General features: G+C 42.0%; 6 protein-coding genes across 21 annotated transcripts; 4 read left to right on the top strand and 2 right to left on the bottom strand.

Moving 5' to 3' along the window:
- Positions 1–14,343: 14,343 nt before the first annotated feature.
- On the top strand, positions 14,344–36,160 carry LOC309874178 (N-acetyllactosaminide beta-1,6-N-acetylglucosaminyl-transferase-like). Of its 2 annotated transcripts, XM_082752120.1 has the most exons (4): positions 14,344–14,399; positions 18,153–19,305; positions 32,973–33,065; positions 33,902–36,160. In XM_082752120.1, the coding sequence occupies exons 2-4, from the start codon at positions 18,384–18,386 to the stop codon at positions 34,090–34,092; spliced, it is 1,206 nt and encodes a 401-aa protein (XP_082608246.1). In that variant the 5' UTR covers positions 14,344–14,399; positions 18,153–18,383; the 3' UTR covers positions 34,093–36,160. The 2 variants fall into 2 exon arrangements, with proteins under 2 accessions (XP_082608246.1, XP_082608247.1); XM_082752121.1 differs by lacking the exon at positions 14,344–14,399 and having other exon boundaries at positions 18,072–19,305.
- LOC309874179 (N-acetyllactosaminide beta-1,6-N-acetylglucosaminyl-transferase-like) lies at positions 24,832–25,935 on the top strand. Its single transcript, XM_082752122.1, has one exon. The coding sequence runs from the start codon at positions 24,847–24,849 to the stop codon at positions 25,777–25,779; it is 933 nt and encodes a 310-aa protein (XP_082608248.1). The 5' UTR covers positions 24,832–24,846; the 3' UTR covers positions 25,780–25,935.
- Positions 36,161–37,945: 1,785 nt separating the features above from the next.
- On the top strand, positions 37,946–40,896 carry LOC309874762 (transmembrane protein 14C-like). Its single transcript, XM_082753267.1, has 4 exons — positions 37,946–38,133; positions 38,280–38,381; positions 39,771–39,855; positions 40,075–40,896. The coding sequence occupies exons 1-4, from the start codon at positions 38,058–38,060 to the stop codon at positions 40,130–40,132; spliced, it is 321 nt and encodes a 106-aa protein (XP_082609393.1). The 5' UTR covers positions 37,946–38,057; the 3' UTR covers positions 40,133–40,896.
- Positions 40,897–42,448: 1,552 nt separating this feature from the next.
- MAK (male germ cell associated kinase) lies at positions 42,449–73,295 on the bottom strand. Of its 15 annotated transcripts, none has more exons than XR_014316956.1 (15): positions 72,943–73,253; positions 68,861–69,202; positions 66,918–66,972; positions 65,845–65,966; positions 64,874–64,953; positions 62,969–63,101; positions 62,708–62,879; positions 57,917–58,084; positions 56,387–56,707; positions 55,261–55,451; positions 54,577–54,707; positions 52,981–53,112; positions 49,645–49,745; positions 48,784–49,437; positions 48,095–48,697 (listed from the first exon to the last, which is right to left on the bottom strand). XR_014316956.1 is itself a non-coding variant. In XM_082753932.1 (14 exons), exons 2-14 carry the CDS (start codon positions 68,959–68,961, stop codon positions 44,249–44,251), a joined length of 1,887 nt encoding a protein of 628 aa, XP_082610058.1. In that variant the 5' UTR covers positions 68,962–69,196; positions 73,260–73,295; the 3' UTR covers positions 42,449–44,248. The 15 variants fall into 15 exon arrangements, 9 of the variants coding, with proteins under 9 accessions (XP_082610058.1, XP_082610052.1, XP_082610056.1 ...); XR_014316958.1 differs by lacking the exon at positions 48,095–48,697 and adding an exon at positions 49,851–51,097 and having other exon boundaries at positions 49,407–49,437; XR_014316960.1 differs by lacking the exon at positions 48,095–48,697 and adding an exon at positions 49,851–50,004 and having other exon boundaries at positions 49,419–49,437.
- Positions 73,296–81,854: 8,559 nt separating this feature from the next.
- Positions 81,855–86,816, bottom strand: GCM2 (glial cells missing transcription factor 2; the record flags this gene model as incomplete). Its single annotated transcript, XM_082755358.1, has 5 exons — positions 81,855–82,751; positions 82,938–83,063; positions 84,613–84,725; positions 85,125–85,377; positions 86,775–86,816. The coding sequence occupies 5 exons, from the start codon at positions 86,814–86,816 to the stop codon at positions 81,855–81,857; spliced, it is 1,431 nt and encodes a 476-aa protein (XP_082611484.1).
- Positions 86,817–87,461: 645 nt separating this feature from the next.
- SYCP2L (synaptonemal complex protein 2 like) lies at positions 87,462–114,086 on the top strand (the record flags this gene model as incomplete). Its single annotated transcript, XM_082755357.1, has 29 exons — positions 87,462–87,485; positions 88,036–88,173; positions 88,267–88,390; positions 89,516–89,616; positions 90,780–90,804; positions 91,972–92,057; positions 92,189–92,277; positions 92,538–92,572; positions 93,314–93,456; positions 93,907–93,959; positions 94,284–94,329; positions 95,153–95,245; positions 95,338–95,398; positions 96,394–96,604; positions 100,315–100,360; positions 101,366–101,430; positions 102,689–102,737; positions 103,569–103,624; positions 104,646–104,797; positions 104,965–105,014; positions 107,142–107,288; positions 107,441–107,504; positions 109,250–109,381; positions 110,012–110,133; positions 111,436–111,530; positions 112,537–112,636; positions 112,717–112,775; positions 113,220–113,300; positions 113,711–114,086. The coding sequence occupies 29 exons, from the start codon at positions 87,462–87,464 to the stop codon at positions 113,724–113,726; spliced, it is 2,463 nt and encodes an 820-aa protein (XP_082611483.1). The 3' UTR covers positions 113,727–114,086.
- Positions 114,087–119,858: the final 5,772 nt, after the last annotated feature.

Raw genomic sequence — 119,858 nt, 5'->3', positions numbered from 1 at the left:
TATATATATATATATATATATATATATATATATATACATATGTATATTTCCAGGGAGAGGCGGGGAATTAATCCGGTCTGAAGCTGGCCTTTGGCGAAAAGTTCCCGGTAAACTTGGCTGCCACTCTTTTCGTATCCTGCCGTCGGGATCGCCCCCTCCACCCATCCCCCGGCCCCCTGTCCCCTCCAGCCCCGCACGGACGGGAGCCGTGCGCTTGGCCGGGAGGCGGCCGCAACACAGTTTTGGGGACCTCGAGGCAGCCCTGGCTGGCATCGGGCTCAATCCTACTCTTTTTTAGCCTGGGGGGGAGGTGTAGCGCAGAGGTTACATTATTTATTTTATTTTATTTTATTTTATTTTATTTTATTTTATTTTATTTTATTTTATTTTATTTTATTTTATTTTATTTTATTTTATTTTATTTTATTTTATTCCCTTTCCCCTCCGTCGCGCCGGCCGCTTTGCAGCTGGGCGGTGAATTCGGAATGTAAATCTCCGACAGTCCTCGTGGAGCTCCTTCCTCTGCCACCTATTTCAGAAGGCAGCGGAAGGTCTCTACCCTCTGTGCGCGCTCCTCGCAATGTTGCTTTCTCCTTCTCCCTTCCCCAGTGCCGGGCACAGGCTACAGGCTGATTTCCACTGGCTCGTGGTCACAGAAGTTGCACTTGGCGATTTTTTGGCAGCCCGCAGGATCCGTACCGCCGAGGAAGGGGGGCACCGCTCCGCCCGCCCCTTACCCTCCCATCCCATCCCATCCCATCCCATCCCATCCCATCCCATCCCATCCCATCCCATCCCCAGACAAACTCCCGGCAGGGGTGTTTCCAGCGAAAAAAGGAGAGGTTCAGGTCGGTGTGGGTCTCCTCGGCTTCCCGGGGGTCATATCCACCAGCATCCCCCATGAAAGAGGATTTCCAGGCTGCGCTGGGGTCTTCCCAGGAGCAGAGAGGAGCAGAAGGAAAGAGGCAAAACCTGGCAGTATATTAAAATATATTATGTATTATATATTTACATTATATATTATATATTTACATTTTATATATATTTATATATATTTAAAGGAAAAAATAAGAAGAGAAAGAAGCAGCCCCCACACACCACTCTGCAGACCAAGCTGGTGGATGGAACAGGTCTTGGGGTGCAGGAGCGGAACCTCATTGGGCGTGGGGCCGCTTCCACCTGCGCCTGTCCTGCCCATCACTTTTGGCAGAGTTTTCCTCTGAGATGCAGAGAGATTCAGGCAGCTGGGGTAGCTTCTGCCTTTCCTGTGGACCCACACATGGGGATGCAGCCGAGCATGCTGCACACCTCTCTCTCATTTGCGGTCCAGAATTTAAAAAAAAAAAAAAAAAAAAAAGTTAAGTGTTTTTTCTTTCCTTCTTTCCTTCTTTCCTTCTCTCTCTCTTTCATTCTTTCTCTCTCTTTTTTTTTTTTTTCTTCACATGTGGGTCCCCATCTGCCCATTTAATATTTATTGACTAACCCAACTACACCAAAGCAACTAAGTGAGCAAACCCAGGAAGTAATCCAGAGGGAAAACTGAGCATGCAGCGCTGTACGGATGCAACAGCTCTGCTGAGGACTTCTTGGTGTCTGCGTGAGCAACCGCACGCTGCAAATTCCCACGCTATAGATGTATGGAAATGTAGCAGGTACATTCCAATACAGCTGACACCCCTTTCCCAGCATAGGGCCTTTGGGGCTCAGTACACTGCCACCTCCAGAAAACAAACTCCTAAAAATCCATCCTAATGATAGAGCACCTATGAGGTAAAACTCTGCACTTCAGCTTTTTTTGATCACTCAGGGAACAGTTGTAGGGTCTCAAATGCAAATGTTTGCAAGGAATTTGACCCTTTTATAGAGCACAATAAATCCATGCTAAAGCCACCAAGCACTTTTGTCTTCAGGAGAAGAAATCTGGCTACTATAAACATGCTGAGATCTGATTACTTGATTATTCTGCCATAGTCACTTTTTATTTATTTATTTATTTATTTATTTTTATTGTACGTTTAATTTGCTAAACAGGAAAAAAACACATAGTTTTAAGAAAACAGTTCCGCTTGCAGCTTGGGCATATAAAATGTGAGTGATTTCTGTGTGATTCTGTCTGCTCACACATTCTCCAAAAAGACTTTTGCATTTGAAATACAGGAAACTATTTTGCCAACAATCTCAGCTGCAGCAGACTGCAGTTTTATTGACCATGCCACTGAAAAACAATTACAAAATTGTTATTTGACATTTATTATTTTATAATTTTTCATCACTAAAATTGTTAGGTGAAATTCACAGAACGGTATCCTCCAATGTGACATGCCTGAACAAAGCATTATTGCTAAACCAAATTAATTGTTTATGGAGAGGGCTGCTCTTCTTTGGGTAAAGCTTCACCATCTTCACTGCCCCCTGCCCTAAAAACCATTGATGCAACTGCAAGTATCCACTGACCTGAGGATGAAGCACCAAGTTACACTCCAGTGCTGTCTCTACATGACGAGTTTTGCTTGGATTAAGATTTCAAAACTGAGCCCATAATAAGATATGCCATAAAACCTCACACAACCCTCCTCCCCCAGGGATATTTATATTAAATATTTAATTGCTCAGTAAAATAAATTCTGTATGTGTATGCTTATCTGGGAAGGATTTTGAGCCATTAATTTCGGGGTATCTTCTGATCTGCAGCAGCTTAGAAAGAGTCTGTACTAACATCCTTGGGAAGTGTTAAGAAGCAGAACCTGTGCTCTGCAAAAGAACACCTATTCAGGTGCTGAATATTTACACATAGGCAGGAGTGAGCTTTCCTTTTAATGCTATCTCTTAGCTACAAGAAAAACAAATGAAAGTTATTTAAGTACAGGCCAAATCCCTGCTTCTGCTAAAGCAAATAACAGGGCTCCACAAACTGGCATTGAGCAGAACGGGGCTCCTTCATGTTACATTCATGTCATATTAATGCGGTCATTTTTATAATGACTTCCCTCTCAAAATCTATAATAAGCTTCAACAAACCCTTGAGAGAGGCAGTGTTATTAGTTTATCTGCTTTACAGATAAGTGAATCGATGCAAGGGGAAGATAAGGAATTTCCCCAAGGTCTTGCAGCTGGTTTGGTGAAGATCAAGGAAAGGAAACCAAGAACCATCCGCTAGACCAGTATCTGCTCCTCCTGCTGCTGCTGACATTGCATCCCATTGTCAGAAGAGAGAGATTGGAAGGAGCAGTGCGTGCTTGGGGCCTCTCTGCAACAGGCTGTTTCCATTCAGGTGCCGAATTGTGCTCTTTGGTATCTAAACCTGGGCACCCGCACCCACATTTGGAACTCTTGCTGTCTCTCTAACGACACTTGGGCATGGCATCCACCCTGGCACAATGTGATACACTGGAAGTGGAATCGCATTCTTCAGTGCATTGAATAAAACACCCTAATAATTCCAAGACGTATTTATGAAACAAAGCCTGGCAGTCTCCATAGTGGGGTTTAAATAAAATCTACTTTGATATATCTAAGCTAACATTAGAACTGCTGTCTGCAAGGCATATATTTTAATGTGTCAAATAATTACAAAAAGACATATTACTGGAAAATAACTGTTGGAGGCTCTGATGTCCATAACAATATTAATATACTAAAAAACAAAAACAAAAAAACAACAACCCCCTCCAAGTGACTTTTTTAACAAGAAACTTCCAAGGCTGTAGTCTTTAATCGAGACCAGCTTGCATGCAGCTGCAATACATTTAGCCTTTAACATTAGCTCTAGCCATTGTCCTAGCACATGCCTACACCCCATGACACTTTATGGCATTAAAAGCAGTGCTGCATGGCTAGAGCAACTTGCCACTAAGATATATCACTCAGCAGAGAGCAAAGCAAAATGAAGCAGTGAACAGCATGGTCTTTCCACAGCAGCCTGTACCATGGGTCTGGCTTGCTTGACTCAGTTGTGTTTCTGGGGTGTTTTATACCGGCATACGTTGCCTGCGTCCCTGACTGCTGTGGAAGAAAACCGCTGAAGTGAGAGAAACCACAGGTTGTGCTCTGAGTGATGCAGTGTGATCTTCACAAAGAGCAACAGAAGGAACAGCAGTCCTCTATATGCATAATCTCATGGCAGCCCAGGGCTGGTGGAACCACTCTTTCACTGGCCTCGCTTGTGGCAGAAGGACAAAACACTGCCTGGCTCTGCCCAGGAAGTGACGTCCCTTGCACCCAGTCACACCTTGTCCCTCCTTTGGGAATTTCTAGCCAGAGGAGCAGGGTTAAAAGCAGCAAGCAGCCACCTATCCTGCTTACCACAGGCAAGTTCAGGGGCCTGTGAAGCCCCAGTGTGGCTGCAAATGAAAGCAGGCCAAGGCTGATGAGCTGTTGCTCCTGTGGGGAGCAGGCTGCCCACAAGCAGCTCTGCAGCAAAAAGCCTCACACTAAGGTTTCTTTTCCTGAGACTTTGGCGCCCCTGTGTGTCTCATTTTTGGAGAATTCGGTAGCAGGACAATCCTCTACCTCGTGCGTGAGTATTGGAGATCTCCCCTGTGGGGCAGCCTGGGTAGCGCTTCCCAGGCTGCAGTGCGCAGCGGCTGGCCCCCTACTTGAGCTGTGCAGATTCCCACCCCTTACCCAACCTCCTACAGACTCCAGCATTACCCCCTTGCAACTTCATCCAAAGCTTCATGGCAGAGCGATTCATGTTTTTAAGGCACTGCTTTCTGGAGTTGTGACGTTTAGCATCATCTCCTCATCCGTGTTTCTCCTGGTACCAGTGAAGCACAGTTTTGAAAGAGCCTGAAAGGAAAGAAGTAAAAATAAAAGTATCTTAGTCTCCTGAGGGTTCAGATTTGCATATTGGACAATAATACTGTAGTTGTGGGAGATGCGTATCTATACCTCTGTGTCAGCAATTGTAATATAAACCCCCATGTTCTTCAAACAGTAAAGGCAGAAACAGGAAATTCAAAAAAAAAAATCCTAATTATAAATACTTTTTGTAGGGTAGATTTATCATTATCTCTCCTGTATCTTGAAGATAACCAGAACACAAAGGAATGAAGGGAACTGCCTATGGATACAGGCAGGACATCTGGACAAAAAGGAAGGAAACCAAGCCAGGCTGCACTCTGGTCAGATTTATCCTGCCGTAGATCCTGCTACAAGTGGGCCCTGCAGCACGAAGTCTCTAAACCCTTTGCCCCCTTCACTGTCTTCTAGCTGACGGTACTTATTTCAAAACATATAAGGGATGTGCACGTCTGATGGGTGCGGTGTTTATCTGGGGCTATTCAGAAAGCACAGGCACTCTGCAAAGTGTCATTGGAAAAATATGGCATGCAAATGCAGGCAGGCTATCACTTGCCCCAGAGTCAGCATCACCTGCTTTGCACTTAACCTCGCTAACCTGAAACGGGCCCTCTCATGACACCTATCTTGCCCTTCCCTGCCATTAGGCAGATGGCCCCAGCTGTACAAAATGTAGCCCTGCCTATATTTATTGGTGGGTGGTTGCCCTACCTTTGTTTCCCACCTGCAGTGCTTATTGCTCCTTTCACCAGCTCTTCCACTACAGCCTCCCTTGTCACAGGGAAATTTGGCCCCTAAGGCCACAGCTGCCCACACAAGGAGAAACCATCTGAAAAAGTGTTTCTCATCTCCCTTGCTTCCTGCTCTGCTTCCACCTTTTGCAGTGTTGTGTTGCCCCTCTGTAAGGCATGTTGCTGGAATCAGTCAGCTTAAAAATAGCCCTGGAGAGAAAATGGAGGGGGCATCCCTGAAATCAGGGGACTTGCCTAGCTTTGGGTTCTCAGAGCAAGGATCCAGGGTGTTTGTCTTACTGCCCACTTCACTGCTGGGTATGGATACGGGCATGTCTTAACCCTGTCTCCTCCCGCAATGTACTGTGTTTCAAAAATTGTGAGCAAGCCACTGCTTAATCCTATTCTAGACTCATGGAGGAACCTGAGCTTCATTAACAGTCTTGTGCTAGCCATAAGCCTCCCTGGGAGGACCACAGCTCCCTTTGTGCTTGGGAGCTCCCTTTCTTGGTCAGTCCTGGTGGCACAGCCGGTGGGAGAAAGGTGTCCATCTCGGCAGGGTGGACATCTTCTGCTTACCTCCAACTAGCACTCCTCCTTCACAGCAGGAAACTGACGTTTGTTTCCTTTCAGAAGGCAAGAGTTGATTGCAAGTGTGAGGTCATACTCAGCCCAGTGAAATTTATTTCCAGTATTGGAAAAAGGTTTCTACTTTTCTTCTTATGTAGGGGATCTATCCCACTTGTTTGGGAGCACAGCACAAACAACTCCAAGAGGCTGTAAGCCCCAACTGCCTACATTAATGAGTGATTGGTTTGACCTGGCTTACAGGCTGCTGATTGAGCACAAGAATTTAGAACAGGATTGAAAAATTGTCCCATAAATGTCCACATTTTATACTAAATTAGCCCCATAGTGAATGGACTCCTCTACTGAATTAGTGTGACAGAGCCCTCACTGGGGACTGAAAGGAATCCATGTGGTTGGATAAGAGCAGTGTTATTAGGCTTATTATTGGGGGCTGGATCAGGCCCAACATGAACGTGATTATTTAGTATCTTTAAGCTACAATTATGTGTGACAGAAGAAGCGTCTGATGGCAGAGTATTTGTCCTTTATGGCCATGTAACTCATAGACAGGGCTTTGGGCACTGACAGGAGGGTTGTGGTAAAGCTTGCTGTGTTGGTTGAAGATGTTTCCATCTTGAGCTGCTCACTCCAATAAAGAGTTGGCAGAAGGAAATCGGATCCTGAGTCTCAATCGCTCTGGGGTGAAGCTCCGAACCTCAGGCTGTGGTTTTGCACCAGAGAGTTCAATGACAATAGCAGCCTTAAGGGATTCACACCCTCTTCTCCAGCCTCATGCCAACACTTTTTTTTTTTTTTCCTCCCAGACCTGCTGGATGGATTCACTTTGTCTGTGTGTGTGTGTGTGGGGGGTATATATATATATATATAAAAAAAAAAGTGTGAACTTCCCCAAGCAGATCAATTCCTGAATGTGGTGACAGTCTACACAAGCTACACAGCCCATGGAGCTAAAGGACATGGGGACAGCCAGCACTGCTGAGGCGAGCAATCCACTTGGAAATCAGGGCCCTACCTTACATTGCTGATGAGGCTGGGTTTCTTGTGCTACTTTCCACTCCTGCACCTCGAAAGCAGCTCTGGTCCTGCAGGAGCGGCTGTCCCAGCTCTCCTGGAAGACAAGGCAGGCTCTTCTGCTGGACTGTGCCCTACAAGCAAGGAGACAGAAAACACTATGAAATCAGGGTGGAAGCAGCGTGGAAAAGAGGACCTGGAACAGCAGGACTTTACCACATTTTTGTCTCCAGGCTTTGTCCTTGCCACTTGACGCAGAGCAGAAAATACCACCTCTTTAGAACCGGTGACTAGCTACAATTTATTGGGACTGGGCTGTTGCTAAACACACGGAGTAGCAATGTGTTAACACATTTTAAAAGGCTGTTTGATCACCATGGGATTCCAGATGAGCTAACAACAGAAAATAAGCCGTGATTCACAAATGACTCATTTCAGCATTTCTCTTTGATGCAGCAGTTCAAGCAAGCCCTGTCTATGCACATTCAAATGAGTGCACTGAATAGTCATTGAGCCCGGCAATGCCATGCTTACAAAGTCGTTTTCACACAGTTTAAGTATAGTTTTAAGTATAAAATTGGGCAATTTCTAGCAAGCCGTGACAATGTGATTCTTACTCACTTCAGCCGGTAACTTTTGCTACGTTTAAAGTACAATATAAATACTAATATTTCCGTGATCGAGGGGAGAGGGTGGTCCTGAGAAATCACCACGCTGCGAGGGGATGCGCCTCCCGCCGGCTCGAGGCCACGGCAGCCCCGGCCCTGGTGCGCTCGGCCCCGCTGCCGGCCTCCTCTTGTCGCTCCCACTTCTCCCAACAGCAGCAAAACCCGGTGCATGTTTTGGCCAACATTGCCATCCAGTGGCACAGGAGATAAATGACAGCGGAGAGACAGCGCCGGCTTGAAGGTGTGAGGGTGAACTGCAGCAGATCGCCCCTGCACGGTTTAGACTAAATTTGGACGGCTGCACCTCTTTACTGGCAGCTTGCAAGCTGTGGCTGTTAATCGGGGTGCCGTGGGGAAAAAAGATGGTGAGCGTGTCACCTAAGCACGAGGTGCTGTGCTGGTACCCAGCCCATCTAGAGGGTGGCTGCCAGCGGATCCTAAATCCTGCTTTTATGGGGAGGGTGTGCTTTTGGTTGGTTGGTTTTCCTGGGATAACTCCATGGTGCTTTAGTAGGCAGAAGCTTGTTTTATTATCGCTTTACAGATTAGGGTGACTAAGTTGCAATATAAAAGGTCTCTAATTCATTCATCTTTTTTTTTTTTTTTTTTCCTGAGATGCTGCTAGTCAGGATGCTCTTAAGAACCTCAAGTGATCCAAAACTATTGGAGAAAAATATACAAAAACATAGATTTTCCTTTCTAGAAAACTTTAAGTTCTAGGCTTTGGAACATATCTGTTATCTACCTGCTATTCATGCCTTGGCCACAGTGTTCACACATTCTTATGATCACACATTCAGTGATCACACATTCTTGTCTGATCATCTGAATTATCTGGGTCCCTCTCCTAGCCCAAATAAGCCAATAAGAGTCATTTTTCAAGGCAATTAGCGGGGAAAAAAATCTGCCAGGGGTGAAGTGGTTGCATAAAAGGAATGAAAAGGACCTTTCCTTTCTGCTGAAGCTGGGTTTCTGCAGACAGGACAGCATGTGGGTTAGTTTGTGAGCCCCCAAAGAGCCACTGGCCCTGCATGGTGAGGCAGGTCTTGCTGCCACAGATGAAATTCCCACAGCAAGACAGGAGGTTCTGGTCAGTGAATACCCAAGACAGTGTGGGAACAGCGTGGTGGCCTGTGATGGTTTTGCTACGAAGACCTGATGCATGACCTGTATCTATACAACTGCAACCAGCATGAAACCTGGTGTCCCCGTGGAGGCAGCCAGCTCCCGGTAGAAAGAGAAGCTAGAGTGTCTCCAGCCACAGCTCCTCAACTGGCCACTGAGTCTTCCTCTGAAAGACATTAATGGGATGACAGCAGGGCTGACGTTAACAGAGGAGGTGTGCTGTTAGGCCCGATGGAAATGGCATGTAAAACGCCACACATTTTGTGCTGTACACACACAGCGGCATCACCAGAGCTCAGTCCCCAAGCAGGCTGGATATTAAATTGATCAAACTGGTAATGAAAGTGGGAATTACTCCATCTCAGCCGACACAAGGCAGGTGACCTTATTAAAAAATATGCCAGTGTACTTAATGGGGTAGGGCAGTTTCTTGGGGAATTCATGATTAATGGGGCTATAACTCTAGAGATCCCACAGCTAAGGCCCCTGGAAAAAGTCTTACTTCCACTGTGAGATGGCCTGGCTGAAATTTTTGAGGTGGGTCTGTCTAAATGCTGGATCCAGCCTCTGTTTTCTGACAGAGAAGCCAAGACACTCCACAAGTGCTGAGCTGGTGAGGGAACAAGGCGGCCTCATGCTGGAAGTGGTGAGCTTGGCACATAAGGAAGCTCAGAGCCTCCTGCTGATGTGCCTCCTTGTCCTGCTCAGGCTAACCACTGGCAGCAACTCCAACACCCTCACTGTTTAGTCATCATGAGAACAGCAGAAGCCACCATCTGAGATGCTGTGTGCAATGTCCCGAGCAAGACCTGACATGCAGAAACCTCAGTATCCGCTGGTACCTGCAGCCTGGGACAGGGCATGTGCAACTCTCCCGAGGCATATGCATGGATGTGGAAAAGGACTGGAGAGTGAGAAAAGCAGCAGTCGGCTGTCCTGGGTCATAACGCCCAGCCCTTTCTGCACTTTCTTTGCAAATAAAAAGGATTAGAGCATAAAACTAACCCAAGTATGGGCTAGAGGTTCAGGCCAAGGAGCATTCACAATGTGAGCAACAGCATAGAAACTGGAAGTAGTCAGCAAGAGAAACTGAGCCAAAGTGGACAAAAGAAGCAAAGACACTTGGAGCATTTTGAGACTGCAGAGCGGAATTAAATTTTAAGACAGGATTCAGGCATGCTGAAAAAGGAATATCCAAGAAATTACAGAAAAAAAGAAAAAAAAAAAAAAAAGAAAAAAAAAAGCATATTGGGTACCAGCTGCCAGGTATGTTTAAGTGGGAAATCCAGTAAGAAAATCCTGGTCTGGGAGAGGTATTTTAGTAGGAAGGGACCAGACAAGAGGAAGCTGGATGCAGTAGTTAGGAATGTGATGTTGTGCAAGAGTGGAGGTTTCCAGTAGTTTTCTATCCCTTTTATAACCTCCCAGTGACACAATCCAGTCAGCCTAGATTGTCCCAGCTTCTGTAATACCATCAGAGTCTGCCCTGGACCTCATGGGAACTGGTGATTGCAGCCTTGCCCTTCCCATCAGATGGCCATCAAAATGATTGTGTTAGCAGCAGGACAGGGGACCAAACCATGAGCACTAGCCTCCCTAGCTGGGAAAATAAACAGAAGCTACCATTGGCCAACTTCCTCCACAGTTTGACACCTGCAGATATATTTACTAGTGGCTCATCGCTACTCAATAAGAATCTGAGGGGCTAGAGCAGCCGTGGATGTTTCTTGCACAGAGAAGAAACAAAATGGGAGAATCTGAACTATAGAGAAACCCAAGGAATACCTCCAAAACAACAACAAAAACACCATATACTTTAGCTACAGCAAATTTGCCACTTCTGAAACAGAGAGATACAGAGACATAAGGGCTCATTCAGGAACTTTTTAAAAGACAAGTCCTGGTTTGGTTCTACCTCAACTTAGTAAAAGGTCTGTCCCAGTCAGAAAGGCTCTCTAAGGACAACAGATGCCTACCATGGACCTCTGAAAGAGGCTCCTGATAATTCACTGAAAGAAAGCTATGCAAAGAGGTGGAGCAGACATTAAACTGATTTGTGTTATGACATGAAAAATTGTGAGGTGAAACATGTTAATAGGTGAACAGCTACTGAGAAATGATCTTTCTTTGCATTTAGGGTAAAACACAAAAGTATCATACAAATGCTTTTTCCTTCCAGAGTGCTCCAGGACTATCTCAAGCTTACCAAAACTGCTATTTAATGGTAATTAGCAAGGATGACAAACATATTCCTAAATGATGACAAAGTCCTTTGGTTAATGTTTTCGTACAGTTCCTAGGTGTAGTAGGATCGCTAACCCAGCTACAGCCAAGCTAGATGATACTGTAATATAGACAATCAGAAGAAACTGAGCAGGAAAAGACCTAGAAAATCACCAGGGCTGGACCAGTATGGTCTGCAAAGTAGCTGACAAAGCTATGCCTAACCGGCTCTTCAACACCATCAAGGGGGAGAATTCCAGTCCTTCCAGACCATCTAGTCTACATTTACCTGTTTATCACTACAAAGCTTCCCTAAAGTCTGATCTTCAACTCTCCTGATGCTATCTAAGCTGATCAGTTCTTTTCCTGTCCACAGAGAACATGAAGAATCAGCTGCTCCCTTACATATTTGCATCAGGCTTCACTTCATTTATTTTTTTAACATATTCATAGACTTTCTAGAAATTTTGAATTTCCCTTCCCTTCCCTTCCCTTCCCTTCCCTTCCCTTCCCTTCCCTTCCCTTCCCTTCCCTTCCCTTCCCTTCCCTTCCCTTCCCTTCCCTTCCCTTCCCTTCCCTTCCCTTCCCTTCCCTCTTTACTTTCTTTTTTAATTTTCTCTTTTATTTTCCTTCCTTCCTTCCTTCCTTCCTTCCTTCCTTCCTTCCTTCCTTCCTTCCTTCCTTCCTTCCTTCCTTCCTTCCTTTCTCTCTTTCTCTCTTTCTCTCTTTCTCTCTTTCTCTCTTTCCTTCTTTCCTTCTTTCCTTCTTTCCTTCTTTCTTTCTTCTTCTTCTTTTTTGTCAGAATAACCTTTTTTTTTTTTTTTTTAGGTCATTACTCATGGATGTTTTCCAGACACCTACTGCTCATTTCATACTCAGCAACAAATCACGTTTAAACAAATCACAGAATAAAGAGCAGCTGGACACCTGCAGCAGCCAGCAAGGCTGTGGGTAGCTGCGCTTGGCAGAGCAGGTTGCTCACAACCAGATGGAGTTATGTTACTCCTGTAGCTGCTGAGGCACCTGCAGCAGGGGGCAGTTTCCCAATTTGTGCAGACAGATGAGGTTTGGCATCACATATTGGGGAATTACTTTCCCCCCATTAACCTAGACCTGTGACTAAGAGTATCCTTAACTGACAATTATCAGGAGAAGACAAAATCTGAAAGCTCTGCTGATGGTGGTCAGGCTTGACACCCACTGCACTTCCTGAGGCTCATGTTCATAAAGTTAGCAAGTGCCTAAGTGTTTGCAAAATCCATTGAGAGCTACCTTTGGACATTCTTCCAGTGCAGATAATACCTGCATGAATACATGCAGTTCTGCATGCTAATTAATATGTATGTTAAGCTGCATTAAGAAAACAGTGCTCTCTCCATGCCTTGATATTACACTATATATGATGTTATATCAGTATCACCTATAAAATCCAGTCATATTTAAAAAAAAAAATAAAAAAATAAAGTTCTCCATCGCAGCTAGCCTGTCCTCTATTAGAATGTTTAATTATGGCTTGCTTTCTCTGCACAGGAGGAGAAATTAGTATTACATAAAGCCTATGGATTTGACGTTTGCTTGACAGAGCCCCTCCAAGGACTTTCACTGAGACAGTTTTACAAAGTCAAAACTAGATGATTTTATTGAGGTGACAGGTATAACAGATCTGGAATTGCCAGTGATAAATACGCTTGTTGCATTAGCGCTAAATATCCTAAAGCTAGCCAAAAATTAATTAAGCTATATTAATAATCCTCCCAGGGATCACCTATAAAATAATGCAGGCACACTGCTCAAACAGACGACCCCGTTGAGGCAACATTGGCCTCTGTAGTGTGTCTGCTTCTCCTTCAGGAGAGTCACGATTTTATCCCCTCCTGCCCAGCAGCTGTTCTGACAGGTGGGGCAAACGTGTCACAAGGGATGCCAGGCTCCTCCTAGGTGTTGTATAAGCATACCTACAAATGTGGATGCGCACTGTTGGAGTTGGGGCTGCACTGGCCCCACGGGTGTCGCTACTTCAATCCTCCATCATCTTCCTTTTTGTCCTTTGGCCAACCTGTCCAACTGCCAAGGTTGTGGGCACGAGCCAAACTGCAGAGTTTTATCAGTGGTGCAACCGTTCTGCCAACATTGACCCAAGAACTTGGTTGGTTCCCCTTCTGTCTTTCTCTTTACCCTGTGTGATAAATTAGTAGGGGTTTGTTCATTGTCCTTGAGAATTTAAAGAATCTACTGAGGAGATAAGGTTTCACAACTCACGGCATTGTGACATGGGGACAAATGGGGAAGGGGGGTTGGGTAAACATCCTTGTTACATACTGTTTTGCCGCTTCACTTCCCCTACCTGAACACAAGCACAACGCATGATCACCAGAGGAAGAATAACGACCCCCAACAACAGACTGCGCAGCCTCAGAACAAGTCGACAAGTTTCCAAGTCTCGACAAGTCGACAAGTCGCCAAGTCTTGACAAGTTGCCAAGTCGACAAGTCTCGACAAGTCGGAACTTGAATGCTATAAAACAGCGACACTGGAAAAGGGAAGTTGCATGTCGTGGTGGAGTGGAGACTCCCCAGCTGCCCAGCGCTGTTTTGCTTGTGCCTGCTTACTCAATTAATTAATTAATAAAACACTTTTAATAGACCAGAAAATTTGCGTGGTCTCACTTATAACACCCTGCATACACGCTCGGAAACCTACACCCCAGTGTTGTGTGCTTAAGGACAAGCTATTCCGTGATGGACAAAACACCACAACTACAATCATTAGGTCACCATCCCCTCACACAGCAGCTGGTGAGTTGTTTTCACACAGGTAAGTGTCCCTGCTGGAAATTAATTGGAAGAGTGAGCAGTGGAGTGCTCTGCTTTGGAGCAGTAGTATGTTTGAGTTGCAAAATGTGCTCTGCTGGAGACTAGAGAGCTTTACATATTCCTGCCTTCTTTGTATTGAAAAGTCTTCCATGAAATCAGACAAAAAGTGAAGTTACCACAATGTGAGAAGCTCTATGAGCACAGCAAGACAAAATCAGATGAGATGGTGTACTGTCTGGCCTTTGCTGTTTGTGCAGACGGATGTGCTCACTGATGGTGCATGATTAGATTACTTGATGATTCCACTGAACCATGTGAGCTGAGCGAGCGTTTTCCTTGATGTGTCACTTTATCTCTCCTCCCACTTGCTGCGAGCGCTGCTGCGATGTGACGGTCCGGTGTCAGCCTGTGTACCTGCCTGGGAGCTCCTTTTTCAGGTAGGTTTGTGTTTTTGTCTCTTTGGACAGCCAGTTTATTTCCAGCTGGCAAGTGCAGCAATGCCAGGGACTGCAAGAAAAATAGAGAGGAATAAACTTTAACTGCTCCTGTGCTCAACTCTGCTTTCTCTTTTCTCATGTTACACTGTGCATACATGCTTTCTAGCTCAGGTGGGACACGTTATGCATGTGATAGAGAAGATCACTGCCAGGTAGGACTGTTCCAAGGAAAGAGTTTTGTGGAGGCCATGCAGCATCCAAGAGCAGCGTGAGACTGAGACAGTTTCATCTTGGTGCAAGGACAGAGGGATGGGGGCTCCTTTATATGGGCACAAAGCAGAAATCTGTGACTACCTGCATTTCTGAAACAAAAAAAAACACACTGAGGAGAAATTGCTTGCTTGCTGAGGCCTTGCTGTGATTCTGACAATGCCGATTCAAACTGCCAGCTTTGCGTATGAGGGTCATGAAAAGGAATGCCGTGAGACTGACAGATCTGTCCCAACAACAGAATATAAAGGTCTAAGTAATTCCTAATAGATGTGAAATACATGATGTCTGTCACTACTGACCAAGGCCAAATTGCAACTTAAATCCACAACGTGCAAAGCCCATGAATTTTGCTTTTTAATTTGCTAGTAAATTAGTTGAAACCAATTACCTATATTGATGAAGGTCAGGAGCAGTTTACTGAGTGCTAACTATATGCCTAAGAAAATATCCTTCCTGACTGGGAAGGTCTGTTCCCATTCATCCCCAGGGAAGACATTTCAATTGCTAATCTTACTGGGGAGTGTGTTTCTACTGCGTGAGCTGTACCAAAACCTCCTCTAAAGCAAAAATGAGAATTGCCACAATGAAGGCCCAGGGAGCAATAAAAAGGAGCTGCACTGCAAGTCTCATTCAGCAACAGATTTAGTTCTACAAGCACAGACCTCTATTACACAGCTCCTGTTGAAGAACATGTTAAATTTGATCTTCTATTTTGCCCAGTAACTGGTTTTGTACCCAAAATGCATGCCAAGGTCCAGTACAACCCACATCAAGAGAAGCCATAGGTATCATGAGGTCTCCTGGCACCCGGCTGCTCCTTCACTGATTTTTGCCATAATATAATTCAGATTTACATGTAGATTTGGCTGTTCCTTGTGTATGAACTTTGCACCAAGACCTCAGAAAGAGACTTTCTATGTGGCTTTATACTCTGTTTGCTTCCTTGCTCTGTGTGTGTGTATGTGATTTCTGCCTATAATCCAAGGCTTGGGCGTTATTTCATAGAAATCACCACAAGTTAGAACTAGTTAAAAACAAAAACAAAACCAACCCACCAAATGATCAAAAAATTTTCGACAGCTTGGATTTCTACAGTAATTATTTGCATGCATGTTTTCAGAATTTTAAATAATAACAGTGCTGAAGCATCAATGCACCAGGATTAAGAAGTACCACCAAGCATGCAGCCTTCGTTCCCCCAAAGGCTAGTAGTACCAAAGGATTGTGGCTAGTCTGGTTTGCTGAAAGGGTGTTGCAGCAGTGTCTGTGCAAGAAAAAAAAAAAAAAAAAAAAGTTAAGGCTTGCATTTGCATTCCAGTCCTATGATGAGCAGGTCTCTTCCTCTCATTTTCTGAATGTAGCTTATCTGTTTGCTATGGATCATACAAGTAATGCAAACTTCGACAGCTAAGAGTAAACAGTCTCCTTGGACATATATTCATTTATATGTATATAAAGTTTTTAAGTCTTCCTAGCTGTCTAGCAAGTTACACAGTGCCTAAAATAGAGTTTTAGAAGCACCTGAGCAGTTTCAAAGTTATTCAAATGCTTTGGAGGATCTCAGCATTTAATACTTTGGAAATATTACCTGTGCTCTCTGCCCCAAACTGAGACTTCCCCAAGGAAATCATGCTCCCGCAGGAAAACTGGCACCTGCTCCCAGTTTTCCTCCTTCCACATTTTCCTCATTCCAGATGGTTGGAGCTCTCCTGTAAGACCATGGTGCAGGGAAAGAAATGGTCTTGCAGTTGGTTGAGGGCAGCTAGTCCCAATGGGAACACACTGAACTCGATGGTCCATGGAGCACAGAGGGGAGCACAGAGGCTGCTGGCTTTATGACCTGAGATCACAGCATTTTGTGTTACTGAGGTGTCTGGCAGGGTTCACTCCTGAATGAGATTCACTATAACGATCCAATTAGGAAGTAGCAGTGGTTTGAGGTGTTGTGGGCAGGTCTGTGCACCCGTGGGACAGCGTTCACCAGTCACTGAGCTGGGACCAGTGAACTGGTGTTTGCTCCATATTCCTTTGTTGACTTCGACAGTGGTCTCAGCTCAGTGTTTGCTCATCTCTCTGAATCCTCTTTTAACAAGCTGTACTGTTGGGCTGTGGTGCCATTTTCCAGATGACCTCTTAGTGGTGTCTGGCAAGTCTCCTTTACTCCCTGTGACTTTGAACAACCCTGTTCCAGTCCTTCGGCTCCACCAGAGCAGTCTTCCTGCCTCCAACCAAAGGCAGTGGCATTGGTGAAGATGACTGCACTGGAAGCCCAGCATGACCATGGCTACCCCTACCTATCCTTGCTAGCTCCCCAATGAGGTGTTGTTTTTGAAGAGTGTGCTGCTTATCATCACTGTGTAAGCTTGACTCCTGCGTCCTGCATCAGTGCCTGCCTAGGGTTCATTCTGGCCACGAATCCTTACAAAGCAGCTTCAGAGCTCCTTTCAGAACAGCTTATGACTGTACCTGGTAGGGCTGAAGCTACCACCTGCAGTCTTCAGTCTTTTATTAACTGAGTGCATGGGGCCAGGATGGGAGGAAAGAGACCCAAAGGGCATCAGGAGGAACCTGTCTGTGCCTGAGGTAGCCTGTCTGCATGTGTTGGAAGGCAGGTGATGGTATTTCCACCTTTGCCTTGTAGCATGCTGGATTGCCTGATCAAAGCATTTATTGGTGCAATCTCAGATCATCTGACATTGCCTCAACATTATTTCATGTTGGATCAAAGTATTATGAGTATGGAAAATGCTTACATCCTGCAAATATGCTGTCTCATGGCAGCATATCCACAGTAACAGACTCGCAGTTGGAAAAGAGAGAATTACCAAGTGTTCCACTTTAGACAGAGCCATGCCAAAATCTCTCACTGCATAAGCATGATGTTGTACCTAATGCATGCATGGCTCTTAGAAACAAGAATGCCTTGTTAGAAAGCATAAGGTTAACTTAAATAGTTTAACTAGTAGATTTTGTGAACTTGGTTCCTTGTGATGACTGTAAGCCAGGAGCTCATCACAACTCATCCACAACACTTAGCAGAAACAATTTTACAGCTTCCAAATTTACAACAAGCAAATATTGTTGCAATATTGTTCTGATATAACTCTACACAGAGGCCAAAAACACTTTTCTGCTTTTTATAAATGACTGTTGGTGGCCTTACATGGTAATACAGTGTACAAACCATTTGTAATTCTCAAGTAGCAATGACTGATAATCTTGGATGGGTCAGAAAAAAAAAAAAAGTCCCTATAAATAATAATAATAATAATAAAAAAAGAATTATACAAGAGGTACATATGAGTGTTTTCTGTCACAGTATACACCTACAAAGTTTCATGGCACTGGAATTCCTGCAGGAAGAGTGGGAGGGAGCAATTAAGAGAAAACCCACAAACTGTATTCAAAGACACTGAAGTATGTGGTGGTGGATGTTCTTGTTAAATTAGCAATTACACAATGTGTCTGTTCAATCTTTAGGATGCTGTGAAGCAGCTTCCCTCTACAGTTTGTTCACTACTCATGTTCGTTCCACGTAAAGAACGACTACAAACATATATGAAAAGTAAGGACATCAGCTGCGTATTATGCATCAGCCTGACACAGGCTTTCTCCATAAGGAAGCAAGCACAGCCAGTGAAATGAGGTGTTTCGGATGTTTGATCTGACCTCCTTGTAATATTTCAAGTGAGACTCTTTTTCCAAGCAGCAATGAATACACTCAGATATTGCTTCTTTACCATCTTGATTCTCAGTGTTTCCCTTCTATTTGTTTTCTATGCCATTAATTTCCATGTGCAAAAATCTCTAAGGAGGCTCAACTTCCCAGTGAGCTCAACTTTAGCAGAAGCCTGTAAAGCACTTATTGAAGATAAGGCGCCCTTTCTGAAGGAAACTGCTTTAAAAACATCCTTCAGAAAATCCAACTGCACAGAGTACATCACATGGAACCACTACATCACCCGTGCCCTGTCCTCCGAGGAGGCCGCCTTCCCCCTTGCCTACATCATCACCCTGCATAAGGAGTTTGAGACCTTCGAGCGGCTCTTCAGGGCGGTCTACATGCCCCAAAATGTCTACTGCGTCCACGTGGATGGTAAGGCGCCGGCTGCCTTGCGGCAGGCAGTGTGGCAGCTGGTGGGCTGCTTCCCCAACGCCTTCCTTGCCTCCCACACCGAGCGGGTGGTCTATGGCGGCGCATCCCGCCTGCGGGCCGACCTGCACTGCATGCAGGACCTGCTGGCCTCCGCCGTGCCCTGGCAGTACCTGCTGAACGTCTGCGGACAGGACTTCCCCTTGAAGACCAACCGGGAGATTGTCCGGCAGCTGAAGGGCTTCAGGGGAAAGAATGTCACCCCTGGGGTGCTGCCGCCACCCCACGTCATCGCTCGCACCAAGTATGTGCACCGGGAGCAACTATACCCTTTCTTTTCTTTCATGCTGCGGACGTTTGTGCACAAGGCTCCCCCACCACACAACCTGACCATCTACTTCGGCTCTGCATACATTGCAGTCACCCGGCCCTTTGTGAAGTTCGTGCTGCAGGACCGGCGTGCCATCGACTTGCTGGCATGGTCCCAGGACACCTACAGCCCTGATGAGCACTTCTGGGTGACTCTCAACAGGATCCCAGGTAAGGACACCTTCTTTCTTTCTTTATTTTTTTTTTCCTGAAGATGCACGCGTAGGTGTGCACACACCATACACATTCACATACCTCAGGCTGACTTTGGCAAAACCGAGATGAAAAATGTAATCAGATTACAATTCCTACAAAAGGATGAGCTATGAAATAAGCTTATTGGCCACTTAGATCACTGTTCTGTGTGGTGTGCATTACTTTCTTTGTATCTGACCAAAAGCCCAGAGGATCTAAGTTCCAATTCAAACCTTTGGAAATCTCTGCTGATTCAATCATTTTACTGGTAGAAATCAAGATGAAGAAAAGGCACTGAATAAAGAATAAGCTATGGAAGTGAAGGTTTACTACAAGATATCCACATTTTGTGGAAGGACTTTATTTTTCCATGAATAGAAGCCAATTTCTTTTTCTCTATCTATTACTCCAGAGCAAAAATCTGAATTCAGCCTATAATTTGCTTCTAGTCTTCACGTGCCCTTCTGTGGGTACAAAGATATCAGCTCTCCCGTAACAGCTGCAAAAAGCAGGTGCTCATAGGTACTGCCTAAATTCCAACATACAGGCTCAAGGATTGGTTAAGAGGAACAGAATTAGAACCAGTACTTTCACTTTTACCTTATGTATTTATAATTAGTTTTACCTTGTCTGAGGAAGGGTTGGAAAGTGCACAGGACTTCTCCCCCATGCATGCACACTGCTTTTAGAAACACCAGGTAGGATTTTACTGCTCCTAACTTCCTAGAGTTTCATAGCAGCCCAAAGCAGGAACACAAGCAATGGAAGCAAGGATAGGTTTATTCTCCTGTCTTTTTCTTTTTCATCCTCTAACTTGCAGAGGATGAAAACAAGGAGCAGTTTCCACATGAGAAATGCTCCTTCCTCTTCCATGTTTTCCCTGCCATTACTAGAGTGACAAAAGTAGCCATATAGCTTTGACAGATGTACTCAAGGGCTGCTGTCATCCAGGATTTTGAAGCCTATCTCCTAAGTGTAGCAGGAGGTGTCAGACTGTCCCAAGCATATGCGAGTTGGATCCAATGCTTGATGTGACTCTTGAAGATAATAGCATCAGGCAGTGGTCCAGCTATTAGAACAAATAGTTGGAGGCCTTCATGCAGGAAGAGAGATCATCTGCAGATCAGTTTCGACACACACCGTATCATGAAAGAACTAAACAAAACAGGTATTTGTAGTTTCAGACAGCCATGACAATCTCATTCAGATAATACAAAAGACTGTTTGGTCCCCATATCTTAAAATAGCACGCTTATTACCCACAGCCATGCAACAAAGACCAATACTTTCTTTTCCTCCTGCATCCTGCTCATCCTTTCCTCCCTTCTGTGCCAGGAGGGTTGCCAGTTCAATTAATTAGCCCTGAAGTAAAACAATGTACTGTTTCTGAGTGGGTGAGTTGAACTGACTCAGTGAAGAATCCAGCCAGCACTGAAGTCAGCACAAAGAAAAGCAGGGGGAAACAGGCAGATGTGGGTAAGAAGGAGAGGGAAATCAGGAGGAAGAGAAGTCAGACCTTCCTCTTTCAGGGACAGTGAATCATTAGCCTGGTTCAAGCTATCTTCTACAATGCCACCTGTGCATGTGGTATGGGATTCAGTGTGCCCCCTCACACACAGCACAACTCTGTTCTTTCACTTCTCTTCAGCTTTATGTGAGAGTACACATAAGGTGTGGGGAGCTGGGGGTCAGCCTCTTCTCACAGATAACTAATGATAGGACTAGAGAGAATGGCCTCAGGTTGCACCAGGGAAGGTTTAGATTGGAAATCAGGAGACATTTCTTCTCAGAAAGAGCAGTCAGGCATTGGAATGGGTTGCCCAGAGAGGTAGTGGATCCACTGTCCCTGGGGGTGTTCGAGAAAAGGCTGGACGTAGTGCTTAGGGACATGGTTTCGTGGGTGACAGTGGTGGTAGGGGGATGTTTGGACCAGATGATCTTGAAAGTCTTTTCCAACCTTAATGATTCTATGACTCTATAATTCTATGATTCTGACCTGGAGGTCCCGCTACTGGGACCTCCCTTGGTCACGCACATGCCTCCACAGGGGTGATGGTCACTTGGTATAAGGGAAGCTGGGGGTTTGCAGGGAAAGCGCTAGGGCAGAATTGCTTTTATTCCTGGTTCTGCAAGAAGCCTGCAGCTGTGGATTGTGTGTCCCAGAGGGGAAGAAATAAAGATTGGTGTACCATGTCACTTCTGCTGATGCGCCAGCCTGGGAAGAACACTGGTTACACAGCATACCATCACTGCTTGCTGTAAAATGTGACAAACTTTTGGGTTAGTGTGAACACAAGGTAGTTGATTAACAGAAGGGGTGGTTCACAGTGTCCTGTCTTGCATGCCCAGACCACCCTTGATTTGAGTGGTCAGATCACTGAACCTCTAGGCAGCTTCCCTTTGAGAACAAGCACCTGGGGACATCAGCAACCTCAACCCGCTATCTTTGGGTGAGGTCCTTTCTCCTGTTACTGCTAATTCAACATAGAAATAGGAAAGCCGTGGAAGATGACTTTGCATTCTACTCTGTGCTTGCTTTTCCAAGTATTCATCCAGCTGTGTGCCTATCACAAAGTTTTTTTTTTTTTTTTTTGGATACAATTGCATATCGTGTGTACCTAAGTGGAAAGAACCAGTCTCATCTCACCTTTCTCTGAACAGGATAAAGGTTGCTAACTGACTCATTCGTTTCAACAATGGCTGAGAAAGAACGAAAAGGGTGGATAGTTTTGTTAGCAAGTGGTGTCTTAAATCACACCCAAACTTCAAAAGTATATCTGCACCATCCTGATGGCAAGCCCTCAGCTGGGATTTCAATAGTAGACAGCAAAATAAGAAGGGCAGTTGTCATACAGTATGCCTCAGGGAATGGCAGGCATGTGGGAGGCAGTGCTGTGAGTCAAGCTAAGTGCACTCTCAGGGCAGACAGAAGTTCTTTTTGTACAAGCAAACAGACACATAAAAATTTTAAAATTAGGAATTGCCTAATGTGATTGATTAATGTGCTATCAGTGATACCCTGAATTTTCTGGTATTCTTCTCTCACAACCACCACGAAAGGAAGTGGATGAGATTTTCCTTGAGAGCTATCAGCTTTTATTTGTCTCTGAAACTATTGCCTCAAATAAACTGCAGTGAAATTTTAACAGACCTGCTCCCCCCAGCAATTTAGGCTGCATGAAGGTTCCTTCTACAGCAACTAAATAATTTAAAACTACTTTGGTACCTCTCCATAGTTTCTATACAGACTCTTAGAATGACCTTCTCAGCAATGCATGCACCATACTAACATTCACCATTTGGGTTGGCTTTTGTCTGCCACAATGGTTCATTTTCCTTAAGTTAGTGCCCACACTTCAAATGACAGGTAGACAGAGAGGCAGATGCTTTTTAATATGATTCCAGATAGCAATGCTAGTTGAACAAGCAATATTCTAGAAGGAAGTATGTTGTACCTATATCTGCAGCATTACTTATATAACTAATACTTGTTATCTTGTTCCTATTCCACATTATTTTAATGAGACTTCCTGATCGAGCAAGAATTTCTTGTAGTAATAAGGTATAAAAAGGCCAGGGAATCTTTTGTGATCATTATTGAGTCTTATGTCCACAAAGCTGTTGCAATCTCATAATTAAAACCTTTCTCTTTTGCCAAACCTACTTAGGGCAAGGTGTTGCAACACAATGGCAGCAATCACAAATACATCTGCTTTATGGTAGAATTTCCAGAAAAATTACTCTTGTCCTCTATTCACCATTCAGATACCAAAGTTCATCTGAAAAAATGTGAATTAAAATATGGTTTAGTCTTTATGCAATCTGCAGTCACTGGAACTTAAGTACTGCTTTCAGTTTGATCAATTTGATTTTGCTGCTATTGAAGTCAAATGTTGCTTCACAACCAGTTGTTTGTTTTGCACTAAAGCTGCCTAGTGATGACAGGATAAGGAAGGATATGCCTTAAGGAAGGCTTTCTGAAAAGGCACAACTAATAAATGGACTTGCACTCCTTTGCTTGACTCTCCAGTATCTTTGTATCTATCACACATTGGCATAATGGGCTTCAAACAGCACAACTCCTTGAAGAGCAGAATCAGATGACAGCATCTTAAGAAAGCATGTATTTTTTTTTGAATTTTACCATCAGGTAATATCTATCAAAATTATTGCATGTGACTAAACAAACTTCAGTCCAGCTGCAGTAACAGCGCCTCTTTTTGAATATAGTGTTCCCATGAGATGCTGAGCTGCTTACAACCCCTTGTTTTCATTAGGAAGGCACAGTCAGGCATCCTGAACCTGTCTTCTGCTTTCATCTACACATAAACTCATCTGACTGCACTGAAAGCTGTGTTACACGTGTTGTGAGACAAGCCCTGTTGCCAGAAGCCTGTCTGGGCAGCCGATGTAGAAGTCAGCAGAGCCATTCCTGACAGGGTGCTGGCAAAGCGGGCAAGTCCTGAGCAGCCCTGTAGAGATCAGCCAGCTCCTCTGAGTCAAAACCACGACCCTGCTGAAGATGCTCACATTGGTTTATGGGTGAATAAAAAGCTTAGAAAAACCTACTTCAAAACATATTGTCAAATGAAGCTGGTTACTAGAACTGAGACCATTTCCTTATTATCCATCAGATTAATCAAAACAAGAGGTGCAGGTTAGCTCTCCTACCATTGTCAACAGCCTAACTGCTCAAGCAGAGAGCATGCATTGCCTTAATTCAAACCACTGTCTTGAAAGAAGCAGTTTCAAACAAGCTCCCCCCCCCCTCGAGTTCTATTTCCTACTCTACAGGTTCAGAGGTCTGCTTTAAAGCTTGTCAATCTTGTGTTAATTTAACTCCCACCCCTGCCACACACACTGCTTTTACATCCGTAACCCCCACTGAAATGGACATTTATGGCAACAAGATTCAAAACTGAGCACTTGTACATTCTTAAGGGGAAGTGGTGGTTTTTTGTTGTTTTTGTTTTTTTCCTGTTATTTCAATCTAATCTTGCAAGAAGAGCTTTTCTTGCAATATTTTTTTCCCCTTTTCTTCTTTTAAAAGAAGAGTTTTTCTTTTAAAGACCTCCTCGTACCTTTACCAGTCACCTCCCTGAAGGACAGCTGGGAGAGCTTGTCTTGAAGGACAAGCTGGACAACAACTAAACCAGGATTTCAGCGCAAATCCTTCCTGCGTGTCACCTCAAGAACCCAGCAACCATTTCCATTTGGAGGTGACCACTTCTATCCTACTTGTGGCTGCTTGGTCTCCCTCGCTCTTCCTGGCACTGGCAGCTTGTGGTTTGGACTTCTCCCTAGGCACTTCTGTAAAATGACAGAGGCTGGAAAAAAAGCAACAAAAGAAAACCAAACACAAACCCAAAGAGAGAACACCCTCCCTCCCCCATCCTCCCCCTCCAAACCAATCTAATCCACAGTTCCAGAACCTGGAGAGCACTAAGACGGACGGATTCCCAACCCCGTGAAAGGCAGCCGGTAACAGCATTACCAGTGCTGCCTCTCCGGCCCTGCATGGCCATGCGGCAGCGACGGGCAGTGGCAGTGCTGGTGACCGTGGTGCTGCTGGGTGCCGCCGTGCTGCTGGGCCGTGGCGGGTGGCGGACGGCAGGGCCAGGCAGTGGCTCAGCTGAGGGCATGGTGCTGGAGCGGGTGTGTGGGGCGCTGCTGGCTGGGCAGGCCCCTGGCATGCAGGGCGGTGGGCTGCGGCCCGCGACCAGGGGCTCATCCTGCAGCACATACGTGTTCCACAGCCGGTATATCACCCGTGCCCTGTCCTCCGAGGAGGCCGCCTTCCCCCTTGCCTACATCATCACCCTGCATAAGGAGTTTGAGACCTTCGAGCGGCTCTTCAGGGCGGTCTACATGCCCCAAAATGTCTACTGCGTCCACGTGGACGGTAAGGCGCCGGCTGCCTTGCAGCAGGCAGTGTGGCAGCTGGTGGGCTGCTTCCCCAACGCCTTCCTTGCCTCCCACACCGAGCGGGTGGTCTATGGCGGCGCATCCCGCCTGCGGGCCGACCTGCACTGCATGCAGGACCTGCTGGCCTCCGCCGTGCCCTGGCGGTACCTGCTGAACGTCTGCGGACAGGACTTCCCCTTGAAGACCAACCGGGAGATTGTCCGGCAGCTGAAGGGCTTCAGGGGAAAGAATGTCACCCCTGGGGTGCTGCCGCCACCCCATGTCACTGCACGAACGCGATTCATGCACCAAGAGTGGGAGGGAAGCAACATTTCGGGGCTGGTCACCCCCAAGGTGCACAAGGCTCCCCCACCACACAACCTGACCATCTACTTCGGCTCCGCATACATTGCAGTCACCCGGCCCTTTGTGAAATTCGTGCTGAGGGACCAGCGTGCCATCGACTTGCTGGCATGGTCCCAGGACACCTACAGCCCCGACGAGCACTTCTGGGTGACGCTCAACAGGATCCCAGGTAAGCTTTGAGGTCCATGTCCTGGCATCCAGCACCTTGGGACAGGTGAGGAGAAGGTTTTAGTACTAATTATTGCTAAAATAGTACAGTAGGAATAACTGGCCATGGCATGGTGTCAGCTGATTGTGGTGGTCACCACGAGTCTCACCTCTGTGGCATTAACCCTAATGGAGTTCGCCCACCTATGCATATCCCACTCCAATACCAACGTTTTTCAGGAACGTAAATATCTGATCCTAAAGTCCAGCCAAAGTTATCACTGATTTCAAAAGGTCTCTTAGAATAATAGTCCCTCTCTACCCCAAGCATGCACCGTTTGGAGCAGATTTAGGAAGTGTGCCCTAGCCCTCATGTGCCAGGTGAGGGCATGGATTTTTTTTCTGTGTACCAGCTTACAAAGTGCAGGAGAAAATCTTGGATGAGCTGGTGGTATAGATGTGTAAGCTCATTCCCTATACAGCTGCAAATGAGGAAGCACACACTGCTGCTTCAGAAGACCAGAGAGGACTAGCTGCTTGTCAGCTTGGCTTTAACTGATGCGTTGGTTTGGTTCCGGAATTACAGGTACAGGGCTTGGAAGTTCAGAGCAAATTGGGCAGCCATTTATGCTGTAGCATTTCCTTCTGAATGTCAGTTTATGCATGCGTTGCAGAAATGCAAGTACGGTGGCTCATTTTATGTAACATATGGATGTCTTTCTTGATAATACCTGGTAGAGATGCAAGAAGGAAATGGAGTTGCCTCTGTCTTAGTGCCAACACATGCAAATCAACTCTCATTGTATTTCAATGGTAAAAAGAAGTAAAAAAAAAAAAAAAAGGAAGAGCTTAGCTGATGCATTTTTCTCCATCCCTCTAGCAGCAGAGTGCAGGCCACAGTTTGCTTTCACTTGGAGGGGAGTCCAATATACTTGGAATCGACTGCCCCAGGGGTGGAAACACAGCCCTACCATTTGCCATGGGCTGATCCAGTCTGCACTGGAGCAGGGGGAAGCTCCTGAACACCTGCAGTACATCGATGACATTATTGTGTGGGGTGACACAGCAGAGGAAGTTTTTGAGAAAGGGAAGAAAATAGTCCAAATCCTTCTGAAAGCCGGTTTTGCCATAAAACAAAATAAAGTCAAAGGACCTGCACGAGAGATCCAGTTTTTAGGAATAAAATGGCAAGATGGGCGTCGTCAAATCCCAATGGATGTGATCAACAAAATAACAGCTATGTCTCCACCAACTAACAAAAAAGAAACACAGACTTTCCTAGGTGTTGTGGGGTTTTGGAGAATGCACATCCCAAATTACAGTCTGATTGTAAACCCGCTCTACCAAGTAACCCGTAAGAAGAATGAGTTTGAATGGGGCCCTGAACAACGACAAGCGTTTGAACAAATCAAGCAGGAAATAGTCCATGCAGTAGCCCTTGGGCCAGTTCGAACAGGACCAGATGTAAAGAATGTGCTCTACACTGCAGCCGGGGAGAACGGCCCCACCTGGAGCCTCTGGCAGAAAGAACCTGGGGAAACTCGAGGTCGGCCCCTGGGGTTTTGGAGTCGGGGATACAGAGGATCTGAGGCCCGCTATACTCCAACTGAAAAGGAGATACTGGCAGCATATGAAGGAGTTCGATCTGCTTCAGAGGTGGTCGGTACTGAAGCGCAGCTCCTCCTAGCACCCCGATTGCCAGTACTAGGCTGGATGTTCAAGGGAACGGTCCCTTCTACACATCATGCAACTGATGCTACGTGGAGCAAGTGGGTTGCACTGATTACTCAGCGGGCTCGAATAGGAAACCCCAGTCGCCCAGGAATATTGGAAGTGATTATGGACTGGCCAGAAGGCAAATACTTTGGGATATCATCCGAGGAGGAGGTGGGTCGTGCTGAAGAAGCCCCACGTTGGGCGCCAAAAAGACTGTCGTGGTTTAACCCGGCTGGCAGCTAAACACCACGCAGCCGTTCGCTCACCCTCCCCCCTCCCTCTCTGGGACGGGGGAGAGAAATGGAAAGTGAAGCCCGTGAGTTGAGATAAAGACAGTTTAATAAGACAGGAAAATAATAATAACAAAATAATAATAACAATAATAATAATAATGTTACAATGGTGATAATAGTACTACTACTAATAATATGTACAAACAAGTGATGCACAATGCAATTGCTCACCACCCGCTGACTGATGCCCAGCCTAACCGAGCAGTCTGGCCCCCTCCCCCCGGCTAGCCACCCCTATATATTGTTTAGCATGACGTCAGATGGTATGGAATACCCCTTTGGCTAGTTTGGGTCACCTGTCCTGGGTCTGTCCCCTCCCAGCTCTTACTGCACCCCCAGCCTGCCTGTTGGCAGGACAGAGCAAAAAGCTGAGATGTCCTTGGCTTGGTATAAGCACTGCTCTGCAACAATTAAAACATCGGGGTGTTATCAGCACTCTTCTCATCCTAAGCCAAAACACAGCATTCCACCAGCTACTAGGAAGAAAATTAATTCTGTTCTAACTGAAACCAGGACACTGAGAAACGTGTTGTGTCCTGTGGATGAGGTCCATGTTCTGAACCAAAGTGTATTTTTCCTGCCTCCAAACCTCTGTCTGAAAAGGAAGGGTGCTCAGCATGGTGTTGTGCCCACAGGAGGTGCTGCTCACAGAAAGAGTGTGCTTTGCTTGCCAAGTAGTGGTTTGCAGCCAACAAAACTGCACAGGTCAGGTATGAAGACGACCATGACTGACTGGAAAGACAGTCCAGCCCTCTGATGCCTTTAATTTCATTTCTTCCCTTAGCGTGTACTTGAAAAACACTTCCTTTGCTGGGGGCACCTTCAAGTTCCTGAAAAATAAACTGTCACAATACAGGATTTGAGGGGGATTTGAGCTGCATGATTCTCATGTTGGATAGAGCAGAAACATCGCACTTCCCCCTTTCCCCTTACTTTCCCTCCAGCAACCAAGTACACTTAAAAGGTGGACAGGAAAATGTGGAGATATTGATCATGCTTCCCCACTTGTGCTAAATGAGAAGGAGCAGGGAATATGTTCATCCCTGTTGTAGTTTACAGAGCAGCCTTCATTTCTGCTGCCTGTGTTTTAGGGACAAAACTCCTTTTAGCCCCATGGAGGGGGAGATAAGAGCTGAACAAAAGTAGAGGTTAGCAACTCACACCTGAGTTTATATTCATATTTAACATCAGCATAACTTTTCAGACAAAGTATTTATCAAAAGAGGTCCCAAGAACAGTTTCTGAATAGGAAAACAATTGATAAGGACCAAACAAATATATAATGGAGAATGTGATAAATCTATTTTTTTTTAGTGCTGAACTACATTATTCCTTACTCTTCAATTAACTTACAAAAATGCCTAGTTTACTTAATTTGAGAGCTAGTGAATAATGTGAAGTCAGTAATTTTGTATTCCTAGAAGGCAGTGCTCCCATTGTTTTTGTGGATATCCTGAGGTCTTTCCTGTTTTGTCAGTCATCTTTTTTGCTTTCCCACAGTGTCAGCATTTTCCAAGATTTTCCTCACACCACATTTACTGCCAGCTCTTGTGAACAGGTTTTTAATTTGGAGGAATAACATATATCCCAGGCCATTTGAGGTGCATATAGCCTGTCATCACTGCCTCTTTTTTTTTTTTTCTTTTATGAAGTGTTATCTTTAGTTGGATGCTTTCTGCAAAGGAATAACATTTTCAGAATTTTCCCCAGGACAAAATCATGCTTTTTGGCATGTTCTTTTGTTTGACAAAAGCCTAATATACAAAGGAGGGGCAGAATAAGATTGTGACGTTCCAGTTATTGCTGCCAGGTATCTCTATAGCAAACTGCTGCAGTGGTTCTGCTGGCAGATCAAGCAGTCTTTTTGCATCTGACATAAAAGTCACAACTCAATATTTGCAAACAACCTTTTTTAGTTGCAAGGAACATGCTGTATTTAAATACACCAAACCAAGCAAGCAATCTGAAATCAAAAACAAAGCCAAAAAACTACTTAACCTTCCTCCCATCAAATTTCCTCAAAACAAACCAAAATACCCACTCCCATGCCTTTGATATTACTCAGTGCCTTTAGGATCTCTTTTGACCTTTGCTGTACTTCTCTTCAAGCTCACAAGCAAAGTAGTTGTTAGGCTAGAGTAATTGTGAAGATACTGTGATGACTGCCATCCAGAAGGGAACAGAAGACAAGCAAACGAACAAACAAACAAACAAAATAGAATAGTAGCAAAATCTCCCTTTGCTTTCAGCTTTAAATTTCAGAAAACACCAAAGTTGAGGTGATGACACTATTTCAGTTACCATTTGAACACTGCTGATGGCTTCTTTGTGTTCTGCAAGCACTAGCTTTCTGTTCTGTTTTACAGAACTGCTGTCAAATAACCCCTTTTAGGAGTGTAGTTAAATAGCAAAATAAATAGTTTATATTAATACACATTTTAAATGACATTATGAAAATCAGAAAGTGGGCTAATTGCTCTTAAAGAAAGAGGTCAGAAGTGGGGATTAAAATGTCTGTTTTATTTTACTTAAAATCATACTGGGCACAGGTCCTGCAACGGCAAACCAACACTATTCTGCATTTTGTTCAAGCTCTAAAAATCTTACTGTAAATCGAGGAAAATTGCTGTGTTTTTAGTACTGAGAGTCAGTACAAATGATGGATAATAATGCAAAAATTATGAGGATGTTTCAATAAAAAGCTGCATGGTTCCCTCCCTGCCACTCAGATAGTTTCTTTTGAAAAGCAAACAAGAGGACATAGGAATAAAAGACTTTAAATAGCCCTATTAAAAATCTGGAAGAAAAAGATTTGAATATGTTTATCTGTTCAAGTAGTTTAACTTTTGCTTTAATTACAGTTCAACTATGACCAGGGGTTATTAGTTAATGACATTATTAATATCATTGTTGTGATGGAATAATAAAGTTTGTTCATTGTGAAATAAGAAAGACTTTGCTAAAGAGCAGGGTAAAAGCTTTGCAGAATAGCTGTATCCTGTAGAACAAAGAACCGCAGCAGCTTCCTGATAGAACAAAGATTGTAATCTACTTGTTTTTCTTAAGTTGCTAGACAGGTGCAGCTTCTTGACTGGGCAAAGATTATTATCTACTTCCTAAGCTGTTAGACAGATTTTGCAATATTCTTAGGTGTTAAGCTCTGGGTCTTGTAGGGACCCTTATAAGGAGATAAGAGGGGACTGATTCGTAGAGGAAGACTATGGCCTTCATCTTCACGACCACCAAAAACTGAAGACGACCCCCTAGCAACAGCGCGCGTAGCCGCAGATATGCCAGGATGTGGCAGTGTAGCAGACAAACAACCGGAACTATTAGACTATAAGAAGAGGAGACTGGAGAAGAGGGGCGCGCGCCGTTGGTGGAGCGCAGACTCCCCGGCCGCCCAGCGCTGTTTTGTTTGCATCCGCTTACTCAATTAATAAATTTTTGATAGACCAAAAATTGGCGTGGTCTAATTTATGACAATTGTCATCTGTGATGGGGGGACTCTCAGAAGAGGGAGCTGCAGCTTGCTGCTGCCTGCCACTGCCACCCCAGTCACACCCTGTTGCTTCTGCTGCAGCTGTTAAAAAGATTGAGTTGCAGGTACTCCACAGTGGTAAATTAATGCTTGCATTTGAGCAAGTTAGTCTTTTCCTCTGTTTGTAGCTTCATGAGGAGAAAGCAGAAATAATGTCTGCATTTTTGTACCTGCATGTGTTTGGCTCCCCAAACGTTTCCTGTTCTGCCATACAATAACTCAGGCACAACACTACATTGCTGGGCAGGAAAAAAACAAAATATGTTGATTTTTTTTTTTTTTTTTTCCAAGCAGGCAAATAAATTATTTACAAGTGTTTGTGCTACAGTGAGAAGTTGGTGTTTTTCCAGTTTTCTTAGTGTGTATGGGGTGGCAGTTACAGTCTGCTTAGCTCTCAAGCAACAAATTAGCCAGTAAGAAAGATAAAATTTACAGAAAGGGATGAGTTCGTAGAAAGCTTTTATGATTTTACATAACATGCCTTTACTTTTTTCTACTGTATTTTGAAGACTGTTTTAAGAAGGGCTTCAATAAACATCTTTCACTATACTGAGCGTGCTATAGAATTATAGAATATCCCGAATTGGAAGGGACCCACAAGGATCATCAAGCCCAACTCCCAGCACCACACAGGTCAACCCAAAAATTCAGACCATGTGACTAAGTGCACAGTCCAAACGCTTGAACTCCAACAGGCTTGGTGCAGTGACTACTTCCCTGGGGAGCCTGTTCCAGTGCACGACAACCCTCTCAGTGAAGAACCTCTTCCTGATGTCCAGCCTGAACCTCTCCTGCCGCAGATTGACACCATTCCCGCGGGTCCTATCATTGGTCACTTATAGCCATACAGATCAGGCATAGAGGGTTTCCTAGCTGTACCTACCTGGTCAGCTTCTACCTTCAAAACCGAACGCCTCATCTCATGGCAATGGGTCTTTGTTGCTGCCTAGAGTTGAAAATACTGAAGTTCTCTTGACTTAAGCAGCTGCCAACACATTGCATATATGTTGCTTGTTTACTCTTCATGAAATACTAAACACTGAGTGCTCAGCATTATTCCCTTAAGTACTTAAAATGGATGTTATAGCAGGTGTTCATCATTTACCAGTTTATGTCTAGATAGGTCCTGTGATATGTCTAGACATTAACATACTATTGTGTACTTTCATAAGCTATATAGTTCAGTTTCAAGAACTCCATCCACTGATATCACACTTGAACTTGTTCTGGTGGTCTCTTTTCCTTTTTGTTTTCTCAAATATATATATATATATTTTAAGAGAGAGAGAGAGAGAAGGAAACTGTAAGAAAAAATGAAGTATTTAACACTACTGAAGATGTGATGTGTCAGTGGCCTGGTGTGCAAATAGCACTGGGAGGGCCATACTGGTTATGAAGGTGATGTGAATGCAGTATACTGCATGCAGTATCACACTGAGACTTTGTTTTTCAGGTAAAATTATTTAGGTCTCTTGGGCTGTCAACTTGTTCACAGAATGAAAGCTGCTTTCAGTGAAAAAGCTTTACAACAAAGTTAGCATCCAGGCATTGGTTGACACATACTACAGAGTATTTTATCCTAGTTTTGTGAGAAGGGTCCTAGCAAACAGACAGAAAACTGAGCATATACTTGTTAAAAGGACTAATTATTTTATTTTTTGTTACCTAATTACCAGGTGTCCCAGGCTCCATGCCCAACGCATCATGGGAAGGAGACCTGAAAGCAGTGAAGTGGATTGATATGGAAGAGAGCCATGGAGGTTGTCATGGTAATGTATACATTTTTCATCCTTTATTCTTTCTGTTCATCTAGTGAAAAACACTTGCCTATTTTTCCTGTAGTCCTATGGCCTCTAACTGTAATGTGAGTCAGTCTTCAGGTGGCAGATAAGGCATTTAAAAGGAGTCAGCTCTTCCGTAGTCATTAGGTAGTGAATGATAATAGCTACATATGACAAGCAGTGAGAAAGCTGGAACAGTTTTCATGATATGACCTTAACAAGATATAACCTCTATGGCACACTTCATTTTTTGCTTACTGTTTTGTACTTCTGACATAAAAAAGTGGGAGAAAAAGAGAATACAAATTTTATTTCAAGAATTTTTGATCCATCTCATATAGTTTTTTGTGCTGAGGAGAAAAATTTTGAGAATTTCAGTCAGCTTAAATTGCATCAGTTTCACATCAGCATGAATACTCTGAAATAAGTGACACTGAACCAGTGCCAACAAGAATTATGTAGCTGAAAATCTTGTATAAGTAAAAGCGTAAGTTCCTCTTCACTGACAGAAGAAAATTCTCCCCTTTGCTATGTGTCAGTCTCATCATAGAAAGTCTTAACTAATAACACTTTACTGATCTATCTCCTTATTCAGGAATTTTACTTGTTGTTTACTTTCAAGTAACTTTCTTCATTTCATTCATTTTATTTACATTTATGAGGTATTTTAGCGTGTTTGTTGTGTAAGAGATTACTGATAGTGGCTTTGCAGATAAAAGTTACCAAAATAAAGTTTTGGCTCCTTGATCACGCCTGTGGAAATAAACCTGGGTTCTGACATTTCTGACATTTCTTTCTTTTTTTTTTTTTTTTTTTTTTGGCAGGCCGTTATGTCAGAGGCATTTGTGTGTATGGAACGGGTGACCTCAAATGGCTTTTTAACTCCACCTGTATGTTTGCAAATAAGTTTGAGCTCAGAACATACCCACTGACTGTGGAGTGCTTGGAGCTGAGACATCGAAAGAGAACCTTGTCCCAGAGTGAGGTTCAGGTGGAACCAAATTGGTATTTCTAGCTAGCAAAAAAAAATCAGACTACATCAATGAAAGTGATCGGGAGAATAGCAGCAAATGTCTAATTTCTGCTGTGCTGGTAACACAAATTCATCCACCAGGTTTCTTTAGGATGTGTGGTAGATACAGCTCAGTTCAGCTTGTCTCACTCAGTCTGCAAATCTAACCTTTGATTGAACACCCTGAGGCCAAAGTGTGAGAGATCCAAAAGGAAGCACTAAGGCACAACCCCTCTTGCAGCTGGCCTGTCTGCATTTTTGCCATTTTTAATGGAATTTTTTCCAGCCATAACTTTTGTCTAGCTATAGTGACATTGCTACCTATTTCTATAAAATGTATAGAGAATCATGCATCCTTGGGATTTCTCGTACCTCAGTAAAAAACAGGAATACAGTTGGTGGTCATACATATAGATGCTGTTTTGTCAAAGACAAAATCTAGTGCATAGAACCGTCAAGAAAGTACTGGAAATGGAATAAAGATGCTGCACTGTCCAGATCTTACCTGTTCTTTAAATATCTATTGGGACAAGGTTTGTGAAAGAAAACAGCATCGTTTGCTAGGTTAATGAATATGGCTTGAAAAATTTCATAGGCAGGTGCAGAAGCCCTTCTTCATGTCTGAAAAACAAGGGCTTACATATTTGTTTTAGAAGGCCAACCAAAAGAGCTGGAAAAAAAACTAAACTAAACTAAACTAAACTAAACTAAACTAAACTAAAATAGTCTCTATACACAGATTTTGGCTCACCTGTGTCCTTAGATCATCCCATGTAGGACACAAAGTAAGGAAGACAGTGGCAAGACACATATTTTCAGGACTGGAAGAGGGTAACTGTGCTTTGGCAATAACTCAGTAATTCTGTGTCATGTTTTGATATAGCCTGAGTATTCTTCCCAAGTTTACTTCCTTTGATCTTAAACTAGTGGCTAATACACATACTTAACATTAGGGTTCACTTCATCCCAGCCCTATTTTTATTCCCCTTTATTCAGCCACTAGAGGGAGGCAATCAAATATGTTCCTTTCCAAGTCTACCTAATGCTCTTCCACGCACAGTTTAAACAGACTAGGCATGCTGTAGAGAAAAATCTGCATTCAGGAATATTTTAGTATGGCCAACAGAAGGCAAAAGTTACAGGTATCAGTCACTGTGTCCTAAAAAAACAAAGCAGGGAAGCAAAACTCTGAATGCTTCTTCCTGTAGTGATGACTGGTGGAGTTTATGTGGTATTTTAGCTGCACTGTTGAATGACCCAAGTCAGCAGCACTGGGGTAGTACAAATTGGGAGTGAATGTGCTGCTCTCCTGAACAAGCGAAGGTGGCTCAAAGAGGAGGTCTTGAATAGCAGCAGTTTAGCATCCAACTTTATTAAACCATTGCTAATTTCGGTTTTAACAAACTGGATTGCAAACGGCAGAAGTTCAGAAATGACAACACATCATATTCAGATGTCCTGAAGCATGGTTGGTAACCCCCAGGCATGGGTCTGAAAGGGCTGGATCTGCTTCAGTCAGCTTGTTCTGTGTTTATAGCTGTCAACACTTAATAATGCAGATTTCTGCAGAAAGGCATCAAGAGTTTATCTCCGCAGCAGAGTTTTGGTGGAAATCCTACTCGCTTTCTTGTGGAGGGAACTTGCTACCATGGTGGCAGCTGAAGAGACAAGTCTGTTAAAGAAAGAGTTTTAAAGTGCCCAACTAAGAGTTCTGGAGCCAAAATCCTCCCCCCCCCCCCCCCCCAGGTTGTTCTGTCTAGCTGAATAACCCCAAATTGAAATGTTCCAAATAAAAGACAATTTCACAGTTTAATGTGACTATTTAAAGTAGCACAGAGTACAGACAAGGTTACATTTCGATTACATTTCATTGTTCAGACTCAAGAAAATACAGGCAAATGGCAAAATATCTCCCAGTAGCAGAAGCAATAAGTTTGGCAGTTTGAAGCCACAGATATCAAAGGCTCCAAGCCTGAGCAAATATAGATATTTTACGACTGTGTTGTAGTACTGGTTATAGAAAGAACCCAGAAAAAAATCAAAGGTGGTTAGTCTACTGAGAGACCTTGATTTCAAGTTTGTTATTGTTGTTTTTAAATGAATGCTACTCTTTTTCATGTTTTTCTTGAAATAAATCATTTTGTTTTCATTGTGTGACTGATTTTTGGGTGCAAATCATCAGCTTCTTTTCTTTTTAAATGAAGACAGGCTGAGGGAGTTGGTGTTGTTCCTCCTGGAGAAGAGAAGGCTCCAGTGAGACCTTACAGTGGCCTTCCAATACCTAAAGGGGGCCTACAGGAAAGTTGGGGAGAGACTCTTTGTTACGGAGGGTAGGGATAGGACAAATGGGAATGGTTTAAACTAAGAGAGGGTAAGTTTAGATTAGACATTAGGAAGAAATTCTTCATTCAGAGGGCATTGAGGCGCTGGAACAGGTTACCCAGAGAAGCTGTGGATGCCCCATCCCTGGAAGTGTTCAAGGCCAGGCTGGATGGGGCCTTGGGCAACCTCGTCTGGTGGGAAGTGTCCCTATCTATGGCGGGGGAGTGGAACTGGCTGGGCTTTGAGGTCGCTTCCAAACCGAGCCATTCTGTGATTCTATGATTCTAAAATAAAAGGTTCTGACAGCTGACCTCAATAAATACATCTAAATCAGTGTGACCTGACAGTATTAGCAGTGCTATTGAATATCAATAACAGACATTGCCCCTTTTTTTTTTTCTACAGATACAGTGATAAAAAGCAAACAAACAAAAAATTCTTTCAAATACTACTTTTGACTGCCTTTCTGAATCAGTATGAACAACAGAGCAAAGTTTTCCATGCTGTTTCCCCCCCTCAAAAGCTGACTGGGCCTGTATCGATGCTGTATGAGCTGCTTCATTCCCACACAAAATTCTGTGCTAGATACTGCTAGATACTGCATCATTCTTTCTTCATTCCCTAGCATCTCAGATGTCCAGTCAATTAAAAAAAAAAAAAAAAAAAAGAGAGAAGCAGCATGCATTTTTTTTTTTTTTTTTTTTTTTTTTTTTTTTTTTGGTCACTCAATACATGAACTAGGAAGGAGAGGAAGCGAGGAGGTTTGGAGGAGCTGATGGCATGCTCTATCAGAGAGGTAGGGAAGAGATATCACCACTGCATCACGCCGTGCTTGCTGTCATCTTAGTCTAGGACAAATCTTGGACTCATCGCCAGGGTTTGTTGAACTAGTCTGTTAATGCAGGTAGGTGGTGGTGCAAGACTTGGAGCGCTCTGGTGCACAGTTGTACAGCACCATAGTCAGTCCTGCAATGGGATGTATGAGCTGACAGGGCTGCTTCTTATGGAATTTTCTCCTACAGGGTTCTGAAGTACCTCTTTGATGTGAGAACTAAGAGTTCCTTCCCAGGCTTTCACCTTGCTAAGAGACAGCATTTCTCCAGTCCCCGTAGGCACTGTCAGGGTCTCACTTCCCACCCCGCAATGCAGCACCGTGGCCTTAACAGCGGAGCTGTGGCGTTATTAGCTCGCACGGCCTGGCACAAGGCAGCAGAAGGGGCAAGCAGCACTGGGTGTGCGATGGCGAGCAGTTACCCCAGGCTGAGACCTGACGGCAGCACACCCCCGGGGCCAGCCCGTGCTGGCCGGAGCCGCACCTTCAGCCCTACGCCATGTGCGTGGCTGCAGGTACCGTGCTGCCAGTTGTGCCTAACGCGTGGCTTCCACGCTGTTTCGGGGCACCCTCACGCACCGCTTTATTGAACATCGGGCATCCTCACAAGCCCCTTCACCGAAGCTCGGGAGCCCTCAGAAACACCTCTCTGACAGTCGCCCGTCCCCTCCCGCCCGCCCCCAGGGGCGGGAACGCCGGGAAGGCGCCGCCCGGCCCGGCGGCAAGGTCGGCGGGGCCCTGCCCAGCGGCCGTTCCGTTCCCTGCGCTCCGCTCCGCTCCGCCCGCCCGGCCGGGGGTAGCCGCGGGCCCGCCGATGGCCTACGACTGGGTCGGCCTCGGCTACGCCGCGCTGGTGGCCTCGGGGGGCATCATCGGCTACGCCCGGGCAGGTGGGGGCGGGCCGGGGGCCACACGGCGCCTCGGGGGAGTTGTATTTGTACATTTGGTTGTTTATTTATGCGTGTATTCGGGGGGCGGGGGCGGCTCGCTTGGCGTGTGCGCGCCCGCTAACGGCTTTCTCCTTCCTTCACCCAAGGCAGCGTCCCGTCTCTGGCCGCCGGGCTCCTCTTCGGTGGTTTAGCAGGGTTGGGGGCCTACCAGCAGGCCCAAGATCCAAAGAATATCTGGCTTTCTCTCGGTAGGTGTGCTCTGTGTTTCTGTACCAGGCGTGCCTGGTAGCGGTGCGAGTGGCAGCGCTTTTTCTAGCAGGTATCTTTATTTGTGCAGGTGTTGTAAATGGCGGCAGGGCCTCCTGCCCATAGCAGGAGGTGTCTGTGTAAGGTTTGTAGGCTCTGAAACCCCTCGAAGCTGGAAATTCAGTGAGAAACACCTCTCTCTGCTGCCAGACTTGATGCCACGTTAGACTGATGCAGGTGCATGGAATGCACGTGAGCCGTGGCTGCAGAGGGGTGCACAGGCATCTCTGTACAGCATGTGCTTCAGTGTGTCCCACGCTAGGGGAGAAAGCCTGAAGCCTCCAAAGGGAAGGAGGGAACGGTGATGTACTCTCCTTGTTTACAACAGATGGTAGGAGAAGTTGTGGGTTTAGCTGGTAGTAAACCCCTCAGGTGAAACAAAAGGCTGCAGGTGTGGCTCCAGCTGAGCTTAGATTGGTCACACTACCTCATAAGTAAATCTCTGAGAAAAGAACTTCCTTTTTAGAGGAGAAATGTACCTTGAGGATATACTTTACCCTGTCTGATAGAAACTAATGTGAAGCTTTTATAACACCTGCCTTTATTCTTCAAAGAAATGGCAGCCCTGTAACTTTTTATGTATTGATTGGATTTGTTCCAGAGTTAACAATCAAATAATTAGGAATCATGTTTAAAACATTAGTTGCTCTTTCAGGTTGATCCTTTGGCTTGTTGTTATTTGCTAATTCGTATTTCAAGTGGGGTTTTATGTCTCAAGTTATTGTTGTTAAGCCATTAAAAAAATGAAATGTACTGTAGCTCATACTTACTGTCGACTCTTAATCTTGTTCAAAGCTAACTTCTATTGCATGAATGTATGTAGGAATGTGGCATTCAAATCTAATGTCAAAAGGCAACTATTAATTTAGTTCCACCTTTCAGTTCCGAAGGTCACCAAGAAAGGGGCAGTGTAATAATATTTGGCTCCCCCATAGTGATCTTTGTCACTGTCCCACCCTTTTGGCCATTTTGAGGATATCTGTATTCAAGGAAGTAATCATTCCCCTTGCACAAATAAGGAGAAATTGAAGGGGAGCTAGTAATTTGCACAGGGGATCAGAGTTTTTCGGTGTTTAGGCAGTGGTCTTAACTCATTAGAACTACTCATCTCTAATGAGCAGCAGAGTATGCTTACCAAACTGCTGTAAAGCTTTCAGCTGCTCTGCTACTTAACAGAAACAAGGAAAATGTTTACTTCTGTGGGGAGGAGGGAGGCATTCCTGCCTGTGTATTTGTGCCTGCTTGGCACTGTCAATTGCCCTGACAGTGCTGTGCTGGTGCTTCAGACCTGCTTCCCTCACGTAGTCCTGACTGCGCTTCTCTTTTATCAGTGGCATCTGGAACCTTGTCTGCTGTTATGGGAATGAGATTTTACAACTCCAGAAAAGCAATGCCTGGGCTGATTGCTGGGGCCAGGTAGTCACCTGTTTTCTGTTCTCATCCACATTTTGAATAAGCATTTTATTTAACATATACATGCCTTTAAACAAAAATATTACATGGTGAGTCCTGTGAAAAATGAAATCTTATGTTGGAGTTCAGCTAAATTAAATCATATCAAGTTTTCATGTTGTTTTTCAAGATTTTTTGCTACCCTTGCTTTTTTTTTTTTTTAACAAATATTCTGTTCAACAGTATACTGATGGTTGGACGGCTTGGATTGCAGATGATGGAAAAACCTCTTAAGCCATAAGTCTATCTTCGAGTGACTTGACGCAGATCATTAAGAAGCCTGAAAATGCAACTGCCTGAATGTACCACGCAAAAAAGAAAAGGCACTGCTGACTGTGCACTGTATTTTTCATATCCTAACGCACATGGGTCTGTCTTTAAAGGACATAAACTGAGAACCTGTGTTGTCTTCCAAACTGGCACTTATCTCAGTATCTAAATTATGAAGCAAGAAAATAAGAGTGTAGTATTAGTTCAGATGCTTGTTCTGCAGATGACTGTAGAAAGAGGCCTCTTGGTGCTTTTGTGTGCTGATAGGAATGAAGCTTAAATATACATGTGGACTTAAAATCTGAAATCCTTTGTACTTCTGAAACAATAGGAGACAAGTTGCCAACTTGTTGCTAATACTGCCAATAACAAATGTGTTTGTTCTGTCACCTTTCCCCTCCCACTTCCCTGACAGCTTATCTGCTCATCACGTTTGTCAGTCAGGGCCTTTTTTCTGCTAGGGCTGTTAGAGCCCACAAAACAATCATGGAGCAGGCTGTCAAGTTGCTATTGTGATACAATGAAAGTAAATTCCTTACTTAGTTTTTCATGAGGAAAAGTGCCCCGCTTAATGTCATTCATTTCACTTTTACATACTATCACTGGTAAGAGAAATAAAAAATGTGCTTCATTAGATAATGCTGAATTGTAGTCATAGCACTTGCATTTCATGAGAATTAAAATGTTATTCTAAATAAATGAAGAAATTATGATTACAAACTTACATTCTCTGCAACGGTTTTCTTTAATCATTCATCTGGATTGATGCAAATTGGTACCTCTTATGTAGGGTATCTACATGTATTTGTGAATGTGAATTGTAGAAGTTATCCTTGTTCCATTCCCTGAATATAGGGACTTTTAAGTTTCCTGAACTGGTTGGGGTGGAGGGGTATAGCCAGAGCAAAAAAGCATCTGCTTTATATATTCATACAAGTATTTAATTGTTGTGTTTTTTTGTTGTTTTTTTTTTTTTTTTCCTGAGAGAAAATAATCTATTTCAGATTGGAAAAAACTCTCAGTGAAAGTTTATTTAAAGACTAAAGGGCTCAGATGATTCCCTCACAAGTACTCTGTTGCCTGAAATCATTCTAAATATAAACTTGTAGTGCAGCTGGGAGCTATGTGTGGATGGTAATATATCCCTTCCTGGTACTATCTGCCTTATGTCCCTTTCTGCACAGGGCCTGAACTTGGCGTTCACAACCTCTCTTCTTTGGTGTATGGTACTGCGAGCAATGGAAGTGGTGGGATTGATCTATTAGGTTAGATAGCTTGTAGGGCCTCATTTGTTCAGAGTTCCCTAAATACTGAGCCAGTACCTCAGCAGGAGGATGACAACGTACATATTTTTTTCTTCCCTTTTTCCTTCCTTGTTGGATAATTTTATGCTCTGGACATGGATGGGAGCAGCGGAAGTGGGAAGTCTCTTCCCATAGGAAGAGGTGAGAGTTTCAGCAAAACAGGCAGGGCAGTGACCTCCCTGAGGATGGCATGGTCCCTGCTACCTGAGCAGGTCATGAGATCGCATCCAGTGGCAGTGTCTGGGGTCTGCCACAAGTACGGGGATTTGTCTAGCAGGTTGCAGCAATGAGGCAAGGTCGGGGAGGCCAGGAAATCAGTGGATGGGGTTGCAGTCAGTAGGGACATGGCTGGGCATGGGCATAGCTGCAGCACAGCTCCCCGAAGGACCAAGGGTTGTGATCACTGCTGCTACAGAGCGCAGCTGCCAGCAGCCTTGTCTTGGGCCACACAGCTTGGGTTACAGCTGGCCTTGAGCACAGGCAGAGATCAGCAGTTTTCTAATTGTGTAATGCTGGTCTCAAATCAGGTAACTTGCAAGTCTAGGCAGCAGTTGTCCTTTAATGGACAACAAGGCAATGAAAAGCAGGGAATTCGACCAAAGAGTTTATGCCTCGCTGCTGTTTCATGTGCTGTGGAAAGCAGTAGCCTGAATTGAGAACTGCTGCTGGAACTCTTTGTTTCTATTTCTCACAGTCAGGAGAAACAGTAAGCCAAACCAAGGGAGGATCAGAGTTTGACAGTTGTGTACTTTTTATCCCCTTTGAGTGTATACTAAACTTCTTAAGCAGTAGCTGGCATTTCTGCACTGAAAGGGTTTGTCAGTGGATCAGGGTTAAGGTGGCTGTAGAGAGCCTTATTAGTCTCCTACTGGTTGCAAGAAAAACTTAACACTTGTCATGCTTTGATTACGGGCAAATCAAGACCGTTGTGGTTATGTCAAAATAGTTTCAATGTCCATTAGTATATGGTAAGGATGGTGAGCTTCTTCTAGCCATATTTAATACAATAAGTACTACATTTTTCTATTCTATGTAAATATTAGTGAGCTATGGCCACATAATTAGTTGCTTGCCTAGACTGTGACTGTAACTAACTCACTGGCATCTTGTACTAGAGATGAGTGATGGATTTCTCTTGTTTTTAATTGTAAAACCAGTGCATTTATAAAACAGCACTTCTACAGATAAATTAAGGTACATTTAAATAGCATATGAAGGCCTGCTAGCAGTAAGGGAATAACAAATACTTGAGAGTAGACCCATGGCAAATGAATTAAAGTTTCTAGTGTGTTACTAACTAGATACTCCTATCCCTGTACATTTCTTTCAGTATTAGTGTTTTGTTTAGGTGCTGCTTTTATAACAAACCATATAATTTTTTGGTACAACAGCTTAAGATTAAATTGACATACATTAAGTTATGTAGCCCATATATTATGGCACATTAGGTCAACAGTAGAAATTGAAATTTTATATGTAGTTATAAAAATCATACAAATACTTCTCTTTTTACAATGCCTAAAGTAATCATTAACAGCTGTACATCTTTAAAGAACATACTAATTTTGCACTTGAAATTGGCAGGGTTTATGTAATTACTAATTATGTAATGACAGTCCAAAGCATCTATTCTGAATGCAACTGTTAACAGAATTAGCCTAGGTCAACATGTGAAAAAAATTATTGTACACTGTAAGGTCTTTTGCAGGATGTTACTGTAAAACTTACCACAGAAGCCAGGGAAGGTATGGCATGAGCATATACATTGAGGTATTGCATTAGTAAAGTTTGTGTGTGTTTTAAGGGACTTAAGTTAGCCTTTGAGAGCTAAAGCAGAAAGTAACCTCTTTGAAGAACAGCCTGATTCAACTTCTTTAAAATAAGGGGAAGTCTGTAAGACGTAAAAACAGGAGTTTATGGATCACTTAAGCCTTTTTGGCTAATTCAACATTAAAAGAGCTGGTGAGACTGCAGTGATTCAGGCTCCTTTAAACATCACTGTGACACACCTTTGACAGGGGAGATGTAAATCTCCACAGATCTTCAACTGAAAACAATCATAATTTAATTTTAACAGTAGAGTCTAATTTTAAGCTTCACTACAGCTCAACAAGTGTAGCATTTGATAGTAGTTTAGCTATTTTCCAGTCTTGCTGTATCATCCTGGGCCAGGTTTTCAGACCTTGTATAGTGTTTGTCAGTGGATAACTTATATCCAACTATACAGAGTTGTCATTGCTACTATAAACATTTAGATGTCACAGACCATAAGTACCTCTTAGGTGAGTTCTGAAATCCTTGTATGACACTGTGTTCTTCCAAGCCCACTCTGTACTTTCACTCTCATCTGCCTAGTAAGGAACAAGCATTTCACCTGGAAGCCTGGTGCTGCTCAGATTTAGCCCTGCTTCTAGCTGCTTGTGTATGTGAAAACAGCATATGTCAGTGGTAGACATCGGACCAAGAGTACGCTCCTCTAAGAGTATTCTGTCAGGAAGTGGATCTATAGAGAAATGTCAGGTGAAATCTACTCCTCATTAGCTTAAAATACTCAGATTTGGCAAGATGTTACACAATGCTTCATGACATCCTACTACATAGACAATATTTTAAATAATATTTTGTAAATTATTTTTCTTCCACAGGTAACAGAACCCAAGGTCTTTTTTTCCTTCTTTACTATTGAACAGTCTTAAGAAAAGTTGGAGCAAATATGCAATTCAGGTTTCCAGTGCAGGAGAACTGAACACAGCTCACACAATACCTGCAGAGGATGGCATTTTCTATCTGTGTCCTCCATATTTGGCCACCCAGTCTGTTCTTCCATGTACTGGCTGAACTGTTGGTGCACGAGTTAAAATATTCATGTTTTTTGCTGCTGAATTGTAAGTAGGACCTGGTAATGCACGGGCAGCTTTGTTTTTCCAGGAATAGTCTGAAAGGAACCAGAAGTCAGAATCAAAAAAGCGTTTCACTACTTTCACTACAGATTTGAATGAGAGCTGAAAGCTAATGTGCCATCTTCTTCCTTCCCTCCCTCTCTCCTCAGAAGTTGTTTGCCAGTTCCTAGGTGGGAACAGGTAGCTCAAAAGAGCAAGTCAGCAAAACAGACAGCATGCTTAGGTAGGACCATATCAGATTGGTCTATCATAGGCCCTTCAATTAAACAATTCACTGTCAGTTTAGGGCCTTATTATTTCATCTGAAGTAACTAGAGAAGTATTCTGTTGGGTTTGGACAATGGCGCTAAGTTTTCTACTCACAAACCACAGAAGGATGGTTTAGTCTCTGACATGCTATCTATGCTTGTTTTCTGATAAGGCTAAAGTTTCCTAGCATTTTTGTATCTTACTAGTAATTCTCTTCTACTGGATACCTACCCCTTCTACAGGGATTGTTGTAGAAAACACCAAGACAGAAATTCAGTGAAACCTCATGATTACGCCTACAATTCTATCTCCTGTCATAAAGCTGCTACAGAAAGGAAATGTGTTTTTTTTTTCCCTCTTTATCTCAAATATTTGAAAAAGCATATAATAACAACTTCAATAAACTCATTACATCTCAAACAGCCTGTACTAAAGCACAGATTCTGAAGACCCTCTTGTTCTGAGATTTTATGCATTTTATTTCCTTCCTGCTTAGCTAAGGACTGCTGGTGTATCTGCTGGTAATTTCCATTTCTCTTTTGATTTAATAGGTTCTATTCTAAATGCTCTTCCCTCCCTCTCCCTGCCCCCCCCCCCCTTATATTGGCATCCATCGGGTCTCCCGCACTGGTAGTAGCACACTACCACATTCCTGGCCTTCTTCCTCAGACTCTCCTTTTCTGCATTTCAAATAGACACTGCTGCCTCAAGCTTACTAAAGTGATTGCCCTGTTGCAGGGGCTGATAACCCATGTTTTTATTCATGTTCATCACCGATTCTGCTATTTTCCCAAGCTTCTAAAGCTAGTTATTCAGAATCTCTCTTATGCAAACTTTTGCTGTACACTACCATTGTTTCCTTAGCATTCCTAACGTATGTCCTGCCATTCTTTTCCTACTTTCATAGTTCAGTCTTGTTAGTTATTACTGATAGGTTTTGTTTTGTTTTAGTTAAAGTGTTATGAATAAAAATAAATGATTGTTTTTGTGCTTGCATATTCTGTTTCTTGTGGAAAAGCATGTATGGTATTTTTCAACACTGGGTTGAACTTGTTAAAGTACAGGTGAGAATCAAGGCATTTAAGAAAGGGGGAATCTCAAGAATCTGAAACTGAGGGTCAGGTCATCCCCATCTCTTTGAAAACAAACACCTTCTCTAATGTTCTTTTTTATTATAAGCTGGTATTCCCTATCTTTCATCAGTATGATTCTGGCATATCCTCTCTGTTGGCAAGGAAGGTCACTTTTCTTGCGTCTTGCATAAGTTTTCTGAACAAAATGCTATATTTTCTATTTAATATATTTAACTTATTGCATTATAAATCTCTGAACAAACAAAGGGAGCAAAAGCAACTGAGAACCCAGTTTATTTCAGTTTGGATAATAGAAAGCAAAGGGTCAACAAAAATGTTAATGTTCAACTATAGGAGAGAGAAACTGCTGTTTGCTTCACCTTTACCTCTCTTCCCATGCAGGCCTGTGGATTTTAGGCTAAACATGATTAGTTTAAGCAACAGGATTCTTGCTCTTTCTCCAGGACATGGAAGACTTTTTTTAACTGATCTCTGTCTGCCAGCCTTTCTGACTTTTACTACATTTCCATTTCTAATTACAGATTAACACTGAATTTATTTCCCTTTGGATCACTTAAGTAATTTCTTTTCATTCTCACTGTTCTCAGCAATCTAGAAGTAGCTGTGGATTTTGTCCTCCTGTGAACTTCCTGGTCCACACAGTGACGAATCAAAACTTGCACTGGTAAATTTCAGATAATTAAGTGTAGTTTTAGTCTTCCCTGGTGGATTCCTGATCAACCCAGGCTCAGAACATTAATTTAGTTAAGTGTATTTTATATCTGCATGCCATCTCCTTTCTTCCCTCCCTCTCTCCTCAGAAGTTGTTTGCCAGTTCCTAGGTGGGAACAAGTAGCTCAAAAGAGCAAGTCAGCAAAACAGACAGCATGCTTAGGTAGGACCATATTAGATTGGTCTATCATAGGCCCTTCAATTAAACAATTCACTGTCAGTTTAGGGCCTTATTATTTCATCTGAAGTAACTAGAGAAGTATTCTGTTGGGTTTGGACAATGGCGCTAAGTTTTCTACTCACAAACCAATTTTTCTTGAGCACTTCTGTTTGTCTTCTCTGAATCAGGAACATATCAACAAAGAAACATTATCCATACCATAGAATATACAAGGTAACTGTTATATTCAGGATAGTTTCCTCCATTCAGTTAAAAACAATATGAAATCTATCTTTTAATGTGTTTAAGGTAATGTACAGCTAGATCACTAGTATATCATAACTATTCAGAACTGGTCACTGCATTCTTGTTTGGCTTTTACCTTGTATAATGTACCAGCGTTGAGATTTTCACTCCAGAAAGCACTCCTGTGATATTTCAAGGGTATAAGAACAGTGTCACCTACTGAGATGACACTCAGACTTGCATAGCTAACATAGTGAAGATGAAGACACAGTGAAAGCCTGTCTTAAATCACCACCACAGAAGCTGCTGACCAACCAGAAAGGGCTAGTAAATAAAAGAGCAATTAATTTTAATTTAGTGCTTGTACTGTATCTGGGACATTATTTGTGAATTTATTATTTATTAAGTCACCGGAGGAAGGTCTTTGCTTTTTTTTTTTTTCCAAATAGTTGAGGCCATTATAAGCATGGATCAGGATCATCAATTACATTATACTGATGAAATACATGGGTATTTCAAGACAGCCACATGCTACATTAAAGTCACCGTCATGAAAAAATCCTGCAAATCGTTAAATAGGAGTGTTGTTGTTTGTTTTATATTTTTTGTTTTTAACTTGCATTTATCTATTTTTCATACTTACTGGTTGGTGACTAATGTTTCCTAATAGCTACATAAATCATGCAGTTATATTTATATCCAGTCTACATGACCACTTACTATTGAGTTGTGGAGTTACTTTTTTTTTTTTTTTTTTTTTTTTTTTAGCAATTTTATTTAGCCTGAATGTCTAATAAAAAGTAGTTTAGCAACTTTTCCACAACTGGAATAACAAAAGGGTTGCGCATTTGTTTACTTTTACCTAACATCTAATAGCAGTTGTTTATTCGGGTATTATATCATGATTCCCTCTAGATACCTGCATTCAAATCATTTAAGAAAAATATGCCTAATAATTTTACTTACAAAACTTGAGGGAAGACTTATTAAAGGATAATAAACATTTTAGGAAGCACACAAAATTAACATTTATCGTTTCCTTAGATATATATGTTAAAAGGATGTTTCTTACCTGATACAGATGGACAAAGATGAGCTAGCTGTATCCGTTGTCCAGCTGATCCAACTTCTTTTTTATGAAAGGAAGGGATGTATCCTCCTAATGGGTTGTAAGCAGCACCTCCTACAAAGTCAGGATTTCCTGTTGACATCAGAGTTTTAATATTTTCAGTTACATGCAGAAAACCTTGCCTGCTTTTTATAGACACTTCAAAACACCTTTGCATTAACACAAATAACGAGTGTGAGAGTTCTTTAAGAACTCCCTAGTGCTTGCCTATTGGCAAAAGTACTTATTCTTTTCTTTGTATTGTAGTTGGACCCCTTAAGGTGCCTAACAAACTACATTTGCATATACTCTAGTATGTCTGATCCTGTGACGCAGTAGGACTAAAGACAGAAAAACAGTACGAACATTTCATTAGTACTTTCATTAAACTTAGATCGCACAGCAAAGCTTTATACCGAGCTTAGAGAAGATGAGATCTTACCTTTTACTTACAGTTAATTAATTTACTGGAAGCTAGTTTAAGTATTTCCATATTTGAAAATCGGTGCTCAACAGTAGTCTTGCACTCAACATATTTGGCTTAAGTCTATCCAAAATAGAAACAAAATCCTCTTGTGGTAAGTAGTACCCCGTATGAAGGTGACTTAGCCAGGTTCAAAAATCTTGACCCAGTTCCCCTTGCCTTTGGACTCTGGCTGGAATTTTACTGGGCCTGGTTTTGGTCCAGATCTTTTTTAAAGCAGTGCTACCTTGAAAAGATTGACATAATCATCTTCTTTTGGAAGCTGAGAAACGTCATTCATCTGCACACAAAATTAGTACTATGTTATTGTACAATAGCTTTGGATTCTGTTATAATTTAACACTGTGCTCCAAGCAAATTTCTCACCTTCTCCAACTGTATCATTATAGGGACAGACTTAAAGACTGTGCTGGCACAACATCTGAAGAAATGTGCTTTCTCTGGTGTTGAGGTTCCATATTGAGTAGTATTACATTTTATGAATTACTAGATGATAGTAGTTTTGACCTTTATCAAGTGTGAACACTTTTATTAACATTTAGGTTGGTTTCAACCATAGTTTTGGAAAAATACACAATGTGTGAGCTGACAAAGTTTTCCTGTCTCTGGCCCGTGTGCTTGCAAAATGCTCCTCTTCACAAAAACACCCCCAGCTCTCTGTGTTAATATCAGAGCTCAGTGCAGCAGACCTATAAACTGCAAAATTGGTCATCTACCAACCCCCAAAGTATCCTCAGCTAATTACAGCTGTGTTGTGTCATTGTGTACCTTCCTGTTTAAGAACACTAACAAAAAGCATTCAGCTGACTTGATTTCGCCAGTCTCCCCAAGCTGTCTGTTCTGTAAGTCCTGTGAATAGTTGGGTCTCTATGGGACTTCCCTGTGTATAGTTCATGCCAGTCTCCAGTGCAGTAAAGAATGACACAAGAGTCCTGGTGAAAAATAAAACTTTAATAAAGTACTCAATTAAAATATGACTTTCTTGCCGTTTTAAGTTGTTCTTCCTTTTCAGGAATTTGCCTGAAAAACAAAGCAATGCAGTTTTAGGATTACATTCACCTGTCTAAGCACTTCTTAAAATTCTGAAATCTAAAAGTAAGATCATGGCAGGGCTCAGACCTCAAAAAGACTATTCCCGCCTGTTTCTTATCTACAGCTCAGCAAAGTTGCATATCTGTAAACTAAAAAACAAACAAACTGCTGAACCATTTTTTCCCTTCCCCTTACCTCTTAATGCCTGATGTACTTTATGAGCCCTTCTTCAGCAAATAGTAGAGGGCAGCCCAGAAGAAGAGTCTCAGTGAAACTGAGAGGTCTGGAGGTATGATCTTTTTGGATGAGAACAAAGGAAGAAAAGTAGAAGTTCAATACAGAGGAGTAACTACAAATATTTTTAAAAAAATCTTAAAAGCACATACTAAATTGTTCCTTACCTCTGACCACTGCTGTACAAAAGGAGTTCTTGCTATTCATCCTTCAGACATGCAGGAGGCCATGATGACAAGTGCAAGTGTGGCCTGGGCAGTATACCCTACCTCAACACATACCTGGTTCTTCACAAAGAATAAAGCCACTGAATCATCTGAGCTGGGTAGTGAGTTGAAGGAAAAAGAAGAGCTATGAATCATTGCAATGAGATGTACCACAAAGGTACACACCTGAGGTGCCAGAAACTGAGGGAGAGGTGAAACATTCCAGCTTAACACTGCTTGCAGTGGAGAGTGTGTTTAGGCACAAACTAGGCTGTTTGGAAACCTGTTTCTACTCTCTTACACTGAGGTTAACTCCAACAAAATCTATGCAATCACAGTTCTGTAAAATCAGTGTAATAGATAGAAAATTGGAATGCAGTTAGTGGGATCGGTTCTTTGCCATTATCCAGCAACAGTGCAGTTGCATGCTATGCATTACAATTATGGTAATAAAATTTACTTTATCTTTTAAAGTGCTGAGAATCCAGAAGAAAAGTTAGGAAGTCACTTACTGGAACATTCAGATGTTATATAAAAGACTTCAGTAAGTACATACAGTCAGTTTACTCTTTCACATTTCAAAGAGTGTGCTGATGCAATTCAGGTTGGGCTGCACGTAGGGGGAAATCACTTATCCTACTCAGGTATAACAGCACGCACTTAATTTGGTTTCAAAGCAAATACAAAAGGTGAAACAATTCTGTCAGTATTAAAAACAAAAACAAAACAAAAACACCCAACAACAGAGGGATCTTAAATACATGGATGTGTTTTACTTGAGTTTATCTTACTACTCCAAAGAGTAAAATTCACAGTAGCAGCAGTTTTCCACACTATGTTACATTATGGTAAATGAGATTGACCTCTGCTGTTTACCTGCTTCTGTGTGTCACAGCAAGAGTTGTTAAAACATAGCTCATTGGTAAGTATAGCCTCTGCCTTAACTCCCTCAGCCTAGAGAGGCTTGGTCTAAAGCAGACATAATGAACAGGGCAAAGTTTGACAAAATAGATTACAACTGAAAATGAAGTATGTGATTATTTGGAATCTGCACTGCAAGTGCAATTTTTAGAAGAAAACATAAAACAAATATGAAATGTGCAAAGAACCAGGCTATAGTTGCTATAAATTACCTTTTGGATCCTCTAACTTTTCATTCAACCTTTCTTTGCATGATAGTTTTTCAATTGGTATAATTAAGTTCTCTTCTGTAGAGAAGAAAATGAAAAGGAAGAAAAAGATGGAAAGACAGAACTTTAGAAAAAGTATAGAAAGAATCTGGCTAGATGATATCAAAGAAATGAGGAAGAGCAAAGCAAGAAAATAAACATCTGACATTTTTCTTGTTTCACTTCTATGTTTTTACAAGCAGGAAATGTTACTCTGTCTAGTTATTTTATAAGGGCCATTCTAATAATGGAATGAAAATGTAGTTTACCAACAATGCAGTCATATGCCAATCACATAAATACATAAATTCCAAGTTTAAGCATTCAGGCATATTTGCAAAGCTGACTGATCATAACTTTACCATTCTTCACAAAGCATTTGTAACCATTTGCTTTCATCTTATTTCACCCTAGGGAAATGTCATGGGTAAGAAAAATAAAACACTTAAATAAACTAAATTTAGTTACTAGCATACTACACAGCAGTGTCAGTATTCAATCCTGTCATTATAAAACAAACAAACAAACATGATTGAAGTGCTATATTACCCTGATCTGTGCTCCAACTATTCTTGTTTTCTGTGTGTCTATCTTTAACGTTGCTTCCTGGGTATACGAAATATACTATTATTTAAGATGTTGATGGAAATAATACTAAGAATTTTCAAACACATGAAATTATCAGTTTTAGATTTTTTTTTTTTTTTTTAATTATTATTATTTTTGGTAGATACTCAAAGTAACCCAGTAAGACAACAGGGGGATTTTTACCATTAAATTAACTTAGATGAATGCTATGTTCTAATTCAGTAGGTAGCTGTCTAGCTTTCTAATACATAGTTTCAGAAACAGCTCTTGACCTTTTTGTGCCTCTTTCAAATGCAAGAGCATTTTATGAATAAACTAATTAATTCTAAGGCACCCTGACACAATGTTTCTGAAAATAAAAAGGTACATATCATAATTGCTTGGAAAAAAAAAAAGTCTCTTCTAATCCAGAGGATGCTGTTATTTTTCCATTTCCTGTCTTTCACATAATTTCAGATGAACGATTTATACCTCACCTGACTTCCAGAGGGAGGATCAGTTCTGATGACACTGCAAGATGGCTACTAAAGTTCTGTTAAAAAGAGCTGGGGTGTAGCATCTGCATGTAAAGAAGCTTTCTGAAGTTCTTGTATAAGCACGTTAGGTTAGGTGGTTTATTGGCATCAGTGAAGTTGTGAGTGACAGTGGCTTCGAAGCTGTTAAAGTTACCTCCAATCACAGGGTGGTGGGAGTACATAGATGGTGTGTATGGCTTGGTGGTCAGAAGATAGGTTTTAGTCTCAAGTCAATGAAATCTTAGGTAAGTCATTTAACTTGTAAGTGTTAGTCTTCACACTTTAAAACACTGATTGCAGTGATTTTTAAAAAATGTAGCACAAAAGGCACCTTTCTACAAGTGCCTTCCTGAAAGAAGAGACTTTTCATGCAGCTACAAAGCTGGTAGATTACTGAATAACTTGGTTAGAATATTTTACATCATTTTTATTATACGAGCTTACCATTCATCACCTAGTTTCTTTTTATATACGAGACTGCTGTTTTATAGTGTTCCACATGACACTGACCAGGCAGTAATGAGGTCAAACTACTTGCTTGAATTAGCACAGTACAATAATTGGTCTAAGAGGATTACAGAAAAAAATTTGTCTTGACAGAACTTTATTCTAGGAGCTAGTCTATACTCCCTTTGTGCTATGAAATCAAAATAAATCACTTATGTATGAAAAAGTTTTTAAGAGTCTGTGTTTAAATAAGAAAAAAGAAAAAAGCCTAAAACCTAAGCCTGACAACAGAAGTTAAACTAGAAGGTCTTAAGTAAATTAATTAAATGAAGTATGATGAAATACAACACGACCATTTTTATTACACATTACCTGTATTATTTCTGTTGAAAGGCATTCCTTCTCCAAAATGTGCCAGTGGTTTAGAAAATAACTGGTTGTTCCAGGTTCCATGAGATCCTTCTTTATTGACTGTTACTAAAGAGATGTTCTTAGGGTTTACACCTTAGAAAACAAATCACGGCAAATTTTATTAATTTGAAACATAATTCAACCAATGAAAAACAGTCATTTCTAGAATCATGAAACAACACCAAATTATTTGTAGCATAATGTAAACACCATAAATGTAAGTCAAAGAACAATGTCCATTGATTAGTTTATATTCCTCTACTATGAAAATTGGAGATGCCGATCAAATAATTCTTTTCATGCTTTCAGAGATGTTTTACTACAGTTATTTGGTTCCTATAAAATCATAAGCTCATTATTGATATTTTTGACTCTCAAACAATTAACAGAAATTAAGTAAATTATTGAAAATTTGAGTTCTCAAGGCTGAAAAACTATATCTTCAAAGAATAAGTTTAAAAGTAGGACAAAGAGGTTCTTGCTACTTCACCATGTTATGAGCTTTACGGGAGTTAATGGGATTACGCAGTAGGAAAGCAGCTCCCAGAGCTAGTGGTGACAGAACTAAAGTAATACGGATAAATACCAAATATGCTCCTTGGAGTTATTATTCTCTTAAGTGCTGGAATTACTACATACATATATTTTTTTTAAAAACAATGCCTTTCTAATTGAAAACTAATAAAAACAGATGTATTGGAAGCATACTTAAAAATATGAGGAATATAGATTCATTTTCCATTTGTTACCTCTAGACAAGGAAGCTTTTTTTCCCCCTCCATTTGAACAAACTCTTGAGTCCTAGGGAATCCTATTTAGCATTAAAGAAGTGATTTCATATTTAGAAGGACTGGACATACATTAGCTGGACTAATGAATTCCTGAGAAACTGGGGATACACTGTAATAAAACAACTTGCCTGGCAATCAGGAGCCAACTAAATGCTCACTGTGGATTACCGTAGATGTCATGATACACTTACTGGAATTGTCTATTAATTATCAATGTTATCTTACGGAGAATAAGTGCCTTAGGAAGGGAAGTGACCAGGTGTGAATTCCTACCCATGCAAGTGGCTGGTATTTTTTAGTACCTCCTATCAAGGGTAACTGCACTTAACAGAATTGGAAGTTCAAAAGAAACAAAACCTCCTTGTATTGCAAAACTGAGGAAGGTGCATATGCACTACAGATGGATAGTTTCTTCACTCCTTGGGTACACTTGCTTATGGTCAATCAGGATGTATTCCTAGGCATCCAAGAGATATTGAATTCATATTACTGAGGGTTTCCTATGCTACTGACTATAAGAGGGCCTGTGAATGTTTATGATGTACAAGCAGAGTTGGTTGAGCTCCCTTCCACTTTTACATAGCCAGGACCTTCTGCATCAGTTGTGGTGAGATATGTTCTTGGAAAGGCATTCAGCCCAAAATTTGAAAATTTAGCCTGGGTATGAAAAGCAAAATTATCCAGTGCAAAATCTAAAGTTTAAATGTACTGTAAAAATATTGTTCACTGCCTATGTTTTCCATATTGTGTTGGCTTTTCCCCTTACCAGGTAGATATCTTGATTGTCTTAGATAGTACTGTTTTGCTGATGTATTTGATCTTCCAGAATCATTTCTCATCAAAACCTTATTTTCCCCTCCTGGCTGGATGCAGCATGCAGCGTTTGGTTCTGGAATGCTGAAAAATCAAAACATTCAAACTATGTGGCCAGCGACTCCACCTCAGAACAGCACAAGCTGATGCTAGCTTGAAGAATACACTGCTCTTCTCTTAGCCTGATTTCATCATTAGACTTTGGTCCTACAGAAAGTAACAGTCAAGTCTCAAACCTCATGAGAGTTTTAGATGAGGATATGGAGGAAAAAAAAAAAGTGTATCCAATACTACAGAATAAAAAGCAACTGTGGGTAACTTGCAGAACTTTCCCTAGCTCAACTGATAAAGGAAATGAAGTAAATCTAGTTTATATGATTACAGTAAAATGCAGTTTCATAGAAACAGGATGAACATATGAAATGTACAGTGCTTAAACATAAATATGGATATTACTGGTGTCACATAGATACCACACCCAAAGCTGGCCTGTTCATACAGCTCTTTGCATTCTTGCAGAGCTTGAGTGACTTAAATTTTAGCAGATCTGTTTTAACCAACCTATAAATCTACTGGTCATTGTGTACATAAAAAAAAAAAAAAAAAAAAAAAGTGATTATATAATTAAAGGACTTACCTAAAAAGGCATTCCTTGTTTTTATTTTCTTTTAACAGTGCAATGCTAGGTTTTTTTGAACACGACATTCCAAATTCAGCATTGTCCAAGTCATCCAAACTATCCATAGCCTTTACCAAAGTCTGACCCCATCGCCTCCTGCAGCTTTTAGGACCTACTGTGCCATTCTGAGGGCCACTAGCTGCTTGTTTCTGTTTTGAAAAAAAAAAAAAAAAAAAAAAGCTTTAAATAAATTCTAAAACTTAATATTTTTACATCTAGTTTACTTCAGACTACTACTTAAGAACATTGAAGAATTTTTCCCCATTGTGTTGTGCCTGTTTTGGTCACAACGTTAAGAAAGATTTTAAGCACAAAACATGTAACAAAGTTGGCAGGTATTTTGTGTGTAGCTCTTTTAGACTGTCACCCTTCAATGGCTTAAGTCTAGTTGAAGTAGTTAGGTTAATGTTCTGTATGCAGGCCAGTTCAGCGCTTAGCCTCTGTTGCTGGCATCTTGCTGAAGTCTCTCGCTGGCAGTAGAACAACTGTCAGAAGCAGGGCACAGGGGTGCAAATCATTCACAGCAATCATGCTCAGGGTTCGGAGTACCGATTCCCATAACCCCAGAGCAAATGCAATTTTCAGAAATTAGAGTCAGGTTTTCCCTTAACATTATCTACCAAAGAATTACTACTTTTTAAAGCTATCTTTTCATGCGACTGTAGTTTGCCTTCCACTATTTTCTGGAATACTTGTTATTTTTAGCATACTCGCTCAGGTACTTTCCTGCCTGAGACAACCACAGTTCTCATTTCCTATTTCTTTTTCGTATACCAACAATATTTTTGTGAGTTGTTTCTCAAAGGTCAATAATGATAGCTGTTGTAACTACATTACTGCAGAAGCATGTCAGGAAAGGCTATTGTAAGAGAACTTACATTGTTGTTGTAATTAATGTATTTTCCCAATTTGCTGTAAAATTTTAATAAGTAATTAGCTATATCCCTAGTTAGTCCTGAATTATCAACTTGTATTTTCTGTAATAAAAAGTACAGCTACTTTCAGAGAATGACCAGGTTGAATACAGTAAAATCCTGCAATAAAATCACCTGTCTAAGTTAGGTATTTACTGAAGGCAACTTACTGGTGATGAGTTTTTACTGATGGTCGGAAAAAATGGTTGTGCCTGTGGCTGCTGCTGTTTTGGTACTTGCTGGTTAGCTGTATTCTGAGGTAACTGAATTTGCTGAAGTGGCTGGTGGTTAACCTTTGAGAGGGGCTGTGGCTGCATTTGGTCAGGTACATCAGGTGAAGACAGAGGTTCTGGCTTGGATACTGCTTCCAGTTTGGGTAAAGTTGGCTTTGGTTCTGTTGGCTGCACTGGCTTAATAGGAGTCTGCTTCTCCAGGTATTGTGGAGGAGGTCCTAACATTTGGCCAACTTGAAAGTAAGGATACTTCAGAGCCTGGAGAAGAAGATATAACTTACTAATTATACTTAATAAAATTGACTTTGGTAATTTCATCAAGAATCTAATTATGTTTCTGAAGCATTCAAGCAATCTCTTCAGCACCAAGGCAAGATGGATGTATAATTAGATCTTATGTATAGCTAGCTCTCAGTTCAGCATTTTAAGTGCTTCCCACCGTTTAACTTAACAAGATGGATCCACTTGGACATGTTATAGCAGTCATGTCCTTTTCTAAATTCTTTTATTTCTAGATTTTTTGGAGTCTGTGTTTTGAGGTACATTTTACATTCAACTCCATTCTACATTCGTGCAGCAACAAATTTCAATTTTAAAAACAGGTAGTTTCCACCACAGTACAAAACCCTCACTGCTTTATTGCATGCTTCCCTGCTAACTATCTTTCATACCTTATTAACACACCAGCTCTCAATATGCTGTCGCTGCCTGCTTTGGATTGAATCATCCACAAGGACTCTTTTGTTAGTTCTCAGCGATGTTTTGCCTCAGCTACACTTGAGAATTGCTGTGTTTGTACACATTTTTGCGAATGTGCATTAAACTCTCCCTTTTGCCTGTGGATCACACAACTACTGCAGCTGCTTCCTTGACAACTCACTTGGGTAAAACCTGGTTATTTGCTTTCATAAAGTGCCATGCAAGAATTCTGAGTACAGATGTATAGCATCAGACTACAGTTAGATCTCAGTGACTGTAACAATAGAAATGCTACATAAAGTGGACAGATATGGTTGCTCTGCTTTGCACCATCTGCTTAACCACTTCTGAATCACTTACATTACATCCACCTATACCTTGCATTATGTTTGTTTCCCGACAAAATTCTCCACATTGCCCTTTTGTACCTTCTAAATAGTATTGCATTAGGTATAAATACTCAAAAATCAGTAGAATGTACACATCTTTGAAAATTGTATACTTTTTTTTTTTTTTTTTAGCTAACTTAAAGAAAACCTGTGACCTCTGTGACCTACTGGTATGTTCTTTTCAAAGTTCTTTCTTTATCACTTCATACAGTTTATGTCCCATCTCCTAGTGAAAAGCAATCCCTAGCTCTTCCATATTGCATTCCATCTGCAGCCTTACAAAATCAAAGCTTTACTTTTACTATTCCCCTCCATACAGACAAGTGATGAAAATCAAGTGGGGGAAGTGACTTATAATTACAATTCAGGAAGCTCAGACCTGACTTGCTGTAGGTCTCTTCTTTGGATTCCAGTTCAGCATATCAGTCATAAGCTGTATGGCTTCATTGCTTGCATTTGGAATAAGAGTTTTTAGGCTTATAGGGACACACTGTGGGAAACGGAAATTCATAGTAGAAGCAAGGTGGTATCCTTCTGGCCAGTCACTCTGTTTAAAAGGAAAGAAAAACAGTATAAATAAATAAATAAAAGGATGAAGACTATGCATACTTGAGGTGTTCGATCAAATCAACTTTTCTGCAGTATGGTCTCACTTGGACATACTCTCTTGGAAGGAGAAGAGAATGCAGCACTAACAGGAGCAGTAATGCACATCCCAACTATTACAGAAATAAGCTCTAACAGCTGATTTCAATGCATTTCTCTTCATACTAGAGGTGAAACCCTTGCACCAGCAGACCATGGCTGTGCAGCCACAATGCAGCCTATGCAATGTACCTGCTTCCACCATTAAAACAGTTGATTAAATTACAGCTAGACAGTATTGCAAAAGGAAAAATCATGACCACTAGATTAAAAAAAAAAGTTTTCTTTTTAAGTGTTGCGCTTTCAAAAATTAAAACCTGAAGTCCTTAGTTGCATGAAAATTGCATTATTTGAATACAGAATTGTAGGATTATCAAAGATCTCAAGAGATCATCAAAGATCTCAAAAGAGATCATCAAATCATCATGCCCTTGTCCCTTTCTGACAGTTTAGCCTCAAAAAAGCTTCCAGTTCCTGGTAAAAAAAACAGCTGTTCTAGACAGTGTCTCTCGTAGTTGGATCTCCTCATGATTAGAAGAATGTACGTTTCTCTGGAAGCAATACAAGACCATAACTGAACATGCTCTTGGTATCCAGAGATACCAAGAAAGAATCCTGTTTGTCTATCTAGAACAGCCTTTTTATATATCAGGAGCTGTATTTCTTGTCCTTTTTTTCCAGTCTTCCTTTGTGTAGGCTGAAGAAGCCCAAACAATTGAACTTCTGGTCTTGACTTCTGAAGTTTTTCCTCTTATCCGGACTCTGATTTTCTTCCTTGAAAGGCAAAACTTACAACTGGGCATCACACTGCAAGTGAAATGAAAAGAATAGTTCATATATCCATGGACTGTACTCCTTTCTTTGTACATGGTATGGTATTTGTCTTTGCTGCAACAAAAAGCTGTTGATGTATAATGCAGTATACATCTCCTACATCCTCTTCTGCAGAATTGTTAGCTGGATAGTTATCCACAGATATTTATGCAGCTGTGATTATGCTTGACCAAGTATACCACTCTAAACATAGTTAAAGAATATTTTCTAAGCTGCATCTCTAATTTTATAAGGAATTCTGAATTCTAATCTAACAGACTTCCTAGCCTGCTACCTGCCAGCTTAATAAGGAAAACCTATTCTATCAGAAGGCACTTAGTAGTTTTTTTTTTTTTTTTTTTTTTATTATACGCAGAACCACTCAGAGTCCTATTTAATCTACCTATCATTTTGAGTGTGAACCATTAAAAGTTACTCTCTGAGTAAGGTCTTCCAAATAGGTATTCAGGTATATAGGTACATATATATCTACAGTATATGCCTACAAATATACCTACAGTATATAGGTATATATGTAGTATATAGTATATACAGAATATAGGCATATACTATACAGTATATAGGTATAGCTGTTTGTCTAAATATGCTGCTAATAATGTTATAAGGAACAGCATCAAAAGCCTTACTGATGACAATGTATGGTATTATTGCTTCTCTTCTATCCACAAAGCTTGCTACACTGCTAAAACCGTAAATTAGATTGATTTGACAGTTTGGTCTTAAGATACCTTGTTAGCTATTGCTAATCTTGTAGCACAGACCAACAACATTTTTTTAGTTCTTTTATCAGTCTACAGTAATCAAAGAACTCAAATGTAATTATAAGCCAAATCTGGTTAAAATAAGTCTCAAGACTTCAAGTGACATTCTATTCCATCACAAAATTATCTGCTGATTTAAATGAACAAAGGTAAACTATTTCCTCCTCCTCTGCACCTCTGCTTTATTGTAGCTGGTGACATCCCACTGAAAAAGGAACAATTTAAAACTGAGTAGCAAGGGCTAAATGTTGAACTGGTGAAGTACCAAGAGTGAAAATGGTACAATGGAAAAATGAAGAAAACATTTCAATTTCTCAAAAAAAATGAATTTGGAATTAAAGTGCCATTGCCACCACCTTCAACTTATGAAAATGCATTTCATTCATCTTCTTTTCAGGTTGTCATTACATTTGCATTAGAAGAGGATATTCTTAGAGCACCATCACAACCAATACTTGAATTAGGTAACAGAACTGTATCTGTAGTAATGTTATCCAAGGGTTACAGAACAGAGCAAAGTAGTTACCTGTCAGTATTAAAACAAGCAAACCAACCAACCAACAGAAGTCATAAGCATTGTATTATGGATTTAAACCAATAAAAGGAAGGCAATTTGAAATTAGACCATTTCTGGGCATAATTCCTGTAATTCCTTATTGCAGGTTAATGGAAGAAATTAAAACATATACCTGGAAAAAAAACACAACTGTTTATGAAACTTTATCTATAAAAACATACTATAAAAGTAACTCCTTGTGTTTTTCAGAATGCGGAAAAACACTTCAGCATTAACAAAACATTGTTTCTTGTGATAATTCATAATATTTAAATGCTCGTCTTACACAGTGATGTCCCTGAAGAATACCGTAACGTTGTCATAAGAAGATAAAATTCCCAAGTCTGCCCAACAGATGAGAGGGGCACAAAGCTTTAAATTACAGCCTCCTGATTCTAGAGGGCTGATTTACAGCATCTCTAACCCTTAGGGTCTTTAAAAGAGGCTACAGTTTCCTCTGAAATACTCAGCTGGTAATGCTCCCTCCTTCCCCAAGCAACCAGCCATGATATGCTTCTGTTCAGCTACTGGTAAAGTTACAGAACCACACCAGTGACCCCAACGCTGCTCTGCTGCACATCGTGGAAACCTCCTGTGCATGCCAAGAACTTGTTTGTACTGAAAACGTTCCAGAAGCTAGCGTGTTGTTCTCTTGCGCAGCTACACTGACTACACATCAAAACTTTATTCTTACTATCCTAGACTTGTGAGATGCTTAAGAAAATTAAGTTAGTATCTTGGATTGAAAACTCAAGTCTTAAAGTACTCCTACCTATCACACATTATTTCTGATGCACAATTGTCATAGTGAGCACTGTTTTACACCTAACAATTTGCACTTAATCCTCTAGACTCAATTTTAACTTCCGCAAAATGTTGTATATAACTCTCCACCTTTGGCCTTTCACACTCTGCTCTGTCATGAACTCGCACCTGTCTCTCAGTATGTTCTCTTTCATGTTTTCCCACCACTTCAAGCTCTGTATGTCCCTAGCTACACCTACTCTATTTTTTTTGTTGTTGTTGTTCCTCACTTCTCCACTGATAGTCCTTGTAGAGGAGAGGAAATGTTATGCTTTATATTTTATTGGTAAAACACCAATGATTCTCCAGTTCTAGAGACTGTGTTCAGTCAGTTATTTCACAAAGATCTGCTTACTCCCATGGGCAAAGTGCTGATATACTTCTGTCATCTCTTACATTAGCTATCACAATTTGCTTCCCCAAAATATATCTCTATTATTTTGTCTTTTTTATTTTTTTTCCAGCTTACTCAATATTCTAACGGAAAACTTCTTTCCCCTCTTTTACTCCATTCAATTCTGACATCTCTTCACAGCTTCATCAGACACCTTAGTTTCAAGGCTTCCTTTCTAGTCCTTGCTTGACTTTTTTTCCATGCTGTGGTGCTGTTTTTCTCATGTTCTAGTTTTGCACTTGTTTTGAGCCACTTCCTAGGAATTCATTTTCTTTTAAACATCCTTTACCTTCTCTTTCAAACTCTCCTTTTCATGAAGCATTTTAATCTGTGTTTCTGTATGTCTCTACCATCTTAATTCAATTAAATTAAGAACTCATAACACTTGTAATTCAAAGGATCAAGCATATTAGTCATTATAGAGAACAACAACACACCTTGATGCTTACTTGTCGGAAGTATTGGTTATTTAAGACATGTTCTTTTACATTCACATATCCACTTCATAAAAACTTTTTAACTGAAGTAAGTATAATTGCATAAATTTGTACATGCATTACCTAATTGTAGATTTTAAACTGTTTAGCCCTCTCAGAAAATAATTGAAAAACGTTTCCCTCCATTACTTCTTATTGCTAAGAATACTATATGACAGGTTTGTGTTTGAGATCGTGTTTCTTTTATGCTTCAAAAACACAAAAAGCATAATTCATCTTATTCAGGATAAATTCCACAAGCTCCAAAATCTGGGCACCAGCCTATAACAATTAAGGTTTCAGGAAAGGAAAACAAATCAGCTGAAGCAAAACTAAATGAAGCCTTAAGAGACTGAATTAATATATATATTTTTAAATTCTCTTGACATGCATGGCTTTAAATAACCAAACAAAACAATTTTATTTAGCTTTCATCATAGAGTAGAGCAGGATTACGCATAATAGTAGGATATAAAACAGATGCTAATATGCAACAAAAGTCCAGCATTCTATGTCTTAATGGATGTCTAGAAAGACATACAGTTGAGAAAGTCTTAACTCCATGGGAAATTTACTAAAACAGCTACTGATATGTATGTTCTGGACGTGAGGTAACATAACGTTTTATAATAATTTTATTTCACTTTTGTGTTTTTTTTTTTTTTTAATACTATTGCATGAGTTCTTCTAAAAGTCTTACCTTCTTTGGAGTCCCTAATACTTGGCAAATTTTGAAGATTTCATCTACTTCACTTGTGCCTGGGAAAAGAGGTCTTAGTGTGTATAGTTCAGCCATGATGCTGCCTACTGCCCACATATCAATAGGTGAGCTATAAACAGATGATCTCAGCAAAACTTCAGGAGCACGGTACCTATGAGGATGGAAAGAAGCAACAGATAAATTAAAATGGTAAGCAGATAAAGGTAATTAAGACAATGATTAACTTCATGATATACTTACCACCTGGTAGAAACATAATCTGTATATGGTGGCTGAGATCTTAGCTCTCTAGCCAAACCAAAATCAGCTATTTTTACAAGTTCTGGACCAATACAAAGGAGGTTTTCAGGCTTCATGTCTCTATGAAAAAATCCTATACAAAAACAGACAGAAAAAAAACGGTAAAGAATTGTGTCATTATTTCTTAAACAGCAAGAGCCATTTCTTAAACAGACATCCAAATTTTACTTTAAGATTATTTTGGAAAAAAAAATCCCTTTAAAAATTAAAAATAAATTAACAGCAAACCCACCCCCAACACACATATTTTCCCTCCAGTGATTATTACATGAAGGATTCTTAAATTAACAAATGTAAACATTCATTAACATGCTGTAGAATATGAATTGGCTATTGCAGCAGTATCAAATAACAACCAATTTAGAATTAAATCTTTTGAAAAACAAGAACAGAACTGTTTTGTCAAATTGACCATCTGATACTTGCTTCATTTATGGAATTAATTGAACAATTTTTCATTATTTTATTTATCATTGTGACAACAATTTGCAGGCACAGACATTTAAAATGTATCCAAATTCTGCTCAGAAATGTTAATATTAGTAAAGCAGGCACATAAAGTTTCTTTAACGGTTAGTAGTGGCTTAAGCAGCTATATACCTGCAGAGGAGCTAAGCAGCTGAGCAAATCAGTTCTGCTGGTTAACTGAAGCTCACAATATGTTATAAATCAATTTGATTGAAATTCACTTACTACAGTAAAGCATTCAATTTCTGCCTGCAGAAACTGGCAACCACTGTAAATAATTGGCTGAAATTATTACAGTGAAATGTAAATGTTCATATTTATCATACCTGTTATTCCCAAATATTTATGTTCAAAACAAAATATTAATACTGTAACTTAGAAGTGTCAGTTTTTAATATATTTTAATGTTCTCATTTATTACATGTAGAAAGGAGGAAGGGAAAGAGGATGCTAAAAATCAGAAAACAATACATGACCTTGATCAGAAAGATACAAAACCAGCAACTTTTGTGTATTTTATAATACTAAATGGAGTAAATTAAAAAAAAAAAAAAAAAAAAATTCTCCAACCCATCAACAGGCCTTATCAGGGTCCATGAAAGCTAATCATAGATCACTGGGAACATTGCTGCTTAATTCACTCTAAATGAGCTTTTTACTCTCTTTGGAAAGTTTTAGGGATAGGAATATGATGTGATGGACAAGTACTAAAGAGAGTTAAGCAAGTTAAGCAAAAGATACTATCTTTTGAAATGCAAAGGAGCTTAATGCCAGTAGTTCAGAATGCAGGTTGCAGACACATTAAACATGATAATCTGTAAATGTTGTGAAGCTTTTTGTTTTTGTTGCTAGCACACAGCACCTCATTTTTAGAATGTGCTTGTAATTGCTAGAAAAGTCTCAGCTCAAAGTATTTACATCCAAATTGTATTTGATGAGGAGACTGGATTTCTATAGTGAGCAATTTATTTATTTATTTATTATGACTTAGGGCACCATATTAGTTATGACGCCTGAAGATGAGAGAAACTGCCATCTATAAGGTATTATTGTTTCTTGGATAGATCTCTCCGAGGAAACAGAAACGCACAGCATACAGGCTTCTTTAGCTTATTTATTCATCTGGCATCTACTGATACTAAACAGTGTATGAACAATACCTAGTGCTTTCAAAAAGGACGAATATCTGCTTATAGAAAAATAAAACGTAACTTCAGATATTGTTTTAAAAATGCACCATACTTGAAGCATATAGGAATAATTTTATTAGAGATAATTGATAGCCTTTGCTATATATTTTTTATTTATGCTATTACTGTGCACTATCTTCTTTTCTTAGAAGAGTACTGTATAGTTAAACTCCAGTATCAAACCTACCGTGTTTGTGGATAAAAGCTAGCCCTTGTAATATCTGATACATCATGTTTCTGATGACTGACTCAGGGAACAACTTGTTTCTGTGAAAAAAGATTAACAACTTTGCATAATTAAAAAAAAACAAACAACACTGTATTTTTTGTAGGACAAAATATACATGCTTCCACATTTTGCACAATATGTCCTGAACAGATGAAAACAGACCTGTAGATGAATCTGGCTGGCCTGTAGATGATGTGGCACACACAGTATAGGAATGAACAAGAGACTGCCCTATGTAGCAATGTAGTAGGTGTGCTACCCAGTGGCACCGTTAAGGGAACCCTGACCAAGGACAGTGCTTCTCAGCTCTAGGGTAACAGCGTGCTAACTTTGCTAACAGCTAACTAAGGGCTTTGTGCATAAGGAGATAAATGTGCATGAAGGAAACATTAAACTTGGAAGAATTCAGCAAAGAAAACGGTTACTGAAATGGCAGGTCCTACTCTAAAGTTCACCTTGAAAGTGATGACAAATAGTGCTACATACTGTTTGTCCAAGATTGTAACATCACACAATCCATATCAAGGTTTTCTCATAAACCTGCATGTGTGTATGCACAGATGACTACCCCCACCACCCCAAGCCAAATCTGTAATTCATGCAGAATTAATGATGTTTGTACAATCCTTCATACATTAAAGAAGGCTAACTAAGAAAAAAGAAAGGATTTTGAATTTCTCCATTGGTTCAATACATACTGAAGACATGCAAGTTATCTCATTAACAACTGAGCAAAGACTTTCTCCCAGAGGCATTGAAATGTGCAATCCTGAGCAATGCAGAATTCTACCCTTGCACAAGTAGGTGCAGCAGCTCCTATTCACATCAGTGGGGCTGCAAGAGGGAATTGCAGCACGTTCTACACGATAGCATAAAAATCATTACAGAAAGCATGATAGCAAAGTAGTTGTTCCCTAAAAGGCACATACCTGTCCTTCATTAACTGATAAAGATTTTCCTTCATGTATTCAAACACAAAGTAAAGGTGGTCATTTTCTCGTATGACTTCTTTCAGTTTTATTACATTGGCATGATTTAGCTTCTTCAGGGACTGTAAAAGAGCCAAAACGGTTTCAGATAACTTGACAGTGGCTTTGATTCCTTATCTGAGCTAAGCCTGTAATATGTAAAAGTTTATTGGAAGGAATTTACAAAACAAGTCTGTCTGGAAGCCTGTATTTATCTTGTAAACTCTCTTTGTGTCTAAGAACAAGGAAACAGCATTTTACATTAATTTCAAAACAAAAACAGCGTATTAGTAGCAGTTTAAAACTTCCATTTCTAGGGATATCATAACTGAGATGAAGAATAAAAAAACCTAAATGCCTACGCTGAAAGATAGTTCTGAACATGTAACAGCTTTTGCTTACAGAACTCAGTAAGACAACCCAGCATTTTTTAATGAAAATTTCATGAACAAGTATACTCCCTTATAGGTTTTCTTTTTGGAGATATATGCAATTTCCAGTACCTAAATTATAAATCTAGTGAAACCTAATTTATAGATACCTAATTCCTCTGTTAGGGAGTTTCATATTTACAAAAAATTAGATGCTTGAAACATGGGGTGACTTGAAATTTTAGCCCAGGTTTTCATGTGCCAGGCTTTATTCTATCACTTGGCTAGCCAAAACTCCTGGTGCTTTCTACAGATGCCCCAAAGAAAAGATATGAGGACTAGATATACTGGATGGACTGGAAATCCATCAATAAAGTGAAAGAGCAGACTGCTAAAACACACCCACAAAAGCAAATCAAATCCATCATCTTTTCTCAAAGACAAGAGGCTTGGCTACAAGACATGGCCACAGCTTGAGAATGGCAGGATATTCTGCAAAGCAGAAGCAGCTCCCGGAGTGCCATCAGTTCATGGCTTTGTGGAACCTGTCACCCCATTTAAAGAGTTCACTAAGTTTGACCTTATTAGGACATGGTAGATGCCCTTCTCTTTCAGGAAAACCTAACCAAACATTTTTAAAATGTGGTATGTCTGCCATTTTACCTTGACTTCTCTCAAATTCATGCATTCATCCCATGAATAGAACTTTCTTTTCATTCTGAAATAAGGTCAGAGAAAAAGTATCTTCAGTGAGTAGCACAGAATACTTTTAGAGCAAACCAGGATGTTGTTTTTTTCTTTTTTTCCTGAATATAGCACTAGCTGTATTTTGAACCAAATTTAAAACATTTTATACTACTCTTCAGCAACATCAAAGTAAACTCAAGTCTTACATGTACTAGAAATTAACGTGCTTGATGATTAATCACTGCAAACATGTCTAGCAGAGTAGATAACCAGAGACCACGATACTACAAAGGTATTTCTAAAAGCATCAGGGACACAGATTCCTGTTGTATCATTTGAATTGTGCCCTTAATAAAGAGGAAAGCAACAGTGACACAGCACATAAAGCATGGATTTTAAAACAAGAAAAATCACTTCCTCATGCCTACCTTGCACATTCTAGGAAAACAAGTAAATGATACTTTTGAAATCTGTGAAGTATCTTAACTGCCTAAAATTATAATTAGCCATCTGACTTGATCAGTCTTTTTTACAAGCCTGTTCAAAAATACTAAATAGTGAATAGAAATTGTTTCATTTTTTCCAAGCAATACCCATACATAAATACAATAATCTCTAAACTAACCACTACATATAGTTGTATAATACATTTATTCAGAAGTCTTAGATACAAATAAGGATAATTAAGTGTTGCTCAGATTTTGGCACTGAGTTGTTAATGTCATATTGTTTATTGTGTTTTTGTAAAGTTCCAGCTCCTAGAGTGAAACTATATAAAACTAAGATTTCATTTAAAATAAATGCATTTTCAACCAAAACTGTTCCTTCCCCAAATCCCAAACTTGACAGTCACACAAAAAAATTCCAAGTCTCGAAATAGTGAAAATAGTTGGTTTTGTTTCTAAACAATAATAATAATAATAATAATAATAATAATAATATCACAAAAATAATAAAATCAGAGATTTTCCTTTGGGTATAGATTCATATTACAAACAGGCAACAGTACTAGCAGAATATGGAGAAAGCTAACACTCTCAGAAATTCTCAAAACAAACAACAAAAAAGAATCAATTACATTCCAATTACCCTTCTGCAGCTTTTACTTTGCAGATAACTCTTTAAAAATATCTTTTCAGAAAGATATCTCCATAAAAGGACATAAGATAAATCCATAAAAGGAGGAAAAAAAATCTCAGCAATCTACAGTTTTTAGTACTTATGTCTTGGATCTTGCTTGTAATTCTGTAGGGAGCATTCTCACTCCTCTAATGTGATTTTTGTTGTTTTGCGATAATCTTTTTAAAGAAGTATAGCAATGCTGATGGATACGCATAACACAACTTTGTTAGCTCCAAGGAGATACCTTATATTTATCTGACCAGACTATTACCTGCTATTTATCGCTGTAGTAGTATCTGACACTTATGTAGTATGTAAAAAGATTTGGGGAGTGGAGAGGTATTTCACATCTACCCATTAAGACGGTTGTTGCCAATTTTTACAATTCATATAAATATAAGAACTCCCTAAACAACCCCCTGCACATTGTTTGTTTTTTCCCTTGGTGTAAAAACAAAACAAAAACCTAGCAACACTTTACAAGGAAGCACATACTAACTGAATAAAGGCAGCATGTAATTTCATATGCCAATATGCCACGTTATACAAACTGATGTGTCTCACTGTTGACACACCAGCTTAGGAGCCTGACCCACTCTCAATTAGGCATCTGAATTACATAAATAAAATAGAAATCTATTTTATTTATGTAATATTTTGTATTTATGTAAATCTATTTTATGTTCATTTCCATAAAAAGAGACATTCTTTTTTATTGTACACAGCAGACAGCAAAGCCAGCAGGAGTGAAAATGTTCAGCTTGTGCAAGTATCTACTGAATTTAGATGTTACATACCGTTTGATAGCCACAAGTTCTCCTGACTCGTTGCTCTTTCCCATCAACACACTGCCATAGGTGCCATCACCTAGTTGCTTCATGATTGTGTAACGGTTCATATTTTTTAATTATTTTTTGAAGACCAGGGTAGCCAAAAGCTTATAAAATTCTAAATGTTTTAAAGGATGTCTTAAACGATTTTGTGCTTTTTGGTTTTCTTAGAGAACTCCTCTTCCAGGCTGCTTTAGGTTGCTGGATGTCTTCTCATAACTGTGCAGGATAGTCACTAGTCTCCTCCAAATTTTGAGATGCAGATATAAAGTTTAAGAGAGAGAAGAGCATGGCCATTCTCAACTGATACTTAAAAAAAAAAAAAAAAAAAAAAAAAAAAAAAAAAAAAAAAAAGAGAGAGAGAGAGAGAGAGAGAATAGATAAATATGTAATTTCACAGTATTTTAGGCAAAGTCATTGTACAATTTGTATCTAAGAATAATAACTCCATACCTTTATGCGTTCCTTAAACAGAACGCTTCAATATAAGTAGTTCTTTTCAACCCTTCAAGCCACAGGAGGTGCCTAGTCTAGGATTAGGGTTAGAGTAAGCAGTGAAGAGTCGAGATTACTGCCATAATCCCCTAGAACCACAGAAGCATGTTTAAGGCTGGCGTCCTCTGATGGATCTCCCTAATTTGCAAGCAGAGGTAGGTTCCTAATCTGCAGCAACGGCAGGACTGACGTTTGGGAACACAGGCAACAGAACCCAAATCTTGCACAGGGTGCTACGGTAAATCCAGGACTGGTGCTTGCTGGTCTGAATGCCGCATTATGGATGGGAAGTGCAAGCAGGCTCGCTTAAAGTTAGTGAGGAAAGGACACGAGAAAGCAAGATAAACACAGCATTTGTTGCCAAGGTAAATTGAGTTCTTCTAAATTTACTTGAATATCTCACTCTTAAATTCACAGAATTCTTGGACCCACAGCTAGGGTTCGGCACAGTAATGGTTGAAGATCTAAATTTATTCTTCAATTTCACAAGGCCTGCATAAGTAAGTATAGAGCTCACATGCATTGGTATGGAAGACTTGATCTGAATTTTCATTTGGAAAAGAAAGCACATCAAACAATGCTGATTCTTCAAATTTATGTAATTCTTAATTTGAACCCCAATCCAAACTTGAATCCTAACTCTAGCTTTCGTGATACACAATACTATGTCACCAGTGTTTAAGAGTTAGGAATGTTCCCGTGGGTCCTATTCACAAATCCTAACTCTAACCTCAGCTCTGGCTGCCTCCAAGACATAATCCTCAAAGCCAATACTGAGGCGTTTAGACAAACGCCCAGCAATCATTAATTTATTTATATAGTCCTAGGAAAATCTAACAACTGCTCACTGCAGCTTTCATTCTCTGTAACACAAATGCTTAAATGCAAACAAACCACCTGCTGCTAAACAAATTCCAGCATTAGCTCTATCTTTTGCCTCTGCTGTCTGAAAATTCAAAATAACACTCGAATCAGCTGACATTCACTGACAACCTACCTCTGTAGGAGATGCAGAATTCAGCATGCAGCTTTGTAGTCCTTATGCTTATGCCAGAATTAGCTACAGGCTGGTAAGGCTGTCCAAACAGATTAAGGAGCTCAAATTCAGCCAGTAACAAATCTCAGGCTTGAGATTTACAGGTCTGGCAAAATGCAACAATGAAACTGGTCCCTTAGGAGTGTGAACACAGCATGCTAGAGCAGAAGTCTGCTGCATAAAAGAAACATCTGTGTGGACTGTGCACTGATGTTTCTGAGCTGTTGTTACTTGAAATGCTGCTTCCCCAGAGAAGTCGTAACATGCACCTCGTTACTTGCTGGTGCTTCTGTTACTGGGGAAGAATCTTGCACTAGCTGTTGTGATGCCAGTAATGAATGGCCCTGTGGACAACCTCAGTTTATAATCTTTGCACCAGACAACAACCAGTTTGGCAGTAAGAAATATAAAAAAATTTGTATCCATCCCAGAAAAAAGCCATTTCTACCATAAAGTGAGGTCACTGGTTAAGAGTATATTCTATAGCAAAGTAAAACAAAAACAAACAAAAACAACAAACAAAAAAACACACACACACAAACAGAAACTTACAATCATAGACAATTAAAATTACGTCTTCATATTAATCCAACTTAAAATGCAGACATATATTTTCTGCCTACTGTGTTTCTCACAATTCAGCTTTTTGTCTTATTCCCCAAAGTTCCTACATGCACTCTAATACCTTGAGTGCTATTTCTTCAAGGAGACCATTTGTTGGCTGCAGTAAAAAGCAGATGATCAAGCTGACACATACTAGCTCGTCATCTCTTGCTATTTTCTGATTGTAAGGTTGTATACATACACACACACACAAACTTCCTTAAGATATTCTAATACACATTTTAAAACAGTATCAGCCTCTAAAGCAACCATGTATTGTGCATGCATTTTGTGTATTGTAGTGAAGTTAAATGTAGGAGTTAAATGTAACTGCACTTCTCTGTTAAAACAAACCTAACTGTGGCTCGTTAGGACATGGTTTTCAGGGGGAATTCCACAGTATCTGTCAAAGATGGCCCTAGCCTGGAGCTGTATACATTAGAACTCACATATGTATCTACATTTCATGCCCAACTTTCTGCTCTCTAACAAAGTGAACTAAATACTAAGAAAGAAAACTCTGCATTTGTAAAAAACAAAGACCCAGATCTAGATACACACCTCAGGTTTTGACCTTTAAGTCCTCTGATTTTGGTGCCTAAATCCTGCCTGCGTTCCAAAACTATTTAGGTTTATAAATTAATCACTTGCTTTTACAATTACTCTGTTCGGCCAATTCTTCCTATTGTTTTAGCATGTGCACTGGGAACAGCAGCACATAAATCACTTCTTCCCTCCAAAATTCCTACGTAATGTAACACATCTCAGGCATAATAAGCATGCATTTTGTCTGATCTGGCAAATACTTTATTGCCTTATTCCTTTCCTTATGTATCTTGTATGAATGTATGTACTGTCATACATGCCACACACACTCAACACCACAGATGCAGACCAGGCCACCTCACAAATGACTCTTGTGAACAAGTTTCCTCGAGTACTTTCAGCCAACAAAAAGATGGAAAGGAGGCAACTCACAGTGAGACATCACCAACTGAAAACTAACCAAACGCAGTGGAAAAAAGCCAGCCAAGTGTATCACACTTGACTCCAGGCTCTTCTCTTTTGTACCAGCCCGGGGAAGACCCAATCTATCTTTACTTGGTACTGCAGGCCTCTGACATGTCCTTTGGTATTTCAACACTTATGTGGTATCATTTCCTCACTCGCCTGAAGCTCTAAAATGTAAAATTGTTATAATGGTCTCTTCTACCAAACTGACAACAGAAATCCTATTGTTTTACACCCTTACTGACACACTGTCCATAAGCTCCTCACATGGGATTAAAGAGGGATGAAAGCAGGGGACAAACAGAGGACAGACGCAGCAGAGCCACAGAATCTGGTCACTTGTGTAAATGTAGAACTACTCAATATTCTAAGCTCATTTTTACTTTTCCTGTATTTCTGGTGTTTGATTACTTTATGCAACAGCACTAAACTTAAATGAATGTAGATATTCCATTTTCAAAGGTAATTAATAATGGCAAAGTATCAGGGTGAAACAAAAAGTATAAAATGCAAAATATTTAACACAGCAAGCCGAAGGGATTGCTCAAACTGTTCAACTGTTGTATCAGCCTTACGCAACAAGGCTCAGCTCTAGCCACAAAATCAAGCCTGAAGAAGGCACACGGTGCCCCAAAGTAGAACTCAGACAACTGAGTTGGCTGAGCTGGAAAAAAGCAAAGCTGCCGAAGTGCTAAACAACCACAGAGCACGCGCAACGGGGAAAGGAGCAAAGTCCCAGGGGAAGGAGGCTACAAACCTTCATCGGAAAGGCCCCAAAGTGCCACCGCCAGAGGGCAGTGCGCAGGCGAAAGGAGGAGGGACGCTACGATAGCTGGCCTCAGAAACCAGTAACATAAATCCTGCCCTGTCTCGGCAAAACGCGTGGGTATGTCTATCACCGTACCACAGATACGTCCTCGTTGTCTCGATCAGGTGTACGCGCTGGGCGGAATCATCCCCCGCTTACCCAGCGCTGTTAATAAGGAACACCCGCTTCCTAATTCTCCAAAACGAGTCCTGGAAAGTTGCACCGCTCTCTGCGTTTCCAGTGCTTCTGCTGTACCTGAATTACGCGTTAGCGAGCACCTCTGAGCTGCGCGCTCAGCCGGCTACAAAAACTAACGAAGAAACTCAGAAGGGCCAAACCCGCAACAAAAGCAGCGCACGGGACGCGGCCCACCGCGGCGGCGGGGCGAGTGCGCCAGGGGCAGTGCCACCCACCTGCGCCCGGGAGCCGCAGCAGCCAGCAGCCGCCGGGCCGCGCTAACGCGTCGCCGGGGCGACGCCGCGGCGCTGGGCGGGACCTGCCCGCTCCGGGGAGGGGACAGGAGGGAGAGCGGGCAGCGCGCCTGCGTGGCTGCAGGGGCATGGAGGGGAAGGGTTGTTAGTGGTGGGAGAGTTCTCCGAGGTCATCTGGCCCAAGTATCGCCCTGCCGACACTATCACCCACTAAATCATGTCCCTAATGACCAGGTCCAGCCTTTCCTTGAACACCCCCAGGGACGGTGACCCCACCACCTCCCTGGGCAACCCATCCCAATGCCTGACTGCTCTTTCTGAGCAGAAATGTCTCCTCATTACCAACCTGAACCTCCCCCGGTGCAATTTGAGGCCATTCCCTCTAGTCCTATCACTAGTTACCTGTGAGAAGAGGCCGACCACCAGCTCCCTGCACCTTCCTTTCAGGTAGTTGTAGAGAGCAACAAGGTCTCCCCTGAGCTTCCACTTCTCCAGACTGAACAACCCCAGTTCCCTCAGCTGCTCCTCACAGGACTTGCGCTCCAGGCCCTTCACCATATTCCTAGTCCTTCACTTGACATGCTTCAGGGCCACGATGTCCTTCATGTAGTGAGGGGCCCAAAACTTTACACAATGCTCGAGGTGCGGCCTCACCAGAGCAGAATACAAGGGGACGATCACCTCTCTGGTCCTGCTGGCTACGCTATTCCTGATACAAGCCAGGACGCTGTGGATTTCACTCCATTCACCACCACTCTCTGGGCCCAGCTGTCCAGCCAGCTTTTAAGCCAGCAGAGTGTACCTGTCCAAGCCATGGGTCTCCAGCTTCTCCAGAACACTGTGAGAGACTGTGACTGTATCAAAGGTTTTGTTGAAGTCTAAGTAGACTACATCAACAGCCTTTCCCTCATCCACCAGGCGGGTCACCCAGTCATAGAAGGAGATGAGGTTGGTCAGGCAGAACTTGCCTTTCATGAACCCATGCTGGCTGGGCCTGATCCCCCAGTGCTCCTGTATACATTGCGTGATTGCATTCAAGACGACCTGTTCCATCCCTTTTCCTGGCACCGAGATTAGGCTTGTAGTTGCCCAGTTCCTTCTTATGACCCTTCTTAGAGATGGGCATCATATTAGCAAGTCTCCAGTCATCCAGGACCGTTCTGCTGATAGATGATGGAAAGTGGCCCAGCAATCACATTCACCAGCTCCCTCAGCACACTTGGGTGCATCCCATCTGGGCCCATAGACCTGTGGGTGTCTAGCTTCCCTAAATAACCTCTACCCCAGTCCTCTTCAACCAGGGGAAAGTCTTCCTCTCTCCACATTTTCTCTCTTGTTTCTGGGCTCAGTACTGCATGAGGGCTAGCCTTAGCAGTGAAGAATGAACGTAAGAAGGCATTCAGTAACTCTGCCTTCTCTGTATCTGCTATAACCAAGGCACTCACCTCATTTAGCAGTGCACCCATATTTTCCTAAGATTTCCTTTTGCTGCTGATGTATTTGAAGAAGCCCTTCCTGTTGTCCTTGATGTCTGTTGCTAAATTTCATTCTAACCAGGCCTTGGCCTTCCTCATTGCACGATCGAGTGCATCCTCAGTAAGTTTGCAGACAACCCCAAGTTAAGCACGTGTGTCGATCTGCACGAGGGAAGGAAGGCTCCTCAGGAGGATCTGGATAGGCTGGACCAATGGGCTGAGGCCAACTGCATGAAGTTCAACAAGGCCAAGTGACGGGTCCTGTGCTGGGGCACAACAACCCCAAGCAGAGCTACAGGCTGGGAGAGGAGTGGTTGGAAAGCTGCCTGGCAGAGAAGGACCTGGGAGTATTGGTTGATAGTCGGCTGAATAGGAGCCAGCAGTGTGCTCAGGTGGCCAAGAAGGCCAACAGCATCCTGGCTTGTATAAGAAACAGTGTGGCCAGCAGGTCTAGGGAAGTGATTGTCCCCTTGTCCCCCTGTACTCGGCTCTGGTGAGGCTGCACCAAGAGTACTGTGTTCAGGTTTGGGCCCCTCACTACAAGAAGGGCATCGAGGTGCTCGACCATGTCCAGATGTCCTGGTTTCAGTTAGAACAGAATTTTCTTCCTAGTAGCTGGTGGAATGCTGTGTTTTGGCTTGGGATGAGAAGAGTGCTGATAACACCCTGATGTTTTAATTGTTGCAGAGCAGTGCTTATACCAAGCCAAGGACATCTCAGCCTTTTGCTCTGTCCTGCCAACAGGCAGGCTGGGGGTGCACTAAGAGCTGGGAGGGGACAGACCCAGGACAGGTGACCCAAACTAGCCAAAGGGGTATTCCATACCATCTGATGTCATGCTAAACAATATATAGGGGTGGCTAGCCGGGGGAGGGGGCCGGACTGCTCGGGGTTAGGCTGGGCATCGGTCAGCGGGTGGTGAGCAATTGCATTGTGCATCACTTGTTTCTACATATTATTAGTAGTAGTACTATTATCACCATTGTATTATTATTATTATTATTATTGTTATTATTATTTTCCTGTCTTATTAAACTGTCTTTATCTCAACTCACAGGCTTCACTTTCCATTTCTCTCCCCCGTCCCAGAGAGGGAGGGGGAGGGTGAGCGAACGGCTGCGTGGTGTTTAGCTGCTGGCCGGGTTAAACCACGACACCAGAGAATGGCAGCGAAGCTGGTGAGGGGTCTGGAGAACAAGTCTTACAAGGAGCATCTGAGGGAGCTGGGGTTGTTCAGCCTGGTGAAGCAGAGGCTCAGGGGTGACCTTATCGCTCTCTACAGGTACCTTACAGGAGGTTGTAGTGAGGTGGGGATTGGTCTATTCTCCCATGTGCCTGGTGACAGGACGAGGGGAAATGGGCTAAAGTTGTACCATGGGAGGTTTAGGTTGGATATTAGGAAGAACTTCTTTACTGAAAGGGTTGTTAGGCATTGGAATGGGCTGCCTGGGGAAGTGGTTGAGTCACCATCCCTGGAGGTCTTTAAAAGACGTTTAGATGTAGAGCTTAGTGATATGGTTTAGTGGAGGATTTGTTAGTGTTAGGTCAGAGGTTGGACTAGGTGGTCTTGGAGATCTCTTCCAACCTAGATGATTCTGTGATTCTGTGATCCACAGCTTCTCTGAGCGACGTTTTTCAGTGCCTTGCTAACCTTACAGGGAAGAATTTCCTCCTAATGTCTAATCTAAATCTATCCTCTTTTAGTTTAAGACTATTCCACCTTGTCCTATCATTTACCTAAGTAAAGAGTGTTTCTCCATGCCGTTTCTTAGTAGTCCTTTATAACATAAATTTCCATAAATTTCCATAATTTTCCGTGTACAGAAGACACGATTAAAAAAATATGTGAATTTAGTTTCTGAGCCAATGGGTAGTTTTGAGAGTGAGGTCTCGCCTGAAGCTTTAAAGCTCAAAGCTTCCTATTCTTTAAATGCTTTTTGAGGTCAAGGGCCAAGAAGAAGAGACAACATGGTAACTACAAGAGATACTTTGGAGGGAGGGGCAGAGAAATGGTGTAGAAGTTCAGATTTGCTCAGCTTCACCAGGCTGTCAGCAAAAAGGGGAAGCTGTCCAGTTACACTTTTTTTCTCCTTGTTTGTCAATGGCCAGGGTGGTGATGAGGTGCTGGGTCAAGCACTGCTGACAGATGAATTGCTTCTGCCTTTAGTCAGCTGTGCAGAACAGGAGGCTGTGGGAAGCAGCACTTTGGAGCCTAGAGGACTCAGCAACTCGAACAGTTTGTTGAAATGACAGCACAAGGATTAATATATATATATATATATATATATATTTTTTTTTTTTCTTTTTTCCAGAAACAGAATATGTCCCTTTCCTTTACTGAAGTAAAAACATCAGAGGTGCCTCCTGAGTACAATGAAGTGCAAAGATGAGACCTGGACATGAGGAGTGTGAAAGCAGCGTCACCCCACAGGCAAAACTTGGGCCATGGTTCAGTGACATCAGCTGTGTTTTGCAAAGTGTTGTCACTTCTCTGCGGGGACATAAGTGCATGGGCATAGCTAATTTTCTGAGTTTGATCTCATACCAGGAATTACCTGCTGTTTCAGAAAGCTGCTCTTCCGTTTGCTTCTGCATTATGGGAAAAAAAAAAAAAAAAAAAAAAAACTCTCAAAATAAGAAACATGAGTGTGTTTTTTCCTCTGCTTGAAATAAACTCCAAATAGTGGGACACAGAGGATGGGAGTGGTGAGTGCTGGGAAGCAACCAAAAGTCAAGACTGATATATAAATAATTTCAATACTAGTTTTGCAGAGGTGCAGCAATTGAGTCTAAATTCTGTTAGTGCTGTCCTGCACCTGCTGATTGCCAGTGGTTTCTGTAATGCTCCCTGATGCACGGAGGTGGGAAGACTGCACTGTAGTTATGACAAACTGCAACATGCTTCAGAGCTATATGGCAAGCACTGCAGCCCAGTCACTTAACCCCTCATTTTGTCACAAAGGCATTAAGAGAAGTGCTGGGCTTTGCTCTTTCTGTGAAGCACGAAAACGAAGGAAAGCCATCAGGCTGGAACGGCAGGGGTGTTTGCGAGTCCTGCAGAAGGACCTCTGAGAAGATCCTGGTGCACCTGCTTGCCTGCTCATTTTACACAACAAGATTAGCAGACCCTCTACTAATTTTCTGTTGAAAGAACCCTCTTTGGCTGCGGCCCATAAAGGTATCAGTGCTTTGCTAAAATGCCAGCATAAGCACCTGAAACCAGCTTCTCACAACTGGCAGTACAACAAGTGACAGCAGGTATGTAGAAGTTAATAGGGGTTGTGTGAACTTTATTTGGTTGCTGTTGCTTTGAATGAGTTTGATCCAAATGAGCAACATTTCTTTGTGATGTTTATTCACACCTGTATCATCCCCCTGATCTCTGTCTTGCATGCGGGCTCCTGCAAGCTTGTGGAGGTGTCATGTTGAAATGTGCTCTCTATTTTGCACAATCCTAACCATAGCACTACATAAACAGCAACTGATCTGCCCTTCCTTTGTTCGAGAGCGATGGGCAGATACTTACTTTATGTGTCTAGAAGACCTCAGGCAGTTGTCCAGACACGGGACACCATTCTCTGCTCTTGTTAGTTCTCAGGCAGATGGGTTTTAACACACCTGGACTGACTTTTCACCCTGTGTCTTAGGAGGAACTACACAACGCTGAAGGTCACAGTTCTCCGCTTTTTCTGCATGTGACTGACACTGAGCACAGTAGGAGTGGCACAAAACCCGTGATTCATCTTTTTAGAAGGCCTCCTGCACCTCCAGAAGTGCACCGTGTCTCCTGCTAAATAGTCTGTCTTAAGAGGTGTTATCCATCTTTGTGAATAGGAGTAGCTCAGGTGGATTAGATAACTCAAAAAGACTAAAAAACAGAGCAAAACAAACAAATAACATGAAAAAAAAAAAAAATCCAGACACCTCCCTCCACCTCCCTCCCCCCCCCCCAAAAAAAAAAAAAAAAAAAAGGTAAAAAGTAGGCTTAGAAATCATATTCTGCTCTGCTGTATCATCACTGTCTCCAGACTGTTTCCCATCCATAGAGCTCAGAGGAACACTTGCCTCTGTCCACAAAGATCATGAAGACCTCCCCAGAGGAGTAGAGACACCAGTGAGCTCAGCAGACCCAAAATGCTGGGCTCCCAGGGTCTGTCCCCTTAGCAGGACCTGCTACTGAGGGCAGGGGGTAGCAGCAGAGGGGACCAGGTGGCATTGCCCGCATACAGGTGCCCACATCGGGTCTGTGACACATGGCCACACCTGGCAGGTACACATGTTGAGAAACATCATCGAGAAGCCTCTTGTCTCTGGAAGGGATCCATTCAACACACTTCTGCTTTTAAACCTTGCCATTGAAAGGTTGCTTTTTTGAGTATAAAGGGCATCCTCAGCCTGGGGACAGCTGGTGCTCCGCCTCAGTAGGGCCCTTGTTGTCCATACGAAGCCGGAGCCTCAGGTGGCTGAGCTCTGAAAGCACATTTTTTCCACTCCTCAGCTTTGCTGTGACAACTGGAATTTGCTAGGTGAGGATGCCTGCCATGGCACAGGATGCGGGTGGCCCCTGCACTCCTCTCATGTGCTCGAGGAAGGGCCAGAAACCACATCTGAATGGTACGATGAATGGAAAAACAGCTACTCAAGGACTGAAAGGAGCACATCTTTCTTCAAGGATGCTGCTTTGCCTGGGAAGCACGCTTTTAAAGATAATTCTGCAGCTATATAAAACAGCAGAGACATTTGATTTCAGCTTTTTTTGTGTGAGCACAGAAGCTAACATTGCTTTTAAATTGCTATATTTTAGAGAGAAAACTATGTGCTGCACTAGATTGTATCCATCTGATATTTTAACCACAAAGGTTATTGAACAGACAGGTTGTTGTAGATGCTTGTGCACAAAAGGCACTGGTGTCAGTGTAGAGAAAGGCTGCAATAACCTTCAGGGATTTTTTATTTGCTCGAGTGGATGTGGTGAGGTAATTGCTACCATATCTTTGTACCGTGTTAAACAGCTGTTGCATTTATTAGACAGGAGTCCACACCTAAAAAGTAGCATCCTAACACAGGTGGTACATCAGTTGAGAAAATGCAGCCAAGTTCTGCTTAAAAGGAAGCATTTCAAGAGCATAGCGTAACAATTTAAGCGTATGGGTACAGCAACAAACTTGATACCAGCATATTAACAGCACAAAATCCCCACAGCCTATCCTAGCATTTTAACACATTCAAAGTTTAAGTTGCAGTGGTCTAATTTCTCTAAAATCAATACAAAATGGAGCAGTTTACATCTTTGTTTAAGATTTTCATGAAGTTTGGGATCTGCTGTGAATCTTATCTCAGCTTTTTTAGTCAATTTGCCTCACTTTATTTTTTTTTCTCCTTTTAAGTTTAGAAGGCTTTATATCTTATTTTTTATTCTACAGCCCAAATGACTCAATATATTTTGGAGTACAGAAGAAAAATCTCAGTTCTGTGTACAGGGATAGCATTATATACTTATAAGCTCAAATTTTGGCTCAGCCTTTCTGGGTGGTTACTTGTTATTTTCTTAGCTTAGTATGTGGGCTAATTACCAAACTGACATTGCTCACCTGAATCGGTTCTTTTCTGTAATCTAAAGCCCCTGGAAGAATGGACATAAAATTTTAAATGAGCCCAGTGAGGTAGACAGCAAATATATTACAAGTCAATGCAAGTTTGACAGATACGATAATTTAGTCTTTTGATAAATTCCAGTTGCAAGAGGCCTGAGTTTTCAAAATGCTGAACAACCACCCACTACTGGAACAGGATGCTGTGCATATATTTTTTTCATAAAAATACAAACTTAAAGAAAGAAATACTCATAATCACAGAATTGAAGGGGTTGGAAGGGACCTCGAAAGATGTATGACTTTTTTAAAAACCCAAGAGTTTGTACACCATGTTTTACAAATAAGATTTAGTTACTGATTTATGACAGCACTACAAGGTTCTGCGTGTCGAAGCCAACTAACCAGCTGCTCATGTTAGTTTATGTTATCTTGTTTTTAAACGCATATTTATTAAAAGCACACAGTAGCAGGCTGTTACATAAAACATAGCCAACACGTAATAAAAACAGATTTTTCCAAAATATTTGAGCATCCAAAAAGTTAAAATACTTGGTAACTAATATTAATAATAAATGCTGTCACCCTGACCAAACCCCAGCCTACATAACTTTCTTGCTAGGCATACACTGTTTAGGTATGGTTTTTGTTACACAGCACTATACAGCTTCCAAAATACATAACATTTAAACCAGCAGTATTTATTTTGTGCCCATTGGAGAATTAATTCAATTATCTGAGAACCTGGGGATGCAACCTTTTCTGTTTAGCTCAGGGTCTCTGGAAATTGTTTTTTGGCCTCTCATTTTGTCAGTTGCTTCATTCCCAGTAGACCACCACTGTCATGGGAGGTTGATTGCAGAGAGGAAAAAAAAGTGCTAGGAGAAATCCCTTGGAGGAAAGAAAGACTTAATGGTGAAGCAGAGAGAAGAACAGTAACCAGGAAGGTGCATTCACACTGGCCTGCTGCCGTCAAACAAAATAGCAGTTTCCATGAAGGTTTATCATTTCTTTTTTCAGAAAAAGACAATTAGTTCTTCTATTCATCAGGATTGTGGCAGGTGAATGGATCACTCAGGTGGATTATCCTGCAAGTTGCCTTACTGTCTCTTCTTTCCATTGACCGCAGTCTACACCTCCTTCCTCATCTTTTCCCATTCCCTGGGAACCATTTTCTTTACTGCCGTCCCCCTCCAAGCCCGCAGCCTTTGGCAGGGCTGGTGGCTGTAAGCAGATCGCAGCCTCCAGCAGAGGCCATTTGCTTCCACGTGTGCTGTGCCCCTGCACAACCTTCTCCTGCCTGGGGCTGGACATCTCATACTATTTACTAATATTGAAATTTTGTGGGCAATATGCTTCGCTCAGTGCCAGAAAGGCAAGAAACAACTTATCTGGGGGATAAGTTGTTGTAACACACTGCTTCCTCACTTCTCCTCAATTCCCAAGTCATGTATACGGTCAGTGCAGTCACGCATTTATTTCCCAGTTTGAGTTAATCATTCTGCTGTCATTTATGCAGTGTTTAGCCAATATTCAGCACTTTCAAACCTTAAGTCCTGTCCTTCATGCTCAGCGTAGCTGTTCCCCAGTGGTAGCCCATACCGATAGGTCTCCACGTTCTCGGCTGGTTCGGCCTTTGCAGGGATTGCATCATGCTGGTAGAGCAACGCTGACTTGATCATCCCCAAATCTTCCTGATTCTTCATCCCTGAATAGATAGCGCCTGAGACGTTTTCAGCCACGTGGGTATAGCTCTGAAGGTTGTTCATATCGCAGAGGTTGTTGCTGCATTTCAGCGCAGATGGCTTGTAGGCCCGGTAGGACACTTTTGTGGTAGTCGTGATGACAGTTTGTAACGGTGGGGCTATGGGAGAGGGGCTGGTACCATACCTGCTGGGGTACTCACCACCGTAATAAGGGTGGTTAGCCCTTGTTTGCATCTGACCATAGTCGCTCCTTTCTCTGCTGGCAGTTTTCCCCCAGACTGGTTTCAATCCGTAATGCCTACCAGTATTATCAAAGCTCTTGTCATTGCTGGCCAAAGAACTATAGTGAGATCCATTCAAATTGATGGGGTCAGCGTCAGTGGGAGGATTTGTTAGATCTTTGTATAATGATGGGTAAGCAGTGGAGCTTATAAAAGTAGGAACTCCAAACTCATAGCTGCACGCTCTAGGCACATAGATCCTTGGATTGGGGCACTTCTGGTATGGTGATAGCTGATCCTCTTGGAAGCTGGCTGAGTCATAAGGCGCTTTGTAGAGGTCAGCGTTTTGTGGCCAGGGGTAAGACTGAGTTGGAATTGAAAAACTGGTGTCTGTGATGATGCTGACTCTTTCTGGGCCATCCATGCAGGGCAGATTCTGCATGTTATTGACGTAACCACTGCTATCATGGTATTTTCCCACCTGGAAAGGATGAGATCTTTGAGATTTGGGAATGGATACCACCCACATACACATCCTGACAGTTGCACTATTGCTCATTTCAGTCCCAAGCAAACAGCTGTAGCATGGTATAAAGCTTTGTTTTGCCTTGGGCTTCCCAGTATGCATCTCTGACACCTCTCTAATTGACTGAAAATCTTGACTTACCTCCGAGTTTAGAGGTCTCTTTTTCTGGGAATGGTGAGAAGAGGATATTTGCTTCTTAATTGCACTTCGCCTTGCCTCTGCCTCCAATTTACTCTCTGGCCTAGGGTGGTCGTGAACTCCTTTAGCCTAAATAAGGATAATCAAAGAACTAGATGCAAACTGGAAGGAGGTAAGAGAAAAGAAAATGCAGTAGTAGAACGAGAGAGAGAGTGAGAGAGCGTGCATAACCTGTGGCCTGGCACAAGAGAGCACAGAGAAGAATCTAAAGAACAAGGGGGGATTACATTTTAAAAATGAATAAAGCCCAGCTGTGCCAGCTGTGCCTTGCAGGTAGACAGAAGTAAGAAGTGAGGGAGGAGAAATCAGAGATGACTACAGACCTGCAAGACTGGGTGATGAAAAAGCAAAGCTGCTACCCATGTCTACGACATTCAGGAACAGCTGATCAGAACCAGGGGAGTGGGGGGATGCATTATAAATTTAGTTTAATTGGTTGACTCTAGGATCCTAGTTCTGCATTATAACATCCGCCACTAAAATGGCAACAACATGCTTGAAAGAGGTTTCATGCTAATGGATGACAAGTATTACTTACTTTGAAAATGATAACCACATTTTGGAAATCTATACCCAGGAAAGCCATCCAGAGATGGTCTGCTATTGAAGCTGCTGTGGATACACAGACTTATGTATACAAAACTGTATTCACATATGACAAAACAACGTATGCTACATGTACTTACCCATTACACTTTCCAACACGGACTTTCAGGTAGTCCCTAATACAAACTAGAAAACTTAAAACTATTTTAAAAATGTCCTCTATCAAATGCAAATTCCAAGTGAGAATTTATCAACAATTTTTATCAAAATCTTTTCAGTTTTTGCATTTTTATGATGCAATGTCTGAATAATAACAATTATAAATAACAGGTGAGAATTAGGGAATGTGGCCCATTTGATTCCATTTACTGATAGGAAAAAATGGAGTTCACTGGAGTCTGGGGAAGAAAAAAAGCCCCAAATCCAGCAGAGAATGTAAGCTCAAAACAGAAGGGTTTGGTGAAATTTTTGTCCTAGTACTGCTAAAAAACAACAACAACAACAAACACACAGAAACATCATAAAGTTTCAAAATCACCTTCTAAATACCCTTTTTCTGGTGAACTTTTAAAACCTTTTAGAATTCAAAGTTGTTTTTGTTTTGGTTTTTTTTTCCATATGTAGCAGAATTTTTGTTTGAAATTATGCAGTTTAAATGATGCTTTCATTTCCCCATTTACTTATCTTAGTAGGAAATAAATCTTTGGTCCTTGGTGAGATTCAGTCAGCAGACGTGCTAAGGTGCAGGACAAGCTTTGTTCATATCTGTTTACTATAAACAAGAGAACTTTAGACCTCTATAATGATGTTATAGCTAAGATGGAAAAAAGTTAGCCCTCAAGTACTGCTTTTTTAAAAGACAGGCAAGTGTTACTGCTTTATGTGTTATGGCCAGGTTCATAATACAGATGAATCCAGGCATGAGTCCAAACTCTACTGTACTCACCATGCTCGGTGGTACACACACACACACACACACAAAGAGGAAAAAAAAAAAAGAAAAAAGGAGATCTTTCTGGATATGGATATCATATATGTGCATGTCTGTGCACATGCATATACATGCTTTTACCTGGAAAAATATTGCTTTGCCATCCAGCCTCCAGAAGTTAGTGACCGGATAGCCACTGTGCCCTCGGCAAGGAATGAGCTCAAGGGCCGCGTTGCAGTTTGGACAGGCTTTCCCTGCAAAAATAGATTGAAAAACTTTTGAAAAACACTTGTTCAAGGCGAGGGTGCAATCAGAGAGTGAATGGAGCACAAGAGCAATAGGACAAGTCCTTCACTGAAATTCAGATTGAGATATGATATTCCAGTAAATGGGATGCAGTCTACCGAGCAGAATTGAATAGTGCAGACTAGAGCTGCACGGGTGATATAAGCTCATGAATGAAAGGACGGTGGGTCCATTTGCCCGTAGCTATTTGCAAGCAGATGTTGACAGAATTTGGGACTAACTTGCTCACACTGCTTGCAACACCACCTTAGTCTGCATGCCAGAAAACAACCTGGCCTCTGCTTAGAAGTCAGCCGGCCCCAGCTGACGGTCCCCAGGTGCCCTGTCCCACCCCAAGCCCCCCTCACTTTGCTGCTTCTGTCGAGCCTTGTCACATATGGCGGGGCGCAGCTGCAGCCTGGCACCGCTGGGCAGGGCACAGCTCCTGGCACACACCACCACCCCCAGGCAGGACTTCTTGAGGATCTGGCAGTTGTGGTTGTTGGTGTTGCGCATGGCCCAGCCGCTGAGGTGCCTCTGCGCATTCTTCTCCTCACTGGAGTAGATGAGGCGCACGTAGCCATCCGGCCACTCCTGGAAGGCATCGAAGTGCTTGGGCTCCTACAGCAGGGAGAGCATAAGGATGGGGTATCGCAACACAAGGTTGTCATCCCATTGCAAAACGTACAATAGGAGAGGGAGGGCTCCTTCTGTGACCTCTCATGCAGCAAAAGCCAGAAGCAGCAGAAAATGTTTTTGGAAGAACAGCTTATTCAGAAACAGCCTGTGAAAGGAGAAAGGCAACCTGGGCTTCCATGTCACGAAAGAAAATCAGGTCTCCTTCCCCTTTGGGATCACCATTGGTAATAAGAAGGTCTGTTGTCACCAATGCCTCTTTCCTGTAAGGTGGCCCAGCTGTAGGAAATCAGCCTCACCACGAGCACCTATGGGCTGCCCCACCACACTTGTGCCCAGGCAGGACGGGGGCTGCCCTGTTTCTGCTTACTATTAAGTTCTTCTCACCACAGGGCTATGCACCTGCAGGCTGGAAACTAGAAGTTTTAGCTAAGCAACTGTTGCTTGCAGTGCATCTAACACAAGATGAACAAGGCTCTTGCAAAACAAACAGAAAAAGAAAACATTGCAAAAACGTGCAACTCTGTACATTGCAGTAGATGCGTGGTGGTCCAGAGAAAGACCATTTCCATTAGGGATGTCACTGGCTTTCCAGCATTCCTTATCAAAATGCGATTAACAGAGCAATGAAAGAACGACTGAGATTTTAAACTCCAATTATTTTACAATGCAAATAGAATTCCCACAATGCCCATTTAACATACATATACACCACATGTGAGCAATCCCAGGGAATTCAGGGATTTACAGAGCATTTGCATCCAGAATTTACAGAGTTAATCATTTCTGTAATTGCATGAGATGTGCAATATATTGTGAGATGAAAACTGCTTGGGTTAAAAATGCATTTGGAGCTCACAAACCGAGAAAAAAAAGTGAATGTTCATTGACAAATCTGCTTAATCACACACATCAGCAGACAGATGCAATATTTAAATGATTTAAATTATAATGGAAAAAGGCCAAACCGAGCTTCCTTTAGCATGCAAATGGGGGAATGAGGGAGAAGGAAGCTGGTCTAACAGTAAGGACTGCTTTAAGAGTTTGTACACAGCTGCCCGAGGTTTTGCATTAAATCCCTGCCTTTATTTCCGGCCATCAGCAGAGTCCCTTAAGAACCCTGTAACTGCACTGGGAAAGATTTTGCAAGGTAAGAGGTGAGCTTGGTAGGAAGCAATGTTGAGGCTCCTGATGTGGGGAAATTAAATAGGCTGTAAAGCACAGCTCCTTGGGAGGACAAAGTCATCCCGGAGGGCTTCAGGCCCTGGGGGAAAACCCCAACAGCATTCTGACCCCGTCACAGGGAGGTTCCCCAGTTTCCTGCTGATTTCTCGTGCTAGTGCCAGTGCCCCCTTCCCCCCATATCCCCCTCTACCAGGTACCTGCGGCAGTTTGGGGTCGTTGATGTCCCAGGTAAGCTTCATGCTGGGAGAGGGGGCAGCGGAAGGCGGCAGCTCCCGTTTTTATGCCCCCGGGGCGTCCCTGCCTGGCCCCGCTTGAGCGGCAGGGGGCTGGCCCTGGAGGGGACTACCGTAGGGAGGGGGGCTCCCAGCTGCTGCACCAGGTGAGGGCTGCCTGCTCTGCACCCCCCGGTATGCTTAGACCAGTTCAGGCTGTGCTGCACCTGCTGAAGGTGTTTTTTCGGGGGGGGGGGTAGTAGTTGACGTGCCTTCTGGTTTTGGGGATTTTCCCAAAAAGTTTGTTTTCAGCTCCCAGGAATAGAAAAGAGTTCGTGATGTGATGCTAGAGACTTAGAATGCTGTGTGTACCTGCAATCCTTTGGCCTCAAGGGTTTTTCTCCTTCCTTTTCATCCTACTGATGCCAGGCAGCCCCTGGGTGGGTAGGTGGGGGGCACCATGGAGCCCCTTGCACCGGGGCTGGGGGACTGCTTTGGAAGCATGGGGTGATTGTGAAACTTTGTTTGGGAGATGACAGAAGAAAACTTGGGAGAGGGAGGGTAAGTAGAACATCCTCAAATTTTGAGCAGAAAAAGTGATTTTCTTATATTACATTTTCTCTTTTAAAGGAAGAAGAAAGCCAAAAATGGAGTAAAGAAATGGATGACAATATGGCAGCTAGAGCAGAAGACTATGTAAATACCTTTTAAATACATCCCTACCTCTGTTTTACAAATTCCAGAGAACATCCAAGTTGGAAGGGACCCAAATATATATGCCTATAATATATATATTTATTTATTTAAAGGTGCGTTCTTAAATGCATGTAGCAGGACCTAGGATTTCTAGTCGTTTAATGTAACTTTGCAAGTGAAGCCAAGACCACTGCCTTTTTCTTAGCAAACATGTAAAAATTACTGTGGGAGCAGTGGGATGGGATAAGAGCAGCTTACTGCTGCCTGTGCCAAAGGAGTTGCTCGCTCCCTTCCTCGGAATCCTTTAAAATAACTCAGTAGCGAAGCTCCTGCAATCCTCTGTCTCTTTTGGAGATTGAGATAACTGTTTCACCTTGAGGTGTAAGAGTGAAATGGAAGTAGGGAAACAGTCAAGTAAGTATAGATGAAGCTATTAACCCCCCAAGCTTTTAGAGTAGCATGGTGAGTGTTTTCTTGTAATCAGCACCGTGATGATTCAAACGCATGCCTTTTTTAGCCTCTGTGGTGTTTGCTTCCCCTCCCTCTGCAGCTCGAATCACTTCTCACTGATGCTTTCAAGGGGAAGGGATTTCAGAAAATAAGTGATCTGCTTCAAGGGAGAGGAATGGAGCCTCTCCAGAAATACAGCGAGTCTCTCTTTGTCCAGCTGGACAAAGCACTGCGAAAGGTGAGTACCCTAACTGATCTTAAATGTCCTGGTGCCTGCCTTTGTCACCCATGGCATCAGGCCAGCCAAGTGTGGCACTATGTCTTTCTTCAGGAGTTGGACAAGAACGAATTCCACAATGTCTCCCTGCTGTTGAAGTGTGTGCAGCTCTACTTGAAAAGCGATCTTCAGCAGGGGATGAGTTTGCTCATCGAGCAAGGACTGGTGGACAAGATGAGTATAATGCCTATATAAATTACTAATGTGACTTAGGGTTGCTTGCATCAGGGAAAGACCCTGAAGGAAGTGAGTACTAGAGTATGGCTTGTAAAAGTAAATTTTACTCTTTTTAAATATATTTCTTGAGCTGAGCAGGTGTGGGAGGGTGAGTTGCTTTCTTTGCACTGCTTTCAGTACAGAAGCTAACATCATTGCTGCACCTATGTTTTTAAGCTGATGAGGGAGGCAGAGGATGAGGAGTTTAGATGAGTGTTTTTTGTCAAACAACATAAATACAGTATAAATTCATTTTAAGTAGCAAAATGTTTGTAGTAGTAGAATTGATGAGCAATTTCAGCTTTTAAAATCATAAAAGCTAATGTACACTTTAAGTAGGTCCCCTTTCAGATATAGTGCAACAGGTGCATTTAATCTGCAATTGTATTTTGTCTTCTAATCAGCACAATACTGATTTCAGTTGGCATTAGTTGTAGTAATGCACTTGTGTCTAAGCTGAATAATGCCTGCATCTGATGTGGTTTGGAGAGAAGAGTTTGCACTTGCTCTCTTGTGTGTCAAGGAGTCCTCAGCCCAATGTGTTGTAATGATGCTTTACAGGGATATAGGTGATCAAAATTCCTTTCTGGAAACATTAATGAAGTCTTGCCCATCTAAGCTCTGCACCCCAGGTATAGATCTGTAGGTAGCCATAGGTGTGTGGTGCTATGTAGTATGTTGAATAGTGTGCATTCATATAGTAACACTGCAAAAGTTTGGGAAATATTTTAAGCATTATTTCACTTTGGAAACTTCAGGAGGAGGTCAGTTCATGGTAGCTACAATGTGTCATGACAAGGAGGTCCTGGGCACCAAGGATGGGTGCCTTGAGACCAGAAAGGGGGAAAAAAAAAAAATGGGACTGGGGAGGGAAGGGGGGAGAATGAATGCTGCAAGGGCAGCAGCTGGCATGGCCTGCTAGCGAAATTCAAACTCCTTCGTGCCATGTGGCTTTTAACACAGTATGGGGCCTGTGAAGTGCAGAGATTGAAAACATTCCCATGGGTGTGAGGCTTGCTGCAGATGCATCTTATTTAAGTCTTATTACCTCTTGTGAGATTTTAACTTTTTTTTTTCTTTTACTTGGTATCTTGGTTTGAAAGAACAAGAGGGTTTGTGATCATCATTGATCCAAATGAAAATCATTTTTTGATGGCACTTCTTGAAGACTTCTTTGATTCTGCATTGGTATGTACATGAATGGGGTGGGGGGGTAGAAGGACTGCTGTTGTTACATAAGCTAGCCATCATTCACAAATAATTTTCTAATCAAAAAATAATTATATGGGCCTTGCATTCTAGGATTCAGCTAACTGCTTCTTTTTGCAGGAAAAGTGGGAAGAAATTCAGATGCATTTCTCAAAACTTGAATTGAAGCCCTTCTTTGAAAGCATGAGTTACTGGCACTGAGCTGTACCTCAGGTGCAAATGCTTTTACAAGATGGCCCTGGCTATTTGTGCCTGCAGTCTTTGAAATGACTGACTTAATTTTAAAGGCTAATCAGAGCTACTTGCTGTTATCACTTATCTATTTATTGTCAATGTTTTTAACTAGAAAGTTATCAGAGGCCTAGGAATGTGAATGCTGTGATTGGAAGAATGCTTTTAGCACCTTTCCACAAGCTGTTCCCCTGTTTTTGTTGCCTATAGTGCTATAAAGTTTTCTGGGGGTGAGTGCAATTACATGTCCAACTGGATGTGTGTGCTCTTACTGGAACTGTGTGTACTTTGAGTGTTAGAATGCTTGTGACACATTAACAGTTCATGATTGCAGTCTACTTTTTAGGACACTATAAAAGATTTTGAGCAAGATCAGGTTTTCTTGCTCCTCTAACTGCATTGAGATTATCAGAAAGACTCCATAAATTATTTATTTGTCAGAGTTTGATTCTTTTGTCCTACTAACAACTTCTGTAAGCTTTCACTGTGGATGATGAGGTGATTGTTGTATTATTCTCAAGGGACTTGACTGCTCTCCAAATCTCTCCTGTTACAACACTTTTACAGTAGCATGTGAACACAAACTGTTTGCACAGGCCCCTGTATGCACCAAAAGCAGCAGGCAGGTGCCTGGGTGTGGGCTTTGCAGGAAATCTGAGGGTGCTGCTGAAATACCTGTGGGAAGCGGGTGCCTCTCCTTTGTGCTGCCTGTGTAGTGCCAGCATGTATGTTGCACGATGACAGTGTATGATACCTGTCTCAGGTGGCGCTGCTTTTCTGGATGTGGGTGCTGTAATGTTTTAGGTTATTTTAGCCCCTGAATGCTGTGGCAGTAGGGCCATAAACACCTAAGCACTTTGTTGCTGTTCTTGGGTTGTTGTATGTTAACAAAGACATCCTTTTTCCATTAGGTGATATGCAAGTGCAGTAATGAAGGTCAGTATTATTATTTTGTTTTTCTGTTCCTAAGCCTCCTGAATTTCAGTCTTGGGAGTACACTTCTTAATTCTGCCTGAACTCTATCCCCTCTCTTCTCTCCTCCCTGCAATATTTTCTTTAAAGCCTCCTGATAAGTTTCCCCTCCAGTTCATTTTCCTTAACATTTGCATTATAGAACAAAACACCTTACTATTTATCTTTATTTCTCATATGCTTAAAAAAAAAGCTAGCTGTGGTATCTTGTTCAAATATACTTGTTAGCATCAAGTATTACAATTGGTCAGAATAAGCAGAGCTACTGAAAGGATGTCAGCCTGGTCAAGCAGCTCCTGCATGTCTCCTTGTAGTGCCTTCAGGTGCCATTTCTTTTCTGAAGGTGCCCACCTCCACAGGCCAGCATGATAGCTGGACACCCTGAAGTCCACCCAAGAGCAGAGGACTTCAGCCCATTGCTTCCCTAGAGGTGTGCAGCATGGGGTCTGCAGGCATGTGCTGAAGCAAGCTGCTGCTGCCATTGTTCAGGGTGCTGCTGCCTTGTAGCTGAGAAATAGGCTAAGTGCTGCTACAGTCCTGTGTGCTCTTTGCGGCTGAGATGATAGCCCCTTTGTTAGAGGGGATGCCTCTCCTGCCTTCATTTTGGAGCCAAGATGTTATGGCCACAGCTGCTTTTCCCTTATGCTAAGGGAGCAGGTACTGCCAGAGAGCAAGATCTGTGTGCCCAGGGACCTGGCTTCACAAGTCAGATGAGAAAGAAGCTGTGCACTGTGCACCAGGTAGCTTGAGCTTATTCATCCTTGTCCCATGTTTGAGTGGAAGTAGAACGGGCACTGGAGTGTTCTGGCTAACACAATTGCAGTTTGCACTGTTGGCTTCTTTAAAAATCTGAGTATTGCTTGTTTTATTTGTTGTGGTTAGTAAGTAGCTTCTCCCTTCTATATCTATTTAAATAGCTACCCAGGTCTGCAGTTAAAATACCTGGAGTTATTTTTGCAGAGAAGTCACCAGGACCCTTCTGTGACTAGGTGATTGCAAGTCTTGTTTACAGATGAGTGCACAGCTGGGATGTTTTTACTCCTTCAACACTACGAAGTCTAGTTGTTTCACTTATCTTTTATCCAGAGATCTGCTCATTGCTAGTAGTAACCTTGCAAGCTCATTTCATAGGGAAGAAACAACTGGTGAATTTATTTCTGCCTGAGCTAGGACATCTTGTGACAGAAGGAAGCATTTGCTGCGCTCTGCGGCTGGAGGTAAGGCTCATGCTCAGGGAAGAAAATGTAGATGTGCCCACACACAAGGGTGTGTGAGTAAATAAGGTGAAGTATATTAAGTTGGCTTCTTTCCTCCCTGTTCTGCCATCCTCCTTTTCTTGGGGGGAAAGGCTTTGAGGACTCTCAACTCTATACTAGACAGTGTCCCGCGTGAGGAGAGGAAGAAGTTCCCCTTGTCTGAAGAGATTTGCTCCCTTACGTAAGTGTTTTCTCCAGCAATCCCTGTCTCAGGGAAAGAAGTGCTTATTTGCTGGGGGCAACTGGCTTCCCAGCTCTGGGGCTGTAGTACTTGCTCAGTTGAGCAGCGTTTGCTGTTTGTTTGGGCACAGAGTTACAGGGCTCTCCCTTGTACTTTACATGTGATTGTTGGCATCAGTTGATAGTGTATTAAGAAGTGTTACGTTAGGCTTACATTAGGGTTTTATTTCCACTTTAACATATTGAATTATGTCGTTTCAGGAATGACCTGGCAAAAACGATACTGGAGGTTGGTGGTAAGAACTACTGAGTGGATATTCTTATGAAGCTAGGGTTTGTTTGGCTTTACTTCATCTGCTTATTTAATACAGATGAATTAATTCAATTTACTTCCTTATACGTAGTTGATTCTTGGGGGGTGAACAATCGGATGGTACTTTCAGAAAATCTTTATCAAAAGTCATTCAATGCAATGTGTATTAGATCTTTCTAGTTCGTAATTCTTATTAACTAATAAAAAAGCTAAACTTATGTACCTAAGAAGGTAATTTGTTTGTATTACAAAGTATGTTTGCATTTAGTCTTAAAATAACACTGAGCTGTAATGTGGGCAAACTGCATCTAGCAAGGTTTTACTACATCTTGAGTGTGATCTTCCTAGCCATTCCTAGCCTAGTGTGATTTTTTTTTTTTTTCCTAGCCAAAATGTTTTTCTGGGGAGTTAGTGTGGAGCATGCAATGTCACTTAATTGTAGTGCTTTAGCGAGGAGGCTTCCCTCTCATCCCCTCCCTGATGCCCAAGGGCCTCTCCTGACAGGGCTGTGTGCAGTGCCCTGCACACCCTGAGCACAGGCAGCAGGTGATGCTGACAGCTGGCATTTGGCTGCTGTCCTCTGCTGCCTGGGAGTGCTGTTCCCTGGCACCCTTTGGGTTCACCCTGAGGAACAAGGCTGCAAAATATATTAGTGTTAAGAGCAGTGATGCTAACCCTGTTCTGCCAGGGGGGTATTTATCCTGTGCTTATGTTTGCCATGTAGATTATGACCTTCAGGTTGCACTTTCAGAAGCACTTTGTAGGCTAATGACAAAAAAATGGAGAGATGACCTTGTTCACCACTGGTTTGAAGATAACTATCTTGCTGAAGCTTTCAAAGAGATCAAGGATAGAGAATTTGAGACGGTGAGGGTCCTTATTTTGAAAACAATGTGTTTGGCAAGTCTGTACAGGGGCTGGTTTTGTTCTAGTTCATTCAGGATGTCCTTGCAATAAGTTCTTACAGAACTGATTTTTGTAGATACACTAAGTTATTTATTTGTGAATGTGCTTCTTTTTAACCTGGCAGATACAAAATCATGTATCATTAGAAAAGCCCTTATCTCTGAGTTGTTCTTTACAAATATGTTCGCTTGTATGGTTTATGTTTGAAGGCTTGCTGGTTATAAGTTGAGTTCAACCATTTGTAGCAACTTGGGTGTTTATTCTTGGCCTTTGGTGTCTCACTGAGTTTAAAAAACAAACAAACAAACAACTTATAACTGGAGTAAAGGTTATAAATCTCCAATAATGTAATGCTTTGTAAAGAAGACATAGCTGGACTATTTTTTTAATAAGATATTATTTGTCTTGAAGGACTGCAGGAAATTTCTTAACCAGCTGAATGAAAGACTTGGGGATGACAGAAGGTAATCTGTGAACTGAGAAACTAAACTGATGTTCCTTCAATTCATTTAAAATCAGAGGGGGGGAAAAAGTAGGATTGTACACTAACTTGTGTTCTGTAAAAAAGGTACATCACATCCATGGTTAATGAAGTTACTAAGAAAAAGATTTTATTCTAATAGTGGTCCTTTTGAAAGTTAAAAGTACTGAAGACAATGTGTTTTTTCTAACTTCTTGGAAGTTACAAGTCATTTTGAACAATGAGTCATGAAGATTGGCAGCCAATCTTTAGCTTTCAGAAAGTCAGGTTCTGATTGATGTTCATATGAAGTCTGCTTTTCTTCCAGAGTCTATTCGTTTCCTTGCATATCTGCTTTTGCTGACATGAACCAGGTAAAAGATCTTAATACTGGATCACATTATCTACAGTGCTGCCACAGTTAAAATAGGTAGTTGGTGCAGTATATGTTGTCTTTCCACCCCCCTTCTGTTTTTCATTAAATAACTTAATTTTCCAGAACTTAGTGTAACTTTCCATTCTAGTTCAAAAGTTTGCTTGTTTGTCACCCAGCTCCTAATCTACTGCTGCTGACTCTGCTTGTGTGTCAGCCAAATGGCAGAGCCAGCACTTCTCTTCATGGTGATGACTGAAGAGAGACCTTCTGAAAAGAAGCAGGAGAACAGGAGGACTCTGATTCCTCTGGCAGAGCTGCTCCTAGACTGCCAGAAAACAAGATCAGAATGATGCCCATGTATAGAAGAGGTCATAGTCATGGTTATAAATTGTGCAGATTGCTTTCCAGGTCTTTAAGTAAATGTTCCTGACATTTGTTCAAGCGTTGACAAGTGTTCTTGACAGTTGTACCAAATCAAAACCAAGTCAATGAAGAGGTTTGTTTGAAGCTGGTCCCACTGCGTCAGCTTATCTCAAGTGCTCAGATATACAGAAAGCTTCAGTGTTCCCTGGTGCAAACATGCAGGCATTTGCCTGAGGTATTTCCTTTCATTTAGCTGATGTACAGCCTCATTTTGACTTGGTGGGCATGGCTGGGTTAACTAGCTATTGTGAACTGGCCAGCACCTTACATGTTGATCACGACTTTAATTTCTGGAAGGTGTGTATATGTGGAGCAACTTTCTCCAGTTTCATTGCAGTAAATAAAACTGAGAATAATGTATTAGAAGAAACAGCAACACAGCTCTCATGCTTTCCCAGGTGAAAAAGCCATCAGATGAGAAGCTGGAGGAGTTCTGGATTGACTTCAACACTGGCAGCCAGAGTGTGACTTTTTACATAGACAGTACTGAGGTAATAGTAAAGCCCAGGTGGCCTTGGGTTAGCCTAATATACCAGGTGGATGCTCCTTCAGCCTTGCTGATGTGGCGGTTTTGGTTTTAAAGGGTGCTCTCTGGGACTCCGTGAGGCTGTTGAAAGATGCAGTCAGCAGTTACAGTCTGAAGGGTAAGATTTTTGCAACCGGCATTAGCCCTTGCTTGGCTGTGGGCTCACAAGACATAGGGAGCCAATGTAAAATCTCAGCATCACCAAAGAGTTCCCATGCCTTCCCTTCTCCATGCCATGTACTCTGTCACCTTGCACCAGCTCTGCTCGTTGGACCATCTGTGGGCCCATTTAGCACAATAACCTGATCTTGCCTGCCCCCTCTGGCCCACCCCAAAAAAGAGTTGGAGTATCTCAGTCAGGTCTGGCAGCAACTACAGTGGAAGAGGAAGGCAGGAGAGGGACTTATGCCCCTGGGAGCAGAGGAGGGAAGTGGAAGGAGAAGGGGAGGAGGGAAGAGCCCCTTGGCTAGGCTGGCTCAGCCTGTGAGATTAGTGTAAGGGAAGATCTATGCTAGCTGCTTCAGGCCCTACAGAAGCTCATTTTCTGGATGGTGCCTGGGAAATGGCTATGCTGCCATTAAGAGCTGGACTGAAACAGTGATTGAATGTACCCAGGGCTGGGGAAACAATAAGAGCTACTCCAAGTGTCACCAGGATGCTGTGCATGTAAATGACTCTTCATTGTGTGTCCTGTAATGGCAGTAGGTAGAAACGTGAAGAGGAAAGGTATTTATGCCTTGTGGAAAGGACAAAGGATCTGCTTGGCACAGACAGCAGCAAAGCTGTACTGGTGGCTCTGTAACCTGCCAAGGTGGTGGGGTAGGAGGTTGCAGTCCTAAGGCCTCTTCTCCCAGTCAGACATGTTGGGGGGGGTGGGGGGTGCTTAGGGTGGTGGTAGAGGTATGAGAGTACTGTATGCATAATCATCTAGATCCAATGAGAAATAAATGTGTCAATGGTGTAACTGGAAATGCATGGGGAAGGTGTGAAAGAAACTGCCTTAAAACTGAAGAACAAAAACACTTATTCAAATGTTTTTGGAGTAACAGAGTGAATGCATTGCTCTAAAACAGATGTAGTTGTTCTCTTTTTTTTTTTTTTTTTTTTACACAGAGGGTGGTGGAGAAAAGATTGTTATAATTCACATGAAGATTCCTGCTACTCTTAACAAGACAGAAGCAACAAAAATCAAAATATGTTTCAGTGCTGAGTATGAAATTTTAAATATACTTAAAAAAGTCCTTGGAGAAGAAAAAATGATGGTAAGCTCTTATTATGGTTTGCCTTTTTTCTGCCCTAAATTTTTTTTATTGATATACACTTGGCAAAAACATTGTGCTTCTGTTTTTCCCCTGTCTGTTCATTATATATTTTTCTTCCTCTTGAGGGTTTGTGACCCTCCATGTGGACACTTATTGTTGGCCTGAAAGAGGTGTACTGGGTCTGGCTGGGATGTTAACTTTCCCTGCAGCAGACCACACAGTGCTGTGCTCTGCACTTGTAGCTAGAACAGTAGTGGTATCACGCCAGCGTTGTGTCTGCTGCTGAGCCGTGCTGGCACAGCATCAGGACTCTCTTTAACCCTCCTAGAGGGTGGACAAAAAAGTGAGAAAAGTAACATCACCAGGGCAGCTGATCTAAACCAACCAAAGGGATATTCCATACCATATGGTGTCACACTCAACAATAAAAAGGTGGAAAAATGAAGAAGAGGGGAGGGGTGGGCTCTCGCTGTGAAAACATTGGTCCTCCTCCTGAACACTGGCTATGTGCGTTGAGGCCCTGCTTCAAGGATGTGGTCAAGCATTGCTCATTTGTGGAAAGTAGAGAGTAATTTCTTTCCTCTGCACTTCCATATAGCCTTTATTTGTGTTGTTTTGATTTTTTCCCTCCCACCCTCCCTTTTCCCCTTTTTTTTCCTTTAGTTAAATTGTTTAGTTAATAATAATCTTTCCTTAATAATAACTTTTTAAATTAAATTATCCCTATCTCAACCTGTGAGTTGTTCTTTACTTTACTTCTTACCCCCCTCATCTAAGGAGGGGGAGTGAGAGAGCGGTTGTGGGGTTTAGCTGCCTAGCATGATAAAACCACCACAAGAGGTGTTAGACACTTTGGGGGGGGGGGGGGGGGGGGGGAAGGTTTCAAAGGACTCATTTGTGGTTTAGAAGCTGGAAGTGTTAAACTGTTTTGTTAATTAATTCAGTCAATGTGATGTGATGACTTTTTGTGGAATTCTTGAAGTATATAATAAAGCTTATTGTATTTAATTGCCTAGCTTGAAATGTAAACACTCTTGCATTAACTCAAACTATTTCATTGCACAGGTTAAGTTAATTGTGGTATTAGAACCTGGAGTAAAGAAAAGGAGTACTACAAGAGAAGTCTTAAACTGCCTGTGTACATACTACTTCTTAGAGTAAAAGCAGAGTACTTCCAAAAAGCAAAAGTCCTCAAGTTTTTTGTAATGGGAGAACATGGGAGTGATTTTTCTTGTTAATTTAAATATACATACATGCAATAAACATTTTTAATCCTTGTGATTCAGCCACAGACCACAAAATTAGCAGGAAAAAAGCTACATGAGAGTAAATAGTCATACAGTGGCTGTCATTCCTCCTTGTAGAAGAGGAGAAGCTTCCAGATGGTTAATTCAGCTAGCATGCAATGACTTCTTGGTGGTTATTGTCTTATTAAGTAGCCAGCTTCCTTAGATGAAGGAGTCTGCTTCTTTAAGGTCATTTGACAAAAGATTCATTCACCCTCACAGACAGATGTGGCTGAAGAGGACACTATCCATAGTGGGAATAAAGCTGGTCAGACTGAAGCAGGTGACTTTTTATTTTTAGTTTATGGGATTTAAGTTGCTCAATTTTAAAGCGAGTACCTTCTCTCACAATCCACAGCTTCCAATTAGGCATATTGGAGGGGGAAAAAAAAAAGCAGCCTTCACAGTAACTTCTTTAGTAGTCCTTCCTCTCTGGTTACAGCCCAAAATGAACTCTAATGGAAGTCCTCCAGATCTGGGAGGCATATCAGAGGGGTGAAGGTCTTTCATCAATGTACATTGTGAGGACACAGAGGTATATGGTGGGCAGTACTACTTGGAGCAATCTAGGAATGCAAAGGGTAGCACGTGGTTTATCTGCAGTCAAGTTTGCAGCACTTGGTGGAGGTTCAGCACAGGGAAATGGATGGTGGGAGATTTGGTCTGGTGCTTCAGTCAGACAAAAAGTGTTGTGCCATGTCTTGCAGAGCTAAGAGTCGAGGTAGCAATAGGATGATAAACTTATTCATCTTCATGTGCTCTGTGGGGTAGGCTCAAGAGGATCTTTAGCATTTTGGTTCCACAGGGGGTGATTTGGAGGTGTTTGGTTTTGTTTTACTAAACATGATCTTGAGAGGTTTGTGCCTAATAATTTGGTACTGTTATGCCTTTATGCATGTGTGTAAAAGTGAGGGGTATATGTATGCACATACATCTGTGTTTAAAGTACTAAGAAGATAATCTCATCCTGATTGTTGTTCTGCAGTGACACCTCAATCTAGTGATCCACAGAAGAGGGAAGATCTTTCAGTCTCTGAAAATGCAGGCTCCCCCTCAGAAGACTTATTTTCTCAACACAACCAGCCGTTAGTAGGCAGTGTAGCAGTAAGTGTTTAGTGTATGATGAAACAGTCCTTGTGCCCCCCTTTATCACCTCTTCAATTCTGCTTTTTCATAGGTGTGGTTAAAATGTTCTTTCAAAGAAAACCTGCTGGTACCTGATATGTTTTCAAACTTCCTCTTTTTCACATCAGTGGGAAGTCAGCCTAAACACTTGCCTGCAGAGCTGCAGTGTTGGTAAAAACTGTTTTAAAAAGGGGGGAAAAATTTTTTCTGCCTCGTAAGGAGATGGTGGGATGCTCTTAGTGAGTTGCTCATAGTATTACTGAACTATAACCAAAAATACTTTTGTGGTTAACAAGGATCATGTCACCCAGCTGCTGCCACAGGCTAGCACTGAAAATCTTTTCCTAAAAAAAGTTGCCAACCACCAAGCCACACACATGAACAAACAAGGGACCACCTGTTTTTCTTATTCTGTGCATGCTCTCTTCATGGTTTCAGGTCTCTAAACAGAAAATAGTTAACTCTGGTATCACCATGGTTTCAGTGGGCCAGCAGACTGACATGGACAATGCTCACCAAGGCTCAGGTCAGGCATGGCTCCCTTCAGTTCCTTAAGTCTGACCCAGTAAAATATCACCCGGGTGACCTGGTAAGACTCTGCTTTTGTGGGCCTCCCAGCAAAAGCAGGTAAATTGTTTACTTTTAGCTCCTGAGGGTGAAGCTGTAGTTTCCTTGCCTCCTTCAGCAAAAAAATCCAAAACTCTATCTCCAAGGACAAAAGTTAAGACCAGGTAAGCGCCTTGCAGACCAGAAGTTGCAAGGTGTTTATTTTTTCTTTCTTATCTGTCTAGGACTCTTCTTTAGTGTGTTTTCCTTCCTCTGGGGCTTTAACGCATGAGATTTTTGAGATCTATGTCAGTTACTAAATGAAAAAAATCAAATCTTAGCCACCTTGGCTATCAAGGTGGCTTGCCAATAGTTACAACACTTCAGAATAGTTACTGGTTAAAGGGTAGCATTTAGGTCCTGGCTTGGATGCATCTTAGTTTCATCATTAATCTAATCCAAATGTAGTATGCATACATCTGTATTACAGTTCTTCTGCTGTATATTCAGCTCATCAGATACATAGCAATTCATAATAAAGACCATGATCTTTGTGAAAGATCATGTGAATTTGAGGCCACCTTGGCATTAGTGATACCTTTTCTCAGAGCCATGAAGGACAGCATTTCTTATAGTTAAGTAGGCAGACTCTGTAGAGCTACTGGTTAGCTTTCTTCGCTTTTAAAGCACTGCTTTGAGGCTGGTAGACTTACTGATGCCAGTTCTTTTTCTTAGGACTTCATAAACTGATGATCTGAGCTTTAAATGGGTAGTCCCCCAGCACCATGTTTCCTCACATGTCCTTTTCTCCCCAGTGAGAAGGCCCTAGAAGAACCACCCATGGAGGAGTCAACACCGAAGGTATGTTTGCCTTGGGGAACACCTCAGTGAAGACGTGGGGTAAGGGAGGAAATGCTCTAGTGGCACAGCTAAAGCCACTTAGGGTTGGCTGAGCCAGTCCTGAGCCCATGTAATGTCACACTAGATGTAATGTGCCTTTTAGCACCAGGAGTGAGCTGAGAAGGCAATGCCTGTCAACCTTACTATAGTGTGGCCCAAGCAAGCAATTTGGGCTCAGCTGAGCTTACTTAGTATATACCATGGCAGTGGTATGCTGTGTGCAGGCCCAGGAGCAGGGTGTATAGGCAGCTAGCCTGGTCCTCCATGGGAGAAATTCATGTGTTGCAAGCCTTACACATGGTCTACAAGAGCAAAGATTTGCTTCCTGAAGGGAAGATGCGTCTGGAAGTTTACAAAGACGCTTTGTATTTGAGCTCTAATGATGATCCCAGGACAGATCTGTCTCCATATTCTTGGTATGGGAGCTTGCAAGCTAGAGAAAAACAGGTAAATAAGAGCTATCTGTGGCTGCATGTCTTTAGGCAACTTGAGCACTTGAGAACTTCTGCTGAGGTATTAAATAATAATAAAACAAATCCATGCCATACAGGAAAGAAATGAAATTCCCAAAAGACTAATTTTGCTTTGAAGTTGGTACTGAGCTTATGTGAGAAATCAGATTTTAGATTTGTCCTGGGGTTTACGTTTCTATAAAATACACACATTTGTACTTCACTACTCAAAGGTTTTTGTAATGCTTTCCCTCTGCATAAGAATTCAGAGCTTTTAAACTATTTCTTTATCCTCAACTCACTGTCTCCCTGGCCTCAGCTCCAGGGCTCCCACACTTTCTCGTGTGAACTAACTACAGGAAATGGTTTATATCTGGACTGTTACAATAGGCTTGCAGTGGTGCAAATGTTGATGTTTCCTGACATTCCTTATCCCTGTTTCTAGCAGGCTGTAGGATTAGTAGGTGGCTGCATATTGTGGTTCGAGATCCTGCAACTCTTTTTTCCTTTTTAGAAGGACAATACCAGGGAAAGGAGAAATGGAAAAAAAGGCTTGGCCAAACAGATGATTGAAGACAGGTATGGCACAGAAGTGCATGTGGGGTTTGGTGTCCCAGGTGATTTTAGACCCCTTCTAGCAGTAATGGGGTGGGGCAGAAGGAGCACTGATGGGGTGGGCTTTCTGAACAAAGGAGGCACCAAAACAAGCAGGAGATGACAAAAGGACCTTACTTGTCCCACTGGGAACCTGTGTGTTCCTGAAGTGAACAGAGTTCCTGAAGCTAACTCCAGTCTGCCAAAAGTGCCCTTCCCTCTATGACACAATGCCGAGTTGGCATTTCCATTTTTCTTTACCTAGCCATAATCCTCTTACCCTCTGGTGGGTTGTGTTATGAGTGGCAACCTTTTTCACAAGTGCCCAAACCTTCCTGATATTGCCCTAGGTCTTTGGTATCACATGCTCTGGGGTTTTAGGATGGGCTCTTTCTCCCTGCTGTGGGTTTGGCTGTCCAAGTGTTTGGCTCCAGTGTTGTCTTGTATCCTTGTTTAGCCTAGGGATTCTTAGCCTGAAGACATGCATAAATGAATTTTTTGATTGATTGTAGGTAAGAATGAAAAATCTGATGCAGGAGTAACATAATAGAAGGTAGGGATAGAGAAGTCTTGGTTTGGTCATTCTGCTCCCTGTAGTGCCTCATCTGGAAATGAACATTGCTTCTTTCTGCTAGAAAGCTTTACCAAGAAGGGTGCAGTTCCCTATTCTTATGTTCATGAGAAAGGAAGGGTGTACTGTATGCTGAGAACTAATTGTAGGATTTCTTAAATAGCTGCCATTTAGAGAAAGAAAAATGTACTTCAGATAATTAAGGGTATGAGAACAAAATTTAGATGCATGCAGAGAAGTGATTAGGAAACAAATGTTAAGTTACAACCTTCAAAAGGGAATTACGCTTTTTTCCTCTTAAATATTTCTGAAATTCTTTCATGTCATTCATGACTGTCCTACTATGTGCTAGTATTAGTAACTTCTGGGAACAAGATATTGATTACATAAACATGTACAGACTTGTTTTTATAAATGTTTCTTTTAAAATTAAAAACTTACAATTGAAAGAAATAGTGTGAGAATTAATTAAAACAATAATAGAGACTAGGTAGGAAAGGAACAAGCTACTTTTAAAAGCTGAGGAAATAGTATTTTTAGGCATATGAACTATTTAATTGTTTGCTATTAATAGAGCCCAAAATTAAATGTTATTTCCCCCTCCCGCAGTGCAGTTGGGTGACTGTTCATGGTTGTGTATCGCTGCCATGCATATGTTGCTTTGTCTTCCAGGAAGGACTCCTATGGCTTTGAAAGCTCAGACTCTGCAAGCCATGAAAAGGTAATGCTATAGGGAAGAAGTTGTTAGGGGCTGAGCTTTGCTCAGCAGCTACCAGGGAGCAGTGACTTTGGGTTCAGGCATGCAGCAAGGGTGGACATGCTGTTAGAGGCAACTGGGAATCTGAGGTTCTTGCACTTCTTTGTGGTGTCATACATAATATATGTATTTAGGTGGGGAGAATGCTTCAGTACCTTCATGAGTTCTGGGGTGGAAACTGTGATGTTACAACTGTTTGCGATAGGATTTGAGCTGGTGCTTGAATGATGCTGGGGGATATCTTTGTGATCAAAGGCTGGCCTCTGTTCTTGTTTTATTGAGGCATGCTTTGCACATTGGGAATCCCAGCTTAAACTTAGTCCTTGTGAAGCTTTGGTTGGACATTCTGCTTGGTTTACATCTGCAGGCTGTTAGAAAATCCAGCAAAAATGAGTCACTCTGCCTGCTTTGCATCTGACCAGAGCAGGTCTTCCCAGGAAGCAAAAAAAAAAAAAAAAAAAAACCTTGCTCCTAATAGTTTCCATCGAGGTGGCTCTCCCATACACAAGCCCTTTGGCTCTCAGCCTCTTCACATGTGCTGTTGCAGCTTCCTGTTAATTCAGGGATGGTGAACGAGACACACCAAATGTCTGATAAAACTGGACACCGTCTGCTTCTCACTACTGCCACTGGGTGTCAGCATGAAACAGTGCTTTGTGGTATACTGCCCAGTGTCCCAACAACTCCCTCAAAAATCTGCCTGGGTAGATACAGTTTAATTTCAGATTATTTCACATGGTAACTGAACTTCAAGACACGTGACTTTTACTTTTTTCATCCCCCCTCTCTTTCTAGGTTGCTGAAGCCAAAGGAAAACTTCTTGGCCAGAAAACTTCTTCACAGAATTTGAGGTACAGGATCATACATGCACAATCCATAAATTTCTTGCTCAGTGGAAAAGTTTGCTACCTCAGTTAAAGCAGTTTAAGTTAGGATCAGGAAAGCTGTGTGATGGTCCCAATGAAATAGTTCCTTGCCTGGCTGTCACAGCTTCTATGGATGTCACTGGTACTAATGTTTAAACAGAATCTGAGAATATCAGAGTTACTAGAGGGAAGAATGACTTCTGCCTAATTTAACAATATTATGAATTGAGCTCTTAAGCAGTCCCCTTCCCTAGTCATGCACCTAAACAACTGGTTTACCTCCTGAAAAATATTTAAGCACTCTGCTTTTTATTGGCCAATTCTAGTTACAGCAAGCAGCCAGGGGTTAGATGCCTTGAAGCACATAGCCTAATTTTGTTGAAAGGTGCTAAAGTTCTGGTATTCCAAAATTGTTAGCTTCAGAAGCCAGCCAAAGAAGGGAAACTTCTTTGTCAATAATAATGCCAAAGTCTAATTATTAATATATTTAACTTAAGATTTTTGTAATTTAATTTGATAAACTAACTAATAGTGCTGAGCATGAATAATCTGGCCATCCTGCTGGCCTGTTCAGTAGCACTGTTTGGTTGTGCCCTTCTGCACCCCTGTGTTACACTGTCACAGCACCTAATTGTCTGACTTGTGTCTGTGTGGGTTACTTGGCAGGAGTGATGAAATGGGGATGTGAGCAAGCTTGAGAGAAGGCCAGTTGGTCATCCATGCTTTCTAATTTGGGGGTTTTCCTCTGCCAAGAGCTGTGCTCCCCTCTAGACACAGGAGGGGAAGGGGGGTGATGAAGCATGACGATGCTCTGAACGGTACTGGAAAAGGGCAAGTGTTTGCTTCTCAGTGTTTTTATGCAGCTTAAAAATGCATTGGGTATTTTACTGTGGGGAGCAAGAAATGGGACAATTTGCTGGTGGAGAGGAAGGGGAATGGCTATGGAGCTTCCTGGGTGGGCAGAGGGAGCTGGCTGAGCAGGACTGACTCCTGGTAGTGTCTTTAGTTACAGGAAGCATCTTTTTTCTGGAAGCAACCATGAAAAAACAAGTAACAGTCAGAGTGAAAAGAGCTGGATCCTTGACTCTCAGAAACAGCCATTGCCAAAATCTCTTGACTATACCCGAAAAAGGCGTAGGGTGAGGAGAAAATTAAAAGGTAAGCTTGGTGTGTGTCATGCACAGTGAATGCATAAAACTGCAGGTGAGGAAGTGGCTAGTGATGGCTTGTGAAGGAGGAATCCTCCCCTTTTGGGTGCCCTTCTGGGAACAAGTTCTGGCTCCCTGTTATGTTGTTGGTACCCAGGTAAACCTTTCTCCTTGCAGTGCTTCCAGTGTCTTCCGCAAGTAGTGGCAGTGACTACCAGACCCAGGAGGTGAGGAGCTGTCATGCTCATGTGTCTCATATTTAAAAACAGTATGTATGCAAAACATACAAACAGTGGGAATCAAATAAGCTGGTGCCATCTTCTCAAGTGTTCTAATGGACCAATTTGCTGCCTAAATGTTGCTGGTATTGTGTTGGTCACCAGAGACTGGGGAAACAAGGAGGTTGTAGGAAAACATGGGAAACTTCATAAAAACAGCTGTGCATGATCCCTAAGCAAATTAGGCTCTACTGGCTAAATGCAAAACTTTGGCATGCAGCTGACTTCAAGATACAGATCTCCTTCAGAGTTGGAGAGAGGTGTCACTATGTGTTATATCTAACTTAAAGTTTCCACTCCTAGTGTAGAAACAAACAAAACTCCATGACAAAAAAAAAATCAAACCACACCAAAATAAATTTAAATTACTTGTATTGTTTAAAGGAAATATATGTTAAGACTTGTCTTTCTGCTCCCAGCTAAAAGAAAGCCGAAGAGATCAAAAGGAAATGCTAAAGAAAAAAAGCATGTCCACCTCCAAAGGAGATGACTTACCTACAGTGGATCTTGCTGGTATTTCTTTTTCTAGTGTTGTTCAACATATTATGAAAGTAGGGCACAAGGGCTGTGTTACCTGGCACCTAAATTGTGTGGTTTCTGGAGGAAGAATGCACTGCATTTGTTATACTTTACCCTGTCCAGGCTAATCTGTTACCTCTACTTAAATGTCCAGGTTTTGTTTCCCAGAAGCAAACAAAAAATGTTCTGCTCAAGCATTATCTTCTAAGGTCTGAAATAAATAATCTGTAGATACTAATATATAGTGTGCCTATGAACTGGTATTTTTTTCATTTATGTCGTAAAGCAACTACTGAGTGCAGATACAGACCATGGCTTATATGTCAGCTCTGCACAAACTTGGTTGGAAGATCTCTCCTCTCTGTTCTGCAGTGCTGATGGTCACTTTTTCTATGGTAGGTCTGAGGCTTCATTGGGAGTAAAGACATGTACAGTGTTTACACTACTATTCATTTCTGTGGACAGTCTGGAGCTACAAAAACCCTTTAGGTGGTGTTACCCAGTGCAGTGTGTCTCTGCACCTGATGGTACATCAGCCACTGGGTTGAATTTAGACTGCACCATAAAGTGGTTATGGAAAACTAGTGATGCCCGAAACTTTTTCTACTGAAAAGTTAAGCAGCCTATCTTCATGCTGCAATGTGGGGGTTTTGATTCTGTGGGGTTTTGCTTTTTTTTTATTTGTTTTAATTTTTGCTTTGGACTTCCTGGATATCATACTACTGACATTACACTATCCCACTTTCCCTGCCTCAGTTTCTTCCTCCTGCCAGCTGTCCTGGTTTTGGCTAGGATAGAGTTGATTTTTCCACTAGTAGCTGGTATGGTGCTGTGTTTAGGATTTATGATGAGAGTAACATCGGTAACAGTTCTAGTTGCTGCAGAGCAGTGCTTACACGAAGCCAAGGACTTTTCAGCTTCTTGCCCTATCCTGCTAGTGGGCAGGCTGGGGATGCAGAAGGAGCTGGGAGGGGACAGAGCCAGGACAGCTGACCCAAACAGGCCAAAGGGGTGTTCCATACCCAATGGCATTATGCTGAACAATATATAGGGGTGGCTAGCCAGGGTTGGCAGACCATCTGCTCAGGGACAGAGGGGGCATCGGGGCAGGTGGTGAGCAATTGCATTGTGCATCGCTTTTTTGGACACAGTAGTAGTAGTAGTTACTTTACCATTATTATTTTCATTTTTTTCCTGTCCTATTAAGCTGTCTTTATCTCAACCCACAGGCTTTCATTTCTTTTTAATTCTCTTCCCCCACCCTAGAGGGGGAAGGGTGAAGGGTGAGCGAACTGCCATGTGGTGCTGAGCTGCCAGCCTGGTTAAACCATAACACCAGTGCTCTTGCTGGACCGGGCAACAGCATTAGGTGTTGCTCTGTAAACCTGAACAACCCAGCAGCAACATGAGGTGAAGGAAGGGAATGTGATGGCAGCCAGAAACAAGGCGAACTTTGGACCGAGTTTGAGATGTTGCTCCCTGTGCATGTGTGGATAGGCAGAGGAGAAGGATGGCTGTATTTTTTTTCTATATTTGTTGTTAAATTCAGGTGTCTAGACAACACAGGACTCAACCTCTCCTGCCTCTGTTGCTTGGCTGCACTCTTTCACAGGTGACGTGCTCTCAGAGGAGCCTGAAGTGGCACCACTGTCCCTGGATACATCTGCTGAGGGCCTCTCTGATGTGGAGGAGAAGGCAACACAGGTGCTGTATGCAGTGCTTGAGCTCTTCCTGATCTGCTCTTGGCCTACTTCTGGCCTGTAGGCAGTGTATTGGTTCATTTTGCTTCTTTGCTTTGCAAACCTGACTGCTTGCCTGCAGCACTGGGCACCTTCTGATTATCTTCTTCTTCTTAGAAGTTTCAAAATGCATCTGACAATAATATAAAAGAAGAAGAAAACTTTAAGCGGAAGGACTCAGGTACGTTAGTCTCAGTAACATAGAAGAACTGGTTAAAAAGTAGAAGGGGTGCTGATGGTTCTTTTCTTTCAAAGATGTGAAGGCACTGAGGTTTTATGTATCTGAGGGATGCTTTGTGCACAAGAAACACCTTCCATTTCTGTTGTCCATATTGTGATATGGACTATGGTGGGATGTTTTGTGTAAATTCCTGAACTGATTGCTAACTCTTAAATCCTGCCTTTGCTCGCAGGAGACCTACTAGCACAGCTGGTAAGAGCATGGGGATTTACAAACTAGTTGCCTGAGAGTAAATATGTGAAATAAGTGGGAGAATAAATCCCAAATTTACTTTTAATGACTTGGAGATGCAGTACAACCTCAATTTGAAGAATAATGATAAAAAAAATAAAATAAAAATCCCAGGAGGTTATAGACTTTCTTTACAATAGTGGTATATGTCTGTATTCTTAGGTATGAAGCTCTTGGTAAATGGTGATTTGTACTGATGCTTATGACAGCTGTAAGGTTTTTAGGTAATGTTGGTATTTACTAATTCTTTTATTGAGACTGAACTTGCACAGCCTTGCTCAAAACTGCAGCAGAGTGTCTTTGTGTTTGGAACTACTGAACTTCATGGAAGTTAAGCAACAACAGACTTGTCATCCTATTTCTTATGAGGCTGATGTAGCTCTGAGAGACTGTAGACTTCACAGTTAACATTGGGACAACAAACTGAGTCACTGAAACCTCCATTTTGGAAAAAGGCATTCTTTCTCATAGGCTGGCTTCCCCAATATGTGCACAACTTGTCCAGCACTTGCAGAATATACCCTCACCCCATCAATACCTCTGCTTAATTTGGGGGAAAATAAGTGCTGGCGATTTTTTTTTAACCACCATTTACTGCAGTCTTATAGTTGGAGAAAAATGGATGCTATGCAAAGGCAAGAAGTAGGGATATGTTCAGAAATGTCAGGTGTGATCTGTGATTGCACATGAACACTTACTCCATGTACTAACTTTATCTGCTGCTGCAGCAGCATGCTCCTCATGGCCTCACTGACCCCTTGTCCTGGGCTTGACCACTTTCCTGTTTTCTGCCCAGTGGAGAATCCAGAGAGGTGATTGTTTAACCACAGACACATAAATGAACTCAGAGAAATGGACAGTCAGACTAAGGAGGGATATTCTGTTGTTTTGTTTTACTTAAAATACATGCTGCCACATCCAGCTCTGTGTTAACAAGGTTGTTCCTGGGCTACAAGCAATCATGTGGTAAGGCTTTGAAGATCTGGAATTCAGTTATAATGGGTGCAATTAGTTTATCTCTTTCCATACTTATGTTTTTCTTTTAAAGCAACAGCTAAAACTAGGTTAAGAACAAATGAGTATAAACAGATTGTGGGCTTGGGCTGGAAGAGAGAAGGGGTAGAAGATGGGTAAGAGTGTTTTTTTTTTTTTTTTTTTTCTGGCTAGAGTAGTGGGACAAGTGGGAAACTAAATCATCTTTGAGATGGACATGTTAGTTTTCCGGTTGCCTGCATGGCACTAGATGGTCTGGCTGACTGCTTTTGCAAGGGGAAAAGACTTGCTGGTGAAGTCTTGTGTTCTGTCATGTGTAAGTTTGATGCTAGACCGTAAAACAAAATTGCTTGTTCAGCACTGGTAATTCTAGTGGTGGTTTTTGCTTATGTACCTGGTAGATACTGCTACATGTCTTCTGCAAAAGAACAGGTCTGTACTGAAACCTCTTCTCTCTTTAGATGTATTAAGTGGCACTGTTGGGAAGAAGCCCAAGCTTTACAGTCAGGAAACAAAACACTTGTCCTCTGATGCTCCCTGTACACCAAAGAAACTTTTTGATTCAGATGAGAAGAAAGAAGAGATCCAAATAGGTAAAGCAAGGTTGTTTTCTAAGGTGAAGTGTTTAAGTGTTTCCAGCTGTTCTTTTTTGGTGGTAGAAATCAGTCGTGCGGAAGCTTGCAGAGAGGTATATGAAGGGAGGGTATCCTCTCCAAAAGGCAAAATGTAGCAGAAGGCACATCTTGTGATGCACTTACTGGATGCCACACATTTAGAGGAGTGAATACTGAAATTTGGTGTTCCTAACCACCATGCACTCAGGAAGGTGCCTGGTAGTGGTAGTGCTTTCTAGTATTTTTGACTATTGTTTGACCAGAGCTATTTAAAAACATAGAAAGCACAGAGATAATGGACAAACTAACTTTGATTATTGGATAACTGACCTCTATTGGCATCATCTTGCATAGTTACTTGTAAATGTGCTGCTCTCTGCAGTAGGTTAGTATCACACCTCTTATTCAACACTGCTTGCTAACAAGTCTTTCCCACTTTCCAACTGTGTTTTAAGCTGTTTTCCTTCCTGTTTGTGAGCTCCAGAGGAGCAATCCTCAAGTCTCCACTCTAATGAATATTAATTTTTATATCTCCCTGTGGTAGCATGTGTGTGTGTTTTCCACTAAGACCCCCAGCAAAGTACTTACCAAGCATACACTTTCTTGTAGGTCAGGAAATGGAAGATGAGGATGATGTATTTTATTCTGAGATAAATCATGAAGATACTGTTGCTTCAGGGATGATGACTGCATTTGAAAGCTTCATCAGCCAACGAAAGAAACTGTTCTGGGTAATGTGTGCTCTCTTAACATGTACAACATGGGTGAAATGTTCTCATAGTAAACACAACTGCCTTTCAACAATTGGTGCAAATATTCAATCTATATTTCATGCCCAAGAGTTTTGGCTGCAGTAGCTGTTAGCCTGGAGCTATTCTAAGTGTTTTGCACAGCCCCTGTGCTCTCAGAAGCCCTAGAGGAAGGGCAAGGAGTGACTCGTAAGGGAGGTTTTAATTAGGTTCTTCCTTTTTTCTAATTTTTGTGTTGGAATGTAATACTTGTTTAGGTGTTTAAAATAATTTCATCAGAAAGAATGGATTTTTTTTTTGAAGACCAACCCAGCAGAGTGGCAGCACACTTAAATTGTAGCCATTGGTATTTGTTCTCAAGGGGCAAATATCAGGCATAGGAAAACTTAATTTTGGATCACAGAGTTCATTAGCTCAGAATAACCTACAGAGGTTTTTCATAATGGAAAACAGAAAGCAATGCAGGATGCACTGATTGAGTACAACATGTGGATCCATAAGGACATGCTGGTTCCCTCCAGTGCAGTGATTTGGTGGTGGTGGTTTCACAGTCAGTTGTATTGATGATTCTTGTTGGTTTGCTCCACAGTCTAGATGTACCTGACATGCAGTGTGTGTAACTAATCGTTACTGTTGATTGAACTGTAACATGTCAGCATTAAACCAAGCTTAACATGAGAGGACAATATCTGGCCCATCATGAATCTTGCGTATTTTAAAAGCCTTAAACAAACCAGATGTGTCAGAGCAGCCTTATAGTGGGTTGACACTCTGTAACAGTGACTTTTTTTTTTGAGTTGGCATTAGGTTCTAACACCTAATTTCTGGCACTAGCTGCTGAGTTGAGGCTGAATGTGGCTGCGCTTAAAAGTCGGTTATGATGAAAATACACGTGGTTTGTATTCATGCTGATCTGAAGTGGTGCTAACAAAGACCTGGCTTTGTGCAGCTGCTAAGTGTGTCAGAGTTTAGTGAACTTCACTTTTTTGCTGGCTGGATAGCAGGATCCTGACCTGAAATCACATGGGTTACACAGATCTGTTGGTGTGAGTAGTGTGGCTGAACAAATCCAGTTCATGTTCACACCATTTTGCCTGTGTTGCTATCTCCCTTTAGTTTAAAGTGCTGCTTGCTATCTCCCTCTAGTTTAAATCTGACTTAGGATGGTTTCAGCTGAGCATGCCCCATGGGGCAGCGTGTGCTCCAGGGAAGTGCTTTGCAAACTGGATTTTTAGGTTTGGGGTTGGGCTGTTGCCCATCCCTGATGGTGCATCCTGTGGTTAGTCCAGGTACAAAAGGATGGAGATGCGTGCCCAGAACGCACTGAGGACTTCTGAGGAGACCATGTCTGTCCTGCTGAACCAGATACATGAGCGCAGGTGAGCTGTCTGCTGCTGGCTGAAAACAGCTTTGGCCCCACGTGAATTCTGATTGGTATGAAATTGAAATGCCTCTTTGTAGCAGAGCCTGATCTTCACAGCTTTTAAGGCAGAAAAGGTTGTGTGCCTCTAACTGTTCTGTAAGTGGAGTTTCAGATGTATAGTTCTGGTGGTTTGTCCTGCTTCTCAGGGCAGAGAGGATGGATTAGTCAATACAAAGAAAGCTTGACTTAGGAGTGGCTGATGTAGACAGCCAGAGAGTGCTGTTTGCTGTCATCATTGTTTGCAAATCTGTTAAAAATCCTCTTGTTACACTTAATAGCTTTTGTTGCTGTGTTTTTAAGAGAGTGAACAAACAAGCCAGGCTAACTTTGTTAGTGAACTGGGTGAGAATAAAAGTAAGGGGTTATTTATTCCAGCTTTGTTATAGACCCATTTCAGTAGATTGTCTCTGTGCATGAAACAAATGTCAGCCAGTGGACTTCATGTGTATTCACCTGATGGGGCTTTCAACAGGTCCTTTTGCTTTCTGGCTTGTCAGATTTCTCAGATTGGAGATGTATTCAAAATCAGGTGCAACCATTATGGATTTGTCATTGGCAAAATACAGGCATAACTTGACATGTACAGAGGCCAGATAGATTTGCATATGTTGTCTGCAGGATTTAGATGAAGTAGGGTACAAAATAGTCTTTATTAAATAATAGTCTTTATATAATCATAGTCTTTATTTAATAATTGCGTGAGGAAACTTATTGTATGCTCTGTACTGAGCCTCAGAGCATACAGCCTCTGTGCTGCTACCTGAGGAAGGTTGTTTGGCCAACCTACACCTTTGATTTGGCGTGGTAAAGCTATTTGTGTGCCCTGAGAACAAGACTTCCCTGTCAAGCCCAGCAAGGACACATGCCTCTGCCTAAAGGCAGGTCTGATGTCCAAAGCAGAGAGTGGGGATTTCAGTCACCTTGTGCTGCTGATCCCTGAAAACTTGTCTCTGATTTGTCAGACTGAATAAGCTGGACACCTTCCAGAAGACTGTTGTTGAGGAGCTTGCCAGCCTTGAGAAGGAAACCCAAATCTTGTCAAACATGGAGAAGGATGCTATGGTGTGTATGACTCCTCTTGTGCCAGCCTGCAGGGGTGCCCCTTCCAAAGTAATTTGGGGTTTCTTTGGGGCTCTTCTTAGGACTTCTGGAACACCCAGTTACTCAAAATGAATTCTCTCTTCAACCAGCGGAATCAAAGGTACGCATCTGCTGTCAGTTGTGCCTGCTCACAAGTCCTGTGATGGCTTCAAGTTAAAGAAGTAGCTACTTAAAAGGAGTAGCCTGAAGCTGGTATGGCACCTCTGCTCTGTTTGCTGATGGAGCCTTTGCAGTCTTGTGAGGTCTGTGAACTGGGACTAGGGCTCAGTAGGGGACTCCCTGCATGGGAAGCTGTGTAGGGTGGGCTCATACCTCAAGAGACTTGTACAAGGGTTTGGAAAGGGATGAACCCTCAGGTCATGTCTGTGTATAATAGGGGTCAGAGGAGGTGATCCTTTTCTGTATTTAAAAAAGAAAATAAAATGCTGTTGGTACAACTGCTCAGCAAGAAGCTGCAAAAGGGGAATCCCAAGGTTCACTCTTATTGGTAAATATCACTAAGTTTCATCACAGATCAACTATACAAGCTTACTTTTTCTTCCAGAATTCAGTCTGCTGACTCAGCCCTGGGTGAGGAAACCTGGAGCTTTGCCAGTACGATCCAGGATCCAGAACACCACAGTAGGTGCTGTGCCCAAACCACTCTAGGCGTGTGATTGTGACAGGAACCATCATGTAGTAATACTTCTCCTGGGTTCTTATCTGAGGGATTCCATTATCTGTGGGTTGGCTTTAGTGTAATCAGTGGCCTGTGTAGCTCTTTAAGGATAAGTTCCTATTACAAGCCCTAAGCTGCTCAGGGTGCAGGCATTTCCTTACTACAACTGCTCCTGGTGAAGGGTCCCTCACAGAGCAGCAGGGCTGAGAAAGGAGCAGTCACATCATGGGAGATGCTCATCCTGCAGTGCCTTGTTCCAGGCTAGGTATTTGGGAGTTAAAAGCTGAAGTTAAATGTTCTCTTCACCTCTCTGCATTTTATTGTCTAATGCAACATAAAAGCTTATTCAAACTTCATTGCCTATTTTTTCTTTACAGTATGAACGCCCAATGAAGAAGGCAGCAGAAAACATGTTCATTGTTCCTTCTGACTAGCAACCTCTGGATTCACAAGAGCTCTTCATGTTTGAGCATCTTATGCCACACAGAAAACCACACAGAAAAGATGGTCATGTGAAGGATATGTTAATCTACTTTAAGTGGAAAGAAAAATGGCGGGGGGAGGGAATGGCAAACAACATTGTTTTCACACACACAAAAAATCTCAGTATTAATGTAGACTGCTTGAAGGTTCCGGCTTTGACTCCTGTGTCAGTAACATCAAGATTTTCTGAAAAATGCAAGACAGGTCCACTAAATACCAAAGAAATAGAAAAAGAACTAAATAATATGGTTTATCCAACAGCCTGATATGTATTGGCTATCTCTGAGTATTCTGTTAATACCCTTATCAAATGTAAAAGTACTTTGATTCTAAGTAAAACATTCTTTGCATAAGAGAACCAACTTCTCATTCCTGAATCGATGCGCTATGCATGCCTGTTGAAAGGCACTTTCTAGAGTCCTGTGTAACCTTTGTGGAGTGTTTGAAGGGTAGCCTTTCTCACCTGCATGCAGCACTGTGGGAACTACTGGCTTGAAACCAGAGCCACTTGATTCTTGTTTGCAGAGATGAAAGCCCAGAGGGATCACTAGATGTTGGCCGGATGCCTGATGGCACACTGGGGACTGTGGAGGGTAAGAAACCTGGAGCATTGCAGAGAAAAAAACATGAGAAGCTGAAGAATTTTTTTTAAAACCAGGGACTATTGGCTTCTAGGAGAGTGCAAAGTACAGAGTACAATGTTAGGATAGATAAGTAGCATCAAAAGTCTCGACAACAAGCAGGAGCTAAGCTGTGCTATTTAACATCCTCTATTTCAACTGAATTTGATAAATTACAGTTGCTTTTAATGCTGTGGCAAACTTCACATGTGCTTGTGCATCATAATGAATGTGTGGGAATGCGGCATGTTTCCAAGCTCTGTCTCCCTACTTATCTTGTAGAACAGACTTCAGATTACTGGGTGGGTCAGAGTTGAAGGAATCGTCCCTGCACACAGCATACTTTCACAGCAGAAGCCCAGCTTTGTCAGGGTTCGTTTCACTGCTAAATACCTTCTGGGGAGCTGAACCTATTGTCTTCCGAAGATTGTGCAGGATAGTGCCTGAGTGGAGAACACTGAGCATCCGTAGCTGCTGTCACGGCATTGTTTGCTGGAGATTGTGCTCGTGCCTTTAGCTTAAGTATTCCTGGCTGGGATTGGTGTGAGTCAGGATCTGAATTGTGCAAGTTCACTGAATCTCCACTTGTAACCTGCGTCCTTGGGGCACGTGTCATCTCCTTTAGGACAGATGTTGCCTTGGCTGGGCTGGTTTAGGCTTGCTTGCCTGCATCTACAACAGGGTTATTGCCCAAAGGAAGTTTTGGAACAGGAACAGTGTGAAACATGATAGCTCTTTCTGCTGTGAGTCCTGTTTTGCTATGTTTCCCCACTGTGTGTGATAGGAGATGCAAAAAGAGCATTCTACCATGACTTGAAGGAATACATAGAGATGTTTTTCATGTGTAAGTATTTTTACTAGGGCATTTAGAGGAACAAAACTGAAGCATAGTGTCTCATTATTGAATCCTTGTCTAATCTGTTAGTAAGAAGCTTGGAAGATGCGTTGAACACTTCAGAGGGCTTGGAAAATCAGGATCTCTCCCTTATTAGAAGTTACTATTGTTGTATGCATTCACACTTGTTTTTAACAGATTTATTGGATAAGTCTCAACACTAAAAAACCCTTTTATTGTTAGGGGAAGGGGAAGAGCTGCTGCACGGCTCAGATGTCTGTTTGCCCTGCGCTTTTTTGTATTCCTGTGTATAAAATGTTTTACCAGTTGAGAAGCTCAGCAACCTGTAAACTGTCCCAGGTGGGAGGACATGCTGGAAGTTATGTCTTTTCCTAATGGTCTTTGTCTGTAGTGAGCAACAGATGCATGTAGAGACAACCTCTGGAGCAGGACTTAGTTTTTCTATCCTTGGACAGCCCATCTCATACAGTTTCCCATGCTGTTTGGCAGGTTTGAGGTGAAATCCCCTGAAGTCTTAAGTCCACTCAGTTTCTGCAGATACTGTGTTGGCAAAATGGCCTTGTGTGAGTTATCCTAATGTTTCCTTTTGGAGGTCAGTTTGCTCACCTTGTCTTTTTTCCTGAGCAGGTCTCCTTGCTCCCTGATGCTTTTCATCATCTGATGCTTTTCATCATCTAACTGACTTTCTTTTAAGTATTCCTTAGCCAGTTGCTTCTTTTAATTTCTTTTTTGTTTTTGTGTAAGTAGATAGAGCTCAGTTTTCATCTTGTTGTCTGAGCATCACCAACAAACATGATGTGGGTGCTGTGAAGACACATGAAGGCATCAGTACCCAGAAAAAGAAGTGGGAAATAGGAAGTGCGTGTAGAGGATAAAAAAAAAGCATGAAGCAGTTATCTCTTAACCACTTCAATTAACCAGTTTAATAATAAACCCTGTTATAGGCCCTGGTATCTCTATACCATATCTCTTTTGGGGTACGGTGCTCTGCCAAGAACTTGTTTACCTGCATGTTCTGTATCAATGCAGTGATCTGTCCAAGGTCTCCTGTCACCCAGTGGCAAGCCTGCATGAAAGCCACAAGACACCAGCAAAGGAGGTGCCCTCTGGGGCTGGAAGAAGGCCGAGTGACCAGGGACCTGTGTATTTTTGCTTGTCCTGGCCCGGGGTCAGCCTGCCCTGCCCTCAGCAAAGTGCGCTGCTGGGGCTAGCTGTGTGCTGGGACACGTCCTGCTCCTGGAAGTGGCATGACTGTTTCTATGGGAGTGGTGTGCTGGAAAATGAATGTGCTTCCAGAAACAGCTGAGAGTTAGTGTATACTGAAACTGAATGAAGCGATAGAGCCTTTCTTGGTCATATATTATAGGGTGGTTTTTGTTTGTAATGAGCAATTGCTGAGAAGAAAGCGCTACTTAGAGCCAGATGGTGAGAAAAGCCCAACAAAGCTGAGCCTTGGCATACATCAGCAGCCTGATTTTTGTCCTGTAATTCCAGTTCCTGGAAGGACCTTCTTAAAGTTCATTCCTTCCTCTTTGCTTCCTGGGAGGCTACTACTGTCCCAAAGCAGCAAATCAAACTCGATAGCTTTCTTTCCTCTACTTTGCTTTCCTTTCCTTCTGCATGTACCCTGTAGCGAGCCTGAAACAGCAGGCCAAGTGTTGGTCTATCTCTTGTCTGTTCTTTTCATCTGAAATAAATGATATTTTTTGGAACTGAGTTCATCTGGGACCTAATGGAGGAAAACTGAGATAAGAGGCAATGAAGGAACAACTTTGAGAATCAAAGGATGACCTAGTGAACAAGTATGAGCTTTGAACAAACAACTTATTCAAATATTAGCTTTCTTTAAAAGATAAGTTTCTGCGGGCACTAGAGAGCTGTGTATGGAGATCTAGGAGGCTCCCAGCTACAGTACCATCTGGGTTAGAAAAATGTGCTAACTGGCTCAATAGGTCTGTTTAAAATTACATCAGAAGAGACAATGTGTGTGGCATTTCCATGGGCATTGAATCTCAGTATGAAAGTGTATGTTGGCCAGAAGGAGGGTAGCTAGATGAACGTAAGTCCCCAAAAGTGTGGTGGCTTTTTGGAGAACAGTCCTGCTTTGTAATCAGCATAACTCCTTGCAGTGGAGTCTACTCCACTGTGGGGCAGTCACCCTTTTGCCTTGGTTTCTGATATTGTAGTCCCTACAAAACTGCTAGCTGCCTGCCTGGCCTGAAGTAGCAATCATAACATGTGGCTAACTTCAGTGGCAGAAATATTTATTTTTTAATATTTTTACCTCATAATAAATAAACTTGAAAAATGCTTTTAAGTTATTTGGCTGCTTCAGCCTTCACTTGAGCATCAATGACCTTTAGGAAAATACTAGCAGCAACCTGCTATGGAGATCACCAGCAACTTGTAAGAAGTGCTGCAGGGAACCTTGGTGTACAATATCTGGTCTTCCATGCCAGTCCTTGATGTTTGTGTGGCTAATGCTGATGCCTAACCAAGTGACTTGTGTATCCAAGTCTTTAGGCCTTTCCTGGTTATAGGAGAGGAGCTGCCAGCAGCATGAAGTTCTTGCACTATCTACCCAGAGGAAAGGTAATGCACTGGAAGGACGTTAGAAAAGGTGATTGGAATGGCCCTTGCATTTGGGGTATTGCTAGAAGATGACCATGGTAAAACATAATGCTTTTGTTCATTTGTTTCTGTTACAGAATCACAGAATCATCTAGGTTGGAAGAGACCTCCAAGACCACTTAGTCCAACCTCTGACCTAACACTAACAAGTCCTCCACTGAACCATATCACTAAGCTCTACATCTAAATGTCTTTTAAAGACCTCCAGGGATGGTGACTCAACCATTTCCCTGGGCAGCCCATTCCAATGCCTAACAACCCTTTCAGTAAAGAAGTTCTTCCTAATATCCAACCTAAACCTCCCATGGCGCAACTTTAGCCTGTTTACCCTTGGCTGTCACCAGGCACATGAGAGAATAGACCAATCCCCACCTCACTACAACCTCCTTTAAGGTACCTGTAGAGAGTGGTAAGCCACTAGCCTCCTCTTTTCCGGACTGAACAGGCGTGTGGCTTGCCTGTTGGGCTGTATGAAGTGCTCCTCCTCTGCCGTTCCCTTGTGGTGGTCCAAACACACTACTGGGTGAGCATGCCCAGCAAGCTTCATCTTCAGCTGGTAAAGTGTGGTTTGGAAATTGCATGTAAACGTAGCACAAGAAAGTCTGTGCATGGGCGGAGAAAAAGATCTATGTAAGGGCTGCAAAGAGATCAAATGCAAAAAGCCTGCTTTCTCTGAATATAGCTTGAAGCACTGCATGAACATGTAACTGCCTGAAGACCTCCTCAGCCTGTATGTTGGTAGGAGCAGGTTTTAGGCTGGATCCTCTTTGCCACCATCAGCACCAGCTGAGACCTTAGACTTTCTTTCATCCTGCTCCTATGGTTTTATTGAATCTGCTCCAAGGAGAAATAAAATGCATCTTTCAGAAATACATAAATACTTTCTCAAACCTGAAGGGGGAAAAAGAAGTAATAGTTTTATGAGGATATAATTCTAGCATTTTCACATAAAATGAGGATAATATGTTTCCTTTTATTGCCCTAACTGGAATTCAGAGGCTGATCTAGGCCAGGCTCCCACTTCTTGTTCGTTTGAAATAATTTTCCAGGAACGGAGTGTTAGTTAAAAGCCTCTTGTAGTTGCCAAGTCTGCAGAAGAGTCACTGGAAATCCACATGCTTCTTTCTAGGCAGTGTAGACTGTTTAATTTACTCATTTTTTCTTTGGTAGAACTCTGAAGAGGATGTCTTGAAGCCTTTATACAGCAGAAACAGCAGGCACAAGAATAGTGATGCATTTGGTAAGGCAGCCTACGCTGACTGACAGCATTCCCCATCTTGGCACAGAATGGTTAAACCAGGCCCTTCCCCACCACGCTGGTATATTTGGGTGAAGAGGTGGTATTTTTAAAATCACAGCACATCTCAATGATGATGTTCCAAGTATGCCTTCACACCATCATACGCAGCAAAATCTAGAGATGTTTTTCACTGTTTTCACTGTTGTCTGTGGGGTACCACAAAGTACATGAAATTAAGTGTGAACAAAATGAACTGAGAGTCAAGCTTGCTTGGACTAGCAAGTGGGATGCAATAGCCTTCCTCCTGTGCAGTTTAGAAGCTTCTGTCTGTCTAAGATTGCTCTTTTGATGCTCTTATAAAGGATGAATCGAAAGGATCTCTCCAGCTGAAATGTGCAAGGTGAGAGAGAGAGGCCTGGGAACAGGGAGGCAGCAAAGCTACACAGTTTAATTTTTGAGAGTCTGGATTTAATTTGGGGCTGTAAGTGTTTTCTCTCTGCTGGGAAAGGCAAATTCAGTGTGAAGTATTTGCATCATCTATTTCATGCATCTGAACCAGGACACAGAGGAATAAAGCTGGGAGCCTACGTTGCCTGTAGAGCCACTGTTAAGAAGTAGGACTGTCTGCAAGGGACAGGGATGTTTAGTCTACCAAAGAAAGGTACCTCAGGTAGGAAGTGTAGAAATCCCATGTC

Source organism: Aythya marila (genome assembly GCF_965140915.1).
Source record: "Aythya marila genome assembly, chromosome: 2".
Classification (NCBI taxonomy): Eukaryota; Metazoa; Chordata; class Aves; order Anseriformes; family Anatidae; genus Aythya; species Aythya marila.
Note: the sequence above shows the minus strand (reverse complement) of the source record. Positions and strands in the feature narration are given on the sequence as shown.

Coding starts and splice junctions, on each gene's coding strand:
- LOC309874178 (XM_082752120.1), top strand. CDS start 18,384: ATGAATACACTCAGATATTGCTTCTTTACCATCTTGATTCTCAGTGTT. Junction 19,306..32,972: donor GACTCTCAACAGGATCCCAG/GTAAGGACACCT, acceptor CCTAATTACCAG/GTGTCCCAGGCTCCATGCCC. Junction 33,066..33,901: donor GAGCCATGGAGGTTGTCATG/GTAATGTATACA, acceptor TTTTTTTGGCAG/GCCGTTATGTCAGAGGCATT.
- LOC309874179 (XM_082752122.1), top strand. CDS start 24,847: ATGGCCATGCGGCAGCGACGGGCAGTGGCAGTGCTGGTGACCGTGGTG.
- LOC309874762 (XM_082753267.1), top strand. CDS start 38,058: ATGGCCTACGACTGGGTCGGCCTCGGCTACGCCGCGCTGGTGGCCTCG. Junction 38,134..38,279: donor CATCGGCTACGCCCGGGCAG/GTGGGGGCGGGC, acceptor CCTTCACCCAAG/GCAGCGTCCCGTCTCTGGCC. Junction 39,856..40,074: donor GGGCTGATTGCTGGGGCCAG/GTAGTCACCTGT, acceptor TCTGTTCAACAG/TATACTGATGGTTGGACGGC.
- MAK (XM_082753932.1), bottom strand. CDS start 68,961: ATGAACCGTTACACAATCATGAAGCAACTAGGTGATGGCACCTATGGC. Junction 55,452..56,386: donor TCAGTAAAAACTCATCACCA/GTAAGTTGCCTT, acceptor TTTTCAAAACAG/AAACAAGCAGCTAGTGGCCC. Junction 48,027..52,980: donor TTTCAACAGAAATAATACAG/GTAATGTGTAAT, acceptor TGATGTCAACAG/GAAATCCTGACTTTGTAGGA.